The sequence below is a fragment of the Numenius arquata genome, chromosome 2 (genome assembly GCF_964106895.1).
Source record: "Numenius arquata chromosome 2, bNumArq3.hap1.1, whole genome shotgun sequence".
Lineage (NCBI taxonomy): Eukaryota > Metazoa > Chordata > Aves > Charadriiformes > Scolopacidae > Numenius > Numenius arquata.
This window is the reverse complement of record NC_133577.1, coordinates 59093632-59236863: the sequence shown is the minus strand read 5'-3', so window position 1 is coordinate 59236863 and position 143232 is coordinate 59093632. Positions and strand designations below refer to the sequence as shown.

The 143232-nt window shown below is 41.7% G+C and overlaps 4 protein-coding genes across 6 annotated transcripts; 2 read left to right on the top strand and 2 right to left on the bottom strand.

Moving 5' to 3' along the window:
* The first annotated feature begins 36551 nt into the window (after positions 1-36551).
* KRAS (KRAS proto-oncogene, GTPase) lies at positions 36552-60629 on the top strand. 2 transcript variants are annotated; one of them, XM_074144374.1, is made up of 6 exons: positions 38137-38247; positions 44093-44271; positions 46711-46870; positions 54108-54223; position 55249; positions 59873-59989. In XM_074144374.1, the coding sequence occupies exons 1-6, from the start codon at positions 38137-38139 to the stop codon at positions 59987-59989; spliced, it is 684 nt and encodes a 227-aa protein (XP_074000475.1). The 2 variants fall into 2 exon arrangements, with proteins under 2 accessions (XP_074000476.1, XP_074000475.1); XM_074144375.1 differs by lacking the exons at positions 54108-54223; position 55249 and adding an exon at positions 36552-36918 and having other exon boundaries at positions 38125-38247; positions 59873-60629.
* Positions 60630-66057: 5428 nt separating this feature from the next.
* ETFRF1 (electron transfer flavoprotein regulatory factor 1) lies at positions 66058-66420 on the bottom strand. Its single transcript, XM_074168614.1, has 2 exons — positions 66376-66420; positions 66058-66273 (listed from the first exon to the last, which is right to left on the bottom strand). The coding sequence occupies exons 1-2, from the start codon at positions 66418-66420 to the stop codon at positions 66058-66060; spliced, it is 261 nt and encodes an 86-aa protein (XP_074024715.1).
* A 2691-nt stretch (positions 66421-69111) lies between these two features.
* DNAI7 (dynein axonemal intermediate chain 7) lies at positions 69112-93841 on the top strand. Of its 2 annotated transcripts, XM_074162681.1 has the most exons (16): positions 69112-69126; positions 72509-72590; positions 74164-74255; positions 75467-75568; positions 79221-79358; positions 81488-81634; positions 82815-82918; positions 85165-85444; positions 86587-86589; positions 87205-87304; positions 89502-89668; positions 90621-90765; positions 91244-91458; positions 92103-92270; positions 92509-92622; positions 93440-93841. In XM_074162681.1, exons 3-16 carry the CDS (start codon positions 74235-74237, stop codon positions 93713-93715), a joined length of 1980 nt encoding a protein of 659 aa, XP_074018782.1. In that variant the 5' UTR covers positions 69112-69126; positions 72509-72590; positions 74164-74234; the 3' UTR covers positions 93716-93841. The 2 variants fall into 2 exon arrangements, with proteins under 2 accessions (XP_074018782.1, XP_074018791.1); XM_074162690.1 differs by lacking the exon at positions 86587-86589.
* Positions 93736-135643, bottom strand: IRAG2 (inositol 1,4,5-triphosphate receptor associated 2). Its single transcript, XM_074162834.1, has 39 exons — positions 135049-135643; positions 134362-134472; positions 133574-133754; positions 133285-133361; positions 133127-133205; positions 132011-132169; positions 130308-130425; positions 128821-128871; positions 127056-127133; positions 126456-126512; positions 124294-124353; positions 124121-124185; positions 123930-124029; positions 122130-122273; positions 121744-121845; positions 118211-118374; positions 116272-116386; positions 115684-115846; positions 113140-113201; positions 112138-112203; positions 110965-111073; positions 109677-109824; positions 108776-108857; positions 105472-105518; positions 105323-105384; positions 105080-105196; positions 101676-101758; positions 101480-101552; positions 100612-100666; positions 100498-100525; positions 99819-99959; positions 99254-99388; positions 98290-98437; positions 97344-97387; positions 96600-96677; positions 96431-96495; positions 95692-95793; positions 95414-95518; positions 93736-94419 (listed from the first exon to the last, which is right to left on the bottom strand). Exons 1-39 carry the CDS (start codon positions 135641-135643, stop codon positions 94176-94178), a joined length of 4413 nt encoding a protein of 1470 aa, XP_074018935.1. The 3' UTR covers positions 93736-94175.
* Between the last annotated feature and the right edge of the window lie 7589 nt (positions 135644-143232).

Below are 143232 nucleotides of genomic sequence, written 5' to 3'. Positions count from 1 at the left end.
GTTGTAAAGCATGTTAGAATTTTGCCGAGAATTAATTTGGCCAAGCATTCTCACTAAACCTCACAACTGACAGAAAAATGCCACCAGTATGAACTGTAGTTTAGTCTGGCAAGCTGTTGTTAGTAGTCACAGGAAAGGTACTTCTGCAAAGCAGACAAAAACTGTATTAAGCTACCTGCATGGAGTGACACACGGAGAAAGAAGAGCACATTTTACACCAGTAGAGGAGTGTTAAGTGTGTAACGGTGGCTAACTTGTGAGATTGACTGAATACCTTGAGCGCTCTTCTCTTGCCTGGCTGGGTTGTGTGCACGCACTTGGAGCATTAATTCTTGCACAGTCAAATCTGAAATTAATTTTCTGCAAATGCTTACTTGTACAACTGAGCAAGTGTACTGACTGAACATTTTTGCCCAGGTGCCTCAAGTGCTTACAGAAACCCACCACAAAAAGCTGTGAAGATTGACAAAAAGATTAAGTGAACAAACTGCATATATTACAATATTTGTATTTTCCCCTCAACTTCCACTGTAACAATACCTTGTAGCTGCCATTTGCATGAAAAATGCACAAGCAAGGAATATAGGAACAAAACCGCAGCAGTTATTGACTGCTGCTTCAGTAAACAGTTCACATACGAAAAATTAAGGCTAACAATTTCACATGGACAGCTGCTGTTCTGTGATGTGTTATCCCTCATCAAACTGTGAAGTAATGAGAAGATGATACGCTGACAGTTCCTATCATTATCTCATAACTCTTGGGCTTTGTTGCTGCACTGTTGCAGGTTTACTGTGTCATCCTGGGCAAGGGATTTGAGCCTGTGGTGCCTCAGTTTCCCCTGCTGCAAAATGGAGGCAGCGCCTACTGCACAAGGGTGATTTGGCCTTGGAAAGTAGCTTGCAAAAGCAATTTGAGAGTCTTCGTTGAAACAGTCCACCTGCAAGATTGCAAAATATTATTCCACAGATTGTTTCTAAAAAGATTGTAATGAAAAATCAGCTTCATTTCTTTCAGTCTAGACATGAGCCCAAGGTCCTGGCCAATATCCATTGTGTCTGTAAAATGTAGAATGTGGTATGTGAGGTGTTGCTGCAAACATGTCTACTGCCACACTTTCTGTACAGCCATGTCCATTAACAACTAGTTCATTAGCACAAAGGCGCTCACATCTGTAATATAAGATATGATATATCTTATATGTAGTATAAGATATTTTAGATGTGGTGTTGGGAGATATGGTATAGGGGAGAACTTTGTAGTGTAGGGTAGATGGTTGGACTCAATGGTCCCAAGGGTCTCTTCCAACCTGGACGATTCTATGATTCTATGATGTACTTAGTGTATCTTTTACTTGGTTCACTTTGTGTCACAGGATACATGGAGCTTGCTTTCCCTTCCTTCCTTCCTTCCTTCCTTCCTTCCTTCCTTCCTTCCTTCCTTCCTTCCTTCCTTCCTTCCTTCCTTCCTTCCTTCCTTCCTTCCTCCCTCCCTCCCTCCCTCCCTCCCTCCCTCCCTCCCTCCCTTCTGTCCATCCATACCCAATGAATGTAGTTTTGGTGGGGGCAGGGACCTGTTTCTGAGTTCATTGGATACTTTCATTCAATACATGTAAAAAGTGTTGGAAATGTTAAATGTTTCAGTTAATTTTGAAATATTGATTTTTGTTTTGGGGATTACCAAAATAAAATAATAGTAGGATTTAGGACTCTGGAAGCAAAAAGCTGTACTTTTTGAGATTTTTTTTTTTAAAGGTTCCTTTGATCTAAATTGAAAGTGTTGGGGTTTTTTTCCATATCCACGCAGAAGAAAAATGAGAAAATGAAAAAGGCATGATAGTCATTGTGAGGCATTGTAAAGTGAAAATGTACTTATGCTGATGGTAAGGGAAAACAGAGTCTGAAAATAAGAGCTAATTCAAACCAGAACCTGAGATCCAAACAGTGGATGCTTTTGAGGACTTCTGAAATCCAAACATCGGTACTGCAGACTTTTACGAAATAAGGCAGAACCATATGAAGTGTCAGAAATTGAGATTGTTTTTTAACATTTGTCTTTCTGTTCTTCAGCCTTTTGTCTTCTGTTGTCTGAATTCTTTTTTCAGTAACTATAGTGGCCACTCAGGCAGTCTCTTCCTTCCGAAGAGATTCTTGGGAAGTCAAAAAAATGGGGGGCCTATCCTCTCAGGAAAAAATTTCCACTGAATCTCTTATTGCGTGGTAACAGCGCTGCTTCACTCGGTGATAGTGTCTTCTGCTATGGCCTGGGTGGTCAGTCTGCTTGCAGGGGGTGTATCGGATAGCAATATGATAGGCTTTGGTGTGGCCTGCACCAGGCCATGTTTACACCCTGGCTTTGAGAAATACCAGTGGGAGGAGCTTTTGATTAGTTGCTATTATTTTTGCAGTCATTATTTCAGAGGACCTACTAGAATACTGAAAAAAAAAAAAAACCCTCTGCTTTGACCGAATTGTGAAAAAACCTGCTGTGAACCCAAGGTTTTGGAGAATTGCGAGGGTGATTTATCTTTTATTAAATGTTCTTTTACTTATCGTATTATCTGGTGGTTTTATAGATAGCCTAGTCTCTACTTTTATTTATGCCAGACCTTATCGACAGCTTTTCATGTGTTTCAGTTTTAAAAGGAGACAGTAGCAAATGGAGGGTATGGCCTATCTTTCTTTTGTTGCTGTCTTTTTAAAAGCATAATTTAGGCATGATAAGAGAGAGAACATCACAGAAAAGTTCTCTCACAGGGACTTCAAAGTCTTTCTAGCACCCTGTGGTATTCTCTCCTGTGGTTTGTTTGGGGGTGAACATTGGGAAAATGCCTTTGGAGACTTTGTTAAAGTTTTGATCCCTAAAAAGAGAATGGATGTTTGACTCCAGGGTGGAAATGAGAAACAAAGAGACCAGTTCACCCCTCCCGAACGCTGCGACCCTTTAATGACTGTGAAGCTGTTCAAAGGGGACATCACATGGTAGAACTGGCTTTCTTTGGAGTTCCATGCTGCAAGAGAAAGTAAAGCAGTCATCGGCTGCCTGTGGTCCTTCTGTCTTGCTCCCGAGATGGGTACATGCCAAGCGTGGGGAGGGTGAACAGGGCAGAGGTTACATTGAGGGTGTTTCCCTACTCCTTTAGATATAATCCTCCAGCTGTTCTCATTTATGCTGAACACAGGGCTGGTCCTGCGAATAGCCAGACATCAGAAGCCACCATGGTGGTCTAGAATAAGGGAGGTGCCTTGATGTAGAGTCTGATACAAGCCTGGAACGAATCATATGAAATCCTTTCAGCTCTTTGAGCTTAACATGAAGGTATTAAGGGTGAAACTGATGGCATTAAACCCCTTTCTGCTTGCTTAGTTGCAGAGCAGGCTGTTTACAGCAAAGATTATAGACCATGGAAAATTGATTCCTGGAGCATTGACCTTGAATCACACTGCATTACTCCACTGAAATCATGGTAGGACCATTAGAACTGAGTACCAAGTGTGCGTGTTTTCAGTGCCACACAGGACGTGAAGAGACTTTGCCTACCCAAAGGGAATTTTCAGGATAGCTGCATTGTAGAGCTAAATTTCCCAGTTAATGCAGAACCAGATTGTAGTCACACACGTATTTTTGTCAGCTTATATTATGTAACTTGGAAGCACTAAGATATACCAGATGATGTGCTCTCCTTTGGTGATGTAGCAGAAAATGACTTTTCCAGGGAGAGCTGCGCTGGAAAGAAGTGGTTTGTTCCCACATATCCACACAGAAACTCCTGTTCTCCTGTAACTCTACTGGCCTCATTTTTAATTGCAGACCAGAACAAAGACTTAGCACTTTCACAGTTAGCAGTTGTAAATAGACATGATGTAAGGACTAACTTTTACTCACATAGAGTTCTATTTTGTGCCTAATTTACATGTGTAATTGCCTGTGTAATTGCCTGTACAGGCTGAGAAAGTAAATGAGCATATGCTTCTTAAAACCCATTCAATAAGGTAAATTTTCTTCCCCCTCTTCCTTTGGAATGAGAGTCTGAGTTTTTTCACTGGGACTTCAACAGGATGCGCCTGAGCCCTTGGTGGTTAGCACCACAGCTGCTGATGTTTCCCAGATAGCCTGATGCAGTTGGAGTGGATGGTTATAAAGCTCAGGGATACTCTGGTCTGTGTTGACTCTCTTGTCCTAGAAAGGAGTTGCTAAAACTGCGAAGGTTGTGCCGTCACACTGATGGTGAAGTAGGCGAGCTCTGTAACCTTGACTTTAAGGCAAGCTCTTGCCAGTTCTTTGGATGTCTGCAACCTTGAGTATGTCTGTTAAGTCTAATTGTTTTTTAGTTCTTGCTGCTGTTGTTATTGTTGCTTTCTAGAGAGAAGTTCTAGGAGCTACTTCTAGATTCAACAGTTCTAGATTCAGCAGTTCTAGATTCAATATCCCCATTTTTTTTAGTTCAGAATAAAGCGCATTTTTCAACCATGATGGGTAGAGTAGAGAACAAAATGGAACAATATGTTTAAACATAGGGGATGAGATACTGGATTCTTTGTGTGATATTCGATGATGGGAGAAATACTGTTATTTGGTATGAAAGATGGTACTAATGAAGGTGAGAATGATGCTCCAGGACAGGAGTCTGATGGGGTCTCCAAATATTTAGCAGTACTGTGGAAACAGAGGTAGATGCAGGAGGGGACTGTATGAAAGTTAACAATGAGTGGTTTCTGTGAGACAATTAGATGAATGTACAAAACTTTGGAAAGTAAAGAAAAGTCATTCTTGAGGAAGACCTCATTAGGAGATAAAAGAAAGCTGCCTCCTATTCTGCCAACAACAAGCACAGTTTAGGTGGAGCTGCATGACAGCTGGAACACACATGCATGGTATGAATGCTGCTCCTGTAGCCTTTCTGTTTCCTTGTGAATCTGCCCCTGGCTAGAAGGTGCACTCTTTGGCTCTAGCATAATAACTGGCAACACATGGGCAAGAACTGTAGTCAGTGCAAAATTTCACTGAAGTCGCTGATGGCTTGTAGGTGTAAGAGGTTGCTTGCCTACTTTTGATTGCAGTATCTGGGCCTTAGGTAGCAAAAATTCTTCTGAATTACTACTCCTGGAATCTGTTATTTCTCAATCTTTCAAACATGCCAGAACTCGGCTGGCAATATACTATTCTTGCTGGACAGGAACATATAAAACTTTAATAGAAACCTCTTTGATCAAACTGATCACTTGATTAGATTGTCTCCGAGGGAACTGATTTGGTGTAATAATCACAGTGAATGGAAGTGCCTCTTGCTTCACCGAAACAGGATTGTTCTGCTGTGTATCTGCTCACTGGCGGGACTCTTTGATCAGCGTTCAAGGGTTACACTAGTGGAAGTTAGCTGCTGTGTAACCAGGTATTGAGTAGATATTACACTCTCAAGTACATTTTGAATGAGGAAATGAAGAAGTTAAGATGGAATGCGAGTCTGTATTTTTGTGCTTGTCTTTTCAGTAGTTACGGTGTTCTCCTGCAACTTTTAGAAAATCTAACCTCTGAAATGGTTTGCCTCTGAAATATCTGAAGTCATACACCCAGCAGAGATAAACAGGGAGTACTGGAGGCAGTGGGAGTTTAGAGCAGGTGACCTGGATTCTGTTTGCAGCTCAGATACTGATTTTTATGTGCATTTAAGAGGTTTACATACAATTTCCTTTGCTATATATTTCTACACAATAGGGATAATAGTACTTCCTTTATTTAAAAATAGTGATCTGTAATCCTTTGGCAATGTGCTCTTGCAGTTAAAAATACTGTGCGTGCACGTTAACCTGTATAGCTCCCTTGTGCTGGGACATATACTCTTCACTGTATTTCGGATGGGCTAAGTCATCTGGTACTCCTTCACCAAGGTACAGTCAGACCTCCTCAGTCCAGGTTCCTCTTGGTCTGAAGGGCAGGAAACCAGTCGCAACAGGAGTTAACGTAGTGATGACCTTTGCAGCTGGTCTCCAGCTGCTGGTCCCAGCTGCCAGCTGCAAAGAAGGGAAGGGGGTGGAGAGAAGTGCTGATAGTCCAAAGGTAGGAAAGGCTCCATGTTGCAGAAATTAAACGTGTCTATGCTTATTTGCCTCCTGAGAAGCCCATTGTATTTCATTTTGCTCCTTGCTCCCTAGGGAAAGAAGGGCCCTTTCTAAACTCAGAGGTATCCTGGAAAAGATAGAGACCGTCCTCTGTAATGAGAGCGAACAAAGCACAGACTGTGCAGAAGTGCCTGAATACAAACTGACTTTCCCACGCTGAAGAATCACCTATGCCTGACTGTCGTGGTTTAGGCTGAAGTGGCCTATGACAGTGACAGATGCTCTCCCCCCACCTCTCGCTCCTCAGAGAAAAGGAGGAGAGAGAAAGAGATTCAGGAGTTTAGAATGAACTAAACTACTTTAATGAAATATTAATAATAAAATTAAAAGGAAATAATGAAATAGATACAATATATACCAAACCGTATCGAGCTCCCAGGATGACAGTCACGTCACCGACAGGCACTGGGGAAGTCCCAGACTGGACTCAGTGACGGATGGGAACTGGATTCCAGCTCTGGAGTCAGGAACACACGGATCGGGATCAAAGGCAGATGAACAAACAGGGTCCTCTTTGGACATCAGCCGCTGAAGAAAGAGAGCTGACCCTTTGATCCTTCAGCCCTCATACTGAGCATGGGGCAGGTGGGATGGAATACCCCGTTGGCCAGTTTTGGGTCACCTCTCCTGTCCGCTCCTCCCTGCAGGTGGGACCCCTCTACGCTCTTCCATTTCTGACCCTCCAGAGGGGCTAATAACAAAATTGGCTGGCCTTGGTTGTTACAGCAATAAGTATAAGCAAGGGCCTCCCTGCCTACCATTCCTTGGCATGAACTATAAACACAGCTCTTATCGCTCTAAAAGTGAACAGTTTTCTCCACGATGTGCTGTTAATTTCAGAGAGCTAGAAGAGGCCTAGCTAAGAAGTAATATTACTGAACAGAAAGTTGGTTCTGTTTTACCTCAGACCGAGACACTGATGTAGCCTTGGATCAGCTCTGATTTCAGTCTAAGCTAAAATGAGTGGTCTTTGTCCCAATTTAACTTCCATTCACGGAAATGGAAGCTTTTTTTCCTGGGGACAATGGAGACACTTCTTCTGTAAATCTGTATTTTTTCAGGTATATTTCTGTAGAGGCTGCAGAGAGAAGCTTAATTGATTTGTGTAAAGTCTAGGAGTCATAAACTCTAAAAAATGTTCCAGAAATAGTATCGTTACCTGTTTTTACTGTCAAACCTTGTTTCCTTAGAGACCTAGAGGGCTGACAGCCTTTCTTTTAATGTGACATTCGGCTTTTACATCTCTACCCAAAGATCTGAAAGCAGACTATATGTTCACTGTAACTATGAGTCAGCCTTTACTGGTGGTGACTCAAATACGCAACTCTGGCACCTGTTTCGTGTCTGTCTGGGTTTCGGATAGCACTGGTGGTGGCACATAGAGCAAAGGTAAACATGACCGTGTTCCTTCCCAGAAGCTATTTGCTCAATGCATTGGATGATAAAGAACAAAAGCTGCTATAAAAAGGTGCTTACAAAATTGCAGCTGTAATAGTGGGGCATTGTACAGGGTGTCCTGTATCACTTGCTTCATAGAGGGAGCGGCCTTAGGACTGGATGCCAGTGACTCTTAACACTTCCTTTGGTGTCTTATTTTGCCTATTCTGTGCGCGTTCAGGGGGGAGGAGGTGGGAGAATTTAGTTAGCTAATTGTATTAACACTAGTGAGGCACCTTGTAGATGAAAAGCGCTAGTTAAGTGTTCAATAATGTTATTAGCAAGGGGAAAAATTTATTCAAGAGAGGAAACTGTTCTGCATCTTGCCCAGTCGCGCAACTGTAGACATGTGAAGGGGATGAAAACCAAGGCACCACTTTACGCTTGTAAACAAGGAGGTATCAGGTGTTAAATTTTCGTACATAATGCTGGTTTTCATTTACCCTGGCAAATTTACGATGTATACCTGCAGATAACGCCCCCAAACCCAGAACTGGTTGCTCAGCTTTCACATATATATATTATTGCCTAAAGCAATTAAATACAGTTGTGTGGAATCTCGGTCAGGAGCCAGCACTGCACCAAATAGGCCTGCATAGGTATCCGTCTTAAGTGTGGCTGCCAATGTGCATGTTCATGTGAAAAATAAGTTCACTCACTGAGTATCACACTTGGTCCTGTCAGGTGAGAAAAGGCATTTTACACCTCCTCAGGGTCAGCTGTGACACAGAATCACAGAATCTTCTAGGTTGGAAGGGACCTTCAAGATCATCTTGTCCAACCATCAACCTAACTGACAAAAATAAACACCCACAAAACAACAAAATGCAACACCATCACTAAACCATGTCTCCCAGCACCACGTCAACCTGTCTTCTGAACACTTCCAGGGATGGTGCCTCAACCCCTTCCCTGGGCAGCCCATTCCAATGTCTGATAACCCTTTCAGTGAAAAAAATTTTCCTAATATCCAGCCTGAACCTCCCCTGGCGCAACTTGAGGCCGTTTCCTCTAGTCCTGTCGCCCGTGACTTGGGAGAAGAGACCGACCCCCCCTGGCTACACCCTCCTTTCAGGGAGTTGTAGAGAGCGAGAAGGTCTCCCCTCAGCCTCCTTTTCTCCAGGCTGAACACCCCCAGCTCCCTCAGCCTCTCCTCATAAGACTTGTGCTCCAGACCCCTCACCAGCCTTGTTGCTCTTCTCTGGACCACATCAGGCCTGGCAAAGGATTAGTATGTAAAAAAAGGTAAAGGTACAGTTTCAGGAGCTGAAGTTTGAAACCAGTTCTATAAGAAGAGGTCTGTAATGATTGGAAGCAGAGCCAAGATGGGAGAAGTGTGAGCTATGAATCTGAGAAAGTCCCAAGACAGACCTCAAACAAAGGTAAAACTACAGAGCTGGTGTGATTCTACCATCTGCAAATATTTTGCGCGCACCCCTGAGGGCAGGCATGTGCACAAGGATGAGTCCCAACCCTGTGGGTTAAGAGGGGATCTACAGCTTATTAGCTTATGAAGGAAACGGGATAGGAGGATGAATTAAGGATTTGATCGTGGGATAAATGGTTTTCTTCCTGGCGTCTTTGTCACCTCTGCGTTTATAAATCTTTACAACATTTTATGGGTTTTGGATTTTATACATAAATGCTCTTACTTGCTTACTATGTCTTACGTTAAAGCCAATTGCAAGGTAAGGGTCTACCATCAATACATACCCTACCTGCACGAGTGGCTGTCATAAAATCAGGATACTAGAGTACTGTCACTGTGACCAACAGCTCAAAACCTTTCTGCAGGATATCCAAAAGCTCTCCAGTATATCTTCAGTGATCCATATGGGCCTGTTTATGTCTCATAATTCAGGAGTTTCGGAGTACAAGTGTTTTCTGGTGGCTGGCATTAATTGTCATAGTCGGAACAATGCCAAAAGCCAAGAGCTATGGAAGGGATTGTATGATTGTGGTAGAATCGCGTAAGACTTGTGTTTGTTTTCCAGTTAGCATGAATCACAGTCCGGTGCTGCTAAGTCCAGTGATAGCTGTCCTGTTTCAGTGACGGAAAGGGAAAATTACGGTAGTTTTGTTTTTCCTGTTTATTTTGGGTGTATACCTTTGCTAGCAGAAAATACAGTTTCAAGAAGAAGCATTCTTCCATGGAGGTGAGGCACAGTCACAGAGGAAACCTTTGGAAGAGAAAGGTATGCTTCTGCTTATCCTAAGAGGTGCTTGTTTTGGTTTCTCAGGGAACAGAAGATACCATCTTGCACCTCCCATGTGTCACAAAAAATATTGTAACTGGGGCAGAATAACCCCATGCACCAGTACAGGTTGGGGGACAACCAGCTAGAAAGTAGCTTTGCAAAAAAGAACTTGGGGCTGGTGGACAAGTTGACTATTAGCCAGCAATATGTCCTAGGGACAAAGAAGGCAAGAGCCTCCCTGAATGCATTAGGAAAAGTGTTACCAGGAGGTTGAAGGAGGTGATCCTTCCTCTCTGTTCAGCACTGGCGAGACACATCTGGAGTTCTGGGTCCAGTTCTGGGCTCCCCAGTGTAAGTGAGACATGGAAACACTAGAGCGAGTCCAGGAAAGGGCTACTAAGATGATTAAGGGGTTGGAGTATCTGTAATACAAGGAGAGGCTAAGAGCGTTGGGCTGTGGAGGCTTGCTGGATTTTATCAACGTGTACAGATAACTAACAAGAGAATATAAAGAAAATGGGATGAGGCTTTTTCCAGTGGTGGCCAGTGACAGGACAAGAGGCAGCGGGCACAAACAAATACAGGAAAATCCACCTTAAACATTAGAAAAACCTTTTTTACTGTAAGGGTGATTAAACACTGGAACAAGCTGCCCAGAGAAGTTGTGGAGTCTCTGACCTAGGAGATATTCAAAACCCAAATGTGCATGGTCTTGAGTAACCTGCTCTAGGTCACCCTGCTTTGAGCAGAGGGTTGGACTAGATGATCTCCAGGAGTGCCTGGAGAAGTGATTAGCTTCCTGTAAGATCAGCTAGACAAATCATGATGTACCGTGTTGGAATATGTGTGGAGTCAATAAACCAGACTCTGAAAAATTCAGAAATCTCTTCAGGCAGAGAGGCATTCATGGTGTGAGGAAAGCCATAATGAACTCAGAGTGTTGCTAATTGCATGTGACCATAGAGACTGTTGGGTCAGGTTCACCCCTGGTTGGTCAGCCAAAAGTTGGGATAGACAAAAGCATCTTTAGCTTACCTGTCTGGTTGTGTGGCAAAAGGGACTGAAATCAAAGCAGGCAACATGGGAGGCTTAAGCTATTCTGAGTCAGGTGTGGGAAAAGCAGACACATACCAGGAAGCCTCAGAAGTGAGGTTTGGGGAGGTGAATAGAACTGCGGGAACAGGGACAAGGAGCCAGACAGGCAGAGTAGGACACATTGCAACAGAAGCAAATCAGCATCCAGCATCTCAGGAGCAGCTCACCTGTTGCCATATCTGTCTATAGAGGACTGTGTTACTAAGGAAGACTCCTGTTGGGGTGATATCTCACATCTTTCAAAAGGCTGGGTGATGGGTCAGCATTACCTGCATTAACTCTCACACTGAGGAGAAGGTTTGGCTGGTTTTAGGCCTCTAAGTCAATAATGAGAATTACTTACAGAAGCTCCTTTTGCCAAAGTTTTGCATTTTTCCAGGGACACTTCACTAGAAAATCTGAAGCCTCAAGAAGCAAAAGGATGCAGGTATCATAGGAGTATACGTTAAATTTCATATCCGTGCTAAGAAATTAGGTAATAACAGGAGAGCAGTAAGAAACAATGCATTTTGCCTAAATGGGACAGAAAGGAAAGAAATCTAAGGTTATCTACTCTCTTCAAGAACGCATCCAGAGAGCAAAAGCCTCTTGCTCTTTCTCCCTTCCCTACATCTAGCTGACAAGCTGTAGAAACTTCCTAATAAATACATTCAGACATTCGGTCCTAGGTTACATCCTATGTCTTTAGATTGTGTTCAGATAGGAAAGTCTCAGTCTGGGAAGATGTTTTAGCTTTTGTATTTCTCCTGGCATTTATTTATGTACCTTACATTTACCTCCAATTTACATTTAAGGCACGCAACTGGATTGAATTCTTCCATTTCTATACTTCGCCTCCCCTCCAAATACTGATCAGAGAGTAATTTCATCATTTCCCATTGATTAGCTAGGCTCAGTCACCTTCTGGGCTTGATCCCTGATAACCCACGAGGATTTAAAATGCTCTCTGCCTTTCTCAGCAATGTGCTGACCTCAGTCTGAGGTGTGTCCTCCCTAAATGTATAGATGTGTGAACTGATGACCGTACTTCATGCAGACTCACTTCTGGGATCCATGCACTTAGGTCTTGATAGAAACTACATCCCCATGGCAGTCAGCCATTCTGCTTAGCAAAAGGTGTGGGGTGAAGAACATTCTGTTAGAGAGAGACCTCTAAAAATAAACAATTGGTGTTTGTGCCACATGAGTGGGCTGCTCAGGTGTTTTAAGAGGCTTTCCAGAGCACAGAAGTACTTCAGGAGTGGTGTGCTTTGCCCAGAAGAGAAATGACAGGACAGAAGGTACTTCATGTTGTGGAGACCCCAGTAGCTAATTAACAAGAATGACACACTCCAAATTGTGGCCTTGACCACACCTTCACCCTCTGGGCAAAACCTAGGGAACCCAAAGGGACACACGGCAGCTTATTGAGCTGCAGTATGCATACATGGAAAACTGCCACTGAAGTCTAATTTTGAGCTAAAATCTTTTCAACTTACTGAGAGAAATTTAATTCCTCCCATATACACATCAACAAACAATTTGATCCCACCCACGAATATGCAAACAAATGTTTAAGTTATGCCAAGTATTTCTCCTTCTAGCTGCCAAGTAAGAAAGGGAGAGTGTTACTGTGGCTTCTATTTTTAAATACTTGGGAGGTGCTCCAATACTACAGCTAGGGGGACTATATAATACCTAGACTCGAGCTGAAAGAACTCCAACAGCAGCTCGAAGGGTCGCTGGAATAGCTGAATGGCGAGATTCTCCCTCTAAATGATGTTAGCAGAACCGTACTTTCTCCTTTAAGTGAATGCACATATCAACCTCCTTGAGCGTAGCTACCTTGCTAATCGTAAACGGGCTGCAAATACCCTAACTGCCGTCCCACAGCTTTGTTGTGCATGCAACTCAGCCCGTTAAAGTGTAGTCCAAACCTTGCCCGGTCATCCCCCCTCCTGACTCTATTCTATTTTGGGTTGTGGCTAGGTGTACAGACCGAGCTGTTTCGTTGGACAGAAGCTTGAAGAAAAGGCCTGTTGTTCTGAACAGGAGGTGCGTTATGTGACACGCCGTCGGAAGGATGTATGCTTGGAAGGGCTGATGTGCAGAAGTCATTAGTAGGGTGTGTACAGCACAAGAGAGGGGAACCCAGCCACAGGAGGAAGGAGCCGGGGAGGGGAGAGCAAGGGTGGATGAGGGTGGAAGGAGCAGGGGTGGAGGGACAAGACAGTAACTGGGCCTACAAAAGTCACTGCTGGATGTAAAATATAAAACACCTGAAGATAAACTCGAAGGCCTCCTTTGGGGTGCCTAAGGGGGTAAGAGTTGTTCTTAAATGCTGATTTGATCACCTTAGAAGAGCTAGATCTTCAGGCCCAAACGAGCTGACCTGAATGTGGAACCTGTTATGAGAGTTAAATCTGTCAGTGTCATCTTTCTGTTCCCTTAGAACTTTGCAGGACTGGGATCAATTTGGTTCCAGGGTATTTAATACCATAGCTTCTTTAAAATGGTCCAATATGGGTGGTGCAGGGGATGCCTTAGGTCTGGCCCAGTCAGTGTCCTAAAGAGTTTCCTGGTCTGGGTTGGGAGCAGGTGGCATGAACCATCTTTATACCAAATCTGGATTTCTCTTACTGTCAAGAAAATGACAGCTACTCCTAAAAGGAGAGCCCTTCACCTTGCTGGTACAACACAAAGAGCTTGGCACTAGCAGCCAGAGCTGAATTTGGTCCACGATGTTAAAGGGGGTCTAAATCACAGAAGGGAGATTGTGCAGCAGAAGCAAACAAGAGGGTGTAAGTTAAAGGCCAGAAATGGACCTTCTGTTTGCTCTGCCTGCTCTACGCCTTTTCTGCCCCCCTCCTTAGCTATACCAGTGGCTTAGCTCCTAGTCTCCCTGGAACCACTAATTCAAATCCTGGCAGGATTGACTCAGCCCCTCTGTAATTTTGAGGTTGAATGAAACTGTAAAACCAAAGATTTTGTGGCAAAGTGCCCCAGTATGCTTGACCAAAATTGTCCTAAAGCTTTTTGTATGCTGAGCTGCTTGGTGTCCTCTCATTGGTTCTTCATTTATTCTAATGTATTAATTACTTCAATGAAAATTCAAAACAGTGCCTTGATTTCAGTTTTTCAGGATTATTAGCTGAGGTGGATTATTTACTCTTGATTATGAAACAGGCCTGTGGACAATTTTAAAAGGATAAATCTGAAATATCTTTTATTATCTGTCAAGCTGGAAGCAGGTTGGATGGGGATTTTGTTGCTCTTCTTTACGGAAAAAACAAATAAACGTGGGTGTCAAAATGTGACCCAACCCATGCGTTTTAAAACTCTCTCTTTAACTTTCTAAACTTAAAAACAACCTTCTATATATTTTTTTAATAAAATATTATTAAAAATACTCTCCTGACATGAAAGCTTTGACTGCCAAGATTTGTCTTCAAGTATGCTTTTATAGCCAAGTTACAAGTCCATGAAAAATAGATGTATCACCAAAGTAGAAATTAACTCGAACATCTGTAAGCCAAGATCCACATGATTCCTTTATGTTTCAGGATTAAATGTCTGTTGTTCTCCCTTTCCCCTCCCAACTCTTGTAAAGTCTGTCTGTAAAAGCTAGGTATAGAGACAAATGCTTTTTAAAAATATGTCATAACTCAGGTTGTTAAAAGATAAAGCTCTCTAACATAAAAACAACTCAAAGCAACTTATCATTCAGTTCTTTCTCCAAAGGTCTTCCATGCTCTAAACAGAATAATGAAAACTAATTTATGATGTTGCCAAATACGGTGGTGAGTAAGTGGACTCCTGAGCAGTCACAGCAGCAGCAGCATTTAAAACTTGTTGCTCAGGAGTTCATTTAGTTGCGTTTCTGCAAATAGAATTCCAGCCCAGGGGACAACGATTTCACTGTCTAGGTTTGTGGGACTACTGGTGAGAGGGAACATCTACTGGTGGGAGGGAACAGCTACATCACCCTTTTGATGTTCTCCTTGGGGGGGGTCCTGGTTGTGTACCACAGTCTGAAACCCCTTGGATTATGCTGGAAAACTCCAGCACATAAAGCTATCTTTACGGTACCTCATCTGCTTACTCTCACAGTCTAGCTCATGTTAAACTCTGAATTCAAAAGTGAACAAAGTCATTAACATGTAGCTTTGTGCATGGATATGCGGCTTACACAGCTCTCGGGGAGGTCCATCACCCCTGCTCCCCAGAGCTTCCTGCAGCAAGTCCTTTCAAGTCTATTGCTGAGGCCCCCAAATTTCAAAGAGGCTCCACCAGCAGTAAGCACAGAGTTTTCAACTGAGCTACTGTATTTCTAGCAGTAAAAATAAGGATGAGGAAGGTAAAGGTAATTGATAAGGTAACAGCATTAAGTAACCCTAGTCACCTCCCTTTAGACCCCAGGTGTAACTGGGAATGCCTGGGAAGGAGTATGTCCCGGGCATATCCAGCTTTGATCACGGGGCATCCCAGCTATCTACCCATCTTGTCTCAGAGCTTTCCCACACTCCCCACCCAGAGCTCCCATCCACCAATACTTGTCTTCTGGTTGCCTAACACGGTCTGCCCCTCCTCTACCGCTGAAGAGCCCTTCAGCCCTTCTAGTTCTCCACTTCCCCCTCCCTCCTGCCACGATTGTCCTTCCTCCCAAGCCCATTTCCCACCGGTACACTCCATTCCTTCCTTAGCCCGAACTCCTTCCTCTGAATATGCCCCAAAAGCTCCAGCCTCTCACTAATAATGCACTTCCTCTGTCTTCTTGGCTCCTCCAGCTCTGCCTGCTGAAACCCCGTTGCCTCACATGTTGGCTCTCCTTGCTTGCTACCTGCTGCTGTCATACTACTACCTGCCAGGCACAGCCATAAATGCCAAGACCACGGACCTGCTCTTGTGGGAACTGCAGAAGACTTGGCTCAGCGTGCACTTCCTACAAGTGTGCCCAGATGGGACGCTGGGAGAAGAAAAGGGCACATCAGAGGAAAAACTGGATCTGTGGTAGCTGTCTTCAAGAGCCTTGTTCGTTGGTTTGGAGCAGCTTTGTAAGTTGTAAAAGACTTGTAAGTTGTTGTAAAAGCTGTAAGTACTTGTAACTTCTCCCCATCACAATGGCTGCAGATTAAAGCTGTTTATATTTTAAGTATTTCTACAGCACCGTCTCATCAGCATGAATTTTGCTAAAAAGCTGTGTTTTATCTGTGGTATTACAGTAACTCTATAAAATATCACTCGTTGAAGGCATTTTGAAATGCTTGTGAAAAAGGGAAAACAGGGAAGATCACATTTTATACAGCTGGATAAAATTGCTGGTAGTTGGTAGCATAATGAGATAATAGGACAAAATAGATTTTTAAAGTAAAACTACCCAAGATTTAATAAGTAATTCCAGAGTGTAATTAGGATGGAAATAAGCATCTGCACATAGGAGGTAGTGAGGAATACAAGCTCTTACAAGCTATTTTTCTATGTATATGTGTCCATGTGGCTTTAGCATAGGCTACTTCGGAAATGGATCAAATTAAGCCACAAAAAAGGCACTTTTAGTACAGAATAAGAGTGTCCACATGGGCAGTTACACCACAGTAACTAAATTCACACCCTGGCAAGTGTCACAATCGGTTCCCCAAACAGTAATGCCTAATTCTTGCAAGCTAACTGCAGCTGACAGAGGCTTGAAGGGCTCCCGTGATGGAGAGGTGGTTAGTGTCGGTTGAAGGCTAAAGGAGCTTGAAGCAACGGAAGAGGAAATGACTCAAGCTAAGAGAGGAAAATCATCCGATGGCAGTGTTTATTAAAGGAGGTGGAGGAAAAATATCTCTAACATCATCGGGTCCGTGCAAACTATTTTCAAGGTATCAAATTGCTGGTATGAATTACATATCAGTAGATCAGAGGATCCTGTGTTTAGAACATAGATAGACAACAGCCGAAATGTTTTTTCCCCCCAGCCTCCCCTCCCTTTTCCTCTTCTCCCACCCACTCTTTTCCTTCTCTGTAAGCTTTGGGGGTTCAGATAAACTGAAACATGGATCTTCCCTCATCTCCCATTAAAGTTTGCAAAAGGAAATAATCTGCAAGCAAGATGTTATAAAACCAGTCCTTAGCCCTGTGCATCCTTCCTTTGTAGTGACTCGTCAGTTGTGGATTGAACCTTCAAGTTATACATTCTCAGTGGCAGTAGAATATAAAATTTGAAAGTGAAAGTATAAACAGTTTGTCATTTATTCATACCCCAATTTGCAAAAGCATTAACAGTAGCATAACCGCTTATATTAGCCTGAGACAATAAGCCACAAAAATGAGTGCCTTTAAGTGAACAAAAATAGGTTTATACATCATTTTTAGAAATTCCTTCACACAAAGAGATTTCAGAGTCATCAATGTACACCATGCACTGAGCAATTTTTCATCCGCTATTGTGGCTGTGTCTAAAGTAGAACACATATTGTCAAAGACTCAGTACATTTATGATGTACAAACTTTCTGAAACACAGCAATATAGAACCTGCAGCACAGTTTTTTCAAACTGAAACTAATTAGGAAAGCTAGGTAGACAGAATGCTTTTATTTGCTGAAGTTTGGACAGGATTTTGAGCCTTACATTAATCCTGCCGAGCTAGGAAAGTCTAGGAAGTAGGATTTAGGTAAAAGGTACAGTGATTTTTATGTAGGAGCCAGCCTCCTACGTAACAGGCTAAAGGGCAAATCGGGAGTAAGCATTCACAAATAAAAGCTAAATTTAAGCATAAAATCCTGCATCTGGAAGTTGGCATTGACACAGGCACTTGACACTGGTTTTGGTCAATCTGTGTATGGGGTAGGGCACCAGACTTAGTTGAGCGTAAGTTTGAAAATTGTCCTCCATGCATTAGGCTTTGTAACACTGGCTTCTTTCCTCAAGTTTCTGAGCTACTTGTTTTCCACAAAACCAGAATGTTTAATATATCCAAAATTTTCTCTTTCATGTTTGTTTTTATCACAAGTTTACCAGTGAAGGAGTATGGTTTCAAAAATAATGTTTGAAAAAGACAATAGCATCTCTTAAGGGATGAGGAGGGAGTCTTGATGTGACTTCATTAAATACCACACAAAATATTTCAAAAATTTGTGAGAACTAGTTCTTGAAATGCTGCTAAAGAAAAGATACATTCTTACCCTGCCCCCACATTGCTAAAACTCTGCTTTGCTAGGTTTAACCTTTGTAGCTCATGCATTCAGTGTAGGATTTGAGTATCTCAGCTTACACTAAAAACCAGAAAATTCAAATAGTAAAACTCCTTCTTTTAATAGAACGGCTTGTTTGAATGAAAATACAAGCTTGTTATTCTCAATAAAAAAGATCTTACTTCTACAGTCTATCCCTCTACTTCTGATCAAGGCAGATCTTCCCTCACTGCCTGCTTCTGTCATTGTACAACTGTTAAGACACAAAAGCATTTTGCAGGAGAGTGGCAGCAATTAAACAAAGTAGGTATTGATTTCATTGCCAAGTGAAGCCTGGATTCTTTTTTCGGTATGGTCATGTACGCTGCTGTGCATATATAGCGTCACTGCAAGGCTTGCATCTGATGTGTGTATCTATAAACATAGCTGGAACAAATTTCTGTGCACATGTGGGCATACGTGTGCATATGGACATGTGATCTGAAATCAAGGGAAGTCGATGGAGAGACCGGCGCTGACTTTACTATGTTTCATGTTAAGGTCTGCTTCTGTTAAAATTGATTCATTCTCCATTTTGCCTTTACCGAGTTGCCAGGCAGGAACCGTGTTTGTCTTTGTTTGTACGGTGTCTTGCACAATAGGCCTTTTGAATAAGATTTTGCTATCTGATTACTGTATATTAATGTATGTGATATAAGTTTATTACTCACCCAGCCAGCCTTTATCTTGTTTCTCCTTGAAACAAAGGAACTGCAGAGCAGAATAGGCTTAAATAAAGTCAGCTGACTTCGATTTCTGTAACGAACTTTAACAGTACTGTTTGAGCACATATATATACACACAACCTTTATTTCGGACTGTAATGTCGGATGATACTAATTCTTTGCCTTCGGTGGGTATTTTACTAATGAATATTTAAAGGAATGGATGGGCATAAACTACAAAGTTCGGGTGCTAATGTGAGTTTATATTTACAAAAACTAACATTAATTTTAACCTAACCAAGTTTTCTTCCAAATTTAAAAAAAAAAATTCCCAGAAAAACATTTGACATCATCAAAAATGGAATTCCAGGCTTATTCCTCTCACAAAGCTCAAGGAAATTTATATTTGAACTTTTTCTAAGGGGTATCTCTCTGTTAAAAGGAAAGCTTTGATGAAAACGTGAGAGTGATGTAAGATGGTACTGGTCCGTAAGGAGTAGGGGCTGGAGAAATATCTGTGTGACATGTGCAGACTAAAGAAGAAGAAAATCAAAAGGCTTGCAAAAGCAAGTCAGAAATCACTCTTTCATTTAGGACTGTATGTGGCAAGGAGGAGTTTTCATCTCAAAGAGAGCTATTGAGAAAAATAGCAACCTAAGCTCATTCCCTGCTGCCTTCTGTCAGTCTGACTACAGGCTCTCAAAACCTGTTTAAAATTGTAAGATCCTCTAGCTTTAAGATGATACAGCAGGAATGAAATGGAAGGGTAGAAGGCAAAAGGGAATATAGGAAAGTAATCTTGCAGGGCATATGGTAGCTGTCAAGAAGGCAGGAGTTAAGTGAACTAACTGGGTAGGGGTGGGGTTTGATTTGTTTGTGTGACAGAAAATCTGAGAGAGAAAGCAGAGACAGGAGAGAAATTATCTTATTGCCTTGATTACTGCCCAATCCCCCCAAATCTCTTTGTTCTATTTTTCACAACCACAAGCCCTAAATAAACACCAGCATCCTCACTAATTATGTATGTCAAGGTGCTCTGAGAACTGCCTGGAGGCCAAATATATTCCATGGTGTCCTGAATGCTGTGTTTCACAGTCACTCCCTCCCCATAATTGTAGGGTGAGGACAGGGGTAAGTCTTCAGGGTCTTATTTTTGGTGAACTACACCATTTGTACAATGACATCTTGCAGTCCTGTATCATCTTCCTTTCCTGGGTCTCAAACAGATTTATAAGCTTTACCAGCAGTCATGCTTGATAGGAATTTTAGAGGAATTCTTCAAAAGTCAGTAAGTGACATTCCCTGTATATGAAGAATTATTCTTCTCAAAAAGCAGAGCTATGCTTCTGTGTTCCTTTGTCTTGATAGAAAATATACCCGTCAGCTCATACACTTCCACTGACCTATTCCTACCCTTGCCTTTCACATCGACAGGCTTTCCCTCTTCCCCTTGGTCCATCCGTGCTCCCTGGTGAAGTAGATTGTTCTCCTCTCTGAGAGTTATTCCTTGCATTGGCAGCTGTGGTGGCAGGTGATCCCTCCCTGGCAAGCCTGCTGGGGGAAAGGGCGTAAGAAATGGGTCTCCTACAGAGATGGATTTGCCTCAGCAGCTTTATCCCTTTGTACCGCAAAGCTTCGATGCGTCCACGGCATGAAGAAAGATTTAGTAGCACCTAGTAGGTGCCTCCTTTACAGATGCGTAAAACCTCACAAACAAGCTCAGAGCTCGCTGCAGAAATGCCTGGGGGAGCTTTGTTGGGTGCCGCGTGAGGGGTCAGCCTGGCCGCCGTCTGTGAACGCGGAGTTCAAACCGTGGCGGTCGTACTGCTCATGCCTATCGAGGGCTTACAGGCTGACTGATTATGGAGAGCCGCTGAGGACCTACTGGGAACAGAGAGTGTGAATGGATCATGATTGTCCCTTTCAGGCTGATGTGTGAATGTGTGGAGCCTGTCCATGAAGACGCACGTGTGTAGAGTGCCACAGAAATGTTCTTGCCCTGTCAAACAGATGTGGAAAATCAAAGGAGGCCGAATAGAGCCTCAGAGTCATCCCGTGCTGCCGGTGTGCTCAGGAGCACTCATCTTTATGTCCCTTCTCAGCTGTTGTCAACAAGGCTTCCAAACACACACACAGTGTCTACAATACCTCAGACCTCATCCCCGTCAAGATTGAGGTGGTTCCAGTAAGAAAAGAAAACATTTGAGGCCTTCATTAACTCTTTGGCTATGTCCTCTGTAAAACTCTACAGTCTCTGCTCCTTAAACACCAATTAACGTTAGTAACCGGAGACTACATCTTCCAATCCGGCCAAGCAAAAAAGAAGCTCACAGTGAAGTCCGTATCAGAAGCACATACACTATGTCTACACGTATGTATACACACATACACACGCTGTGTCTACACATAGCACATACGCTATGTCTCAGTTCATAGAATCATAGAATCGTTCAGGTTGGAAGAGACCCCCATCAAGTCCAACCATCTACCCTACTCTACAAAGTTCTCCCCTACACCATATCCCCCAACACCACATCTAAAGGACTCTTAAACTCATCCAAGGATGGTGCCTCAACCCCCTCCCTGGGCAGCCTGTTCCAGTGTCTGACCACTCTTACTGTGAAGAATTTCTTCCTAATGTCCAGTCTAAACCTACCCTGTTGCAGCTTGAAGCCATTCCCTCTTGTTCTATCGCTATTTGCTTGTGCGAAGAGACCAGCACCAACCTCTCTACAGTGTCCTTTCAAGTAGTTGTAGAGAGTGATGAGGTCTCCCCTCAGCCTCCTCTTCCTCAAACTAAACAGTCCCAGCTCCTTCAACCGCTCTTCATATGATTTGTTTTCCAGGCCCTTCACCAGCTTCGTTGCCCTCCTCTGCACTCGCTCCAGCACCTCGATATCTCTCTTGGATTGAGGTGCCCAAAACTGGACACAATACTCCAGGTGTGGCCTCACCAGTGCTGAGTACAGGGGGACAATCACCTCCCTACTCCTGCTGGTCACACTATTTCTAATACAAGCCAGGATGCCGTTGGCTTTCTTGGCCACCTGGGCACACTGCCGGCTCATGTTCAGCCGCTTGTCAATTAGAACTCCTGGGTCTTTTTCCACCAGGCAGCTCCAGCCACACTTCCCCCAGCCTGTAGCGATGCATGGGGTTGGTGTGGCCCAACTGCAGCACCTGGCACTTGGACTTGTTGAAGCTCATCCCATTAATGTTGGCCCATCAATCCAATCTATCCAAGTCTCTGTGTAGAGCCTCCCTGTCCACATGCAGGTCAACACTCCCGCTTAACTTGGTGTCATCTGCGACACCAGTTCTTCAGATTGTTTTAGCGCTGTTTGCATCTGAACGGAAAAAAGCTCCAAACTGCATGTGAGTATCATTCCCTAAGTATGTCTTCGAGCCAGTCTTATCTCCTCACATCTTAGTCACAGCAGGCCTGTGTCCTCCCCTGTGGTGACAGCCAGGACTTAAGTCGCCCATCAGCACCATCGATGATGCAAAGTTTCTGCAGGACCGGCAGGGAAGTGCCCTGCTGCTCCCCACTCCTGCTACGGTCTCTTTATGGTTCAGCCTTCCCACAGAGGCAGGGTACTACTGAAGCAGCTTACTTCATCAGGTATTGTCCCCTGGATGCCACTGCTGCTGTCCCTGGCCCGTGCTCTTGTCTCCACAATTGGCTGTACCTCGCCGTGGTTGCTGTGATCAGCGGGAGCCGTGTGAGTCAGAAGCCCTGGCCTGTCGCTGAAGTTAAGATCTTGCCTCCGTGAGGAGCAGGGATGCCTGCCATCTGGACAGGCTTCAGACGTGGCCAAAAGTATGGCTTGGCCACAGCTCAGTCATACTCAATCTCCAGCTGAATGTGAGCCTGAGCACAGCAATTTCAGAGTTGACGGGGCAACAAACCCAGTGACTCGTGTCCCTTCCCTAACCACGGCACTTTTCCTCCTCCTACCTGCGCAGGGAAGGTCCGCTGACAAGGAGCTGTTCCGGACACAGAAGTTCTCTTTGACGTGAATTGCGATGTCAGCTGTTCACAAAGAGTTATTTAGATGTCTTTGAAAAGTGAGAATGTGAATCAACAGTTCAAAGGGCAAATTTGTGATAGAGATGGGCCCTATGGCAGGAGAACAACGTAAGGAATTGTTACCGACTGAGAGGCTGAAGTGCACGTTTGTAAAAGCTGATTCCCCCTAGACTAAGTCTCACGAAAACTTCAAGTGTATGTGCATCCTCGGTAAATCCCCTGCAAAACTAAATTGGCTTATTTATTGCATTTCCTCCAAAATGGCAGGTTTTTCAGGAAAGGCTGATCAAAATCTGATGAGTAGTAGAGGAAATGTATTAGAAAAATTTCATTTCTCCCCACTCATTCTGGTGTTAATGAAGTTTTAACAACGTATTATTAGAGTTAGTTCTGATCTCACTTACGGTAGGGTCCTTGCCAAGTGGCTTCGTTGACTTCAATATCCTCACTTCAGCTTATGGAACCAGATTCTGATGTAAAATACTGTGTAAAAAAATCTAGCATGTTAGGCTCTGTCTTCTGTTTCTTGCTTATGATTGCAAAGTTTCTGACTGCAGTGAGATAGCAAAATGCACTTTAAGGGATGTGTGTAACGCTACGGTTCGCAACACCTTTTCAGTGGCTTTTTTTCCCTTCTCTATTCTAAATGTGTATTTACATGCACCTATACATATACATGTCACATTTTTCCAGGCATCATCTGGTTGTGTAGAGATAAGTATTTCAGTGAAGCTCTTTTTAGAATTACTGTCCCGAGCACCGTGTCAGCTTAAAAACCTATAGTACAGAACTTTCTTCCGTAGGGATTGAGAAGGGAAGACTGTCTTGTCTGTTCTTCTGATCAGCTGCAACTCCAGCCTCATTTTGCTTAACGCACTCTCTGGTGGTTTGTCTTGTCTGGTTTTAAATGATTCATACAGTAAGACTTGAGCATCAGATAAAAGAGCAGTCATTTTCTGGGACAAATATTTGGAAATATTTATTCCCATACTTAGCAGCGATTAGAATAAAAAGAGGAATCTTTAAGCTAATCGATTACTCTATGATATCCTTCTTGCTTTACTTAGAAAGCAGTCCCTTCGGGCTGGGTTCCTTTCTCATTGCCGCTTGTGTAATTAGGGAGCGACTCCTCGAAGTAACCGGAGTCACCCCGGAGTAAAACCGACAGATGTGAGGGCTGAACCAAGCGTGATGGAGCGACCTCCCCAAGACAAGCAAGCAGCAGTCAGGCCTTAGCTAAAACATTTCTGCCCCTTCGCCCGAGTGGCAGCAAATTTTGATGCCTCGTGGGTCAGGTTTCCTCTCCAAGGGCAGGATACAGAGGTGCTGACTTGGGTATTTCCTTAGGGTAATGTGTCTATTTAAAGACTGTACAGACACTTGCTGGTTACCGCAGGGGGGGTTATAAACAGCACACAGTCAATTCCCCTTTGCAGAAACGCCACGGCCTCGTCCCAAGAAACAGATGCTTTGGGATCCTTTCTTTTCAGGGCGCTCACAAACCCGAAAGGCAGCGGTTCAGACACATCTAGCACCCCTTGCTCTCCTCCGCCCCAGCCTTTCAATGGGGGAAACCTTTGCCCAAGGCTCTGACCCCGGGGTGTGGAAAAACGCTTGGATCGTTACGCCTGGCTTTTATATCTGTGCTCTGCTACACAAAGGACGCTCAGAAAGGTCTAAATGCTCAGACAAAGGCGAGAGCTTCAGCCCACAGAGTATCCGTAGGGATTCTGTGTGCGTGGTTACTGCTTGGGATTTTTAACTTCCCTGTGAAGAATTTTATCATGGGTGTGATATATCATGTGCAAACCGTTAACTACTTTCCCCATAGTGATATATTTTCAAAAACAATAGTGCTTTTTATTAAAACACTTAAAAATGGCATTCTAGTGCAAAAAGTTATCCCATGTCTTTCTACTGTAGAGTATGTCAGTGACTCTGTGACAGTTTGCAGTGCAGACCAATGATTTATTTGGGAAATTCCTAGAGAGCAGGGGCAAGCTGTGTGAAAGTCTGGATGCATCAAATTCAATGACGTATAATAAAAAATGTATCAGGGAATTGTCAGAGTTGGAAGGGACCTCTAGAGATCATCCAGTCCAACTCCCCTGCTAAAGCAGGGTTGCCCAGAGCACATCACTCAGGACTGCATCCAGGCAGGGCTTGTAGATCTCCAGAGAAGGGGACTCCACCACCTCCCTGGGCAGCCTGTTCCAGGGCTCTGGCACCCTCACCGGAAAGACGTTTCTCCTCCTATTTGAATGGAACTTCCCATGTTCCAGCTTGTGCCCGTTGCCCCTCGTCCTGTCGCTGGGAACCACTGAAAAGAGTCCGGCTCCATCCTCCTTCAGCCCACCCTTTAGGTACTTGTAACCATAGATGAGGTCTCCCCTCAGCCTTCTCTTCTCCAGGCTAAAGAGCCCCAGCTCTTTGAGCCTTTCCTCATCAGGGAGATGCTCCAATCCCTTAATCATCTTAGTTGCCCTTCATTGGACTCTCTCCAGTAGTTCCCTATCCCTCTTGAACTGGGGAGCCCAGAACTGGACGCAGTATTCCAGTTGTGGCCTCACCAGTGCAGAGCAGAGGGGGAGAATGACCTCCCTCCACCTGCTGTAACAGCTGATAATGCAAACATCTTGAGGAGGTTGCAAAGACTACACTTTCAGTCGGCAAAGCTGTTGAGAGTTGGGACCTAAGGACAAGCAAATGGGAATCATTGTTGCAAAGCTCAAATTTTATTTTAATGTGGTCAGGGAGGGACTTACCGGGGTGATGGAAAGAGGTGGAGGCTGACGTTTATTGACACATAAGAAGGGACAGGAGCTGCTACCTGGCCACACAGCTCCGCTGGAGATGAGAGCTGGATCTGATCCTAGGACAAAGCCCTGCTCTTGCCCTGCTGCAGGAGTCTGGTAATGCTGACTCTCCTCAGGACCTGGAATCACCAGCTAATTTAAATCAACATTGCTGTACTGCTTTCTATTGATACAGGACGTGAGCTGGTTCCAATAATTTTAACCCAGCCTCCAGACTTACACCAGCTGAAAACCTGGCTCCAAGCAGACTGTGAAAGAATTTTCTTGACTTTTCTCTCCCTTCCCTTTAGAAATAAATTACTGCTGCATGTTTTCCATTTTCCTATAAGCTTTCTATCCAGTGATCCAAACACTCCAAAATAAACACGTGCATTTCCTTCCTTGGTACTCCATGTTAGGATCTATTTAACCACCTTTGCAAGAGCAAGTGATCCTAAAATTTCTGCCGTTGTGATTATACAGAAGTTTCTTTTATTTTTCAGAACCATCTCTGAGTGCACGTGTCACACTGCAGCGATACTGCCCACTATATTCACACTCTTGCAGTGCTTCTAGGTGTATTTCCTAGGGCTGTACACTGCTGTTGGACTTACTAACCACCATCAGGCAAATTTTGCTATAACTTGTTTTAATTTAAGTCCAGAGAAAATGCAGCCGTTCCCGAATAATTCTGAGTGTGCAAGCTGATAAATGTACAGTGGAATCGCCTGAAATGAAATGGGATGAAAACTGAATTACGGGGCAGCAAAGTAGGACCTGTGATCTTGAGTACAGTCACCTTTTTTTAAAATGAAGTTCTAGCATTGGAATTCTCTCCTTGTGTGTGTGTGAGGAAGCAGGTAACCAAACTGCTGCTGCAGGTACGTGTTACTTCTTCCTCTGTTTATTTATCAGAGAATCATGGAATCATAGAATGGTTTGGGTTGGAAGGGACCTTAAAGATCATCGAGTTCCAACCCCCCTGCCATGGGCAGGGACACCTCCACCAGACCAGGTTGCTCAAAGCCCCATCCAGCCTGGCCTTAAACACCTCCAGGGATGGGGCATCCACAACTTCTCTGGGCAACCTGTTCCAGTGCTTCACCAGCCTCACAGGAAAGAATTTCCTCCTAATATCTAATCGAAATCTCCCCTCTTCCAATTTAAAACCATTACCCCTTGTCCTGTCACTACATCTCCTGACAAAGAGTCCCTCTCCGGCTCTCAATTTCTTTGTTATCGCTTGTATCGCAGTAACACCCTGGCGTGGTTGGGACCAGACGGACCGATCAGAACGACAGACGGCCCCTCCCTCCCCCCTCTAAGGAATAGAGAGGAGAGGAAGAGATAAAAGAGATTTATGAGTTTAGAAAAAACTAAACTGCTTTAATGAAAATATTAATAAATAATGGAATAATAAATAATAAAAAAGGGGGAAAAAAGTAAAAAAAAAAAAAAAGTGTACAGTATATACAAAACCCTATCAAGCTCCCAGGGTGACGATCACGTCACCAGCAGGCAGAGGGGAAAGTCCCAGGCTGGACTCGGTGATGGACAGGAGCTGGATTCCAGATCTGGAGTCAGGATTGCTCGGATCGGGATCAAAGGCAGACGAACAGACAGGGTCCTCCTCAGATGTCGGCCATTGAAGGAAGAGAGCTGACCCTTTGATCCCTCAGCTTTTATACTGAGCATGGGGCAGGTGGGATGGAATACCCCGTTGGCCAGTTTTGGGTCACCTCTCCTGTCCGCTCCTCCTTGCAGGTGGGACCCCTCTACGCTTTTCCGCTTCCGACCCTCCAACGGGGCAAATAACAAATTGACCTGACCTTGGTTGTTACAGCAATAAGGATAAGCAGGAGCCTCTCTGCTCACCATCCCTTGGCATAACCAGGTCTTATCACCGTGACAGCGAGCAGTTTCTGAACAACATGCTGTTAATTTCAGAGTGTGGTTCGTTAGAAGAGGCCCAGCTAAAAAGGAAAAATTACTGAACAGAAAATTAGTTCTGTTTTACCTCAAACCAGGACACAACCAAAAGCCTAAACTGAGATCAAAGAATTGTTTTGTAGGTTGCTATAAAATACATACATTAACGTACACGATTTATTTGGGCCAGCTCTAGGTACGGAGCGAGGACAGCAGGCTAGAACAGTAAAGGAAGAGGCAGGAACAGCATGGCCCCTCTGTATCTTTTGCCCGTGGCTGTGACAGCGAGTGGAAGCTGCTGTGCCCGGGAAGAGCTTGGTTATATGGGATAAAGATGAGGGATGTGGTTTGGGGCTGGCTGTACCCGGCAGTAGCAACCACTGCCCCGAGCCTCCCCGGGCCGTGGCAGCAGCGGGAACAGGGGGCTCAGCTCGCCAGAGGTTTTGTCCCAGTTACACCTCCTTGTCTCCCAGTGCAGAAGCGGCAAAGCCCTCTCCGCCTCAGGCCGCCGTATCGTTCAAGTTGCAGGACTCGGTTTCACCCATAGCCTTGGGAGGCCAGAAATGGCTGCAGTGGGGTGTACTGGTGTCACTCCACACACGCCATACTCCTTTATGCTGGTGGAGGGTCTGGCCACGGGGGTTGTCCCAGTCCGTTTACCATCCGACTTAACACATTACGTACCCAAGGGGTGTGAGCACAAAATTTGGTATGTTCAAGGTTGGTTTTTGGTTTATGCAATAGTCTGCTCAGAGACCAGAGACGGTTTAAGCACCCCATGACCGGGAATGGGGATACATGCTTGCCCCTCTCCCTGTGTAAAATCCCACCACTTTGATTTAGTAGCCTTGTAAATGCACCCTGCCCACACGGATTTTGGCACTGGTGTGCACAAACGCAGAAGTCACAGGGTACAGGGAGTCCAGCTCTGCATCACTTGCCAAAAGCATCATTCAATGAGCCCTCAGGATAGCAGTGAATGAAAATCCTTGACAGGCCATGAAGGTACCACGGCAAGATACGTGTGCTTCTTCATAGAAGGGGCAGCACCACGTCTTCATGGGAGAAGCTCCGTAAGATAAGGCCAACGTGCTCCTTGCCATCTGTGTTCGGCACGTTCCATCGGGAGGCAACGCAGCCTTGTGCTGACCAAGCTCCAGCTGGCAAACAGACCGTGTCCCTGATCGAAAAACAGGGAATTGCCAACCAGAACTTTCCGTGTGAAATTGCTAATTTCAATTTAAACTTCTTGCTCGCCTGTCCTTTGCCTTGCTAGGATCTTGGGCTCCAAACCCACCAGGCAATTCCCTGGACTGCAAGCCCAGGTGCCTAGCTTTTTTAGACTGAGCTCTTCTGTTGTCTGAGAGGTCACTGCGGTCAGGGGCTTCTAGCCTTCCCTAAATCCACAAGTTGTCCAGCATCTCCAGTGGCCGAGTCTCCCAGACTGCTTCATATCCCCGAAATCGCTGACTCCCGAGCACAGCGGTTTGTGAGGAGGGCTGCCCTGGGATTCTGCTTCCAGTTTCCCAGGGGAGCTGGGGAAACACATCCTGTCCAAGAAAAATGTGAGCTGCTACTACTGCTGGAATGCTTTTTACTTCTTTGAAAAAACATTGGTCTTCATGCGTTGTCCTGAGCTGTAGCAACGTGTTTGGCTTATCCAGGCAAAATAGGCAAAAGACTGTTGGGGCAGAAAAAAGGACACCGTTTCCAAAGTGCTGACAACATATATTTTTTTTTTTCTAAAGCAAAAAGTCTTAAGCAAAAGAGTAGCTGTCTTGGAAAGAAAATGTTTCTTTTTTTTTTCACTTTATGCACCATTTTAATATTTTTCCATGTGTTTCTGATCGTCTCGGGGAGATGTATAGTTTTGCCAGACTCCAGAGAAATAAAACTCTTGGTGAGCAAGAAATCAGCTAGATCTCAAAGATTTGAATAAAACCAAGGGGTATGAGTGGAAGCTAGTGATGCTGGAAGGCAGGCGATGCGAAGGTGGGAAGCCAGGCGTAAGCAAGTGGCAGAACTACTGTTCACCGAGGGCAGGACTGAGCTCTAGGTTGTGCCAAAAGGCAAAGGTAGCCGAGTGTTTCACTTCGGTGTTGCTCCCAGCCTTGCTCAGCCGCACACCCAGATTCCTCTCGCTCACGGACGGGGTGCTTTTAAGCAGGATGGACTTAGCTGGAACCAAAGGTTTTGCTCGAGGCTTCTCGGCTCTGCCCTGGGAGTGCAAGCTCTGCCAAGGCAGTAGTTCTTCTCCACAGTTCTCCCCAGTCAAAGACAGACGGACACAAAATTCATGAGGAGAGCATCGGGGGGCAGCTGACCCTAGCATGGGACCCTAGAAAGCAGCCCTGAGGAAAGGGACTTGGGAGTGCTGATGGACGAGAAGCTGGACATGAGCAGGCAATGTGCTCTCGCAGCCCAGAAGGCCAATCACATCCTGGGCTGCATCAAAAGAAGTGTTGCCAGCAGATCCAGAGAGGGGATTCTGCCACTTTACTCTGCTCTGGTGAGACCTCACCTGGAGTGCTGTGTGCAGGTCTGGAGCCCTCAATATAGAAAGGACATGGACCTGATGGAGCGGGTCCAGAGGAGGGCCACCAAAATGATCAGGGGGCTGGAGCACCTCTGCTACGAGGACAGGCTGAGGGAGCTGGGGTTGTTCAGCCTGGAGAAAAGGAGGCTCCAGGGAGACCTCATAGCGGCCTTCCAGTACCTGAGGGGGGCTACAGGAAGGCTGGAGACAGTCTGTTTACAAAGGCCGGCAGTGACAGGACGAGGGGCAATGGTTTTAAGTTGGAGAAGGGGAGATTTAGATTGGATATTAGGAAAAAATTCTTTACCATGAGGATGGTGGAACACTGGAAGAGGTTGCCCAGGGAGGTGGTTGAGGCCCCTTCCCTTGAGATATTCAAGGTGAAGCTCGACGAGGCCCTGGGCAACCTGGTCTAGTTGGGGGTGTCCCTGCTGACTGCGGGGAGGTTGGACTAGATGACCTTTGGAGGTCCCTTCCGGCCTGGACCAATCTATGAATCTATGAATCTATGAATCTATGGTGCAAAAACCATGGGATGTAGCGAGGCGTGTCACCGCACGGCACTGCCGTGTTTCCTCAGCTACCTGGTTTCTCCCAGCAGCCGGAGCTGAGGGGCAACGGACAGAGCTGGTCACCGTGCTGTGCCCGACCCACCGACTCACCAGGACGGGAAGAGGAAAACACCGAGGAGAGAGGTGGGAGCTGCTTGCGAGGAGTGGGTCATGCCGGGGTTGGCATTCTCTGTTCATCTCCTGCAGGTCCCACCTGAGGAGCAGATGGCTGGCACGTCTCAGGGCTATGTTTTGCTGCAGCCCACCCAGTCACACTCTCTAGGGTAGGAGAGATCTACTTGAGTCATTTTTCCTAGCGTTTCTTTTTGGCACCCTAAAGGCACGGGTGCAGTGGGACGGTGAACTTCCACCGTGTCTAACGCTCTCTCTTTCTCCCCATGAGGTAGTCTTCAGTTCCCTTGAGAGACCCGCTGGATCAGCGTTGCGTACTCGCTTAGTTTTTGGGTGATGAGCTGCGGGTGCCAGTAACAGAAATGAGGTTTAGAGAGGCAATTTGGCCACCCCACTGATTTTTCCAAACATTTCTGGGCCTAATCGGAACGAAGCCCATTAACTTCAGTGGGCTTTGGATGATTTCCTGTATATGCAAAACTTGAAAAATCATGCTTTAAAAGAAACACCAAAGTTAAATTGGGAAATTTTAACAATTCTCTTTGTATTTTAATTTAGTGGCTGTATGCTGACAATATAATTAGAGAGATGCTATGTTAATTAAAGCCAGATGACATTAGTGGGATGGCAAAAGCATCCAGTTTTCTAAAGAATAGTTCACAGTTGAACTGTTCCTCTCTCCCCACCCCATTTTTAGCATAGAACTATATTCAAAAAGTCAGGGACAGCTGAATTACACCAAAAGTCAAACCATTTACAAATACCAGTAATGCGGTGTAGCTTAGCACGTTGCTTTCAAGCCAAACCTAATGTTATTGCAGAAAAAAATACATTAACCATGTTTCCTTAGTGCCTACATATAAAAAAGAAGGAAGGTTTGCAAGACCTTGCGCTGTTCCCATGTGGTAGCGGACTGCCTAGCTGCCACTGAAGCCAAAGGAGCAGAACCTAGACTTGTGCTGTATACATCTTAGCATTTGAAAGGTAATTTTCGGTTTAGGATTTGCAGATTTCTTGGGGCCCATCAGATAATTTAAAAAGGATTCGCAGTGACAAGGCACAACACGTTCACATTCAGTGTGAGTCCATATATGCTACCTTCGCATACTGTGTGAATTCATCTATGTTAAACTTCAGTCTTTACGCGTAAAATACCACCACGGGGAATTTGATAGGGCACAAAAAATTAACACCCCGTGAGAACTATAGCCTTTATCTTGTTATAAACTCACACGTATTTAAAATTGCATATATAGAGATACTTATCTATGGACGTAAACATTTATATATTTAAGTTCACTGTACGCTGTCCTATATGTGTCTTGTAGATCCTGTCTTGAGTAGAGTTAGTGAGTTAAAAGTCTTGGGGAATATAATTGCATCCTGCTGTGGCAGCAGACAAAAATTTGTAAGGGCGTTGGTACTGCTTTAGGTAGGACTTAAAAAGAAAAATCTTCTGCCTTCACAACAGTAAGGCAGCATAGCAAAGTTGGCAGGACTTCCTTAAAAGTCTTAATTTTCCTGGGAGGAGAAGAGGAAAAGGTAAAAACTAAAGGCTGGTACATCCCAAGTGACAGGAATGTCTCAAATGCTGGTCCTGGGTGACACACGGGATCTTACACCCGAGCGAAATAAGGTGCCTGCATAAAACAAACCACCCAGCCCGTATCTACTCAGGCAGCCAGGTCAAGTGTCTTCAGAAACTTTGCAACATAAACCCGTGTGCAGCCTGATCAGGTAGTGTCTGTCCTTGTGCAAAGTGCCAGAATGGTGGCCTAAAAGCATGAAACTGCCACTAGCGCCAGTATTTTGGCCTCTGGCTAAACCAACCGAAGTATAACGGCGTGCTTACGCGTGGCCAGGACGGACTCTCTATTGCTGGTTATCTGACAACGTACGCATCGCTGCCGGCCGTAGGGGCCAGGGACCCTCGGTCTGTCTACGTGCGACAGAAAAATTCTCTTTGCTAATATTCCTCCTTCACGGCAGGCAAACTCAAAGTTGCACAAACCCACTTCTCTTCCCGTAGTAACTCTGCATTGGCTTTGCATCTGCTTTGCATCGCGTTCAATGCCAGGAAAAGCCACAGGAAAATGAACTCTTGTCTCAGCTTGTCTGACACTCTCTGTTACAGGGAAAGCTTACTATTTATCTTGAGGTTGGAGCTGTATTTTACATTTCTCCCCCCCCCCCACCTCGCAACTGCTGACGGGTGGTGAAAGCTCATATATTCTTAAAGTTAAAATGTCATTGACTTTTATTGTATAATGTTTCGGATTGGGCAAATCTGAGTAGCGTACGTACGTGGCTGGTGGGATGATACTTGAATTTGGGCGTAGTGCTTGATACGGCAAGGGCAGCATCCTGTCGGAGTAAGGAGCTGTGGCTGGTGCTTTGTCCTCAAAGATCCATATCCACGCAGGATCCAGAAGACTGGGATTGGAATATTTTAATATAAATGTGAAGAAGCCTTTGAATCGATGAACACGCTTTAACTTAACAAAAGTATTTAGCTCTAGCGCACCGAAGTGTTTTGGGATTTGAGGACGTGCGTCGTCGTTGCCTGCGTTCAGAATTCTCTGGGCAAATTGCACTGAAGAAACAATCATTAAAATGAAGTCGGTAACTCATAGAACAGCGTTTCTGCAAAATCCAGGAGGTTTTGCATCGCTTGTGCTGACTTTTCGCCAGCTTTCGTATCAGTGCGGTGTACGGGTTGGCACTTAATATTTTTGATTAGCTCATTTATTTCAGCCTGTATTCAAAACACTTCACACATAAGCCTGAGAAGATATTTCTAAATGAAATTTAATTAAAGCAAACAGCAATTTTGTAATAGACATTTATAAACAAATCTGTGCACCAAAAAAATAATGAAATACATCAAGCTTTGCAATCTGCTGTCTCCAGAATCCCAATAATTCATTTTCCCTCCAACTATATGCAAAATGATTGTTTGCACATTTCATCGAGATACGGCGGTTCAAGCTGTCATCAGGACCTGAAGTTTCCACGGAGAGGGTTCCACCAAAGGCAGCTGCTCTCCGGATACTCTTCCGATCCCAGCTGGGACTGTGAGGGTTTAAAGACGAACGGCTTCTCCCCATACAAAGCCCTGTAGATGAGAACAAACCATCCAAGCCGTTTGCGGAAGACCAGCGTTTTGCGCAGAACTGGGCAAGTTTTCCTGTTAGGCAGGCATTTTCCCACCGCGTTAGGAAGAACCACAACACACAAATAGTTTTCCTGGTGGGGGTGTGTGTGTGTGTAAAAAAAATATGAAAGTGAGATCCGGCTATCCTAAAATTGCTGATCAGGGCATTTACCTCAGTTACCGAACATCTGCATTCAAATCCTTCCTTTGCCTCTTTCACACCACAGATGGGAATGTGGGTTTCCCACATCCCAAGCTTGTGGTTTTACCACCAGGCTACTTGTTCTTTGAAAGCAGGTCCTTTCTTTGGGTTTTTACATCTGCTCGTGTTGAGGCAGCCCACTCAATAAGCAAAGCGAATCACTCGGTTCTAATTCTAATTTGTGAGATGATTTCATGTTACACCGCGATACGTATTTTTGTGAGTCTTTTTTATGGAGGCTGTTGGGAAACAAGCTGGTGAGAACACTGAACACAAAAACCACCAGGTTACTAACACCTAAATCACTGGGAGAGGAGAAAGGGGGATCATAAGAGTTTCCCAATTTCATGACAATTATACCCTCCCGCTGCATATGAGTCTCCTTACAGAAGCTCCCATAGGAGTCCATAGGACACTGAAATCAGTGACAACAGGTTCATTTCAAGAATGCAGGAAAAGCTCATCTGATCTTTCGCAGTCTCTGCCTGAAGAGACACCACGTTTCACACAACAGCCCAAAGATGTGTTTGTTTTCCACCCAAGTCTTAACACGTTAGCATCAGGGAGCAGCGCTGAACACCACCACGGGGGGCTTTGGCTTATTTACATCAATTAATCACAGGAAGGTACTTTGTAGATTAGATGGCACAGCTCTGGAGGGTTAATGCCTTCAGTGCTCAGCTGGGTTACGGCCCAAAAGCAGGGCCCCTCACATCCACACTGAGAATGGAAGACGCTGGAAGCTGTCACACGCAGTCGCAGAGAACAAAGCACATTAAAACATATTAAAACTCTTGCACACCAGACGCGTAGACATCACACATTTATTTTTGACCTTCCAGTTTAAAGACAGAAAGCAAAAACCGGCCAAATTAATCCCTCCTGTGAGCCAGTTGCCGTTGCTGGAGTTACCCTCAAGAATAAGCTTTCCTTAGGAATAATCACGGAATCAGGGAATTGTCAGAGTTGGAAGGGACCTCTAGAGATCATCCAGTCCAACTCCCCTGCAGAAGCAGGGCTGCCCAGAGCACATCACTCAGGACTGCATCCAGGCGGATCTTGAAGATCTCCAGAGAAGGGGACTCCACCACCTCCCTGGGCAGCCTGTTCCAGGGCTCTGGCACCCTCATCGGAAAGAAGTTCTTCCTCGTATTTAAATGGAACTTCCCATGTTCCAGCTTGTGCCCGTTGCCCCTCGTCCTATCACTGGGAACCATTAAAAAGAGTCCGGCTCCATCATCCTCCAACCCACCCTTTAGGTACTTGTAAACATAGATAAGGTCTCCCCTCAGCCTTCTCTTCTCCAGGCTAAAGAGCCCCAGCTCTCTCAGCCTTTCCTCATCAGGGAGGTGCTCCAATCCCTTAATCATCTTACTTGCCCTATGTTGGGCTCTCTCCAGTAGTTCCCTGTCTCTCTTGAACTGGGGAGCCCAGAACTGGACGCAGTATTCCAGTTGTGGCCTCACCAGTGCAGAGTAGAGGGGGAGAATGACCTCCCTCCACCTACTGGCCACACTCTTCCCTACGCAGCCCAGGATGCCATTGGCCCTCTTGGCCACAAGGGCACATTGCTGGCTCATGGAAAGTTTGCTATCCACCAGGACTGCCAGATCCTTCTCCTCAGTAGTGCTTTCCAGAAGATCCACCCCTAACCTATATTGGTGCCTGGGGTTCTTCCTCCCCAGGTGCAAGACCCTACACTTGCCCTTGTTGAACCTCATGAGGTTCTTCTCTGCCCAGCTCTCCAGCCTGTCCAGGTCATGCTGGATGGTGGCACAGCCCTCTGGAGTGTCAGCCAGTCTTCCCAGTTTGGTGTCATCAGGGAACTTGCCGAGGATACGCTCTGTCCCCTCATCCAGGTCATTGATGAATATGTTGAACAGGACTGGGCCGAGTATTGACCCCTAAGGGACACTACTTTTGTCCGAGAACTGGCGACGGGTTTCCAAAAGGATCTCACTGCTTGGGATGGAACACAGGCATGTACGTGACATCATAGCACATTAATCAACACATCAGGGCCTTTCAATTACAGGGAATTATATTTTTGGCCCTTTAATAAGAAAGCGGGCTTCACTATGCAGTTGTTAACTTGCTCCCACAACACCCCGTGTTTAACCAACTTTTACACAGAGCACCTCGGTAGCTAATAACAAAGCCTTCGCATTTTACTGTGAAACGCCGGGAAGCTGACCCAACTTTTTAACCCAAGTTTCCCGGCAGTTCCGCGAGGCCCCTGCTGATTTATTTTTTGGTTTTGCCGTGGATAAAACGCTTTTTACCTTTAGCCAGGCACCGCCTTACGCCCACCCCGGCCAACCCGTCTCCCCTCAGGTAGGAAGCCTTAAGGGCGGCCGTTAATCCTCCTTCCCTCAGTCGCCGGCTACACACACACACCCCCACTCCGCCGGCGATGAGGGGAGGGGGAAATGGCGAGAGAAAGGCTGGAATTATACTTATTTCCCTTCACCCACCCTCCAGCGCGCACTTCCCGCCCAGGCTTTCCCTCACGCCGCCTCCGAGCTCCTCTTCCTCCCCCCCCCCCGCCGCGCCGCCTCAACCGCCCGCGGCCGCGGGCGGTTGAGGCGGCGCGGCGGGAGGGGGGGGGGGGGGGGGAGGAAGAGGAGGGAGGGGCCGGGAGAGCGCGGAGCGCATCGATCGGCGGCCCCGTCCATCCATCTCTCCATCCAGCCTCTCGGCGCTCGGCTCCCTCGGCAGCCCCAGCCCTCCCTCGTCCCCCGCCATTTCAGACCGGGACGGAAAGGGACGCGGAGCGGAGCCGCCGCCACCACTACAACCATCACCACCACCGCCGCCGCGGCGGGCGCGGGCAAGGGAGGCGCCGGCGTGCTCCCGCGGCCCGCTGCAACGCCTAGGCCAGGTACTCTCTTATCCCCGCGCCGCTGAACCGGGACGAGTCGCTGTATGTATGTATGTGTGTGTGCGGGCGTGTGTGTTTGCTGTCGTCCCCCCCTCCCTGCCGCCGCCTTTTCCTTCGAGGTGGGGTAGGGGGGGGGGAAGCGGTGAGGCGGCTTCCCGGAGCTGGGCACACCACCCCCCCCACCCCCCCCCCCATCACCCCGTCGCTCTGCGGAGGGGAAGAAACGCCGGCAACCGGGCGGGGGGCCGCCTACCCGGCGCCTGTCCCGCTTCCCCTCCGCCGGCATCCCCTCAGAAGCAGCAGCCTTCGCCTTGCCCCTCCGCCGTCCTTCCCCCGCGGCGCGGGCGGTGGCTCGGCGGCCGCGGGAGGGGGCGGCGGGACAGGTGGCCAACGCCCTCCCGAGAGTTCAGTGGCTTGTGCCCAGTCAACCCCCTCCCCGCCACCCCTTCATTTATTTATTTCCCTCCTTCCCAAATCCCAAAATCCTTCCAGCAAATCTCCCATGCGCGGGGCCGAGGTCCCAGGCCGGGCCGGAAAGTTTTCGGCGGCCCGAGCCCGTGGCTGGCTCCTGGCTGAGGGGAGGGGAGGCGGGGCGGGGCGGGCAGCGACACCCCGAGCCCCGGGGGAGGGGAGGTGGGGTTGGGGGGTCCCGCCGCTGCCTTCGCGGCCCGACCGAACTCGGTCAGGGGGAAGAACCGAAAGCCGGTGTGTATGTGTGTATATGAAGCCGTCAGGTGAAGCCGTGCTCGCACCCTGCCCCCGGCACGGCCCGGCCCTTTGCAGGAGGCGGGTTCCCGGCTTGGTGGTTCAACCCGGAGGGGGCGCCCGGTTTGTCCCCGGCTTTCGTAAAAAAAAAAAAAAAAAAAAAAAAATCCGGGAAGTCTCCCGGGGTCACCCGGGCTCTTCGGGAAAGCAGCTGAGAACAAAACCTTTGCCTCGCAAGAAATACTCCTTGACCTTTTTCAGCATTTCGTGTATCCTTGGGTTTTTACCTCTTCGTAAGGGGTGCCTTTCAGCTTAGCGCCCGTGCTGTTTCCTATGGACAATTTCAGCATTCCCTCATAGCGTTTTGTCTTGTCTCTCAGGGGGGAGCTGCTTTCCGGTAATAGTAAGGGAAGGTGATACTGAACGCGAACGCACCAACAGCATCCTCCTTAGTTGGAGCCTTGACTCTTTCTGCTTCACGTTTGTTTTCTTTGTCATCAGGTCTGCTAAAAAATGACAGAGTATAAACTTGTTGTCGTTGGAGCTGGTGGTGTAGGCAAGAGCGCCCTGACAATACAGCTAATTCAGAATCACTTTGTGGATGAATATGATCCTACAATAGAGGTAAACAATTTCATCTTATACTTTTTGTGAAGAGAGATTATCAGTAATAATGGTAGTTGTTTACCTTTGGACAGTTACGGCAAAAAACCATGGAACAAGGCTTTATATTGAAAAGGGCTCAAAGATAATGGTCAGCATTGGACCAGCGTTGGAGAGGAGATCGCTGTGCTTCTTGATCTGGCTGTGGAACAACAGCTGCAGTAAAAAACCTAACAATTTTAATCAACTGAAGTATGGTGTTAATTGCCATGTTTTGTTGGACGGTATGGATGCGTGTTTTTAGGATCTTGGTGACAAAGTATTTGCCAGACTTGATGGAAAATGCTTGGCAAAACTCTTCATGGCTTTGCATGCAGCCTCTTAAATGGGACTTTTCTTTTTGATATCAGGGAGGAAAATCTGTAGTACTGAAATGGTATGTGTCAAGCTTTCTCAGCTCCTGTCGTTAGGATCTGTTTCACACACTGAGAAACATGTTCTGGAATCTCAGGGTGAATGGGCAAAAATTTGGAGCCTGATTTATTTTTTTGGTTTTTTAACAGACTTCTGTGTGTTTCAGTGTCTAGAAAAATGTTACAAGGTAGCTGCTGTAGTGGAGTCTTTGAAATACACCTCACAGTACCTCAAACTCTAAAATTGTATTTAAGTTTTAAAAGTCGCGATATTTTAAAGGTTTCTAATGAGCAAGCAAGCTTTGCCTTTTAAATATAAGAAAAATACTAGTGTTGTCTGAAATCTCCTGTGGATCATTGGATTCAATAACCTCAGACCATATAAAAGGAGAAATGACACTATCATTTACCCAAGATTTTTATGTTCCTAGCACTGAAGCTTTGTAGTTTATGACTTCATTTATATGTTTATACAATGAGGCATTTCCAAGCTCACTTAAAGGAATTACAGGGGTTTAAATCTAGGCTTAAAATGGTGACTTGGAAAATGGCTATGTAGTCATTTTCAGGTAGACATAAGCGAAAGGAGCTGATGCCCTGAGATAGAAGGAAGTTGTCTTACTTTAACCCAGGCCTGTACTTCGCTAATGTGCCCCAAAGAGAGATGTGTTGGCTTGAGTTTGAGTTTACCGTAATGTGCCTGTGATGTCCTCTTGTCTCTCTGTTGCATGGCCAAGTAGCCTCATGTATGCTTGTAGAAGATTTTGTGAATAGAGCTATGGAGAGAGGAAGAGTGTTTGACCTGCACTAGGAGAGCAGGTCTTCAGATTATTAAGATGTGAAATCTTAAAAGAACAACAACCCAAAACATGCTTAAAAACAGAAAACATACACAACTCGAGAGGAACGTGCAAAACAGGATTTTACTTTTGCCTTCAAAAGGAACTTTGGGGCCTGTTGGTCTTTGTTATTTTCTCAATGATTACTTGTTCATAATTACCTGGGTTTCTCTTAGGTTAGAGGTGTGCTTAGCATTACAAAAAGTACCGTGGAGGTTCTGTGTTAGAAGTTGTCTTATAAAGCCAGAACTGTGTAAACAATTTAGGAACACAAATACTTAAATGCCAGTATTCCTAAATCACTTGAGGCATTTTGCTAATCAACAAGCTGAGTATTTTGAGGAATACCAAATACATTTTAATGTAAAACAATAAAATGAAAATAGAGCTCCTTACAGAAAGAACCTAAAATCCCCGAACTGTGGCTTTTATTCAGTAGTGCGCAGGATGACTGTCACGCTGTGGTGTGGTCCAGAATCAATATGTTGTTCTGAAAGAAAGACATAATGACTCCTGACTTTAACCTAATGGGTTTTATCAGCATCAACAACTTATGGCATGAGACAGTATTAATCTTCTGCAACTCCTACAAGTTCTTGTCTGAGCACTAGTTACCGTTTTTGTGTTGTAAATTCTGAGACCTTGAGGATGGAGACTGTATCTTCCTACTATGCGGTAAATCACCTTGTGTGCTCTCGGTGCTGTGGAGTAATTGTGTAGGTAAGCTCGTAGGGAAGAAATAATTCAGTTATAATGAGAGTGGTCTGTGATTGGGAGTGGCAAACAGGCTCCAGAGAATGGTCTTATAACTGGGTTTAAATGCTTCAATCCTTGCCTGGGCAGAATCCCATGCAGTTGAGAAGGGTTGCTTGATTGTGTTTCCTGTATAGATGCAGTTGCGGTGGTAGGGGTTTATTGAAGAACAATAGCTGTAGAGTGTTTTTTATGCAGTATGAGGAAATAAGGCTAAAGTTGCTTTGACTGGTAAATAATAACAGTTAAGGCAGTTCAGTAGTGTCTCTGCTGTTGTTTCTCACTTACTGCTGTTTCTTTCATTGCCATAGGGCTGTTGCCAAAACACTAATATTCAAGCTAAGTATTTTGGGGTAGATGGAGAAAAGACTTCAGTGTTTGTTAGCCATAGTGGATTCCATAACTGCACAGTTATTGAATAACTTTAAATCTTTCCTGCGATTAACAAAATGAAACTCAATGCTTCTAAAATCCTCATGTTGTGAAGACATGATGCAGCTGAAGAAAGGAAAAAATACACTAGTTGCTTCATCACAGACACATTACAATGTTAATGCTGTTACTGTTTTCAGTGGAATAGACTTAATGATTCAACAAACAACTTGTTTGGGAAATGTCGAGTTTCGTGGCCTGCTTGAGTATTTTATTTACTTATATCTGAACATAGCAGATGATGGGGAGGGAGGGCACAGGGGGAGGAATTAAACTGAGTGCATGTTTGGCTGGATACTGTTATTCAAATATACATGCTTCATATGTGTTTCACAATTTCGTATCTTATTTGAAGTAGATGTTCAAGTACAGATTTATAGCCAAGTGATTTTAACTGTGGTTTTTTTTAACTGTATGTCCACTAACTTGTAAATCTGGCCCAATACGTAGAACAGTTGGACTGGCGCCCTCTACTGGTCGAGGTTTGTTAAATCTTTATTTGTAATCCCTTGTGTGATAACAGAATTTTAATAATTTTTTTTTTTTTAAAGCTTCAGCATGTTTTAGTACTAAGTATATGTTGTCTTTGAAATGTCCTAGAAAAAGAGCAGCCTTCCTACTTGCCCGTCAGAGGTTTTTCAATTGGATTAGCAAAATCCCTTGACTGATTTAGGAGTACTGATATTCAAGTCTGTGTTCTTAAATGACCCACGCACCTGTGAAACTTCCACCAATATTTAGTAATAGCTTAGCCTTAATAGCTGTAATATTTTAGTATTAAACCCCTGGTATAGTGTATTTTTACAAAATAATTGTTAATGGCTTAGATGAGATTTATTAGGTAGTGGGTTTTTTTCTTTTTAGATAAATTCCATATGTAGCATATAGCTGAGGTTTCCAATCACATTTTGTTATCAGTGCTTGTAAACAGATGGAATTATTCCTTTTGCATAATTCATGTTGATTTTTATGGCTTGTGAAAGGCCAATGAAAGCGGGCTAAGTGATTAATGAAACAAAAACTTCTTGATATAGATATGCTGAGTCTTTATACTGGAGAAAAATTGCAAATTCATATCTGAATCAGGTACTACTTTGAAGTTAAATTCTAGTTTGCATTTTGTTTTTACTTAATAGGCTTATACTGAATGTTTCTTCATTGTTTCTTCACTGCATTCATTACTGCAAGTCTTCCAATGTGCAGGAAAATTACTGGATTTTTATAGATTAGAATGTTGGGGGCTTTGTTGCTGAAGGGGAGTGTGACCGTTTGGGTTATGCAGTTGCATTTTGAAGCGGAAGTGCCACAAGTACCATAGTGGCATAACTTTTTTTTTTGGTATAGCCTACATTCTGTTTTGCAGGACTTGATAATTTTTACAGTACGGTAACACTTACCCAAGATCAAAGCTGTTTATTTATGTTCACATTGGTATTCATGATAGTGGTGGGGGTCCCAATAGCCTGACCTTAGAATGTGGTGCTCCAGAATTTTTCCCCTACAGTTACAAATGTGATTTCAGGTTTGATATTTTGCGGGGGGGGGGGAAAGGAGCATAAAAGCGAAGTGTTTATTATTTCAGTACCTTGGAAGGAAATCATAAGGTTGAATTTTCTCTCTCATGCTTGTCTTTTCCTTCCTCCTCAAATCCCCTTTCCTAGTTAGTGACAAAATTTTCTCTCTGGAAGTCGACAAAACAAATACAATCTCAAAATGTTCCTTCTTCTTGTACCTGTGCTGTGGTTTTTGCTAGTGCATCTTTGCCACTATTGCGAAGATGGTAGGCATGCTAAAGCCAGCAGCTCTTCAAAGTGATTTTCTTTTCTCTTCAAAATGATTTTCTTTGAAAATTACTTAAAGCTTTTGTTTAGAGCTCAGTTGAGGGAAATTTCTTTTCCTTTGAAGTGCTAAGATGTAAAGGAATAATACAGGCCTTTCAAGAACTGTTTTTCATATGTTTAAACTAGCAGTCAAATTGCAAGAAGAGAAAACAAAAGCTTTGTAAATATGCCTAGTATAATGCTAGAAGTTCTACTAGTACCTGTGTTAAAGGTATCGTAGGACATGGGGGATCTGCTATTGAATTTAAGTGAATTGGAATAAAGATATGCCCTTTGGAGTTTTTTTGTTTGGTTGGTTTGTTTTGTTTTTTCCTTAAAGCAATGAAATGGAATATTAACATTATTTTAAAATTCGTCGGAGCTTGTGTATTTGTCTTGGCTGTATTGATATTTAAACATGGCTTATATATTTCTAAAGTAAGTTTCCTACTTCTTACTTGTATGCTGAATTTGAACTTCTGTGAAATAAATATTTCCAAAATCATGTTGGAAGTTAACTTTTATTGTTAAGGTAAACAGTCGATATTGTTTTACCTGCTACTGTTAAATGTCATCCAGGCTCAAGATAAATGTGAGATTACAGAGTTTTAGTTTAAGATACTGATTCTATACAATTATCTCCTGTTTGGTTTTTGGCATGAGCAACAGGAAGGAAGAGAGCCTTGTGTAAAAATGCAAATAGATAGATAGAAAATGCACAGGAGTAGGTGTACGGTGCCTTAAAATGGATACAAAGGAAGGAAGGTCATTCTGAATTCATCTTGAAGGGGGCTAGAATTGCAACTTTAATTCTTTAATTTCCTCCCCAGGAGCTTAGGTTCACTTCTTTATAGCGTTAAAAAGAACAATAGCAATATTGTGTTAATATCTAGCTAAAAGATCTGAAAGGTAATAGCAAGATTTTGTGTTTATGCCTTTTATTTGTTACAAGTACTGTTTACTGAGAATAATCCATGGCACTGCTCAACGACCTATTTTGAAAGCTTGTTGACACAATTTTAGTTTGAATATGTAGTTGTCTGTAGAAAGTGAGTTATTGGGAAAGTAATACCTACGTTATCGCTAAAACTATGTACTTGTAGAAGCCTAGCACCAAAAAGAGCTGAAAATAGGCATTAATATCTAGTTGGTTGGGACTTTGTACAGATTTTAGCCACTTGAATCAGTGACCTGAAAACTTTGAATTGATAGCACTGACATAATTTGTTCCAACATCTCTGTGAACCCATCAGGGCTCTTATATGACTGTTGTCTGTCATTGCTAAAAAGCTTGAACTTCAAATGTATCAACTCAACTTTGATAACTTAATGACAAATATCATTATATGTGCCTGCTTAGGCATATGAAACAGATTTCCAGTCTCAAAAATGTCCTTTCAGTGCTCTTTCCACTTCTGGATTACTGTATACATGTAAATGTGGAACACTGTTTTCCTGCTGTCATTTGCCCATATATAAAGTTGGATTTTAACTCTCAAGTGTCATGCTTGATTATTAGTAAACAACTTTTATATCTTCTGAGCTATAGGTGTTTTGAAATCTTACTTGTTTATGTTTAATCAAGGGTTATGTTTTTTTCTTTTCTTAGGATTCCTACAGGAAGCAAGTAGTAATTGATGGAGAAACATGTCTCTTGGATATTCTTGATACAGCAGGTCAAGAAGAATACAGTGCAATGAGGGACCAATATATGAGAACAGGAGAAGGCTTCCTGTGTGTATTTGCTATAAACAATACAAAGTCTTTTGAAGATATTCACCATTATAGGTGTGTATATAGAAAGAGAATTGACTAACTCTTGCATTAGATGGATAAGTTCCTTGCTTTTACACTAGAACGATCTCTTCTGAAATAGCATCTAAGGGAAAACTTGCAAATTAGCAATATTGTAACTTACTTGTGCATTTGTATGTCTGTAATTTTGGGCAGTCTGAAAATCTGCTGCCTCGTTTGCAAGTTAGGCAGGCAAAATATCTGAAAGCTCTTCTTTTATAAACTAAAGTGACATAATATTTCTGCCTGTTCATAGTGAAAACTTATCTAAAGGTAAACTCTGCCCATTCCATAAATAAAATTGTGCGTTAAGATGGAAAAACTCATGCGATTGAAATTCTACAGACAATAATGTCAGTTGTGTCAACCATTAGCTTTTGTTCTGGGGATGGAGGGGAAATACCTGTGGAATGTTACCAGAAGACTGAGATCTGTGAGCCCTGATGCCACGGGAGGGGAGACACACACAAAACCTGAGCTCCAGGATGACTGCTAAAAAACATTAGTTTCTTCATGTTCTCTTTTTTTTAAATAATTAGTTAAAAACTTTAACTCATGCTTTCTTTGTCAGCTACGCTAATACAGAAATAGAAGCAGCCTTTGGTGATTACTGTAACAGATAACGTATAACTTAGCAGCTTACTATTATACTGAATTCTCCTTCGGCGTTCTGTTAGAAGGCAATGTAAATCCCACCAAAGATCATTGAGTTTAGCAGCATCAGTTTAAGATTAGTCCCAAACCCATAACGTTAAGCTATTCATAGTTAGGCATTTATAATGCTGTCAGATCTATGTTGCTGTGTGGTGGAAGAATGTTTTGCTATCGGTATGACACACAAACCCAACACCTACTCATAAGCTGAAGCTGCACTCTTTTGTTAAGAATAGAAGTTACAGTTCTTCATTTAAGGTGGGATATCATGACGGTTCAAGGTAATCAAAGTCACAAGGTACAAATGCCCCGATCGCATAGTTTCACGTCCTCCTGTATCCCAGCAAATCGGGTAGATGCCTGCAGAAATAGCTTACTGCTGGCTTGTCTGCCTGGGGCAGCTGCAGGATCAGAGGAGTGCTGCTGCAAATGAGAGGGGCAGAACTGCTGCCTGCTAACCCAGGCAGAGATCAATATTGAGAATGTGGGCACTTTCTTTCAGGACTGGTTTTTTTTGTTTTTTTTTTACATTTAAATAGAGCTAGCCAGCCTTTGTATAAATTTCATTATATATAAAATGCTGTAATTGAATATGTTGGTACTGGTGACTTATTTAAAAAAAAAAAAGGAAAAAGTTAAGAGCACAGCAGGGATGACTAATTAAAAAAAACCTTATCTCTTCCTCTCAAAAAAACCTGTAAACTTCATTATCTAACCAGATTATTTCAAATGAGTTGTAGAGGAAGAAGGGACAAAGTCAAGATAGATGTTGATGTAAGGAGAAAAAGGAGCATGGAGGTTTTTATGTGGAATTTTTCTTATTTAAAGAGGGAGTTGCAGATACGTGTAAGAAGGCTGCCTCAGTTTATTTCAAAGAACTTGTGAGTTGAGTGCTGGAGTTTCCACTGCATTCGCACACCTGTGGATGCCCTTGGGGACTGAAGCTGAAGGCTTCTAAGTAAATAACGGAAAACAATGGCTATATTAATTAAGGAATATACTGCTAGATTATTTGGGAAGGCAAAAGTAATGAAATTAATGGTCGTTATTTGAGATACTTGACACGTACATCTAAGTAGTATTTCAAGATGCTTTCCAACTAGTGTTTGAAAGGCCTCCCTTACCAAACTGCTCTCTCTAGAGCACCAGAGCAGTGGTCTTCAGAGTTTAAAAACCCCTGTCTAAATGGAGAGTTTGTAATGCTGTCTTTAACTACAAAACAAAACCAACAAAAAAACCCAAACCAAAATCAAGACAACAAGTATAGCACCTTTGACGGTGTTTTATCTTATCAAATGAATTGAGTTTTATGAGTGCTCAGTATGAGAGATATGTAGGAAGATTTATACCAGAGCTTCTTAAGCTTGTTCTGGCATTAGCTGTTAGAAACTTAAAAAGAAAACCAACCAACCAAAAAAAAAACCCACCACCCCACCCCCAAAAAAAAAAACACCAAAACAAAACAACCAACCCAAAACACAAGCAAGCAAACAAACAAACAAAAAAAAACCCCTAAAAAAAATAGTGTAATGACATCAAAATCCATATTTGCAGTTTGCAAAATGTCAACTTTTTTTTTCAAGTAAGATGCTAAACTTGATGGTGATAGGATTGGTCAATTTATTTTTTGATGGCTTCTAATAGTGTATGTGCAGCAGATTAACATAAAGAATGATGTTGGAATCTGTTACTTTAATTTTGTTTCATAATTTATATGGTAGATTTTTAAGACTATAATACCTGTTAAATAAAATGTCTTTTTTTCTTTTTTCTTCTTAGGGAACAAATAAAGAGAGTTAAAGACTCTGAAGATGTTCCAATGGTGCTAGTAGGAAACAAATGTGATTTGCCTTCCAGAACAGTAGATACAAAACAAGCTCAGGATTTAGCAAGAAGTTATGGAATTCCTTTCATTGAAACATCAGCAAAGACAAGACAGGTAAAGCTCAAAACTTAGCAGACAGAACTCTCATTTGAATTACCATAACATTAGTTATTCTAGGTGTTGACAATTGCTTGGTCATATCAATATATCTGCTTCTCCAGAGTAGAAATTCTTGTGGTGTCTCTTCTTTCTGTCAACTCACTGACAACTGGTAATTGTTTATTAATGAGTGATTCGCTTCAGTTGCACAAACTCAAAGAATGAGACCTGGCCTGCTATTACTCTCCACTGTCAGATGCTTGCCAGCATTCTTAACATTGTGATAGGTTTTAATAGAATAAAAAGCACTTCTACTTAAAGGAGAAATGCTTTTTTCCTCAGGAAGGGGATTAAGCAGACAACAGCTAATTAGTTTATTCGGTTTTAAGTCTTCTCATTAATAACAAAAGGAATCTTTCTTTGAGGCGTTGATTCAGTGCTAGTGGGATATCCCTTTTATAGCTAAGCAATTGACCATCAGTCTTTTTTTGAAATTACTGAATTAATTGCTTGTGTAAACTGATTACTCTTCTGAGACTTCAGAGCTCACTGTTGGTTTATTGTACCCCACTGGTACAGGTGAAGGAGGCAGCCGTTAGGATCCTTTCAGCGCTTCTCTCAGGGTTTGCTAGGACAAAGGTGCATCCGTGTGTTCAGGAGAAGATAAGGTATACAGATATAGGTGGAACTGGTTCTGTGCTTCGGGAAGAAAGCATTCTTTTTGAAGAATGCTGATTTGTGGTATTTTTTTTTAAGAGTAAAGACTTACTATTAGTACAAATTAGATCGGGCCTGGGTGGCTGAATAACTCGTACTCTCTGCACAATCGGAGGTGTTAAAAGCAAGTTATGAATCAGGAATTAGTTGTAGTAGAAGGAGGTAAATAAGAGCAGAGTACTGCATTTGAGTAACTGCTAAATAGATTCAGCTGCATCACTTGGCAGAATTTCCTCACAGATAGTACTTAAGTTATTTTTGGATATAACAAATGAATATTTTATTAGTGCAAATTTACTACACCCCCCAAAGTTTCTGACAAGCTGAAACCTGGACTAATTAGTGAAACTTTACAGAGAAATCAAAGGAATGGTAACCTTTGGCAATAGAGAAAGTCGCTGTTATGTAGGATGAAAAGAACAGAACTACACAACTTTAATGGCTGATAATAAATTAGGCCACAAGAGTGTGCTGAAGAATGCGGCATAGAAGTGGACTGAATAATTGCAATGTTCTTGTTTAGAAGGTCCTGTATTAGTGGCTGTTATTGAGATGTTAGGATAAAAAAAGGAGGAACTCTGAAATTAAGTTTGAGGTTGGAAATAACAGAAGTTCTGTACTAACATCTAGATTTTACTTTGTCCAGCCTGTTTAACAGAGCATCAGGCTTTGTTAAGGAAATATTCCTTTTGCATAGCCACTTCTATTAAAAGCATGTTGATGTGATAGTGTAATTTCAAAGATTTCTTCTCCCCACCCTACCTGCAGTTTACTCCTACGAGCAGCCCCAATGACTAGCCAATACAAAATCGCGTGCTCAAAAGTCATCACGCCTGTTCAGTTCTATATTTGTTTACAAAAAGTAGTATCTGCTTTATTATCTTTCATACTTTTAAAAGGTCTGCCAGGGGGTTGTACTTGTTACAGAGGACAATAGATCAGTCATATATGAACTGTCATTCTATAATTTGACTGTTTTTATCTGTAACTTGATATTTCTGGAGTTGCCAACTGAAATGTTACAGGAGGGATCTGACTGTTGGCTTTTGTTTTTCAAAGCTGAGCTTTATACTCCCTACAGATAAGGACTCCCTAAAGGTGTCTCATGGATTTTAAACTAAAGATGCCCAATAGACTCTGGGACGGTTGGCTTCTGAAAGTTGGAACCACTAGGTATGGTTGCTGATTCTCTAGCACTGCTGTTCATAACATGTTGTGTTATGAAACTGCTTCATAAGATGTTGTGTCGATAAAATATTTTTGAGAAGACGCAAGGGAATTGGAAGAAGAACCTGATCTTTAATTTCAGGAAGATCATCTAAAATATTAATGTATGTGTTTGTTTACATATGCATTTACATCAGATTTTTCAGTCACGCTGTCATATATAAAAAAATATATGCACATATGTACGCACACACCTTCCAAAGTAACTTTTTTAATTAGGGGATTCAAACTGTTTTGCGAACTGTATGTAGCCCATGGACTATGTTTTTATTGGGCAGAATTCAGTAAATAAATAAATAAATACATCCAGTTCCCTCCAGTTACATGCAGAACTTCCAAGTATGAACAAGTGTAGCTGGTGGACTGGTAACTTCTGGAGTATGTAGAAAGTCTGACATGAATATTTAGAAGGTGGAACCTTCTTTTCCTTTCCTCTACGTATCTCCCACCACACTGAAATGTCAGCACTAATGCCCTATTGAAGTGGCCTTCACCGTGGTCTTGCTTCAGCCTTTCCCTGTGCCTCACTTCTGCTGGACCTCAGAGAGAATCAGAAAGGTTTCTGGGGAAGGAAGCAGGGGAGATGGAAGTGGAAAGGAGTTGTCTATGTAGTCTGTTTTGATCGTCAAGACACTTTTTTTAAAATTATGGCACTGTATACTCCTGCAGAATGATACCTCAGTTCAAATTAAGTCAGTTTTGAAAAACCTTTTCAAAAATCCATAGAAAAGGTCAAAAATAGGAAAGAGAAAAACACTGAAATGAAGTGCAGAAAGAAGTTGTTATAGAAGTTAGTGCATTGTTTTTAGTTGGTTCTGACTGGTAATAAAGATGTAAATTTAACTTAGTGCAAAAAGGTCCTATTTTAAGTGAAATCCTTGTGTGAATTTTCATACAAATCATTGACTTCATCAGTGAAACATTTGCTTAGTGGACCCTACAACTTGGGTATGAGGCTATAGATTACTAATTTTTTTTTTTTTAATTATACCACTGACTAATTTATAAAAAATAGTGATTAATAAAGTGTAATTTATGTAAAATAGTGGTAGTTGAAATACATTTCGAAATGTAAACATGTGTCAATACTGGTGGTTTTGTAAGGCATGTTGCATCACTTATCCTTTCACAATCCTTATGTAGAAGGGTATGAATTTCTCAGGTTTATTTTGATAGCTGTTTTCGCTTTTCTCTGTTTGACATAAGCTTAAAATTCAAATTCTTCCCTGTCCGCATGAGCATATATCTCCCAATATTATCAATAGTATCAATGAGAGATGACAGGCGAACTTGATTTATACCCACCAATGCTGCATCCTGTATTTTTTTTAGTGGGCTTCCATTTGCCTGGAAGTTACACAAGGAAAAGCTGTAAGGCTGCACCCCAAATGACTGTAGGATTTTGTTTTTCTTGGAACATTTCAACTGTCTGGCTAGTATTGAATTCAAAGGAAAAGCAGATACATAGGGGCATTGTCATAAGCATAGTAAAGGATTCCCCAAAGCATTAGGTCCTGTTGTTGAGAACATATGCTTAAACACGCTTTTGAAGTGGTTAATGAAGAAGTTGACAATGCTGTTGAAAAAGCATTATTATAGTTATTTCAGCTGTCTGATGTACAATAGGTTAGGTCCCAAACTTCTGACAAAAGTAAGGTGAGAACCTGTGCCTGGTCATCAGTGGTCATCAGTGCAGTATTTACAGAACTTCATTCTTGCATCTCAATTAAGATTTATGAATAACTGATAGTTTAGATAGTTTACTTCAACCAACTTGCCTTTTTTTTTTAAGGATTTGTCATATCTGTTTAATGATATTGTATGTGTTTCACTCCAAGCCATTTTTAATGTAGCTCGTGTACAGGTTCCATTTTAAAACTTTGTTTTAATTATAACTGTCAGACTTCACAATGTGGGTGGAGTATTTTCATGTCACTTTTCCAAAAAACGTTCAGTCTTTCCCAAGAGCAAAGCCCCAAGAAAAAGAAAAAAAAAAAGGGTTGATAATGTTGAAGCAAATTCTGCCATCCAAGTTGTGTGCTGAATGACTCCAGGATCCTGAGGAAACAGGTTTGTTTTTTACCTAATGCAAAAAAGGGACACGTGTGCACAATGGATGAAATTCAGGTAGGACAGACAGCTGTAATTCTGGCACTTCTTAATTTTGGTGTGATTAACTTTGTAACTTTAATCATGATTTTGTGCTATACTTAATATGAATTTACTGATGTATGTCTGGTATTTAACCATCATAAGATAACACGACCTGCTTCACACACACCCCCCTCCCCAAACAAGTGGACCTTCTGCATGTGGTTGAGTTGTAGTAACTGTTTCCAAAACAGTTCTTTGAAGTATGTCTGGTTTAGAGACAGCAAAAAATGAGCCTTAAGCTAAACCTTACACGAGCTAGTCAATTTTTGCAGGTTTGTGTGTTCTCCAGTATTGGCTAAGAGGACTTTACCACTACAAAGTTTTACGTTGGGAGTGCTTTTGTGCAAGTGAGTAGTATTCTTTTTGCTTGTGACCTCATGAATAATTTTTATTTTATTTGCATACCAGTTGGGTTTAGGTGACCAACTCTGGTAAAGTGTGTAAAGGTGGACACAGAACACTTCTGAGATGTGAAAGCTAATTTTCATTAGTTTCCTTTAAGTGGTATTTACAGAAGCAGAACATGTGAAAATTCCCATTTCTACTTAGGTTTGTATTCGAAATAGTATTTCTTTGCACATAGTCGTATTTTAAATCGAATGTCTGACTGTCTCCTAGGAGTCAAAAGCATCTTGAAAACATTGCCTTAAGGTCATGGGTTCTTTGGGCTGCTGAAGTAAACAGCAGTTCAGATTTTGAAGTCTTTAATATCTGCCAAAGGATATTTTTCCCTTCCAGTTCTGACAGCTAACAGAACTGGTTAATCATATTTTAGATCTACGGTCCATGCTCATTTAAGAAAAACATAGTGAAGAATCTTAAAAGAAAGTGGTATTAAAATGACTTCTTGAGTTTCTAAGACTGGCACCTAGCTCTTTAAAATGTCACCCTGTGCTAATGAAATTAGCAAATGTGTCTCTCTACAGATTTTCTTTCGGAGTAATTTCTTCCAACAGGATTCATAAGACTATCCTTGGTGGTGGCAGTAGTAGCAATTCCTTTTCTCACTCTGTCTGTGTCTCTCCCCCTCTCTGCATTGCTAAAGCAAATTACAGCTCATATTGGTGATGGGAAAGTTGGCAATAAACGTTGTCTGGAGAATTGTTATCTAATTATTCATGTGAAGGCTCCATAATCAAATTGCATATTTTGGCTGCAAAACAGTAGATCTGCAAAAAATCCTGATTCTTGTGCAGCCTGTGCTTTGGCACGTAGCAGCTGATCAATGTTTACTGTTTCCTCTTCAGGAATAAACTTCCATTTCTTCCAGGAAAACATGAAAGTATGAGCTTTACTTGGTTTTTAATGGCTTTCTTTACATTTTGCAAACTCTCAGACCTGGAATGTAGGACTTGTCACTTCATCCATACTTCGCTACATCCTAACAAGGCACGTCATGTATAACAAATACAATACAAGAAATAAATCTAATCCATTTAATATTTAAAGTGGCTGTAATTCGGAAGAACCCTTAGATAAGCAGCAGTGTGTTAAGAATGAGTCTTCCATGTGATAACCTATGGCACAGTTAATGCAAAATGACCCAATAACTGTGGCAGTAAACGTTAGCTATTTTTGTTACTAGGAGCATAATATGAAGATGGGTTGGAGAGAGAATTTATGGAAAATATACCAAATAAAAGCCCACGTTGTGCATTTGGGTAGTAATAAAGTTTTGGGACTTAAATGCTTGTACTGTTTCCCATGATCATCAGTCTGTTCTGGTTTTATTTTCAAATAGTGAGTTTGTATTAAATTATCAGCCCTGTTGATCAGACTGAGGAGACAAGTAATGAGATTGGCTGTAGCTTTTAAAGGCAAGAACAAATCTCTGCCTTACTGTCAAAGACTTTGAATCTTGTTCCAACAAGAATATCCTCACAGATTTATCTAAATTTTTAAGTTATGCATGGATATACTCAGTTTAAAATAACAGATATTATAACTTAAAGCTGGTGCTGTACCTTTGTGTCTTATATTTGCTTAAAGATATCTTCAGTCCTCATACTTTATTTTTTTTTTTTAAATGTTTGGTATCACCATATCCAAGTGGCCTAAACACAGAGCTGTAGAAAGATAGGATGTGAGACCAGGGAAGTAAAACATGTAGCTCTGTGTCATCCCTGCAATACTTAAAGACCTCTCCTCAACCAGAGGACAGTTTGAGCAGCAGAACCTCACAGGCTGTTTGTGCTTAGTTGTTTTTATGGGACCCTCACAGTTGCCTGCATCTGGCCCAGAAAGAACTGATTAGATGCTACTTGTTTGTTGATGTGATTGAAGCTCTTCAGTTGTTTTTTCTGCATGGAAGAGTAACTTCTATAATTAGAATAAGTAATTACTCGTGAAAGTTACTCTGAAATATAATGTACCTGCAGTACTTCTTAAAACTACTTTGCTGTGACTCAAATATCCCTTTTCCTATATTTAATAGCATAGTGCATGCTCTGTAAAGAAACTTTAAAAACAATATTGCCCAAAATTTAGTATTCTTAGAAGATTTTATTTCTTTGTCACCTCTTAGGAAGTTACCTGGTTAGACTTTTTCTAGGCTTTGTTTGTTAGTTCCACGAGTTTTTGCAAAGAAATTATGCCACCTTATATAAAGAACAGAACGTAAACAAGCTTGCTTTTCCTTGCCTGCCCAAGCAATAAAGGGTTCTCACTTTGACTAAGAAGTGAAAATAGATGATTAACAGTGTGTGTTTATAAGTACCACCCAGGTACTAATCCAATAAGTTTTTGTGCCTGCTAAATACATCCATTCCCACAAAACTGTGTGAAAAGATTCAGTATCACAAGCAGGATTATTTTCAGTGTGGTATATGCAATGGAAGAAAAGAATTCTTTTTTTTTTTTTTTGTCTGTGTTACCTTGCACAGAAAAAAAAGAGGGTTTGATGCGTAGATATGCACAGTAATTGGTAATCGATAAATTCTTTGAGTGTGCCTTGCTTGCATTACAAAGTACTTCTCAAGCAGCAAATGTGCAAGCCCAGCATTTTAAATATATAAATGGAAGATCTATATACTGCTCTCAAGTAAAGCTCATAATTTCAGTGGTTTTGTTGTGTTTTTTACCCCTGCCAAGGGTGTCCCAATATGTCACGACTGTTAATGAAGCAGTTTTTAAGGAGTTGTGTTTTACAATGCAGAGAGTGGAGGATGCTTTTTATACATTGGTGCGAGAGATTCGACAGTACAGAGTGAAAAAAATCAGCAAAGAAGAAAAGACTCCAGGGTGCGTGAAAATTAAAAAATGCCTTGTAATGTAACAGGGTAAGTTTTGTAATGTAACAGGGTAAGTTTTACAAATCACTTGCAAATGAAAATGATTGACAACATCTTGCAAATCAGACATTTTATGGTTAATTGATGACATAATTTAAGATATAAAACCAATCAGATTTCATTATAGCAGTCCTGAATCATATTGCCGGCAAACACCCACGTGCTATGGATTTGCTTAGTTTCATGGGGTTTTTGTAAATAGATTAACAAGAAGCCTTTGCTGCATATCAAGTTCTCCATTTGTAAAATGGAGACCTGGTTTTGTGTGTGAAGAGGAAAAAGTGTTATTACAGATATATTGCAGAAAGTATGGAAGTCAGTATTAATTGGACCTTCAGGTTGATGAACTGAGGGAAGAGGATCATGTTTATAGTCCTTCTCAGGAGGCTCCTAATCCAGCAAAGCAGTTATCTGGCTAGCAGCTGGCATGCAGGACTCCTTAACTCCCAGGCCCTTATGCCATGCCATTTTCCCTTTCTGTTCCTCCAGCTTAAAAAAGTTCACTCTTTTCATTTTCCAAAAAATACATTAGTTTTCTTTTTTTGTCATCTATAATGCCACGGTAAGGTTTCCATTTTTTGAGAGCCTTTATAAAGGGGGTGTGGGAGAGGAGAAGCAACAGTGAAGTAAAACTGGAGAGAAAAGAAAAAACACAGCAAAACCACTCCTCTCAACGCTGCCCCCAACCAACATATCCCCCCCCAACAATAGACAAATTATCTCAAAATCGTGGGGGTGGTTTTTTACAGTCTTGTAAGAAAAAAATAGAGGAGAAGAGGGAAGAAGAAACTGCAGTAGGGAAGAAGTGCTAGATTTAAACCGCTCGTCCGGTGCTTTTTGAACAAATTATCGGAATAGCGCCTTGCATATATTACTGTGCCATCAATTCCTTACCTCTTACTGCACTGCTGCAAAGAGTGGGTTGTTACTCCTTACATGCTTGTCCAATAGGAGAATGAGCAGGAATTTCCCATTGTGTAAAAGAGAAACTCTATTGCTTTTCAGGGTGCTTTTTCATACTTGAGAACGTCTTGCAGAGAGGTAGTGGAATTTGACTTGCACCCTAAAGAGACTGTCACAATGGGAATATTCCCTTCAATGAGGGAAGGAGAGGGAGGAGAAATCTTGTTTCGTATCAGTTTTTACTACATCTGCTCAGGCTTATTATGTTCTCAGCTTTTAAGTGATGAATGACTGCTCTAAAATAATTCTTTAGATGTTTCTTTAAAGATACAAACACTATCACAAAGGGTATCAAAGGTTTACTTTGCAGGAACTGGAAGCTTCAGTTAGGAAGCGTTGCATCCAAATGTCAGTAAAATTGATGCCATCAAAATACCCTGTTTTATTCTTTCCTAGTTATCAAAAACCAACTAACAGCAGCTTGGCAAGGTTACTTTCGATGAAAGCAAGATGAATTAAATTGCTTAGGCCTCCTTCATGTAGCCTTCTGAAAACCAACTTTGCCATTTCTTGTTGTCTCATTAATGTAGCCATACCTCAAAGTAGAATTTCTGTTTGGATACTAGGGCTTTAAAAATCCTGAATTCTGTCCGCTTTTCCTGTCTGTGGACTTGCTTTGGAGAAGGAGAATAGAGATGGTGGGAATTGTGGGTTTCCTTTTTGCTTTTTAAGTGGAATTGTCTTTTCAGATTTTAAGATTTCTTTTTTTTTTTTGAGAGCTCGGTAAACATACGCTTGCTTTCTACCAGCTTCCTACTTTCTCTCTGCCTGTGTCCAAGAGAAGGATAGTTTGGGTTTGTTGTTGGTTTTAGTTAGCTTTTTTTTTTTTTCCCCCAGATGAAAGAAATCTTTTGTCAACGATGGGTATTGTTGTTTGGTTTGGTTTTTTTCCCCCCTCCACACCCTATTTAGAAAAGTCTTGGATATAAGACTCTAGAATTTCAAGAGTGTCTGCTCAGGGGAGGAAACATTTGTCTTTACACTCAAATGAATTCTACATAGTAATGATAGTTATTTCAGAAATCTTGTGCTTAGGAGATTAAGCTGGAGAAAGCATATTCCAAAATTATTATAGTACAGCTGTAGTTCAGTAGCGATTCTAGCGGAATAAGAAATCTGGCATTTAAAACAATCTGGCTTGTATTACTTTCCATTCAGTAAGAAGATACACATCAGAGTGAAACAATACATAGTAGATGAGATAAGGAGAGCAGCACCTAATGATGTGAATCTTTCAGCTGGGATTTTGAGACTGCAAAAATATTCGTTATAACACAGTTTGCAATGATAGAAAGTATGTATTTTTCTTTTTTGCCTGTGGATAGTCAAATTTGATGGTTCAGAGTGTCTTGCTACCTCTTGGAAAATTCAGTTTATCTTTCTGCTGCTTATGAGATGCCTTCTTAGTTATATTAATCTTGTACAAGGTAAGTGGAAACTTTGAGTACCCAGATTATCGACTGTTAACTGCTGCTGCTTTCCAAGAGGTTCATCCCTTTGCCTGTTACACAGTAAAGCAGAAAGTACATAACACCTTTCGCTCAGCTTATAATTTTTAACTAGCAAGAAGAAATTTTTAAAATACAGTGTAAAATCCTCAAAAGATCTTTCTTAAAAGCATTAAAGTTTTTTTATATAAAAAGCATACTGTAATAAAAAGTTTCTCTAAGGCATCAATTATACATCTAGATAAGGCAGTTCAGATTGAGCTGTGTTAATATTAAAATATTTGAATTATTAAAGTTCATTAATGTCTAGAACCTTGATTAAAACTGTAATTTCATTATGTTTTTCCATAGTAGTACTGAGGTATACAAATGATTTCTTCTCGTGACTCAAACTTGTGTGTGCATGTATGTATTGTATTTATAAAAAATATTAAATGTATATTAAAGACTTTCTTCTAAAATTTAAAACGTTTTAAACGTTTATTTGGGCCTGGAATCTTTAGGAATTCTCAGTTCCTTATGAATTTAGGGTTTCTTATTGCTAAGAGTCAGGTTAGTTGCCAAGTCTCATGCATACCTGTAGCCACGTAACTGCATATGTAGATTTCTATATGGTCATGGGACCATGGGGTGCTCCAAAGAAAAGCTGTAGCCAGGAGCAGGCTGTTTCTGTGGGAACAGTTGCGATTTTTTTTTCTGTTCAATTTGCATTTTGTAGTTGCCCTTTGGGAAATCAGGTGCCAGGAGCAAGCTCTGTCAGTGCACCTTCATTGAGGCAGAGTGGTATCGTTCTGAGCACGCAGAGGGAATTCTGAGTTTTTATTCCTGAGCCTGGATTTAAAGCACTCATTCAGTACATCGTACGCTTTCCGCAAAGCTTGCACACAATAATGCCATTGTTGGAGGGAGGAAGGTCAGCTGGATGCAGCCCCTTCTTACTGAAAGAAGTAACTAGAAAGATTGATCGCCTTTGATCTTACAGTATCGATGCCTTTAGGCACCTTCTGTAAACAGCGTCCGCTACTTACATTTCAAATTTAATCCACAGATTTAAAAGTGAAAGACCTCAGTTTATCTTCAGTTCTCCAGTTCTAATTCACTAATATTTTAAATCAAGTTTTGTATGCCATGTTACGTTCATTACCTGAATTTAAGGCAAATTGTGGTAGGACCAAACTACTAAATACATTATTAATAATACCAAGTGTTTCTAATTCTCAAAGGATTCATGGAGGACATGACCTTTTCCAGAACCAAGGCTACTCTTCCATTAGGCATGCTACATCAATTTCACATTGAATAATAATATTTTAAAATTTAGAATAAGTTATTTGCAAGTTTATTTTGTATATTACATGAACTTGCGAAAGCATGCAATTAGTATTGGGGGATAGGCCGCCAAAGACTTTGATCGAACATTAGTTATTTGTAAATGTTTTATGGGCTGGAATTTGAAGGTTTAAAATAAATGTAGGTTATACTGGGAGCATTGCTCTGTACATGAAGCTACTTGACACCTCACTGTTTCTTGGACTTTGCTTATTAAGTTTCATCACCATTTGGTGTTTGACTGAAACACTAATGAATTAGGTGATTTTTTTTTTTTGGCTGCTTGTGGTTTTTAGTTTCTTTTATTATTTTTTTTTTTCTCAGAGTTCACTTTCAGTTTTTTTACTGAAGTAGGCATACAGGAGTAAGCAGAGACTTTTTAATTGCTATTGGCAGCTTGAAGGCAAACTGCAGCTGACAAGAGGTAGGAAGCTGCCTGCCAGTTGTGGGACTGAATTTCTCCACTCGGTTCTGTAGTGGTGCAGTTGGCTGCTATGATACATTAACATTATACAACTATTTCTGAATCTAAAAGACAATATAAGGGGTAAGGCAGTGAAGAATCAAGATAAAAACTTCTCTTAATGGTTTTATAACTGTCAGGACTCAAACTACTAAATGTAAAGGCTGATTGAGAACATGGGTACTTGATTGGAATTTGGGCAACCTGGAAGCTATATGGTTTACAGTGTTGTACTTGATAATGGTTCCAGTCAGGCTTTTAGATTTGCTGGTCTCTTTTGACCAGAGTTGATTTTTGTCAGCTATGACTACCCCCCAAAAAATTAAAAACTACTCGATGTGAAGAAACACTAGCTTTTGTGTCTGTAGCTTAACTGTTGGAGCTGCGGAGATTTTAAGTGACTGTACATGATACAGCAGCACAGATAATGTGTTCCATGTGTCTCTATATAATCTGAATAGAATGATTTATCAATAATAACTTATGGGAAGAGGGGATTGATTTTATTTGCTTATGTAAAGATTTATAAAACTGTCGTGTGATTACTATTATCAGTGTGCCTGAGAAATTATCTGAATATATAGAATAATCATAAGTATCTCTTTGGTATCAAATTCTTGCTTCAAATATTTGTATTTTTAAAGTTGCGTATAGATTATTAAGGCACAAACAAAGCTAAGTAATGCTTCAGAATTTTATTCTGCGGTAATAATACACATACTTACAATCTAAATGTGTGGTACCTACACTTCTCTAGTTCGAGGTGGGACAACATGTGCCCCCTTTGAGACGGAGAAGAGGGCAGTCCCTCAATCACATTCCTTACCGCATTAGGGATGGAGTTGGACCTGTGGGGTATCTGTGGTCAACTCGGGTCACCTGCGGGCTGCTGTAAACCCAGTTTGGGGAACAGCTGAGAAAGAGGGCAGGCGGGTGCTAGCTGTTGCTGGTGTCAGACAGTTCATTCAGGTTGTTCTTTTCAGTGCTCCTCAGAACTCGGGGAGGAACAGCCTGTAGCCAGGAGTAACTGTTCCCATCATGGCAGCCTGTTCTCCGAAGCTGTTCTCCAGCAGGCCCCTCTGCCTGCGCACAGTAATGCGGTCAGATGTGTTCCCCTTATATGACAGGAGACAGCTATAGTTCCCCTTCCGTCTGAATAGGTTTTTCCCGGCAGGCTCCTTCCCAAGAAACAGGAATGCTTGAGGACTGCTGCCCTGGCAATTCCTCCAAGCCACAGCCTGCTCAAGGGGCCATTATAAAAGCCTGAGAAAGGAGAAGACAGTGTACCCTCTCCTGGCAGGCAGCAAAACAGACTGCTCCTTGAACACACTTCACGTGATCAGGTCAGACGAAAACAGGCTGTACCTAAGCAAGCACCCAAGTCTGTTAATGTGATTTTAATGTGTGCATGTATGTATCTTTTCAGGGTGTTGATGATGCCTTCTATACATTAGTTCGAGAAATCAGAAAACACAAAGAGAAGATGAGCAAAGATGGTAAAAAGAAGAAAAAGAAGACAAAGACAAAGTGTATAATTATGTAAATACAGTTTATGCTTATTCTTAAGAAGTACTTAAGTAATTTTTGTACATTACACTAAATTATTAGCATTTGTTTTAGCATTACTTTACTTTCTGCTTCATGATCCTGTTAGCTTTACCTGAATGCTTGTTTTAAATGACAGTGGAAACTTCATTCCTCTTAAAGTGCCAGTATTCTTTGACTGTTGGTTCTTGAACTAGCAACGCCTGTGAAAAACAAACAAACAAACAGAAAAACACAAAAACCTGAAGACTGTCTTCGGACTCCTTGGTGCATGCACAGTTGCTAACTTCCTATTTTTCTTACTGATTGTGAACTTCTGTTCTGTGTGCAAACCAAACAATGAAATGATGCGCTACACATTCTAACATCCCCTTTTAATTTTTTGGTTTTTAAATCTGGTTGGGAAAAAGGACTAGCTAGCAAAAGAGACTTTCATTTCAGCCTTTCTTCTATTTTCGACTGACTGCAATATAGAAAGACCAGAAGCCTTTGTAGTCTTCCTGTAGATTTTGCTTCTAGGCATCTAGTCTTGTAGCATTTCAGATCAATTTTAATGAATGTAAAGATAAAACTTTCACAAAAAAAAAAATCACCGCAGTTTGTCACGGTCACTCCTTAAATACTCTATTTTTTCTATTAAAAAAAAAAAAAAGAAAAATTAAAAAAAGACAACAATGCACACCTGGCAATGGAAAAAGTAAAAGTTCTAATTAGGTTGATTTGCTACTGTTAATGCATTGCTTTAAGACTTCCACTAACTTTTTTGTGTCTGAAGACCAAGGTGAAATCCTAGCTCTTCTGACCCCCAGTGGCAAATCTTTAATTAACTTTGTTCAGTAGGTACAGGATTTCACCCTTAGTGTCTCTGGGAAATACTAGAAAGCCTTAACAGATAAGTTGATTCAAATTCTTTAGTTAATTCATACATAGATCCAGAATTTACTATAAGAATTAAATCGGAATGAACCCTAAATTATAAAGCAAAGTAAACCCATTATTTTTTTTCCCCGAGTGGCATTTAATATTTCCAGATGCCCATTTTGTGCAAAACAGGGGAGGAAATTTTAAATTCTAGTGACAACAAATGAGTGAATGAACAAGTTGAATTTAGCTGCTTCATGCAAATAATTTGGAAATCCACTATGCCATAAAAATGGTGTGGAATTTGCACAAACTGTCAGCGTAGAACATGGTTTCCAGAGTCAGTGTTGTTTGTGTGATGCTTGTGAAGTACTAGTTTTGTTGCACAGATTAAATGGTCGGTGAGTGGCATTCCAGTGTCTAGACTGTCATGAAGCTAGACCAAGATTTTAATGTTGTCTTTCTCTGTGATCAAGTTCTCTTGTGATTTTTTTTTTATTTTTTTTTAATTCCCCCTCCTTTTTTTCTGATTGGAATTAATGCAGAATTCTTCCAGAAGCTTTGATTTTTTTTTTTTTTTTTTTTTTTCTTTTTTTGGTACTGCAGCAGTCTAGTTATTCTGCACTAAAGCCAGTAATTCCAGTGTTGCCAGTTCCTGTTGTCTTACTGTAAACGTTGCATGGTTCGATTGTTTTATTAGGGCCTGGGTTCCTGAAGGTAGGCTTCCTCATAGTACCTAACTCAGCTGCAGAGTAAAATTTGAAAATGGGACTCTGGTGCACCTGAAAAAGTAAAACACAAGACATTGAAGTAGGATAGTTCGGGACACCGGAAAGTTTGGAATAGGGAATAGCAGCATTGCCCTAACCTAAGGTATACCTAAACAATTACGTGGAAATTTTACGCAGTTCAATTTTCTGTGTAACTTGGATCGTTTATATCGTGTCAAAAGGTGCAACTGCATGAGAAAAGTAATTCTTTCGCTTCTACAAAAAAACCCAAGCCTGTAGTGACTCTGGTAGGTAGAGAGCTGCGGAGCTGGCGGGGGACGCACGCTGCCCGGATTGCTGCGTCTTCTTTGATTTCAGTGTGACTGAGAGAAATACAACCTCCCTCTGCCTGCGCCCCCCAGCCCCATCCTCCACCAAAACCCAGCCCCTCCGCCCCGTCCTCCTTTCAGCTTTGATGTGAAATATACTTTACATTATGGAATATTCTGAAAAACAGTAATAGGAGAACCTAATGTTATATTGTAAGGACCAATAAGGAGTAAGAACCGATTCTTCATGTTGCAAAATATTTTACAGCTTCCAAGGTTAAAACATTTTGGAGACAGTTAATTATTTGCACATTTTAGACACTCTTGATTATATATGAAGAATGTAGCAAAAGTGGATAGTATACCTTGAGGAAATGGAAGTAATCTTAAAATTACTTTAAGATTTTTTTGGTAACTGAGTCACACTGCATGTAAAATTAGGGCTGGTCTAAAATTCTTCTGTTAATTTAACTAAAAACTGTTAGGAGAAATTTATCTGAAATGTCATAATCAAATGTGGATTTATATAGCTGTAATATAAAGCTATATATGTAAAAAAAAATAGGTTGGTTTATTTTTTTCCAGTAAATGTGATCTGTAGCTACCAATCTAATTAAATTGGTACAAAATCTGTTTAGATTAGCCCTTATTTACTTTTTTTTTTAAAGAAAAATACACATCCTTGCCACTGTTGTGCAGTTTTGTCTTAATATTTGTTGAGATTTGGTGAAGCATGTTGGATTGCAGCTTGCACAAGTTGATCTCATAATTCTGTCTTTCCCTATTTGAGATGCTTTCAAAGAACATACCTGGATGCTATTTGTTCCGATAGCAACTACTAAATGAACATGTGAATCGCTTACCGCTTTAATACATTAAATTGCCATGTGTCAGGGAGTAACACCTTCTTATAGTAGCTTTATGTAACTCTGGTAAACAACTTTATCATTGGTTTTCTCAAAACTGAAGTTTAATTCTTTTGACCATTGTCATTGCCCTAAAATTTTTTCTAACTTTAAAAATTTAAGTTTCAGTGTTTCATTTTTGTGGCAGTAACAGGATCTCTGGAATGGGGAGATACTGACACACCCTCTTCTGCTCTTGTCTATACTATGAAGCAATACAATGATTACCTTCAAAGACCATCAAACTGTAAAGAAATCATTTTGTCTCAAGTTTACATAAAGCTACATAGATGGTAAATCTTTCCTAACATTTCTTTATTCCACTGTCTTGTGTTTTCATGTTGAAAATACTTCTGCTTTTTCCTCTTGAGTGCCAACTTCTTACTAGAATGACTTCTTAATGTAATATGTTTACCTGGAATGTATTTTAACTATTTTTGTATAGTGTAAACTGAAACATGCACATTTTGTACATTGTGCTTTATTTGATGTGGAACATATGCAGTGTGATCCAGTTTTTCCATCATTTGGTTGCGTAACCTAGGAATGTTGGTCATACCAGACATTAAGTTAAAAAAAGAAAAAAAAAAAAAGACCACTGTTTGTTTTAAAATTTTTAATGTTTTTAGGAGTATGTGCTGTGAGGTGATCTGGAATTTGTCTTTTTTTTTTTTTTGTCAAACTGTACTGCTCCTATTTATTGTAATGTAATAAAAAATAGTTATTGTGAGTTGCTGTCCCGGTTTGCTCTTTCTGTGCAAGAGTTTCAGTGCCTCATCTCTGTAACGGAGTATCCCGAATTGCATGTGTTAGGCAGTTACTCTCAGGTCATTTCTCGTACTTCTCACTGCCTGTCGCAGAGCTGTGGTCCTTGCCCACGGGTGTTCCCGTCCAGTGAAGAGAAGGGGGTACCACCCCACTTGGACGAACCGTGTGTCTCGCTCACTGTTGGCTGCTGCTTGGGCTGTACCGCCTTCGGTCATGCCCTGCAGACCCTGTTTTCATTAGCCTTAAAAGCTGACTCGATGTGAATTAGTCTATGAGTTTAAAATACTCCACGTAGCTATGCTGTGTTCATTCCCAGGCGCACGCTCGTTGTCTTCTATCAAGTGCCTTCCCTAAACTTGCAGAAAACATGAAGGACATTATTTAGTATTGATTGTGTCCTGTAGGGGGGAAAAAAGGGCGAAACTGCTACTGTTACATAAACTTAGGCTTTGACCCTCTGTTACCATGTCTGGATAATCTTTCATCAGTTAATGAAGGGCAGGTTAGATTTTTGTACAAATACAGAGGTATTTGTTCAGAACAGGTTTAACTGCAACGTGTTGTAGAGGAGTTAAGCTGCTGTGGAAGGACTGTTCCTCACCTCGGTGTGGTGGTAGAAACTGAAGCACGTACGCTTCATCACAAGGTAGTCTAATGTCTAATTTGCCATCTGGTGTGTTTTTTTTTTTTTTTTTTTTAAAATTCCGATCTGGAATTTACACGTGTGAAGACTTGCTATTACCAACAGTTCTACTGCAGTGATTACTTACATTGCAAAGATTATTTATGTTATTATTTATAATATTATAATATTATATTATTTTATATAATTATTATATTGAATATAATTTATGACCTGGACAGGGTGGAGAGGTGGGCCCAGTTGAACCTCATGAGGTTCAACAAAAGCAAGTGCAGGGTTCTGCACCTGAGAAGAAACAATCCTCAGTATCAATACAGCCTGGGGGATGAGGTATTAGAAAGCAGCCCTGAGGAAAGGGACTTGGGGGTGCTGATGGACGAGAAGCTGGACATGAGCAGGCAATGTGCTCTCGCAGCCCAGAAGGCCAATCACATCCTGGGCTGCATCAAAAGAAGTGTTGCCAGCAGATCCAGAGAGGTGATTCTGCCACTTTACTCTGCTCTGGTGAGACCTCACCTGGAGTACTGTGTGCAGGTCTGGAGCCCTCAATAGAGAAAGGACATGGACCTGATGGAGTGGGTCCAGAGGAGGGCCACCAAAATGATCAGGGGGCTGGAGCACCTCTCCTATGAGGACAGACTGAGGGAGCTGGGGTTGTTCAGCCTGGAGAAGAGGAGGCTCCGGGGAGACCTCATAGCGGCCTTCCAGTACCTGAGGGGGGCTACAGGAAGGCTGGGGAGGGTCTGTTTACAAAGGCCTGCAGTGACAGGACGAGGGGCAATGGTTTTAAGTTGGAGAAGGGGAGATTTAGATTGGATATTAGGAAAAAGTTCTTTACCATGAGGGTGGTGGAACACTGGAAGAGGTTGCCCAGGGAGGTGGTTGAGGCCCCTTCCCTGGAGATATTCAAGGTGAAGCTCGACGAGGCCCTGGGCAACCTGGTCTAGTTGGGGGTGTCCCTGCTGACTGCGGGGAGGTCGGACTAGATGACCTTTGGAGGTCCCTTCCGGCCTGGACCAATCTATGAATCTATGTTCTCTCTCCAGTGTCATGTAGTTCTTGGGGTGGGGGAGAGTGGGAACACCAACCAACCCTACTATGTACCGAGTACAGGTTTGTGCTAGTTGAGCCAAGGTCTACCGAGTTAGCCAGGGAGCAAACATCCACGGTCAAACTTCTCCTCCAGGGGAAAGGATCGAGTTCTATATTCCTGCTACAGCAGTTACACAACACCAGAAATCAGTAGCAGCAGGAATTGTCTTCAGGGTCTGAGCGCTACAACCACTACTGTTCAAATTCACCCCCTTCCCGACCCCGTAGTCTTCTTCCTAACGCAGTAAGATGGCACCTCTGCCAGCGTGACTCTTGCATGTTAAATAGGTGTAGTTAAAATCTTTAAGAATTTATTTTACTTTTGAGAAGGTGCTCCTTTAACAGTGGAAATAAATCATGGAGCGTGAAAGACTAAAAATCGGATTAGTCTCCTACGTAACAAGCGTAGCGCTTCAAATGGGCATTCCAACACACGGCTCCCGGGTAAGGAGAGCCATCTGTTCACCATGCACATCCAAGCCGAGCAAGAACGGAATTAAATTGCCACTATTTCCTGCAAAACCGTCTCGCACACAAAGCTTTAGTTCAAGGAGGTCAAAAGTAGTTGAGGGAAAACTTATCACCCATACAATACAACCCCCAAACCCTTCAAGCGGGAACTTCAGGGGAAGCAAAGTCCTAATTTGTACTTTAGGTGGGGTGGAAGGATTTACGTTTCATTTCTTCTGAGGTTACAGCTCTTTTATTGTTTCATTTTTATGGATTTGTAGCGTTACATGCAAAGTCATTAATACCAGTTATTTATTGTCGTCGCTGTAGTATCGCTGTTTCAGAGCTCTGTATTTTCTGAGAAAGTACAAAGCCTCCAACTCTTTTATTACAAATTCTCCTCGTGCAATTAGTTGCTTAATTTTTTCAGGATCTTTCACATCTTTATTTTTTAGAAAAGCTGCTTTCAAACGGCTTCTAAAGTAGTCTGCTCCTTTGGGATATTCCCTTCCAAGGTACAGCAGCTTGAAGAAAAAAAAAAAAAAGAATTTTTTTTATCGATCGAGTGTGCAGTAAAAAGGCTTTCTGCGGTTAAGGAAAGTGCTCGTGGCATTTAAGACACTTACATTTTTGTATAGATTCAACACTTCACCTCTTAGAGAACTGGCCATTTTCACATTTCAGTGAACTCTTTATTCTCCTCTGATTTACTTTTTTTTTTTTTTTTTAACCTGAAGAATAATCAGTTTGACGTCAGTAAATCCCAGCCTCATCCACCACAGGTTTCCAACCAGACTCCTGCACCTCCCTGCGGCCCTTTTTGGGTTCTCTGTCCCTTTAATCTGCTTCTCGTTTGTGTTTCTGCCTCCTTTTCTCTGCCGCGTCACGAATCGACCGAGGCCAGTGCGTACCGGCAAAAGGTAACGCGAAAGCCAAGTAATGCGTTAGCTAACGGGATAAACCGATTTTTATTCGTGTAAATAAAAGCGGCTGGAGCCCGGCCCAGCTCCCTCAGCTGGCGCCTGAGGGGGAGAACCGGGCCCCTCGGGCCGCCACCTCCCCCTCGCTTTGCCTCGGGGGGCCGGCGCCGTGGCCCTGCCCCGGACCCCGCGCCGCTCGGTCACGCAGACCCCCGCGTCCCCCGACCCGACCGTCCCGTTCCCCGCGGGGCCGGGGGGGAAGAAGGGGAAGGGGAAGGTCAATCTCTCACCGGCTCCCGCCGCGCCCTGATCCCCGGCGGCGCCGCTTTACGGCAAAGCCGTAAAGGGAAGCACGGCCCTTCTCCCGGCCGGCCGGGGGGCGGGGCGGCGGGAGGAAGGACGCCATTGGCGGGGGGGAGGCACGTGGCCTGGTCGCCTTGGCAACGCGGCGGCGCCATGGTGAGAGCGCGGCGGCGGCGGCGGGGGGAGGCCCGGGGCGTCTCCCTCCCGGTACAGCGGCTCCTTCGGGGGGCCCGCAACGCGGTGGGTCGGGGCCCGGGTGACCGGCTGTGCCCGGGCGGAGGCACACCAACTATTTGTTGGTGCCGGTGTAGTCGCAGGGCTTCGGGGGCCGGCAAGAGGAGCGGTGACGGGCGCCTCGGGAGGCCGGCTGGGCGGTGAAGTGGGCGAGGGTTGGGCTGAGGTATTCCACGAGGGCTACTGAAGAACCGGTATATGGGCAAAAAAAAAAAAAAAAAAGATTGAAGGCTCTGAAAAATCACCTGAAGGGCATGTTAGCTTTGCTGCAAACACCACCACACCACACCCCCCCCCCCAAGTCTCTGTGGCTTGTTCTATGGCTGCTTAGCCGGAAACACAGCTTAGAGGTAACTAAAAATTTTTTCTGTCAGAATCTCTCTACCGTGACAAACTGCTTTGCATTCCCCGGCACAGCCTGTCTTCTCCTTCTCTCTGCTCCTTCCTCCCCCTCTTCTCCACCCCACAGGGAGTATCAGGGTGGTTTGGGTTGAAAGGGACCTTTAGAGATCATCTAGTCCAACCTTGTGCCCTGGGCAGGGGTGTCTTTCACTGGACCAGGTTGCTCAAAGCCCCATCCAACCTGGCCTTGAACCCCTCCAGGGATGGGGCATCCACAGCTTCAGTATTGTTCATGGAGCAACCTGTTCCACCACACCTGTCTCACCGCTCCCATTGTAAAAAATGTCTTCCTTAAGTCCAATCTAAATCTACCCTCTTTTTGTTTAAACCCGTTGTCCCTTGTCCTGGCTCAACAGGCCTCATTAAAAAGTTTTTCTCTGTTTTTCTTATAAGCCTCCTTCATATACCGATGGGCTGCAATAAGGTCTTCCTGTAGCCTTCTCCTCCCCAGGCAAAACAACCCCAGCTCTCTCAGCCTTTCTTCACAGGAGAGGTGCTCCAGCCCCCTGATCATTTTCATGTCCAAATAGTCCCACTCTCCTCCTAGACTTAAAGCTTCCACACTATACAGTACACCGTTTCTGTGCCAGCAAAATGCCTATGTAGTATTATTCAGCTTCCTTTAAATTTCTGATCTGTCCTGCTTTGCTTTTGGTTTTACTTGTTTTAAATTGACACACCTTAAATGTAAAAAAGTTAAATGTAGTGTATTTACAGTGAGGAAATATTTGCAAATATCTGCTATAAACCCAGGATAAAATAATACAAATAGCTCATTAACAACCATATGAAATAATCTAAAGGTAAAAGCTACAATTCCCATTTTTGAAAATCATTATAGTCCTCCTCCCCCTCTCCTCCCTCCCAGTATGTAAGATAGAATCATAGAACCACAGAATGGTTAGAGTTGGAAGGGACCTTGAAGATCATCAAGTTCCAAATATTCTCCCATGGGTAACTATTCACACTCAGATTATATAAATTCACATGGCAATATTTAGACATTGCACAGAAAAGGTAATTGGTAAATCAAATAAGGGATTCACTGTTAGATGTTTGGCTTTCTAGAATCTCTTCTTATTTCCTGTAGTGGCTTGGAGAAGTCCCCTAATTACATTTTTTCACTTTGTGTGCAGTTTCCCCATGAATAAGAAAAGCCTCCGGTGGTGTTTCTGTGTTCTGCTAGGTCATCGCATGATGTAATAAATTACGTATTTATTGTACATTAATTTTTTAACATTGGGAATAAGTGGATATACTTCTATAACCATACGTGTAAGCCAGCCTGATAAACTATGGTCATCTGGAGTCATGTGTTAGTGGCTAATTTTCTGCAATATTGAAATTATTGTCGTTACAATTTTTCAATAGTTAATCTCATCTAATTTTACAGAATAGTTGTATTTTCTAATTATTCCTTAATACTCGATGCCCTTTTACCTTATTCTCTGATGCTCACTTTCCTTTTTTTTTTTTTTTTTCCCCCTGATCTTCTAGGGTCCAAAAAAGAAAAAAAAGGTAGGTAGGCAGAAGTATGCTCTAATTCACATACAGCATTTTGACCCTTGCAGTGTTCATTTAGATAGTGTGCCAGCACAATTCTGTTATTTTGGAAATGAAATGAGTAAAATTACAAAGCACTTCATACTGAAATTAAAGTAAGCGTCAGTTACTTCTGGACTGAACTTCTACAAAACATTATTTTTAGGAGGTTTTGTCATAAAAAAGGGTCCTGTGACACTGTAATTGTGTGCAAATTTGCTTTTTAAAAAGAAAAAGGTGGGGTTTTTTTGTTTTCTTAATCTGTATTTCTTCTGAGCTGGTTGGTCAGGCTCAGTCAAATTTGAAAGAGGAAGAAGCATCTCCAGGACACTAAACTTGTCTTTTGCAAGGAGGCCGAGTTGTGTTCCTGCAGAACTGCTAGAGAGAAGGTGGCAAGCGTAGCCGCTGTGTGTTTTGCTGGGCAGTGGGTGTCCAAGCAGAGTGCCGGTGTCCTGGCTTTAAGCCTCAGGCTGGACACGGAACCTGCTGGGTAGGGGGGACAACAGACAGAAGTCCATGGGGAAAGTGGATTGCATAAATTCATGCTTGTGGCTTAATCTTAATTCAGTGATAATGAAATTATCCATCCCTCCTCCGAAAAAGAACACGTTCCAACGTATTCCTTGGAGAACTGTGCATCTCGGTTTTGTCAGTACTATGTTAAATCATAAGAATATGAGAAGTTGACTAAAAAGTGATTATAAGTAACTGAAACAGGCAGATTTTCCATTTTCACTGAGACAAAAATAATCAGATTGATTGATTGATTGATTGATTGATTTTTAACTGGGAGGAACTGATTCTTCCCTGAAATTGTAATGGGTAGAATTGTGGGTTTTATTGACTCTGTTCCAGGAGAATTTTGCAAATCAATGTTTTGGTAACAAATGTGACAAGATTCGCGATAACTTTGGTGGCTGTGCATTTGTTGTTGGCCCTATATTTTCACCATTGCTTCTGTTCAAGCTTCGCAATAACCTTTGTATTCAAAGTTACATTTCTGCATATATTTATTGCCATGCAAAGCAGTGTAAAGTGAAGAGCTTTCAAGTAGTTATTTATATCTGAAAATAGACTATTCAGAATCAAAATGTGAAATAACAGTATTCGTAACACACTTCTTGTGTGATAAATTACAAAGGTTCTCCTTGATTATTTCTAAGTTCCCTGTCAGTTGGATTACTTGTAACAGTGTTTATCAAATATTAGGAATACCCGGGTAGAGTGGGTGGGAAGACTTGACAATACCATCATGTTCATTTGCAGCTGTCCGGACTGAAGTCCTCTTTTGTTGTCTCTTTATTGCCTTATTTACACCTCTGCAAGATGGGCACTGTGCTACTGTGCTGGTTTGGTACCATTCTGTACCCATTTTTCTGAGGAAAAAGGGGATTGGATTCCTAAGAGATGCCTTTGATCTTTAGTGCTTATTTATATTGTGGTACCATCCCATTATATTCTCTTGCTGACACCGTGGATGAAACTCATACTGGTTTAGTCATTCCGCCTGACCTGACTGAATCCTTGTAAGCGCTTGTGTCTCACCAGTTGGTGGCTTGGGGACTTGGGATTCAGCTCTCTGATACGCACCAACCAGGTCAGATGTCTAGGTAAAGTGTGTGTCTCCTCCTCTTTTCACGTTGCCTCTCCCTCAGCCCGTTTACATTCTATATTCTCTATGTTTTAAAAAAGTAAACATTTGATTTGATTTAATTCTCTTTCGTTTGTGTGTGTCAGTAGCAGAATACCATTGTTCAGCCGGCACAGAGATACACCGCCGAATGCAAGTCATTTGTTTTCCTTGACATCTTGGCTTTTGTCATCCATGCCTTTGCTTTCAGCCTTAGTTTAGACTGCTGTCACTCCTTGTTTTCTCTACATGCTGGAGCCTGTGCAGCGTATCATGGTTTATTTTCTCATGTATACAAAAAAAAACCCCACCCTTATCTGTCCCACTCGTAAACAATAATGTTGGCTGTGAATTAATTTTGCAGTTCGATACTAAATCAGCCTCCTTGTTTTTACAAGCTCCGTGAACTTGTTTTGGTTTGCTTCCTGGCCAATCTTCCCCCACAGCCCCGCTTATTTTTTTTAATCTGTTATATTCAGGCCTTGTCTTTGCAGCATCTGCCTTCAGGAACAGCCCTCCTCCCTGGTATCATTCCCTCAACCCCAGATGGAGTCAAGGCACATTGACCGCAAGTTTATTACGTGTGCAATGCAATGGCAGTGTTACTTGTGTAAACACTGAATAAAACTGAATAAAGATAATTTAGTCCTTAGTAACCATGCGCTTGGTGAGGATCGCAGCCTTAGGCTGCTTTAGCTACTGCCTTAACAGGGAATCAGTGTCCTCGAGTGTCTTTATTTTAAGTGCTGTTTTCTAGTGACGGTGCTCATCCTACATGTTTGATTAAACATTGGAAGACTGTGTCAACACAAAAAAACAAGCACAAAACCCAAACAAATTTATAGTAAAAATAAAACCCCATCCAAGAATCTTCCTGTTTGCTGGTGAGGCAAGAAGCGAGGGGCCAAATCTGAATCTTCAAATCCAAAGAGAATTATGCTTTCCACATCCTAGCTGTTCAAATCTCTTGAAGACAATGTGGCCTCATGTGCACAGATCTAATTATCAAATTTTTATGGGTGTCATCAGTGAGGAATCCATGAATGCCATGACTTACAAGACAAAAGCAAGTGTTCTATTTTGATTAATCTGTTTCATGGCAGTAGATTTTGGATATTACTTACCTTGTCTTTTATTTTTTTTAAATGTTTACCCAGACTGCAAAGAATTGATAAGGAAGGTAATTTCTGAGAACCCCAAATTTAAAATATTTTATAATCCTAAAAATTCTAGGATTAACCTAGAGGTTGAATGGTAAACTGTCTTGAGTTGCAGTTAGGATTTTATAACAGTAAAGATAACTCTTTGTTAGTTGTCTTGTGCATTAGATGCTTCTAAATGCCAGACTTGCCTATATCCCGAAATACACTTCGGAATATTTCCCAAAACATTTGAAGTTGTAATATCCACTTAGCAGATCTAGCTGTTACTCAATTTCCACTTTAAAACAAGAAATTTTCATATTCCCCTGGTGTGGCTGTGTTCAGGAGTGTCTAGCAGAATAATATATTAATTGTGAGAGCATATATTGCATCATGAAACTGAGAAGAAAATAGAGTCCATGGTGTGGACTGCCGCTTCGGAGGCTTCATTGACTGTTTAGGGAAGTCCAAAATCTTAATTCAGGGATCAGATTAAAAGGGCAAAGTTATAGGGGGTGAATATGTCCCAAAATGTGTTAAAGTAACGTTGACATTTGTTTTCTTTTAATTTATTGCAAACATTAAGTCCGGTGGCAAAAAGAAAATTAGCAAAGCTGAACAACTGAGACTACAGAAGGAAGAAGAAGAAAGGAGGCTGAAAGAGGAAGGTACTGTGCATTTCATGTATAGGGAATGTGATGGCACAAATCACTTATTTTAAATAAATGGTCAGAAAGTAATTTCCTAAACTATATGTGCATCAGTATCTATTTCACAAACGCAGGTGATTCCTCCCTCTCTTCTTGTGTGGGCCAAAATCTACTCGTTACCGCCTCCCACATCTCACTTTCCTATTAGAGCCATACTCTATTCTCTAGTTATTTCTGCTGCCATTAGGAACTTGGGAAGGAGGATGGTTGGACGAATTAGGTTTTTTTTTTCTCTTTTACCATTACCTTTTGAGATATTCTCAGCAAGTTAGAATACCATAAAACATTGCATTTCTTTTTTTCTTTTTTTTTTTCCCCTCTCTCCTCTCAAGCCTAGTTATCAGTAGTCAATAGAAATCCTCTGAAAAAGACTTTTTCCAGAGGAGGCCAGCAGAATGCTTCTGTTGGCAAGGGGCTAGCTGCTGTTCTGAAGGGTTAGCGGTTAAGGTGACTACAAACTAGGAAGATTAAAGTGTAGTTTGCTTGGGCTTCTTCTGTCTCTACTGAGTGACTGATTCTCCACCCACTTCTTCAAGATCTTTCTGTTTACTGTATCCCTTAAAATGAAGTCCCAGTTGCGTGGCTTGACCCGTCCTCCCCATCTGAACGCATCTGCTCCTGCCGTTTAGTATCACAACCCGATACCCCTCTCTGAATACCAGATCCATCCCCTCTGCTTCTATTTCTGCAATTAATCCAGCCTGAGGGGGGTTTGGGCATGCCATGACTGCTAGTAATACTAAGTGACCACTTAGTGACCACTTAGTGATCACCTTTGTGATTTTGTTAACCTTTGTGGGTGGGAGTAGCAGCTTGGGTGAGTACAGGCAGATTTGGGAACTGCTGTTGCTCTTGCCTCTGTGCAACACAGATATACTTGAAGTGTAGTATACTATACCTGGAGGCGGTGACATTCAAGCTACTGTTTGGGAACATCCGGATTGATGCATAGGCTGTGCTAGCTTTAGATGAAATCAGTTTTAGTTTTCATATCCTCTCTAATTTTCTAGTCCCTATGGCAGCAAAGAAAAGCTAAAACTGTGATCAGGAGTGACTGGTCCTGAAGAGGACTTGGATGAACGAATAGGTCTAAGACTGAGGTACCCACTGGAGGCTGTAGGAAAGGAGAAGATTCACTTGGGGCTGAACCACTCGGGCAGTTTCACCATAGACATTGGATTAAGAACCTGGGCCTGTTGAAGCTGTAGATAAAGGGAGAGGGCACTCCTGCCGCTACTTCTTGAAGTGAAGAAGAGGGCTTAGTCATCCCTGCGTCCAGTGGTATGTCCAGTAAGTCCACTTGCATGTGGACTTGACAGTCCACAGGCTGGTGTGGGTAGTGCCAGTGTGTTTTAGTACTATGATTCAAGTTAAACGTGGCTCATTGGGAAGATTTCTGGGCAATAGGAGATATGACTTTATGTTGCTCATTATTATGGTTGTTTTGTTATTACAGCAAATAACAAAATAATTTGTCTGGTTTTATTAAGCAAAACATAATTATGATCTTGATATATTTCCCAATCTTCAGAGGAAGCTCGATTGCAAGCTCAGCAAGAAGAAGCAGCAAGACTTGAAAAGGAGAGAATTGAACAAGAGCAGATGGAAAACCTCAAGGCAAAAGTTAGTTCATACTCAATGGTTACTGAAAAATTCTAATCCTATATCTAAACTGGTGACAAGGTCTGTAAAACATTATTAATTTAGTGTGAGGATGGAATTTCCTTAGGTCCCTATTGTTGGGAACAAGGTAGAGAAAATTTTCTTGCATCACTACATTAAAATGAGTCATGAAAAATCTAGCCAAGCCACTGAAAGGCATTCTTGAATAAGATCCTGCAAGTTTAGAAGGTAGTGAGCTGGATTAGTAATTCAGTAAAACAAAATGCATTTGAAGTCAAGAGAAATGGTGCTGATTTTTTTTTTCTATAGTATTCTTTCACTAAGCCAATGTTTGGCTTTCATTCAGAAAAATTCCCTGAGATGAGATAGTCTTCCCTGGTTTTGATACATAAAGATGATGCTTTTTTGTATTTTAGCGTATTGTTTAATACGTTAACTTTTGGGACTTTTTTTTCCCCCTATTTCCACTATATTTTCATTTGTATGTATTTTTTTATGTTCCCCGTAATTACATTTGGTACAGCTGTGGCAAGAAAATTTTGGTATAAATTCTAGAACTGGTTACCTGTTAGGGCAGATGCATTGATTTGTGTGTGTATATGTGTGTGTATTTAAATATCTATGTTTATTTTTCTGAGAAGACTGGAATTCAGAACAAAAACTGATTGGTGATATCTAAATAATTTTGGTTTGGTTTGGTGTTTGTTTTTTTTCTAAAAGGAGATTTACTACATTTTTTTAAATTATCTTTTTTATTTTTTCAGAAAAAAAATCACTCTTGCCTTTTCCTCTTGTCCTTCACAGAGCATTTTTTTCCCATAGGGAACGGAGGAATTTAAAATGATAGAAATTATAAGGAAAAAAAAATATCTTGCACGGTTTTTCCAACATATGCTTACGTTTTTTAGCAGCTCTAATTAGAGCTAGATCCAGGAATATGGAAACTGTTCAAGTGAGAGGTTAACAATCATATGACACGTTATGTTTATCATATGGCTCAGCAACTAATGTGATGACAATAACATATTGCAAACTGCTGCAGTCTTCTCAATTAAATGTTTCATAAAAAAAGCAATTTATTAGTGTTTGGATTTGTGTAAATGAAAATGCATTCAAATATCTCCAATTTTTTCCCTTGATATAAAATAACTGTCAGAAGTAAATAAAACGTTTAATTCCTCTGTTTGATATATATATATATATATAAACAGGATCAAGAACGAAGGGAGTCTGAACTAGCAGAACTTCATTCACTGGAACAGAAGTTTTTGTCTGCACAGCAGTGGAAAACAGATTATAGAGCAAATGCAAAGGTAAGCTTTCTTTCCAAAATCTGCCCAGTGTCGTAGAGGTTAGACAATGAAGAGACTTCAGGCTATGTCACCATTGCAGGACCCAGGAATGCTTCCATTTCTTGAATTTAGGTGCATGCTATGACTGCATTTCAAGTTCCATCTCAAGGTAGTAACTGGCCATGCTCACTCTCCTCTGTATTCTATACTTCTCTGTACACAGAGAAGAAACGTGGCCAAAGAGGAGTCTGTGTGGCTGATAAAGTATTAGGGCCCCACAGCTTACCCCAGCGGTCAAGAGGAATTGTGTAGTTTCCGATGTTCTGGTATTTGTCTTTCCTTTTCTATTTGTTTAATTCATTCTACTTTTAAACATTCCACAAAAAATTCTCTACCAGAGCTTAAAAATATTTTTGTAGAATTTGACACAATTGACAACATTTGTTCCAGTGATTCCTGGAAATCACAGGTCATTATTTGGAGAGAGGTTTGCCAAAACTTTGAAGGACACAGTGGAAATCTAGGTCAGATATCAGGGCTTGAAATACGTGAAAATGCAGCTAAGAGTTCATGTCTGCAGTTTAGGGTGGCATAAATGAAGATTGAATTATCACCCAATAGTGCTACATGCCTGTGAAGTTAAATTTTAAATAATAAGGTATAGAAACACATTAGTAGAACTCTTGTGAATCCATCAAACATCATTCAGTAATCGTCTGAATGATATTTGGTCAGTTTGGTTCCAAGCAAGGTTAAATAGACTTGTAGACACAAGGATTTTCTCTTTGTTTTGTGTATTACTTAATCCTTTATAAAGCCTCTGTGGAACAAATTTAGAATCATAGGATAAATCGTGTTAGAAGGAACATCTGAAACTCATATACTTCAACCTCCTGCACAAAGCGGGGCAAACTCTGGAGTTAGATGAAGGGGCTCAGTTGGGTTTTGAAAATGTCTAAGGGTGGGAATACCACAGCATCTCTGGGCAGCCTAGTTGGCTGCTTTACCACTCTCATTGTAACAACTTTCTTTTAAATGCAATTGGCATTTCCCTTGTTACAACTTGTTGATCTTTGCTTCTTTGTCATAACGCGTCATAGAATCATAGAATCATCTAGGTTGGAAGATCTTTCATCTTTGGTGAAAGAGAGCTGCACCTCTTCGTAAGGTCCAGCTGTCTAACAGAGAGCTTTGCCTCCAACCTGTGAAGTTCCTGAGGTCATAGAATCATAGAATCGTCTAGGTTGGGACCCTTGGGATCATCGAGTCCAACCATCTACCCTACACTACAAAGTTCTCCCCTACACCATATCCCCCAACACCACATCTAAACGGCTCTTAAACACATTCAGGGACGGTGACTCAACCACCTCCCTGGGCAGCCTGTTCCAATGCCCGACCACTCTTCCTGTGAAAAATTCTTTCCTAATGTTCAGTCTAAACCTACCCTGTTGGAGCTTGAAGCCATTCCCTCTCGTTCTGTCATTAGTTACCTGTGAGAAGAGACCAGCACCAACCTTTCTACAGTGTCCTTTCAAGTAGTTGTAGAGAGTGATGAGGTCTCCCCTCAGCCTCCTCTTCCTCATACTAAACAGTCCCAGCTCCTTCAGCTGCTCTTCATAGGATTTATTCTCCAGGCCCTTCACCAGCTTTGTTGCCCTCCTCTGCACCCGCTCCAGCACCTCGATATCTCTCTTGGATTGAGGTGCCCAAAACTGGACACAGTACTCCAGGTGTGGCCTCACCAGTGCTGAGTACAGGGGCACAATCACCTCCCTACTCCTGCTGGTCACGCGTCATCGCTGCACCCCTCTGGGAAAAGTTCGCCTCTGTCTTCTCTATAACCCCTACTTAGGTAATGATAGATTGCAATTAGCTCCTCCCTTTCCTTTGTTAGTCCTCTCCAGGCTAGCAAAGCTCAGCCTTTCCTCCTGAGTTGTTTCCTCCAGGACCCTAACCGTCTTAATGTCCCTCCTCTGGACTCTCCCATTTGCCGCTCTTGTACTGAGGGACCCAAACCTGGATGCAGCACTGCAGATGTGGCTTCAGGAGCCCTGCGGAGGGAACAGTCTTGGGCTCGCTGCTTACACTCTGCTCGTTGTAGCCTTGACCTTCATTGCCACAAGGCAATGTGAAGGCCCTTGGCCTTCATTGCCACAAGGGTGCAGCATGATAGCTTCCTAGTTACATCTTGACGCCTTTGGATGATTTTTATTACCTTTTTCAGTTGATGATGAGCTCTGACTTTATTATCCTTGTGAACAAGAGAATCTGTTGGCTCTTTTGAAAGGGGACAGTTGTGGTTTATGCGTGTTTCTGAAGAGTATTTGTTGGAAGAAGAAATATAAGAAATTTTTCGTTTTGAAAAATAATGACAAAATAGGACTAGTATTTTAAAAATTAATCTTCAAATAAAATACTGATAGATTATGGGAAATACCAGATTTTGTATTCAGAATTTGTTTAGAATATTTGTTAAGAATATTAAGGGCAAAAGAAATAGATAATACCAAATGCTGAGTTTCCATGTCCGTTTCTGAACAGTTCAGATTAACAGATACATTTACAAATTATCATGAAATTTATCCTTTTTCTCAAAGAACAAGTGCTGTTATTTCTAAGGATGTGTTCTCCTGATGATGAAACTGAAGCTCTCTTTTAAGCGCAAAGATGTGAAAAAAGAACTCAGATGTTTTAATTACTAAAGATTGATCAATCTTTTATAAAGGAATTTCCAGTGCACTGACCACTCACCTGTTAGTGTGGATTTTTTTTAATTCAGTGGAAAGGGTTATGGAAGTGGTTGACAATGCAATTATACAAGAGCTTTTGCTTTAAAAGATCCATTTTACATTGTAATGCAATCTGCAGTAACATTGTGTTATTAATCTTCCCAGTAAACAGTGAGGCAATGTTTCCTTATTATCTTACTATATGGATGATAAACATTACATTAGAGGTGATAAATTGATCCCATGAGCCAATGTTAGGCTTATGTGTAGAGGTGACGGGGTTTAGCCTGTCACTGATTTTTTTTTTTTCTTCTCCCACATATAAGAATGACCATAATTGATTTGAAAATAAAATTGTTTAAAAATAAATAAATAAATCTAGGGTTTCACATTGCCACCAGAGATTTTTCTAACAGCTGAATTAGTGCTGGTAAGGAGGAGGAAATCTCCTTCAGAGGCAGAGAAAGGAGGAATACACATGTTTGAGTAGAAGGCTCTTAAGCAGCTTTATTGCCAGCGTAGGAATTCTCAGTTCTGTTGGCGATATCTGGTTTGAGAACCATCTGCCTCTTCCACCTGCACCACCTCATTTATGTTCTCAGTCATTTAATCTTTCAGCCCCTCATTGGTGGCAGGTACTGAATTCATTGCTTTTGTAGACATGCAAGCTCTACCTAGCAGAACAGAAACCACTGATAAATGAGTAAGTGTAAACAGCAAATGTTAGGTGGGCAGAAGCAACTTAACACATTAATATCCAAGTAAATTATTTTTTTTTCTGGCATAGTGATAAGCCAGGTGGTGTTAGAGTCCTGTTTAGATGCAGGTGTGAATGTATCACTGTAATATATTTGTCTTTCAGAATCCTCCTTTTTCTTGTAATAATGATAGTCATTTGCACCACGTGCCTGTATCTACTTTTCTTTGAACATTTTCTGTAGTGGGAGCGCTACCTCAGTTGTGATGGAAGTCCTGACCCGACGGTACTGCAGGAAATAAATACTTTCATGAGCTTATGGCGTGAAGATCAAAATGAGGACATTCAGCTTGTGATGGAGAAGGGAGAACAGGTGCTAAATGTGAGTGTGAAAATGGTATTTTCCGTAACAGTCCCGTCCCCCTTCCTTTTTTTCCTTTTTTTTTTTTTTTCAGCCAAATGACTGAAATTGGCTATAACCTTCAAAACCTGGAAGTTTTTCTTCAGGTTTTACATTTTTTAATTACAGATTTATTGTTAACTCTAAAGAAGATGAGTATTGACTTTAAATATGCAGCACATTTAAGGAATTTGTGTGTAATGTTTCTACACTGAGCTCTAGTATTCCAACATCCACCTTCCCTGCTACATACACTTTAAACATGAGCCAGAACATACAAGCTCATGTCATTTCATAGAATCATAGAATCATCCAGGTTGGAAGAGACCCTTGGGATCATCGAGTCCAACCATCTACCCTACTCTACAAAGTTCTCCCCTACACCATATCCCCCAACACCACATCTAAACGGCTCTTAAACACATCCAGGGATGGTGACTCAACCACCTCCCTGGGCAGCCTATTCCAATGCCCGACCACTCTTTCTGTGAAATATAGACGCTTTGGTGGCATATATAGACGCTTTGGTGGCAGCAGCCTTATTGTGTAACATTTACAACCTGTAAACTGTCACGTAAGAGCAGGAGTTCCCAAGATGCAAGCCACCAACCACTGATGGTTTGTAAGGCAATTTTTAAGCAATTTATCACTGCTCTGTAAACCTAGGATTTTATTTTCATTTATGCTAACATTATAGTGGTTGTTAAGAAAATTAAATGTGGCCTTCCAGAAATTGGGGGTGAAAGTCACGTGTGTAAGACAACTTTCCTTGGGCTGGTTTGGTTCTGAGTGTTAGATTTCCTATCTTGCAATGCTTGCTGGGTGCTGCAATTTTCACCTTCCCCATACTGCCTTTTGCTGAGCCTGTGGGGAGTGTGCTGGTTCCTTCTAAGAATTTCAGCAGGTGGCTCCTCCCTTTCTCTTCTGCACTGTAAACCAAGTAAAAAGCCTGGCAACTGCCCACTTTCGTTCCTTCTCTCCTCTCTTCTCCCAGCTGTCACGTCTTTCCCACAGACGCCCAACACACAACGCGCCTCCCACCCTGCTCTACACCAAAGCAGTGATAGCTAGTTCAGATGCTGTAAACTACCTTGCAGTGTATGCTCAGTAGAGTATTACGTGATACTAGAAGATAGGTTATTTATTTTTTTTTTCACCCCTATTGGAAATGCAAGGTGATGTCAAAAAGTCTGTCTTCTCTTGGTCTAAAACACTTGAGCATTTCTTTCCTGTTCTACACGTTTTTAGAGGAAACTATTAAACACTCTGATCTGTGAGGTCGTGGATATCAGCAGTTCGGAGTGGAGAGGGACCACCGTGCTGTCGAGGTAGACCACGTTAAGGGAGCAGTATAAAGAAGACAGTATACTAGTTACAATTCTGCTGCTGCTTTGCCACACTTTTAATGAGCAGCAGCGCTGTGATTCCACAGGGCAAGAGGAAGAAGAGTCTGGCGAGTCTGAAAGGGAGTCATAAAATATAATCTGATCCTCCATCTCAGTGCTGCAAGTCGCTTTGGCCAGCCAGGAATTTTTTTAGTTCTATACAAGTATTTAGATGTTAAAATATTAGCATGTATTAAAAGACAGCAATGTTATGACAGAGTTCTAGACTTCACGATAAGGATTGTTCAAAGAATTAGTATGTAATTGCCGTATGTCTTCCTATTTTATTTTTTTTTTTTAAGATTTCATAGTTGAGATTATTACTAGAGAAAATATGTTCCAAAATAAAGCTGTAAGCTTTTCATTAAAACTAGTTTTTGACCAAAAGGTTTCTTCATATGACCAATCCGGTTCAATAAATGGTCTATTCCATAAGCTGAGATCTCACAGCCTACAGGTCAAGGAATGAAGGAATTGCACTAGAGGAATGAAGGCAGGCAGACTTGACCCTGGAATTTCCAGCATTTTGTGTGGTTGACTGTCTGTCTGATAACACTGGCTTAGCAAAATTTCTAGAGATATAATAAAAAAAGATTATTTCTGCAACCAAGATACGTTTAGGTACAAATGAAGTAAGTTTGCCTCAGGTTTTTTATGACATAACACACAGTATATTAAGGATGGTGTCAAAACAGAGATACTTTTCCCACATATAATGTCTTCTAGTTAATTGAGAAGTTGCAGTTTCTTTTATTGGACACACCACCAAATGAGATAACAGAAAAAGAAACACTCCAGTACCAGGAATCTATTCTGGAACTGCAGAATCTGCTTCATCAGAAGTACAATGGAGCTACAGAGCACCTCCTTAAAGTAAGATTTACGCCTTTGAAGTTGTAACATGCGCAGTGCACATAACTACAAGGTTAACTACAAGTGTCTTGTTATAATGGTTGGGTTTGTTTGTTCTTAAACTGTCATAGAGATTAGTATATGAGTTTCCAAATTTAGCATTTGAGTTTCCAGATCATGTGTATAGCAGGTATCAGACTTGTAATTCTTCAAAACCCATGAAAATCTTAGCTTTACAGTGGAAATTCCCATCATAAAGACATTTAAGATTAAATTATTGTGAAATTTTGTGAGATCTGGAGATGTTGAAAACAAGGGACGCCATATGAAGTTTGTTTCCTATTTTGTCTCAGTGATTTAAATTAAAGCTTGTTGACTATAATTCCAAATGTGAAAAACAGGTCATAAGGTTAGCTTGTACACATTTTTTAATACAAGTTCATATGACTAAAACATTTTTTAGACTAAGATCTTGGGAAAAGTAAAAAGTATTTAAACAGGAAAACGAAAATGACTTTGGAATCTGTTCCATGGCGTGTATGTTTAGGTAGTGATCTTGCTTGCTATTTTAAATGTATTAATCATATATGTAAGTATGTTTAGCAAAAGAATATAGCTAGAGGAAATAAAAAAAGGAAAAAAAGTAAAGGAAATAGTGAATCAATTGTATGTTTGTTCACAGTCAAAACCCATTAAGAAATGTTAAATTCTTGATTGTCTTTACTGAATTTAGGATTAAACTCCTAATATAATTATCATTTCACAAGTTTGAAATTGACAAAATTATAAAATAATCTGTGCAGTGACTGTAGGATAGGAGTGCTTTATTGCTCAGTAAGTCCTTCTTTTGGTGTTTTTTTTTTTTTTCTTTTTCTTTAACTTGTCCTGAGAGGTATTTTTGAGGGCACATGATTAAGGGAGATAGGCAGTACCATTGAAGGGGATAATGTGAGACCCCATATTTGTCAGTAGTTGACTGACAGAATTGATGAAGTCAGAGGAAGAAAACGAATGTAGTTCAAATTTTAACAAAGAGATTTGAGTTTATAACTGTCATGTTTTAGTACATAAATGCAACATACCTGAGCTTGGTCTGGCATATTTTTATTCCTACGTGTGTTTTTCTATTTATTCAAGTGTAAATGTAAGTAAATCAAAGTGATATAAATAAGAAGAAAACATGTGGCTTTTTTCTTTGTAGACAGCTAATATGTATGAAGATTCTGAATCCGGAAATATGCAGGCAGTCATAAAGGATAAAAATGTTACTTTCTGTATTTGGGCCAATCTGAAGAAGAAAGTGAGGTACAGCAAATTGAAATTCTTTGAATTTGAAATGAGACCTGGCCTTGTCTACCCAAGTCGAGTAAACACCAAGAACCAGTTTCTCATAATCTTTTTCACGTTAAATAGCATTCATTCCACAGACTCCCAACTGATGGATTTCATACCAACCTGTTGTTAAGGAAGGTACCAGTTACGTCAGCGTTTTATTAAAGAAACGGGAGTGTTTTATATATGTGTGTAGTTATAAGTAGATATATCTATGATTTGTTTCTTAAAATTATACAGTTGAACACTGTTACTGCCAGAAAAATTTTTAAAGGAAAACAATAAAATTCATGCAGAGAATTTAAATTCCTCTGGAAGTAATGTTTCTGGCTGATGCATTAAATAGTTTCTAAGCTGTTACAGTTGTTTGCAAAGTGGTGAATGATGCTTTGTGCTCAGTTCTCTGTTAGATAAAAGATGCTAGAGCCTGGGATGCAAATATCCTCCATAGTGGGTTCTGAATCTAAGATTTTTTTTTTATTAGATTGCCCTTTAACTGATACGTTTTTCAAAAAAAAGATTTTTGAGTGGACTTCCTACTCCCACTCCACAAATCTGAGGAATAACTTGGTAAAAGTACTTTGCCTTGACTAAGGACCTGTTGGTGTAAGCTTTGCTAAGACAACTAGAAGGCTGGGTGCTGAGCAAGGTCAGACTGACCTGCAGGAAGAGCCCACTTCGGCTAGTGTTAAAGCCTTTTTGTCATCTTAGAGATGCATCTAAAATTTTCAAACAAGAATTAAAAAATAAATGTTCATTTACTAGAAGATTTTTAGAACTTGTGACCAGCGGATCTTACCCAAAAATAAGTATTGTTTGAATTGTTCTGGCTTTGGTTGGGCAGAAATTGCAATGAGTAACAAACTTCTGTATCTGATGAAAGAACCCAAGTTCACACATTAGATACTTGATTGGCTTGAGAGGTGGGCCCATGCCAAACTCATGAAGTTCAACCAGGTCAAGTACAAGGTCCTGCACCTGGGTCACAGCAATCCCAAGCACAGATACAGGTTGGGCAGGGAATAGCTGGAGAGCAGCCTTGAGGGAGACTTGGGGGTGTTGATTGATGAGAAGCTTGACATGAGCCTGCAATCAGAAGAAGTGTGGCCAGCCGGCTGAGGGAGGTCATTCTGCCCCTCTACCCTGCTCTGGTGATACCCCACCTGGAGTATTGTGTCCAGTTTTGGAGTCCTCAGCATAGGAAGGACCCTCCTGTTGGGGAGGATCCACAGAAGGGCCACGAAGATGATCAGAGTGCTGGAGCACCTCTCCTGTCGGGGCAGACTGAGAGAGTTGGGGTTGTTCGGCCTGGAGAAGAGAAGGCTCGGGGGAGACCTTATAGTGCCCTTCCAGTACCTGAAGGGGGCCTACAAGAAAGCTGGAGAGGGACTTTTTACAAGGGCGTATAGTGATAGGATGAGGGTAATGGCTTCAAACTGGAAGAGGGTAGATCTAGACCAGATATCAGGAAGAAATTTTGAACTGTGAGGGTAGTGGGGCACTGGCCCAGGTTGCCCAGAGAAGCTGTGGATGCCCCATCCCTGGAAGTGTTCAAGGCCAGGCTGGATGGGGCTTTGAGCAACCTGGTCTGGTGGGAGGTGTCCCTGCCCAGGGCAGGGGGGGTTGGAACTGGATGATCTTTAAGGTCCCTTCCAACCCAAACTGTTCTATGATTTGATGCAAGTTGGCCTCCTATTGCTTCTCTTAGCCTGTTCCCCCGGTGGCTGTGTAATTCTGTTGATTATTGAAATTACCTTTACATCTCTGTATCTTTGGGTTTTATGTGGAAGATGCTGAGACTGATGTAATGTAGACGTCTGGTGACTGACTTCACCCATATAGGATTTGCTCATTAAGTTAGTCAGGCATTAAACTTAAATTTAATTAATTTAAATTTACCAGAAATGTACTGCGTAGAAGAGCTGCTGTCTGATTTTGCCTCATTGTTATCCTATCAGGACCGTTAATTTTGCAGCTCCTCATCTCCTTAATACAGTTACAGTTTTTCTGGAGGGGTTACAGATACGTGTCAGTACAGAACAGGAAGCGTATCGTGACATCCCACTGTATTTCTTAGACTGTGCCGTGCGTCAAAAGTGAATTTAGGTGACTTTTAGTGTAGAACATAAATTTGAATACTTACGAAGAAATATAAAAGTAAATGCTGCCAATCTTACTCGGGAATGTGTTGTGTTTTTTTTTTTAACTGTTATTTACAGGTTCAAAAATCACGTGTTTTGTGATGTGGAGCATGGATTTGATCTTCCAAAGTCGCTGGCTGTGAGCAGTGTTGCTGTTCGCATATTGCATACTCATTATGATCATGTATCTCCACTTTGGCTGCAGTGTCAGAGTGTGCCGAAATTGGAAGTCCTAGATAGCGAAGACTTAACTCAGCATTCAAAGGACAACGTAGAAGAACCCGAAGAAGAGGAAAAGAAAACCAGAGAAGAGCCCAACACGCCCACTGAAAAAGAAATGTGTTCTGATGGGAGAAAGGTAGGTTAAAAAAAAAAATCTCACCAAAGGATATTCTACCTTGCTATTGTTACTTGAAACCCAGTCATGGTCTAACAACTTCTTAATGTGTCCTGTGCCTGAGAGAGCCAGGTTCTTCAACGGTTTACAGAAAAAAGGCAACTTGTGTTAATACAGTGCCACAGACCTTCTCAAGAGAGTGGAAGGTGAATGGCCAAAGATTGTTGTACCGAAGAAAAGGGTCGTTTGGACAGGGTGTGGTAGTCGCCGTGCAGTTGGCATGCATGAGTTGGCATTTGGTTGGCAGTTTAAGGGTAGGATCAATCCGTGAGGAATGTTAGGTGCCATTGTAAGATATTTCCATAAATCTGTGACTTATTTTCTGCTTCTGAGAAACTGACAGCCCCATAAGATCACCGCAGGAACCCAATATGAGGACAATTAGCAGCGTGCAGAATAGGATGCAGTTCAGCAGGTCTAGGTTGAGCAGTTATTTGGTTGCTCAGTGTCTGCACGCGAAAGCTTTTGCCACTAGAGAGAGGGCTGTCCCAATTCGGTTTGTATTTGCTGGATTCCCCTCATCAGCACTCCCCAATGGAGTGTGTTGGCTTTGGGGGCTGTGGGGCTGGCTTGGTTTTGTATTCTTGTTACTGGGTTTGGGTTTTTCACTTTCAGTATTATCTGTGACCTCCAGATAGGTGACTCAGGTTCTCTATCTAAAATTTCTGTACAAATAACTGCGAACCATCATGTTTTATGCCTTTTTAATACATTTGGAGCAATGATCTTTGCCTTTTTCCTTTTCAGTCCCTGATACCTTGTAGTGAATCAGTGCTTGAAATCCCATTTTTCTTAGTTCCTTTTTTCTTTTGTGTGTGACAAATCTGGTATCTTAGCACTTTTCACCTACATTTTTCAGACTTTCTGCAGGCTCCTCATTTCGTTCCATCTCTTTTTCTTTCCCAGGTCTTACTCTCTTTCTGTCAGTCCAGTTTTGTGAATTTTCCTGTTCCCTCTGAGGCCTTCCCTTGTCTCAGCTACTGCAGTCCCTCCTCCTGTCTGGCTCTGCCTTGAGTTCCCCCACATTTATGTGTGTAAACACTTCTTTCCCCTCACCTTCTGTCCTGTTCCGGGAGATGTGTCTTCCTCCCACGCACTGGCAGGAGGTGCCTTTGCCTCCAAACGGATGGCTCGTACACTGAACCGCCTTTTGTCTACTTCTGTGCTTCCAGAGAAGACAGGGATGAGATCATATCTGGGTTGGAAATTTGGCTGGAAATCTAGGGTAATGTTTTGAAAATAGAAAACAGTGTGAGAAAGGGAATAAAATATCATGGCAAAGCACAGGCTACGACTGCAAGCGGGGGTTCTTGCAGAGTTTCAGTATGGCTTTCAATTCAGTGTTGGCTTAAGTTTTGTTTGTGTCACCCTTCTAGCTGTAATGTCGGCATAAACAAATTTTTGAGTGCACCCACTGCTAAAAAGGTTAAGTGCTTGTATGGTACTTGGAGAGCTCGAGATGGAATTTGCTGTGGAACTGAAGTAATTATTTATCTCTATTTATATGTCTGGTTACAAAGTTGGAGGGTACCTTTAATCAAAAGTATCTTTGCTAGCTAAGTAGAAGTGATTTCTCCTAAAACCTTGACCCTGTTGCGAGATTGATGCAAACGTTGCTGAAGGAGTGGGACTGTACTCTTTCTCCTTGAAGGAGATGATACCCTCTTCTTTACTGTGTCTGTCTCTGACTAATGAAAAAACATCTTTTGCTTTTTATATAGAGTGCTAGCTCATTCAAAGAAAACAATAGCATAGCTGGTATAAACGAGACAGAGGAGGAAACTGAGAAGAAATCAGAAATCTTGGACATACTGTCGCAAGGTATTTGGCTAGTTTATGTGCAGTACTGCAAAATGACATTCTAAACATTTTATTTTATATATGGAATCGTGATATAGATTTCCATGTGAATGGAACAAAGTTTGTAAATATATTGATGTTCTGATAACACTTGAGGTTTGTTGACATTTCTATTAATGATTGTTAAATGCACAGTGAAAACAGGATGGATAGGAAGATGAATTTTGTACCCACACTTATTTTAATTAATTTATTTATTATTTATGTTCATGGACGTATTTAGTATGTTTATGTATGTTTGTGTATTATTATGCATACACTTATGTATGTTTATGGGCGAGACAGACAATCTTTATGAATCTGCCAGGCTGTATGGCGAGATTGACTTCCTCAGAAATAAATTATTTAAATGCATATAATGGAAGGCACTCAAGTAATATAGGTATTACTGAGTATTACTTAAACGTGCACTTAAAGCAAGATACACGCTGATATACTTTGCTAAAAGAGGGCCTAATTCTAGGAACTAAAAGTGTTTATCTGTCCCACAGAAGTTTAAGTTACAAATTTCTTCAGTGTTGTGGTGTCGTTTGGTTTAATAAGAGTCAGTTTTCTTGTAGGACACTCTTAAATAAAACAACTGCAAACTGTTGAGCATAGTTTAGCTGAGCTGTACAGCCTTTGCCTTGTTGTAAAAAAAAACAACCCCAAACAACCCAAACAAACAACACTTTCTGCTGAGCACAGTCCAAGCAACCAGTTGTCAGACTAAACCCTAAAGACCACCCAAACAAGGTGGTTTTCCAGAGAATATAAAGAACTTGGGCTTCAGTTGGAGGAATTTGCTATTTTATTTCAGTAAGGCTTTGCAAATCCCTACCATAGTATTAAGTGAGATGTGTGTGTGCAGAAGGGCACTAAATGTACCGGAACGTCTTCAAGCTTGTTTATCTGTTTTAATAAGGAGAGAAGGCCTATGAAATTATGCTTTTGCTGGTATGCTAATGATTTGCAAACCCATTCAACCAATTTTCAGAATAGAGTTTGAAAGGATACTCAGTTACCAGAAATTCAATGAAAATTGAATTCAGCCAGGTAGGAGAGAGGAAAAAACCAGGACTGCAACAACAGCCAGTTCTCCTCAGGATTTAGCTTCATTGTACCAGTGTTAAGAAGTTAGTTTATCTTGGGAGAAGGAATAGTTTTGTTTTGAAGACACTTAAATATTTTTTAATTATTATTTTAAAAAGCAAGTTAAAGTGCAAGCTACCACTGTGGCTGGTAGTAAAATGTAAATTGATTTTTCCTGTAATTTTTTTCTCTGAATAATTGGAAAAGGATGTTCTGTTGTGTGAGTACAGCAGAGTAACATCTCTGCATAATGCAACTAAATCTGACATTATAAACACCATTTTCACGTTTTTTGACAAGCTTGAAGAAAGCTTTTATAGATATTTGTCATTTTCTGGAGGTTATCTCACTCTCTAAAACAAAATTTCTTAAGATTTACGGTACTTGACCACTTCCATCCTCCTTCTGTAACATCCGGTGCAATGGTTTATGTGGGCATGCTTGTTTGGTTGTGTTTTTTTTTTTTTAAAAAGACAACATTTCTAGGCATTTTGCTCCATGGCATTGATGCCTTCTAGTATCATTTTCCAATTAATTAAAACTTAAATTGATATATGTATGTAATAGCTACGTAATTACGTTTCATATTAAATCCCTCTTGCTCTTCATAAATATTAGCTATCTTTCACCTTCAGCACATGATCTGTAGGTGCCTGTTATTTTTTTTTTATTAGCCTCATTTCTTTTCATACCAATACAATCTTATTAAACCTGTCTGGAATCTACTGTAGCGTATACTTGTGAAATTCTTCGGCGATTAATGATGTGACTCATTTTGTCAGTAAAACCTTATTCCTATACAAATCTTGTTGGCTTGACAAAATCAGAGTAGAGATTAATCTGTTAAAAAGCTCAGTACCAAAACAAGAAGTGCTTTTCCTTGTCCTGCTGTCTTTCCCTGCGTTTCAATTAATTGGTAAAAGATTTGGACAACACCAGTAGGTGGTGCTGAAACGCCGCAGAGCGTGAAGCACTTCAAGCACATGGGCTTTTTGTGGGAAAACTAGAAGTGGGAAACTTCAGTGTTTTAGTTTAAGCCCCCAAGTTAACTCATGTTCTTTGGTTTTATATTTTTTTTTTTTTTTAGTTCAGGATCCACCGATGCAGGAAAATACAAATGAAAAAGAAGAGGCGATAACTGATGAAAACATTGTTGATTTGCAACAGTTTGTACCAGTGGGTGGCGTGTACCACATCGACGCACTGCGGCTTCCACCGCAGGTCAAAAAAATCAAGGACTGGAATATGGTGGAGGTAAGTGAGGAAAGAGATTACGCCCTGTGCAGTCCTCTTCCCTGTCATCCTTGAAGAGTTGTTTGGAGGTGCATCACCACCGTACATAAGCAGTGTATACACAATTGCTTGAGCAGCAAACTAAAGGACCAAGTTTTTCAAATAATTTTTCAAGTACACTAGGCCAATTTTTGGAGCAGTTGTGGGGAACAGATCAGCCTGCACTTGGAGAGCTGTTTGCTCAACAGCTGTTTTCTCATCAGCGTTTTCTAGCACAGGTTGCTGTGCTGGAACATACTCTTGGACAAAGTAAAATCAAAGAGAAAAGTTGTTAGATGTTCATATATGAAAGGTACACTTAAAAAAGGACGCTAACAAAATTACTGCCAGTTCAGTGCCAGGCTCTGTAAGATACGCTGTAAGACATAGCCAATGTGTTCTAGTTTTCCCACTCGTGGAGCCTTATGCAGCATTAACCTACATCACAGTTTTTAGCGAAGCTGAAAAACTTTAAGAAATGAAATTCCAATGCAAATTAATCAAGCAGGACTGTGGGCAGAGGGAGAGATGTGGGATCTTTGTCCCCAGGCGAGCACATAGAACTGCACTACCAATCACCTGTGACCGCTTTCATTCCCTTTGACACTGTGTGGAATTATATCTGGTTTTGCCTCTCAGGTGCTCTTGGGGTTTTTTTGAAGACTCTGGATCTATTAAAAAGTGACTATGCCTACTGTGAGGCACATAAAGGGTTCAAAGGCCCGTTCGTAGTTGCTCTTCTACTGTCTTCAACAGCACAGTTGGAAATGGGCAAGTGTTGAAAACATGCAATATTAGCAAACCATTAATACTAATAAAGTTTAAAAGTTAGGAAACTCCACAGGTGATTGAGTGGACTTAGAAAAAAGAAAAGAAGTAGGGTACTGCATTTTCTAATAAAAATGTTCTCTGTCCTTTTCCCATGTTGCCAAAGTTACTTGATGTTGGACTGGAGGCATACACATATCCCCCAGAAGAGGCTGACGGTGCCACACATCCACCCATACAGATAACCCTTAGGCTTTCTGACGATGTGATGTATTTTAAGGATCCTGTAATAGCCCGATGGGATCCTGCAGGTACCAGTTGAGGACTTAAATTTATTTCAAGTTTGAATAATGGGATTTATACCCGAGTTTGAGTATTTCCAGAATGTAGTATTCTACTTATTAGAAAAGTATGAAGTAAGAAGATACTAGAGTAGAATCTATTAAAATGGTTTTATGTTTGAAGTTAGTTGAAAATGAACTTACGGACTGCTATATAGCCAGTAAAAAAATGACAGTTACATTAGGATTTCTTTATTATTTATTTTTATTTCTTTTGAGATTAAGGAGAAGCTTTCCTGTGAAAATTAGCCCAGTCTTGTACTTAAAGACAATTAAAAGGAGGGGAGTTTTTTTACCTTAAGTGAATTCTCTTTGTTTTGTGCCTAATGCTTTATCTCTGAATATTAGTTAACCTAGGATGTCTTTACTCACTAATTCTTCCCCAGCACCTGTCACGAGCAGAAGCTTTACATAGCCATCTTTGTATTTTTGCATCCCTTTGGTAAAGGCCAACAGTGGAGAACTGATGGCATCAGCAACATCACATATAAAACACAAGAAAAGAGTATCACCTTTGAGATAGATGCCTTTTACACAATAGCACTTCTCCAGGATGTTCACTGCAACATGCTATATCAGGCATGGGAATTGCGACCTACTGGTACGGATGAAGCACTACTTAGAGTTACTACAGTCTTTGCAACAATTCAGATACAAATTAAGGTACTGTAAATAATTTTTTTATAAAACATTTGCAGATTAAAAAAAAAAAATTACAGAATTATTACAGTGCCCTTTATTAAGAACCACAAGAATCTCACTGTTCCCCGGTTGAAAGTCCCTAGATTGACTGGTGACTGGTGATTTAATTTCCATTATTTTCTGTGAACTGCTCAGAAGAAAGCATCTGTATTATTGTTTTGCAAAGTTCCAGTAAGTGCTTTGGTGTTGATAGTACTTTGCTGAAGTCAAGACTGCTTCACCAGCTAAAGACTTAAAAATTGTTCTTCTTCTTGTAGCTGGGAGGAGAGAGAAGTAAAAGCATTTCAGCAACCTACTACTAATGCTACTTGTTCCTTCTAGAGGTTCAAGTTACACATGATTATCCATCTGCTCATTGCCATATAAATCAGTTCAGTAACAGACATGATTTTAAGTTAGTATGGAGCAGAAGCATGGGCCAGTAGACCAGCAGAAAACTACAGAAAACTGGCTTTCTTCAAGATATGTGGATGAAAGTTTACAGACCAGAGTGGTAGATAATGTATGCAATATCCAGGAGAGCAAAGATAGCGTTAGTATTTGATGCCAAAGCCACAAAATAGCTTTCATGATGAGTAAGTTGCTTTCCCTGGTTTGTACAACAGGGTGATCAGTGTATGTTGGCTTCAGTAGCAGTGGAAGAGAAAGATGTGCTTTCCCATGTGACAGGAAAATGGATAAGCCCACTTGACCTAAGGGCAGTTTTGAAAAAGGCTGGTGTGAATATTTTCCCAGGAGAGCATTCTCACAAGTATGTCTCTGTGAATAAGAAGGTGAGTGCAGGAGTGGTTGGTTTTCCCTGTAGTTTTTTTTCAACCTGTTTTTCACATAGGTAACATTTTCTTGGATGAAGCCCTGTTGTGTAGGATCAGGTGGTAAATATACAGGTGTTCTGGCAGCTTACCCAGTGAATTCTGGTTAAAGCAAGCTTTTTTTTTTTTACATTTCTGTAATGTAGGGAATTAGTCTGAATGGTATATATATTTTCTAACTTGTACTTTTGCATTACAGGCTCCCCTAGCAGAAGATAGGGCATATCAACAGATGGCTCTGGTTGCATCTGCTTTTGCTTTTGCCTGGAGCAAGTGGAATCTAGAAGCAGGTCAAGAGAAAGTAGTATTCAAGGTCTGTGGATTTAGACTAAGCTTCTAGAGAACAACAGCACAGAAGTATATCACAGTTAAAGAGTTAGAAACAATTGACTTCCATAAGTTGTATTGATCTCAAACATTGTCTTCAAGTGCAGCAGTTTTAAGATTTAGGGTTGACTTCTTAGCAGTGTTCAGTAAAACTTCAGAGCCTGCTTTACAGCTCATGCATTTGTGCCAAGGCTAGGATGATGGAGCTGGATGCTGATATTCATGAGTAGCAGCCTACTATAACTGAATAGCAATCTGATGTGCAAGTTTTATTGTTAATATCTGGCCATTTGTTCTTGTCCATATGGGTTTTCATTTGTTCCCTACTGTAAAGGGGGGGAGAATAAGCAACTTAAGCATTGATTTGTTTCCCTCTGTGAGTTAGAACACATGGGTTAAAACTTCTCCTAAACAAACAGAAAAATACACCCAAGTTTTGGTTGTAGATACAGAATGTACCATACTGTTGAGATCTTGAGAAGCTCTCCCACTCTCAAGTTAAATGCATGTGGCATACAAATATTTAGCCTAAAATTTAATTGCAGGAGAAAGTACTAGAACAAATGATACTGGAGTGGCCAAAACTTGCATTTTACAGAGGCAAACTAGATGGAAGATTTTAGTGCTGATGCAGTACCCGATACAGTCTCTTAGGCACAGAGTGCTAGTATTGTTTTAGGAGGTCAAAGCAACACCTTGGTTTTGTTGTCATATTACACTCATGAGTGTCCCAGAATTTAGAATATACACTGTCAGTGTCGTGGGCTTCGTCTTACGGCACCTTTTTTTTCCTCCTGCAACAGGTAAGTGAGCATCTTAAAGCAGATTCTATCGAAGACAAAGACTGGTCTCTTTATATGTTTAATGGTCAGAAAGCACAAAAGCTCAAGATCACTGAAACCAGTGAAGCTTTTTCAGAAGAGCTAGAAGATGATTCTGAATTTCACTCCACACTCTACCACATGCTTAAAGACTTTGCCAGCAAAGAAGCCATGGATAAAGTGGAAGCAGCAAGCTGCCTGTTTATTGATGTTGTGTATCAGCTACTCCTTGCTACGAGAGTTTTAACATACTCTTAAGTACTGCATGCTTTCCTTTTAAACTTTATTATCAAAAGCTTTCAATAAAGTTACATTTCAAGTCCTGAATCCTTTTCAATTCAAATCATTGGAACAGCTTCAATGACTGAAATGCAAATAAAGTTCAAAAATAAGTTCTTTATTCTCCTGTGGCTAGACCACTTCGTCATTTATTGTTAGCTGTGGTCAAAATTACTACCTGCTTTACTGTAAACATGAATAAAACCAAGATACTTTTAGGTACTTATAAAGGTGACTTTTGTCAGAATGGGTGGGAAGGGGGAAGAAAAGTATTTCGTAATTTCAAGTCATGCTTTTTAAAAAAAGAAAAAATTGTCTCCCCAAAAAGCACCCACAACCCAACCAACTAACCCCAATATGTAACCTTAAGTATACTAGCTCAGCCTCTCAGCCTCCCATCCAGAACTTGCAAGTACAACTACAGAAGCCAGAACCTTTGTTATACCGGGGGTGGTCCGTTGTGTTGAAGTCCTGTATATGGCCACAACAGTTGCTGTAGTGAAGTCCAGGAGTCCCCAGTTCCGACAGGTGCTGCATCTGCTGGTCTTTGAAGAGACAGCCCCGTGAGGAAGCTTGTAAGAGCAGCGAGCAGTACCAGGATGGAAACGGAAACCCAGAGAGTTTTGTTCGCGTTGGAAAAGGAAGCCTTGAAATGGGATGCCCACGATGACATTAAATTGTACCTGTGCAGAAGAGTCAGAGTGGTTCAGTTTTTCTTCAAAGCTTGGAAGCCCTCTTCCCACCCCACTCCCCCACCCCAGAAAACCTCTAAAGCAAACCAGACCCTACAAAAATGAACAAACAGATCCTTAATTATCAAGGGTGACAAGGTTGTTAGTGTACGGGGAGCTATGGACAAGCTATGGCTTGTGTTCCGGATTTACAATGCTGCCTTGTAGGTCATCAAGAAATCTTCCCTGTAGAGAGCACTGGAAGTACTAGTCTTATGTTTTATTGTTTTCTGAGGCTTTGGTGCCTTTCTTGAGATTAGGGAGGATTCTTGCCCTCACTGACTACCCGAATCCTAGACCTCCATCATTTATCAAATAGTAGGAAACAAAATATATTTGTTCTTCTTGTCTCCTCGGTTTTACACACTAGCATCATTGCTTCTCCTTCCCTTGATCAAGAATGCTCACAGTAGAGGCTTAGCATAGGATATCCATATGGAAAAACCAGTTCCTCTGCAGAGACAGCAGAGCTCCTTTCCTGCAAGGCAGGGGCTTCTAAGGGGTACTTCTTTAGGACAGCACTCTCTTCCCTGACTTGAGATACTCCAATAAATTAGCTGGAATAGTCTGGAGTTAGTTTTGATATCTACTTGTGTCTCAGTGCCTGCCAAAGCTGCCGTTAAGTTTTGCACAGGCCTCAAACCCTTGATCCCGTCTGCAAGAGTAGGCGTTAGCGTGAGCTGGTGGCCCAGCTATAACAGCTCTCACAGTGTGACCACAAGAGGTGGGATCCCAGCATGAGGTTCCTCCTTACCACACCATTCAGGATTAGTAATGAATCCCCGGAGGAGCAAGTGAGCCTCTGGCACCTGACATTACTCATTCCCAGTTGGTTGGGTGAAGAAGTCGGCATTACCAACCAAACCAAAACTACTGCTTTGCTTCCTTCTTCCCGCACCCACCACCCAAACGCTGCTTTACCTCACGATGGGGCGAGAAAACTTACGCTGACTCTAGGTTCCATTTTGAAGAATGTTTTCCTTTTTCAGAGACGCTTTCCTTCCTTGGTGGTTCTTCTTGTACTTCAGCGGGCAATTCCGACTGCTCGCTTCTGTAAGCAAGCATCAACAGTTCCAAGGGTTTTTCATCCAGCATTTAATTTGCCAGAGCTCACAATGGCTTAACTTTATAGACCTGATCAGGCAGTGGACAGTTAAGAGTTCATTAACAACAAACCCACCAGCCCTGCACACACACCTAGAGAGAGGCTGCAGTTGAACTTACTTTGCTTCAGGATGTTCGTCTCCGTACTCCGCCCAGGAATACGTGCTGATGAACCGCTGTAGTGAAGGGCGCTTCTCATTTTGCTTTGCTCCTAGTCGTCCCCTGTCATATTTTAAAGAGATTTGCCTTAATTTCCCCTTCAGATATATAGCAGGAAATTAGAAATTCAGCAGAGGGCTAGTCATTTGGGTGGGCCTTAGACAAATAACTTTCAAAATCAGTTGCCTGAAATTCGGATTTTTTTTTATTTTTAAGGAAAAAAAAAAAACAGAACAAAACGTAGCACAACACCCCAAAAACCCACAAAACAAAACACCCAGATCCATCGATGCCAGCTACCTAGATTTCACATTTTGGTTCTAAAGCAAGAAAGTCAGAGTAGTTTTTTTAACTCTCAACCATTAATAAAAAAAAAATAAAAAGAAGAGCTGTAACATTTAGTCACAAAGGCTCATTCACCTATTGAAGCACGTAAAGCACCTGTGAGAGGTGTAGCCTAAACATTATTATACTGCAAGATGTTCCATAGAATCATAGAATCGTCCAGGTTGGAAGAGACCCTTGGGATCATCGAGTCCAACCATCTACCCTACTCTACAAAGTTCTCCCCTACACCATATCCCCCAACACCACATCTAAACGGCTCTTAAACACATCCAGGGATGGTGACCATGATCTGCTTAATACAGGCACAGATAAATATTTAACCCTATTCAAAGACCAGCCCAAGTAACTTTACCAGCTGCTTGATCTCCTGTTGAATTTATCACTCTGTTCATCTCCATCAGGTTCACGGAGTTGGGTCTGGAGAAGAAGTTTAACACACTTACTGCACTGGCATTTTCACACTTCGGCCCAGCCAGTTTTGACAAGGAAAAGCACCTCACCCTCTGGGAGCCCTTACTTACCAGCGGCAACCCAATACCTGCATTTCCAACACTCCTAGGCAACGTTGCGATGCTAACTCTTCGTAGGGACGATGACGGCTATACAAATAAGAGGCATTACTGACTATCAAGGAACGACTGGATTCCTCACAGATCACATAAAATACCATCTGTTTTTCTATAAACTGTATAGAAAAATAGATGTTGATACTTAGCTTGAAGCGACACACAAAGAAGGATGAAGTCATAAGCAGAGCCCAAACCATATTCTTTAAAGCAGTATCTTTCTACATTAACTGCTGTTCCTCCCCTAAGCATCTGAAGTGATGCTGGCTACACAGCTCCCAGCAAAACACCGGCATTGAGCGCGTCTAAATTCCTCTAATGGTGCTCGCAGGAATTTCTACAGTCAATTTGAATTGCTCCCATCTGTTTTTTTCATCTCTGTGCTAAACCCTTCCTCTGTAGCCCTGACGAGGGAACCACACATGAACAACGTTTCTTAACCATTGCACGAGAGCACAGCCGTTTCAGCTCCAGTGAACGCTTCATCTCCTAAACGGGACCACATGCAGTTCCCTGGGGTTGATGGGGAGAGGTGGGGGTGACTGAAAACATGTCCTTGTGTCTGATGACACCAGCCCATATTTGAGACAGAAAACCACCGAGTCAAGCACGTAGCAGAGCACCGGCACATGACAAAGCAAAGGATAACAAATACACACACACACTTAAAATTTCACGTTAGGCTGTAAGAGCCGTTACCTTAAAGTTAAAAGAATTTGGTAGCTTTTTATTCGTAGATTCATCTGTGAAGAGATCAAGCATCAGAAAGGCTTACAGGAATGCAGTGAGCTTTTTTTTGCAACTCAAGGTCTGACTTTTTGCAGTGTCTGTGTAAGTGAAGAGCTTATCCCAGTACTCTCAGAAAGCAGAAACAAGATTCCAGGAAAAAGCTTTCTATTTCATTAGGTGAGTTAATAATATTCACACATTATACATCCTCTACAACCATCGATTTCTGTTGCTATCATTAAATGTCTTGTTCTATGATCAAGGCAGTGTCCTGTTTTAGGACAATCTTTTCCAGTCAGGAAGGAATAGCCTGCGATGAGAAGACTCCTGCGAGGATTTTAGCAGCGTATAAGACTGCCCTTCCAGTTTTTAAAACATATTCTCTATTTTTCGTAAGAATTTAATACTTCTCCTGGCAAAGGCACAACTGCACACGCCGTCTGCAAACCTGACCACCGTACCATCTGCTTAGGGGCGGAAATTCAGAGCACCTGCACTTAAGGAGTCTGCAGTTTGTATTTAGAAAAGAGCAGGAAGCATCTGTAAAGCTCAGAGCTCAGCTATCTAGAAATAGCTACTGGGAATACTCCCGGGTGAGCGAGCACCCAAATTCACTGCTCGCCGGGATTACCATCGCCATCACACACGCCACACTTTTCTAAAAGCCAGAATACAGCTGCATACTCGCAATGTTTTCCCCCCACCTCAAGATTCATGATATTTTACATACACATCTAATTTCACAGACTTGTTTCCAATACTGTTAGTAAATTGCTATTTTTTCCCCTCTATTTTTAGGAAAGGAGATACAACAGCCTCACAACCCCTCCACTTCAGACATTAAAGCTACAGTTAGGTAAGGGTCTATCTGGCAGGTGCTAGGAGGAGGAAAGACAAAGCAGTTTTTCTTAGTTACCTCGATCTCCAAGAGAACTAAAGGATCTCTCATTCTGGAGCAAGACTTGTTTCAGCTCCTCGAGTTCTGCGTGTTCTTTTGCGTACATGCGCTTCAGGTTTTCCACATGTTGAATCATTACTTCCACAGCCTTGCTGACACGGCTCTCCTAACAGAGTGGGTGCAACAGCAGTAGAGAAGAAGTGGCTCTTTGAGGAACTGCATCATGTTTAGATCTTAAGAATTATTATTTTTTTTGTAACCCCTCTAAGCAGCTACTCTCATCTTGCATCACTGTGATGAGACATCCTCTCATTTTTGCCCACCCGTTCAAAGTTTCACCACAACTCATCCCTCCACACATGCCCAATTTACACAGGTCTCACTTCTTCAGCGATTACCCTTATCCTAACATAAATTACTCTTCATTTTCTGAGCCCTTACAACTCCTCCTCCTCATCTCTTTCTCTGATCTACAGTCTCAGCTGCCACCACACATTTGCTAGTATTGCCAAGTCATGTTTTCATGCTGTTCTCTGGTATTATACACAATTACACAGAACATTTGAGTAGGTCTCTGTAAATTTCCATGAATTTAGCTTATTGGCTGCCCTTTCTGGAAGGCACAGAATTGCCATTTAGACCGCTGTTACCACATTTCATTCTTGCGGACTCCACTGTATACATCCCTCTGATGCAAAGTTCTTTCTTGGATTTTCGCTTGTTAGGTTTTTTTTGGTTTTGTTTTAAATCATTGTGGTTTTGCACAATGCTAGTGCAATGTAGCTGCTCTCACAGCACCTGGGATTTCTTATAACAACAAACAGATCTGCGAAAAGAAAGCTGGGACTAAGCTGTACTGGTCAGTCTGCATTACATACACGAGATTCCCAAATCTTATTCTGGAATCAAACAGATACTGCTAGCCCTTTACATCTAGAAGCTTTTAAATTTGTACAAAGTACATTTATATGGAAACGGTTACCTGATTAATAGCTCCCAACATCTCTGCTCTACTGGCGACTCGGGCTGCATACTGGCCAAGGAACTGCAAGCTTCTTTGCAGCTTCTTAATGATTTCCTGTGCTTGATTATCTTCTTCACACAAAGGGACTAAAGCCTAAGAGGCATATTGGTAAGAAAAGCAGCGTGAGCTATTAGTAGAGAAAGAAGGGTGAGCCCAGCTGATGACGCTGAGGGGTTCCGTTCAGGCCCACACGGTCATAACATCAGCATCCAACACCCTCAGTGTAACTTGTATAGACCTTCAGCGGGCAGAGGCTTCAGCTTTTCCAGCATAAAGTCAGCTGAAGACAGGGGTTCTTGCCTGACACCTGTGCAATAGAAAAACTACCCACGGCCTGAGCATGCTCAGATGAAGGCTACCCCTCAAACGCCGTCTCTCATATTTCAAAGGCATCACTTCAGAACTTTGTTCAGATTTGTTTATAACATATTACACACACACCCCCCGCTAAAAAAAAAGCGGAAGAGAGATGCTTTCGCAGCCGTTCATCCCATCCATCCTTCCAGCCTTGTCCAACACTAACCTCTAACATCTTCAGAGCATTTGTGATCTCCTTTTTCAAGTTTTCTTCAGCTAAGTCTCGGGACCTTTCTTCAAGCTTCACTCTCTTGTCCAAGGTAAACAAGTCACATTTAAAACCTAACGACAACCTCAGAAATTCAGCCTGTTGTGGGAGAGGAGAAAATTGCAGAATAGTCCAAGTTATGCAGAAGCTTCTTAAGGAGATTTGGATACTGACCTGACATTTGGGACCATACCCCTGAACAAAGTTATAGGAGATATACAGAAGAGAAAGCAAATACAGCCCACTTCCACAAAGCCAGTCTTCCCATCTGTAGCCAGAATAGGTGATATCTTGGCAGCACGCAGCGTGCCATCTGTGTCTTTTGACAAATCTGTCTGAAATCAGCACATGCTGCCTGAGAGAAGGTCACAGCTACGCTCCTTCAAGCTTACAAACAAATTTTTTTTAGTAGTGACAAATCTTTTGTTCAGTTTTACAGATTGCCACCTTCTCCTGTCCCTTCCAAAAATTCAATTGGGATTGGAAAGACAGATTTCAGAAGACAACTTAGAGAAATACATCCGGGTTAGACTACTCAGCATCATTGTTTTATATAGGACTAGATGTCAATCAGGGTTTATCTACAAGATCCTTCTGTTGTCTGAGATACTTAAGGATACAAGGAGTCAAGACTTACCTCCACTTCTTTCTCATTAGGAGACTCGCTGTAGGATAAGAAGAAGCAATCATGTAACAGACTGCAGCTTTAAATTCATACCTGCAGGTGATCATTGAAGGTCAAAACACTTACGGTTCATTTGGCTTTGATTTATCTCCTTTAATGCCACCTGCAGAGGGTGAACTCCCTGAGAAGAGAGGAAAAAAAAAAAGTTCTCAAATAAAGTGAAAAAACAGCCTCCTAAAAGCAGCTTGTGAAAGTCTTTTAAGCCCCGACAGAAGCCCCTGTTAAAGATTACTAGTGTTAATCTCTTGCCAATTAAAAGAATTTGCGTCCTTCAGTGTATGTTAGGACTAGCACCAGTAAAACAGCAAAGCACTGTCACTCGTACAAAGCCCCAAAAGTTAGTTCTTCAGTTGGCTTCAACTGGCATTTAATTAGAATAGGAAAGGTTAATTATAGGTTTTGGTTTAAGTCCCCAGCCCATGGGTTCAGGATGTTTCATGACTTACTACATCACTAACTTCTAGTGAACTCCAAAGGCAAAAGGTGAGGTGATTAGAAGAGTAGAGATGTCTAAGCACACAGTTAAGTAGAAACATCAGCCTCCTTTTTAATATTGTATTACCCCAAACTCTCGCTAGCAGAAAGGATGCCACTGCACAAATCTTTGGCCATTTACAAATCTTTGGGGAGGGGAGGCATGTGCCAGAACTGCTTCAAATATCCCAGCTCCTTTGCAACCCTGAAGAAAATTTTCCTTCCTGCCTAGAGGAAGAAGGGGCCCGTTAGATCAGCATCTGTAAAGTCAGAGAAGCAGGTTTTGTACGATAACATCTTCCTCCTCTTCATTGCTAATCCATTTTGATCCCTAACTGCACCTACTATTCCTTATAACAAAACCCCCTTCATAATAGCTGGTGTGCACAGCTCCCGACACAGGTGACCAAGGCATGCGCTCCTGCGAGCTACACAGGTGTGTTCAGCAAAAACCTCTTACCTTTCCTACTGGAAACCACGGGTGGCGCTTCCTCACTCTGCTCTTCATTATTTTTCTTTTCCTGGTCTGCCTCCTAAAGCCGTATCAGAGAGTATTTATAGTAAGGGAACGGCCACACCACCACTGGAGGGGCCGTCCTCCCCTGCAATGTTTTTCTTTGTCACTGCTCATTCAAACCCGTTACTAGGACTCTTACCGGGTCTTCCTTCAAAACGTTTTGAAACGCAGTTTTGTGTTCTTCCGTTACAGGGCAGAATTCCTTCTTGGTCAGATCTGTTCCTGGGGAGAAACATTCCCAAAACTAAGTGTAACACAAAAGACAAAATAAGCTTCCAACACCCAGTGTGCTAGTCCAACAGGGCTAAAAGAAATTGCAGAAAATGCCAGGAGAGGGCATTAAGAAGGAGGCAGCAGCAGAGAACAATATAAAGACATAAAGAAAGAAGTGTGATGATAATTATCATGGAATTGTCAGAGTTGGAACGGGCCTCTAGAGATCATCCAGTCCAACTCCCCTGCTAAAGCAGGGTTGCCCAGAGCACATCACTCAGGACTGCATCCAGGCGGGGCTTGAAGATCTCCAGAGAAGGGGACTCCACCACCTCCCTGGGCAGCCTGTTCCAGGGCTCTGGCACCCTCACCGGAAAGAAGTTTCTCCTCATCTTTGAATGGAACTTCCCATGTTCCAGCTTGTGCCCATTGCCCCTCGTCCTATCGCTGGAAACCACTGAAAAGAGTCCGGCTCCATCCTCCTTCAACCCACCCTTTAGGTACTTGTAAACATAGATGAGGTCTCCCCTCAGCCTTCTCTTCTCCAGGCTAAAGAGCCCCAGCTCTCTCAGCCTTTCCTCATCAGGGAGATGCTCCAATCCCTTAATCATCTTAGCTGCCCTACGCTGGACTCTCTCTCTCCAGTAGTTCCCTGTCTCTCTTGAACTGGGGAGCCCAGAACTGGACACAGTATTCCAGTTGTGGCCTCACCAGTGCAGAGCAGAGGGGGAGAATGACCTCCCTCCACCTACTGGCCACACTCTTCCCTACGCAGCCCAGGATCCCATTGGCCCTCTTGGCAACAAGGGCACATTGCTGGCTCGTGGAAAGTTTGCTATCCACCAGGACTCCCAGATCCTTCTCCTCAGTAGCGCTTTCCAGCAGGTCCATCCCTAACCTATATTGTTGGCTTGAAAAAAGAAATCCCAATAACAAGTGTTACATATGAACAAGTGAGGATATCATTCCTGGTTGTAGTTGCTCTAGTTGAAGTTGAAAGAGTTACAGTAATATTCCCTTGGTTAAATTAATTTCATTATTTTGTTATCAGCATGGGACTTTTTGTTTGTTTGCTATTTAGAAGACTGTTAATAATTAATTTTTATTTGAAATTCTATAAGTACAGGAATGTGTAAAAAAAATTCCATGCACAAACTGATGAGTGACAAGTATTTGTAATTCTCTTTCATGCTATGGAATATCAGATGAAGTCAAGAAATAGATGTTACTTCACCTTCTGTTACAGAGGAGCTTGAGCATAACCAGGTCGTGAAATGCATGCAGTTGTGGTATTTCAGGTGTCTGTAAGCTTCAAACGTAGCCTGACACTTGGACTGTCCTAAAAACTGAGCTAGCAGCATGCTGATAGAGCCCAGAAAAGAACTCTCTTTGCCAGAAGAGTGGTAATGAACTGGTAAGTTCAGGAACCGATGATGCTGTTTCAAATGCAACACAGACTTTCAAGGACCACAATTTAGAGAAGCTTTAAAGGCAGGCAAAAATAACCTCCAGAAAGACAGCTATTAAAAAGATTTAAAAAGGAAAATATTTAAGAAACTGAAGAAAGTCTGAGAAATCCACTAGTTTCTTATGTAGCAGTAACCCTGGTAGCTATTTATACCTTTTAGAACATCTAGATTTTTCTTCTACTTTTTCTCTTTATGTAGTCGTACACACACCCCCACACAGATGCGAGCCAAAGAAATGGCAAGAGAAAATCCAATCAAACCTTCAGGTTTGAAGTGCCTTTTTTTTTTTCCCCCCAGCCTTCACATGAACAACATCCTCCGCTTAGCTCTCCCTTTTGTCCCTGCAGATTTTTGCAGTAGCCCTGCGTATCTGACCCGGCTCCCAAGCACCTTTAGAAGACATTGTGTGGCACTAGCCAAAACCACAAGTGGAGATTCATCAGTGTCTCTGTTCTAATACTGGAAACGCTTTCTATTCAGAGAAGTACAACAGGCAGCAGGATCTCAGACTTTAAAGCTTCTCAGACTGTTTCTGATCTGCTTTGCATATCTGTTTCCTCCTTGCCAAAGGCACCTCGACCACATATGAAAATTAACTGCAGAGGCAAATTGGAAGAAAGAAAGTATGCTTAAATGGGGGGACCGAATTAGGTATCAGGAAGATAGTACTAAAGAAAGAAGCAAAACCAAACAAGAAACAATGACAAATCTTATATTTAGGTAAAGGTTAAAAAAGATGGTTACAAGCAAGCATGCACACGTATCCTGTGCTACCTATCCAGATTAACTTATTTTTAAAAATAGCTTAAATGCAGTGTACATGTACTCCAGTTTTGTTTTGCTTTTAGTTTTTAAGTGAAAGAAGCACCAGCAGATCTGGTAAGATTAATTCTTCTAGGTGTTAACAGCCATAGCAACAGACAGAACCATACAAGGCGGCCTCTATCCTTATCCCTCTTCTTGACCCATCCCAGCTTCTTGTGCACGAAGCATCAGTTTTGAAAGAGCTGGAGCAGTTTTGAAACTGCTGGAGCAAGTGCAGAGGAGGGCAACGAAGCTGGTGAAGGGCCTGGAAAACAAGTCATATGAAGAGCGGTTGAAGGAGCTGGGACTGTTTAGTATGAGGAAGAGGAGGCTGAGGGGAGACCTCATCACTCTCTACAACTACTTGAAAGGACACTGTAGAGAGGTTGGTGCTGGTCTCTTCTCACAGGTAATTAATGACAGAACGAGAGGGAATGGCTTCAAGCTCCAACAGGGTAGGTTTAGACTGGACATTAGGAAGAAATTCTTCACAGTAAGAGTGATCAGACACTGGAACAGGCTGCCCAGGGAGGTGGTTGAGTCACCACCCCTGGATGTGTTTAAGAGCCGTTTAGATGTGGTGGTGGGGGATATGGTGTAGGGGAGAACTTTGTAGAGTAGGGTAGATGGTTGGACTTGATGATCCCAAGGGTCTCTTCCAACCTGGATGATTCTATGATTCTAAAAAGCATTATTTAGTCTAGCTATGCATCACCAAACTTTTTAAAAACATGAAAACATTCTCTTTTCTCCCCAAATTGCCTAGGGTTTAGTACCCCCACGATGTTCTGCCAGCTAAGCAGGCACCAAAATGTCATGTTTATTTATTTCTTGCAATGCTGTAGGCCACTGGCCGCCTGTAAGTTAAAGCCTTATTCCCATTCAGAGTCTCAGGGAGGGCTGAGAGCACTTGCAGGCCAAAATGCTTGCACAGCCAGAAATTCACAAGTTGCCATCAAGTTATTTTTCTTACTCAACTTCCTCACTTCAAAGATGTGCTGGAAGCAAGCCGTTTCCTCACTGTGAGAGCAGCCGTGAGCTGCGGCAGTTACCCTACCTGATACGGGACCAGCCGCATCCTTGTTGCTGTTTTTCTCCATTGCTACTGAAGTTGGCACATCTTCCTCTTTTTCACGTGAGCACTTGGGTGATTTTTCCTCCATAGCAAGGCAGCCTATAATACCAGGCAATAGAAGACAGGGCTCTTACTGTTCAGTAACTGTGCAGACTTGAGCGTACCTATTTCCAAGGCTTTCAGTGCAAGAAGTTCATGCAGCTGTACCCCAAATCAAGGGCTTACCTATTACCGGTGCAGTGCTTTCCAAAGAGGATGTAAGAACTTCAGGTGAAGTTAAGCGATCACTGGCAAAAAAAAAGAAATTCTTTCAGATACTCATCCATATTATACAATCTTGATAAAGGCATTTAAAAGCTTGCACAAAATCTGACCTGGATGGGGTCAAACTGGCTGGTAGTGTCGGCTCTGCACAGTCAATCTTAAAATGGAAAGAGAGAAGAGTTAGTGTCAAGGCAAGGTTTGTCTTGGGACAAATTTTTTAATAGTAATTTTAATAATTTTTAATAATTTTTTAAACAAGTTTTAATAAATTCCCCCAACTGTGCCTAAATTATTTCAGCTGAAGAACTGAAGATGGTAAGGGCATGCATGTTCATCTGCTAGACTAAAGCCATCCATCCAGTGTACAGCTTAGCACGTTATCATCATTAGGAGTAATAACTATGTTTCTGCAGAAATCTTCTGCCAGGAATATCATACGTGGAGATGTATGTTGGTTCCTGACTTCATGTTTTGCTTCTAACACGTGTTTTCAACCGACAGACGTACATATTACCATACCACTGTTCTATCCTAATGCCGCGCATGACGATATATCCATTTTCAAGGTCTTGACCTCAGACCCCACAAGTGAGGTGCACAGAGCTTATTCAGCTATAGATGTCAGATTCGTTTAGGTAAAAAAAAAAAAAGCATTAATAATAACAGCTCAACTAAGCAGATGATTTGGAACATGGAAAACTTCCACGTTGTGCTGTATTTTATTATGTGTCTTTGAATGACACTAGTTTTCGGTATTATATATAATAATTACCTAGCCAGTTCAGAAGGCTTCAGGCCTCCTCCTTCATATGGAAACACCAGAGAGGAATTCAGCAGTCAAAGGTTGGTATGTAGTTTTACTCATGTTCTTTTAGCCGCTACAGTGCGGTTTTGGGCCCCGGTCTTATCACATTACAGACAAAACCAACATCCTCTTAAGTCATTTAATATGGCAAGGGAGATACTGAATGGGAAACATCCCTCTTCCTCATTTCACCCTGGCGAAGTCCAGCTTGCTTATTAAATTGATAGATTGGTCTCTCTTTACGGGTGACAATACAGGGTAAAGCAGAGGTTTGACCTCCTCCCACTGCTGAAGAGAAAAAAAAAATCCCAAACGTATCTCCAAGCACAGAAGGCATGAGACCAGCCAGCTCTGGTAGCTCCCTCCATATCAAGTGTCCAAGAGCAATCAGTTGCTCTCAGCATCAGTAAGTGCATTTTCTCCTCTCTCCGCTCCCTCACCCATCAGAGCTTGGCTGCGTTCTCGGGGCCCTGCCCCAGCCAGTCGCATGTTTCCTCTCATGCAAATCTGGGCTATTTTTGTTCTTATTTGAATTCTCTATTAAGCTTAAGGAAATACAGCGTTGCGTTTGCCTTGTTCGGGGCATTAGGTCTGCAGGAGTTTTGGGGAAGGAGAAGGTGAAAATGAATAGCAATGTTGGAATGAAAACAAAAGAAATCTAGAGGGCTTTTAAAACACACACCCCAACAAACATCCCTTGCATCACCTGGAACCCACTGAAGCAATACATTATTCCACATGATCCCTCCCTCCGCAGGTAATCACACGGGCAGTGGTTTCTGTTTACAATGAAGGAGACCCCTCGATGCAGTTTTTAAAACCCCGTACTCTGACCATTAGGATTGTGAGCTCCCATGGATTGCACAGAGTACACTTAATGAGACACAACAACAACCACCAAAACCCCCACATTCTAGATCTCCTATTTAAACATGTTTGCACAGGGTATTAGAGAACAGTTCTTCTTCCTAATAAAAGTTGTGCCAAAGGTGATTCTGCAGCACAATCCTAATAATTTTTTCCCCCTTCATCCCTTCAATTAGCATAATAATCCAAGGATCCTCTACCACAACAGACAAGACTGTGGCCAGAATTTGTATAACTACTCAAGCATTAATATTTGGAAGGCGTATCATCTGGTTTTTAGCCTGCAATACGACTTTAACATTTATAAATCAAAACAAGTATAAAATGCCTAAGCTTCATCTGGCTCTCACAAGAGATCCTTTAATAAATAGCCCCTAAACTCTCAGTGACAAAGCTTTTACAAAATAATTTGAGTTACTTACTTACATGCTGATCAGCTCAAACACATCTGCCACCAAAGTGTAATTAAAAAACCTAGGGAGACTTTCCTCATTAAACAAAGATATTCAAATTTTGCTGCACGTCACAAGTTTTAGACCAGAAACTGGACACAGCCTGTTTGCCTTTTCTCTGGGGCAAGCTTTAACATTTTCATTTTCCCCCTCTAGAGTATTCACATGGAAAGTTTATATATAAAAAAAAAAAAAAAGAAAGCAAAAATGGAAAGTGACATTTCTGAGCCCAGCTGGAGTTACAGAAGGCTCCAGTGCAATAAAGCACTGACACTTCAAACAACTTTGCCAGGCTGTGACTTTCCAGAAGGACTGGATAAAGCCAGAGCCCTTGAGATTATCCCCTTTAAGGTGGCTTAAGTAGTAGCAGCACAAGCTAGGAGTTCTTCACTTGCTTTACCCCAACAGAGCAGCGTGCCGAAACCACAGGCGGTCCCCATCACTCTTACTTCTTGCCCTCACTGCACTCTCTGCTTTGATTCAGTGCTACAACCGGACCACCGCTGCACTTGCGGGTACCACACACCAGCTGGGATAGGTCTGAGCTTTGCCCGCTCATTAGTCTTGCAAAGGTTATTTCCAGGTTCCCTGACCACTGACCAACACTCTTCCATCATCACCACCACCAACACTGGAGTCTGTAAAGCTAATTAGGAGCCCCGTGTGGCAGGGCTGAGGTCTAGGCTGTCAGTAGCGAGCCCTGCGGCACAGAGCACAGCTAGGTGTGCTGAGCTGCAGCTCATCTCGCTGTTGCCACGAGAAAGCCAACTGACAGCTCAAGCTGTAGATGCAGGATTCAATACTGCAGGGAAGGCATATCTAGGCACACCGGCTGAAGGAAAGGTTTCATACAGCAAACGTCATTTTTCAGTTACGTGGTGGCTGTGGGAGAAAGTGCAGAGAAAGGCAGTGTTCACAACTAAAACATCCTGTGGCTTCTTGCAGGTGGATAAAAAGAGCAAAAGGCACCCAAGACTTCCCTGTCAGAACCGAGTATCACTGCAGAAACAGCATTTTCAAGCCTTGAAACCATGTTTAAAATACTGCTCCCAGCTAAAAGCACGACCCAGATGCACGTGAACGTCAGGACAGTTGAGTCTAACACTACAGTATTCCAGAAGAAGGGACTATCCCACACAGAACAAGATGTCACAGCACCCTGCTGACTGATGCCAGCTCCATTCACCTCGGAGAAGTGCCAATTTATAGCTGCGTAATCTGGATCCGAGTAAGGCACTAAACACTTGAACCCATTCAAACCCCGTCTCAGGCATCAGAGATAGCACTCACCTCAGTAAATGAAGAGTCCATCATTGTAATGGAAACAGGAAGGTCTACATCAGTATAGTTACCAGGAGAGCGTATTTTCCACCTGGCAATAGACATTTTATTTGCATATCGCCCAAACAACAGAGAGATATATTGTCCTTTTTCCTTAAGCACATAACAACCGAAGTAACCACTATCTGTATAGTCAGACAGCTGGTCTTTCAGAGAAAGACAAATTCATCACTAGCATCAATCCCTCCTCCCCCAAACAGCAAGAACCACCACCAGCCCTTCTCCCAACCTCCTCCACACTGCATAATTCTATAGAAAAGCAGGGACAAAAGCTTCAAGAGCTGCCGAGTCTTTTGCTGCAGACTGCCTGCCTCTGCGTCTTCAGGAACGTCCCTATCTTTTAAAATACTGGCTGACAATAGTTAGCTAGCTTTCACCAGCTTAAGCATTTCAATCTCAATTTTAAAGATCCGAGGAGGCAGCTTGATAAGCTAAGACCTCAGAACTCCTGCTCTAAACTCTGCAAAAAAAAAAAAAAAATAGTGACTCCTCAAAGCCAAAAGGATTTTGGCTCCTAAATGGGAGTGTCCGTTGCAAGTTAAATACTCAAAATAGACACCAGAACGCCTACCTCATGCCTCAGTTCTCCAGCATGAGATGGAAACACCATCACTGTATTTGGCTAGCAGTCATACCAACAGTTTCGGTAAAAAGTTTTACTATTACTTTTGTGAATAGAAGCAAAGCGTTACCCCATAACACCATTAGCTGGCCACCGAGTGTCCGGTATTTCCTGTAATACTGAGTTCCTGTTGAACTCAGCATGTGCTGGGGACCCAGCTTGCTCTTGGAACCTGCTAGGCCCCGTGGAACTGTTACACCTCCTCCCCAGTTTAATCTGCCATCTTACTTGCACCCCACTAATGTCACATCCAAAGTGGATGCACGTCTCAGATCGCGGTTTTCAAACGTGCAGATGCCGGAGCTCCGTCTCCAGGGCCAATCCCAACCGTGCACAGGAGAGTTATTTGGGCATGAGGTTTCCAAGGTCAGAGCATCTGTTGAGAGAGACAAGTGGGAAGAGTGACAGTCATTGGCAAAGTTGGATTTAGTCACATGTCAATTTTGGACTTAGTTTAAAATAATCAAGCAGCAGAGCAACCAAATACAGATTTATAAGGCGGCAGCTTCCATCTTGGTATGAGAAGGTTAGGTTATGTGGCCTTAAGCCTTTTTAGATGGAGTAAGTATTTGTGGATGGAGAATCTGCAGGATGGGGATTTTCTGTCATTCAGGTTATAGAAACTTCCACACAGGACAGCTTTGTTGTAGAGAATTGTGTGGCAGAGCGAGCTGGAAAATAGGTCTTTTTTTGTATCAATACTTGATTGATGCAAGCCAAGAATACCTGCCTTATTTGTGGTTGGATCATGACATTACAGCAAGTTGCAAGAAGACTCCAAACTGCCCCACTGAAACAGCCCTTTCAGAGCAGCAGAGTGCTTTCACAAGGAGAACTCAAGCAAGATCTTTTCCATTTCCCCCAGTACGGAGTGGAATTACACTTGAGCATTTGATAGTTTGTGTGAGAATAGACACTGTGTTTTACCAGCTTACTCTGGAAGAAACACTTTCTCTATAAAATCCCAGATGCACTCTGCAGTTCCGTGGCCCTGCAGTGCATCTCTCTCAGTGGTCGCTTTTAATATTTGTAAGGCTCGAGAGGGACAGGGAAGTAGGAACAGCTTCTGAATGCAGGAGAAACCAACAAATAGTTACCCCTTCACGTTTTGTTTAAGCTCTGGACTGATCTCAGCTTAGTAGCAGAGGAGCAGGACGTCACTTGCTATCTTGGCCAGAGCACAGGATGAATGGGAAGAATGTTAACCCAAGCCCTCTCAATCCAGACTGGGAAGCATATAGTCAGGACTATACTTACATATAGGATTTATACCATTCCTTAAGCTTTTGAGGACTCCTGTTCGGTTGACAGGCAGCCACCTTTCCAGGCCTTTAATTGCAAGCATTATAAACACGGTTCAGCATCCTGCTTTACGTGCAAAAATAGGCTAAAGCCAACAATAGATTTTCCACACTTCACCAGCACGTTTAGCACCAGTGATACTGTTCTATGCTACCTATCAACTCTCCCTATATTTTAGGAGACGGACAAACAGCCAACACCACCAGGTCTTTACCTAGCAGAGATGTACTATGCCAGTATGAAATATCTGAGGACAATGTCTCGGGAGCTTCAGCGCACAAGGTGGGTCCTTCACTCCACAGTTGTTTAGAGCAATGGAGCTGCTAATTGAAAAATAGAAAGTGCTGTTGTTATTCAATTACGCTGAATCCTTTAATGCCACCAACTGCACACACACACAAAATTGTACCTGCATAATATAAACCTGTATTTATATAACTGTTAGTTATATAAATACATAATTTTGTCTACAAAAGCTCATATCCTTAATTGACAGAATAGATACAGGAAGAGGTAGAATAATTCAACTTTACGTTTGCAATAGACATTGGTTCAAGCTAGGTCTGGAACTAGATACTACACAACCAGACAAGTGAACAGGACAGGAGAACTCGGGGCGGGGGGGGAACCCAGAAAACACCATAAGATGCCCCCCCTTTCTGCAACAACCAACCAACCATCATGGAAAAAGAACCAACGACACAATGAAACTCTGAACAGCCTCCCCCTTTCAGGCAAGCCAAGCCAGCCAGATAGATTAGGAAGGAGAACATTTGTCCAGTGTTCAGCTCTTGCTACACAGGTCAGCTTTCCCCCAGCAGGAGTGGGAGGGCAGCCCCAGTTCAGCCCCACGGAGACCAAGCGTTGCCCCCACCATCCCCTGCCCCTGCACGCACACCCCTTGCTTGCTGTTTGCTTCTGAAGAGGCGTCATCCGAACATGGCCAGAGGAAACTTCTGAAGCAAAATTTGGGTAGCTGCATTTGACCTACGGGTGCTTAAGTAATAAGAGAATGGAAAAGAAATTGCAAGATGTAACCCCATCTTCGGCCTCTGATCCTTCTCAAAACGCAATTTACCAAGTACCTGTATTTTGTCACAGTGACTGTTCAGAAGCAAGACAGCAGCAATGGAAAACTGGTTTTGCAGTAAGATTTGGAATATACTTTTGTATGTGTGCATACATGTGCATGCATATATACTTATGTATATACCTCAATTTTTTTTCTCAATATATATCTCAATTTTTTATTGAATGTTTAACTTGACAAAGTTTCTCACAAGGAAAGTTATTTATTTCTTTCTGGTCATTAAAAAAAAAAAACGAACAAACAAAACTAGCATCACGTTTTAACAGGCTCAGCAGTGACCATAGCAAACACCCTTACCTTCCCTTTTACTGGCTCAGCTGATGTGGGCAGCAAACTGTAGTCAGATTCTAGCTCAGCACAGCACTGTTGCAGAGAAATAGTTGAAGGCAGACAGATGTTGAAGGTGGGGAAAAAAAAAAAGTTAAAAAAAAAGAGAGAAGGAGCACTACAACTGATTACGAGCAAAATGGATTTTTAACTTTCTAACCGAACTATTTTCGGCTATCAGGAAAACTATGCAGTTGTTCCCCTTTGCTACTTTCAGCCTTTAATTCTGCACAACATTAAGCACAAATCACATGCAGCTAGTCCACAGTTTTGATTCTGCTCCTCTAATGCCCCTGTTACTGCCTAGGATACATTTTAGGATCTTCTGTTGGTCTTTATAAATACCTCGTTATTCTATGCTAGAGCCAGACCATTCAGACCCTGAGCTCTAGCGTTCCTCACTAGAGCTGGTTGGGAAAAAAGGCCTCCCACAATGTCTACTCCTCCACCCCCTTCCAAACTTGAAGGTGGTGGTATTTTTATTCAAAGCAAAGTACTTCAGAGTTACACAATTCTGCTCCTCTGTGGAAATACATTGGGAAAGGTAATAACTGTTTCACTGCCTATTCCAGTGCCTGGATACTGAGAAATGTTTTATTACAAGATGTTAAACATCTGTTTTCAAGACTCTATAGAAAAGAGGGCTGATCGTGCGGGACAAATCACACCAATGCATCAAGGATAGCTTCCCTCAGCTCCATTTGATAAGATCACCAGCAGTTATTTCCAGTGAAGACCAACACCACACCTGCAAGTTCTACCCCATTTTTTTCCAGAAGGCTGAAGAAGGAAAATAATAACATGCAGATCAGTACATACAGTTTACTGCCTCCACAGTTATGTACATGTTAGAAAAGAAGAAATCAGACACTGCCCAATGACTTGCAGTTCATCCCAGCTATAGATGTCCTTCCACCAGAGCACCTCCTGTGCAAGCCTACCTTTTCTTCTCCCACCAAACAAGCATCGTACCTGACACACCAATTCACAGAGTCGCCTTTGAAGCAGTTCCCATCTTAGTGTATTAACAGTTGCTATGAAGAGACATTTACAAGTCTTACAGGGTTCCTTATAGTTTGATAACAAGTTACATCAAGTTATTTGATAACAAGCTGTTATAGTGTCTTTAAACCTGACTACTACCTATCACAAACCCATTGCACTTTGGTCTAGTTATGCCTACAGCAATTTTTCACAGGAAAGAATTTTTAAAAGTGTATTTTGTTTTGCAAGTTCCGGAAAACACCGAGTACTTTTTCTTCCCTGTGGTTATGTTTCCCCTTGCTATAAAAGGGGGCAATGCTTCCCCACCTCAGCATTAAGGTGCCACAGCTCCCTGTGGAAATTAATAACTCCATTACAACTTATTGGAAGAGAAGCATTTGCCCTTCCAATTCAACACCCTGTACAGAAGTTTTTAAAAAAAAAAAATCCATGGGCTTTACGTTATAATTAAAACATTCTTTGTTCAAGTTTGGCAATGTCAGGGCATGCCTCTGGTGACTTCTACTTTGATAGGAGTCTATTGTAGCTTTTGTACCACAGCTAATAATAATAATTTCATTAGCACCGTCACCTCAGTGCCCCGGCAAAAACCAAAGGCAGCTCTCAGAAGGTTGTTCAGCTTTTTTACTGGATGAGGGCTGTAGCAATTAGTGGCAAGCCGTGATTAGACATTTGAAATACCGACTGTTGACTTAGGCTGAAGTAGCTTTCTTGGCCAACGGGTTCCCTCATTTCCCATCTCTTATCATGCAGGTGGGAGGAAGTAGAGGAATGGAGTGGGCAGGTGGGTGGGGAAGAGACTACAACCCTACAACCAAGCCCATGGATTTATTTTTTTTTTTTCTTTAAAATTCTGTACAGGATGTTGAATTGAAAGGGCAAATGCTTCTCTTGTAATGGAGTTATTAATTTCCACAGGGAGCTGTGGCACCTTAATGCTGAGGTGGGGAAGCATTGCCCCCTTTTATAGCAAGGGGAAACATAACCACGGGGAAGAAAAAGCACCCGGTGTTTTCCGGAACTTGCAAAACAAAATACACTTTTAAAATTCTTTCCTGTGAAAAATTGCTGTAGGCATAACTAGGGGCACTAGACCTGTCTGGCTTTCTGCAGGAACCAATATAAAGCATTATCCTCCCCCAGACCCATCCATGTTTGGCAGACCTGTTCTTCATAACACCTTGCAGCTTCTCTATGCATCTACCAGTAAAAATAGGAATAACTATTTATCTACAGATGGAGATTTCTGCAAACTACCTAGAGCCATTTAAAGCCAGTGTCTCAGCCATTGTCAGGGCGGTGGTGTTTTATGGGGGTTTGTTTGGAGTCTTTGTTTTGAATAACAGTGGCACCAGGCTTCCACATACCTGGGGTTCTCTCTTTTTTCATTTACTCTAGCTCACTTTGCAGAGAGCTTTGTCTATTCAGAGCTGGAAGAATGACAAACCATTTCCATTTTTACGCCTCTTGCAAAAAAAAAAAATAATCAACCCCACAGTTTGCAGAAAGCAGTAAACATGGAAGCAACATGAAAACACACGTGAACAATGCCAAAATATTGGTCAGAAGTCAGCAAGGACAGTCTGAAGCTGTTTCTGCCACGTCAGTGCTTAATGGGTTTGCCTTAGAGCTACAACATAGGGTCCTATTGTAATTTTTCCCTACAAGACAAAATGTAGTTTCACATAAAGTTGTAAACAATGCACGTATATGTTCCGCCTGTTATACTGCCTTGGGAAATGCACACCTGAGGCCAAATGTTCAGTAGGCTTAAGTCAGTCAGTTTATTTTTTATTTTTTTTCCCTATAAGTGATACATACTCCAGAATGTGGAAAGAAAAAGCCACATGTGCTGGAATCAAAACACTGCATTTCTAAATTGCCCAAGCTTTTGAGGCGTTGATGTTAGCAAGTGAGCAAGAGGTAGTATGAAGTTTCCATGGTTCCATAACAAAAGTCGTGTGTGTACAATGAAACGACACAATTGCTTTCTACTAAGAAGAACAGCCTGATAGAATGCAGTTATTCCAAAACACAAAAGCAAATACAAGCAAGTAAAAAGAATACAAAACATAAGAGTCAGGTCTATTTGGTACAGGAAGCTTAAGAAAGAGGGACGACTTTGTTAGGAAGAAGGTGAGCTGTTTAGGTCTAGGGACAGCACCTTTGGTAAAGGAATGCCAGTGCCATCCACAGAGTTACTAACCCTTCCTCGTAGGACTGGAGGCTTTGTTAGGAGGATCCAGAGCTTTGGTCCAGCCCCACACCTACTCCTCAGGAGCCCACCTGATTCTTAGCCCAGCTACCGTGGTTGTAGATCTCTTAAAAGGAGAAGGAAACGTAGAAAGAAAGGAAAAAGAGAAGAAGAAAAAAAAAGAAAAAAAAAAATTCCACAGAGCCTTTTTCCCCTGATAACCTGCAAATCAGTCCTATTCCCCTTTGCCATACCTAAGCCATAAAGGATTTGCCCATGCAACAGCAAGCGCTGGCAGACTGCCAATAGTTACTCACTTTTCTGGTCTTCCACCTTTTCTTGAAGCAACTGGCAAATGCTTCTTAAAGCTGCATTCGCATCCTTGAGTTTTTGCTGCTCAGAAATGGCTTCCTCTAACTTGCCTTTCAAGGATGCGGCTTCCTCACAAGCCGAGCGAAAAGCTTCAACTTGATCCTCTGCCTAAGCGCAAAGCAATATTTAAGAAAAAAAGAAGGTAAAAAAAAATAGAGCAGCCCAGCTAACACAAGGAGCCTCTACAGTTCATGTAAATGAAACCAAACTGCATCTGTTCTTTCTCAGGAAGTGATAAAGCTCCCTCTGAACTTCTGCATTTTTACATTGGGGTGGACTGTGCATGGAAGCTATTTTTGGTGGTTTTTTTTTTTTTTTTAAAGCCACCACAAATATGCAATGCTGCCTCTTTCATCAGCAAACTGTTGTCACCACCCCCTCAAATTTTACTTCCTCTGCTGGTTCCACTTTTGCAATGAGGCACTCCGTTCCGAACATGCGATTTCCTTTCCCAAGAACAGCGATGCATTGTACGTAGCCTTTTGCATCTGCTTGCTTGTTTTCTGCATAGAAGGAACTAGACTGTCCCTTACCTGTTTGCTGGCATCCTCAAGCTGCTTTGTAGCTTTTTGCAGCTCTAAACCGAGGGCTTCTGCCTGGCCAGCAGTTTCTTCTTGTAACTGTTTGACAGTTTCTATCTCGCGTTGCCTGTGGGGTGAGAGAGCACAAACCACAATCCGTTACTGACATTTTAGAGCAGGCATGCCCAGGAGATGACACACACTAGTCGTTGAGACATGCATCAAATCCCACATTCAGCTGTTACATATTGCAGCTCCCCAGGATCCAACACCAGGGACTTTGTTCTTGCTAAGCACAATTCAACCCAGTAGGCAGACAAGGCTTTTCTATAGCAGTTTCAGAATTAGGAAGGGGATGGAGGGTTTCCCTGGCTTCTCCAGAGCTGTGCCAGCCCCAGCCAGCTGGGTACCATACTGGAAGCTTGTGGAATACAGAGAAGTCTCAAAGAGCAAGAGCTTGGCAGGGCAAACTTTTGCCATTTGGTCAAAAGCATGCATTTTCTCATGGTTTGGGAGAAATAGTAATTGGATATAGATCATAGAATTGTCTAGGTTGGAAGGGACCTTTAAGATCATCTAGTCCAACCATCAACCTAACTCTGACAAAAACAAAACAACCAACCCCCATATTACTAAACCGTCTCTGTAAGCACTATATCAGCCTGTCTTTTGCATGCCACTTGACCAAGTTCACTCGGAAGTCTGGGCATCCTTAGAAAGCCGTTTGGATATTTTGAGAATGTAGAACTTATTGCCTCTAAATTGCATAGAATATATAGAGCCAATCATTCTAGAAAAGATACCTAGGAGCTATTACTGCAGATACACAACCTCATCAGATTAATTTCCCAGTGTTTCAGAGGGTATTTCACTTGACAGCAAGCAGATGCTATCAGAACCAATGCTAAAGACAATTGTTTTCAAGGAACCCCTTCTTTTCCACTGCAGAAACCCTTTTCCCCACTTCTCCAACTCACTTTCATAGTTGTTTTTTTTTTTCCCCTTGTTGCTACCACCACAAACAAGTTTGATACAGAGAGGCAGCTTTAAGAAACCAAGCCATCAGTATTTTTATCAGCTCTTTTCCGAGTGAAGGGAGAGCACGTGGGAGGTCTACATTAACAACATTAAGTGGAAGATAAGTCAGGCAAAAGAACAGTATGACTGGTCTGCATTAGCTCTCAGGGATGCAAAACCCTAGAAAGCTGCCCACACCCCAAACCCAGGTAAAGGCACATGTGTAAAAATTTACATTTAGCATAGGACAGCAGAAGGCTGGCACTGTGAGTAAGCCTAGGTTCCACAAAGAAAACAAATTCAGATTAATTTTTCTGGCAAATAAACCTTGACTAGCTACTTTCCCAATTGTCTGAGGAGAGGAGGGAAGCCAAGCAGAGTTTTACCTCTTTTGCTGCCCTATTTGGAAGATCCAAATTCATAGCAGGAACCAATAAATTACAATTTAAAGTTACATTTTCATATTTAATGAGATAACTCATTGAAGCTATACCCTTGACAAACTGGGGCTAGCACCTGCCTCCCAAAGCAGTAATATCTGCTGGCATATATTCTACAGGTTTTCTGCTTCACACAAAACCAGCAGTTTACTTAATGGTTGCACCTGCTAGACAGGCAGTGCCCTCTTGCTTTAACTGCTCGGTCTGTGGCCTCCCTGGTGTTTTCAAAGACATCTCCAAGATTGTATGTTACTTCATACGCAAACCTTAACTCCCATGCACTGTTAATGTTATGCTAAAACCAGATCCACTCTCCAAAACAGCAGATAACTTCCTCTGTGAAGAGTCTTCAGAATTCAGTAAACTTTGTTCCACAAGACAAAAAACCCTATCAAAACCAAAAACAACCCACCACCACCAAACAGCTAAGCAACCAATAAAAAAAACAACCCCAAACAAACCAAAAAGAAGACACACACGCTTTGAAGGGCTACCTGGCAGAGAGCTCTTTCCTTAGGTGAAGCTGGTCTGTCTTGGTTCTCCTCAAGTTGCCGGCCATTTGAATAAAGTCCTTGTCTAGGGATTCTTTGTATTTTTCCAATAGATGAAGTTTCTGGATCCAAAGGTGTCTTTTTTCTCCTAATTCTTGCTTGAGAACCTGTGGAATTTTGAAAGCGAGTTGCCATGTGCCTGGATGTGGAGCAGAGCCAGAGAGTAACCCAGAGCCCCAGTTTACATGATAGGAATTGATTCCCCCCATTTAGTATCATCATCTACATCCAACGTTATCAGCAATAAAGTAGATGACTGATGATATTTTGTAATCTATTCACACAGCATCTGGTTGGGGAAGGGGGGTGGGGAGAGAGAGAAGTGAGGAAAAGTACAATTTCATAAGGAAGAGATTATAAAGGAGAAATGGGTATTTGCTTTGTACAGAAAGTGTTTTGTGCAGTCTAATAGGTTAACAAAACTACCTAAAATTCAAATCTGTGCCTTCTTGCTCCCGAGTCTGATGGGATGTGGGGACAGACAGGCTAGACTCCTGCCAAGTGTTAATACTTTATGATTTTTTTTTTTTTTTTTTTTTTTTTTTTTTTAAGGTTAGAGCGATGCATAACAGTTCGCACAAAAAACCCCATTAGCCTTCCCTATGGTAGTTCAATTTGACTAATGGTTCCCACTTTCTTCCAAAGGTTACTTCTAAGTCAAAAGCCACTCAAGCCTTTCTTTCTGTGCACATCTAGGGTACAGAGTTAGCCCTCTCCATCCCTTGTAAAACAAATATACAGTTAGCAAGTATTTACGGAAAGTGTGGCAGAAGATTACATGGTGCACGAGGGAGCCTTTACAACTTAGCCCAGAAAACCTCCATCACAAGATGCCCAGGTACAGCATCAACCAAAAAACCCATCTCATAATGGGAAGTGTTAATAACGACTATCTTGCAGGAAACCCTAAAACAGATCCTTTAGACTTCTGTGGCCCTTTCCTCAAAGTACAACTAAGTCCATCGGTATCAATTTGAGTATGGATTACAGCAAAATAAAAACCCCACAAAACCAAACCCCAATAAATCCATATTTCAGTTTGTCATATGTGTCTAAGAGATAGAATCTGTCCAAGGGATGACCCCTGTGACAAAGGCTTTCAGTTTTACTTCCAATTTGTGGGAAGAAAAAGGACAAGAGGGTAAAAATGAAGTGTTAAGTAACAACGCATCCTCTATATTTCTCTGAGCAGTGACTTGCAGTATAAAGTGCTGAGAAAGTGCTGAGAAAGAAGAATCCAGGCCTCTTTCTCCGACCTCGTTCAGCTGAACATACAAAAGAGTCTCCTCAGTTTTTAAGGGATACTTAGAGAGCTAAACGGAGATCAGGTAAGAATGAGGTTCTCGTTTTGGGGGATTTTACATTAGTTCCAAGGAGAAAACATCAATCCTACAGCTATGGGCCACATTAGACTAACCTGCAGGTAGGTAAGGTTATTCATGAGCTTCAAACAAAACAAAACAAAAAAAAACACACAACAAAACTGTACCACATCAAGTATCATGTTAAAAAAAAAAAAGCCTGAGCAGCATTGCTAGATAGGTTTACTAGGATGACATGGGATGTGACCATGTGCAAATGCCCACATCCTGAAGATCAGTTTCTCAGGCAAGGCAGGCAGCACTTGCTCTCAGCAATAACATGTTTTTGACACATAATTATCAAGGCACATGAGCCACTGTCTTATCTTGCAGCAGAAGGGTGAAAAAGTTTTTAGTGTCCCCGTCTGTATATGCTTAAATATATGTATATATGCACAAAACCACAGGCAAACTTAAAGTTTACTTTATGTAGAATATGCTTTAAAACATACTTTAAAAAAATACCAAAACCCAGCAAAACATGTCCATAAAACATTTCACAGGAAATGGTGGGGAAGTGTTTAGGCTTCAAGGGATAGTGCATGATTCAAGATTTAATTTTATATTTTTTTTTTAATCTACTGTTGTCAGCTCTGTATACCATGGATCCCAGGACATGACCTTGTATTTTTTAAGAATCGTGTTCCTCCTTAACCCTCCGTTAGCTTAGTTTCCAAATGCATTGCTCTCTAGGAGCCAGAATAGGATTCATTTGCTTTGATCAACTCCAACACCCACACCAAAAGTTTTTAGCTTCACACGTTTAACAGGAATATGATGCCAACATGAATGGTAACTAACAAGCATTTTTCAGCTGTGACAGCTTTGAAGGAAGAAGTTTTTAGTCAAGATCAAAAAGTTACAGCAATGTACAAGCCAGCAGTTTCCTAAAATCTTCCCAAAGTCACACCAGGATGAAGCGACTAAGGTGCTTGCACTTTCTCCAAGGAGAAGCCTTCAGGATTTACATAAAAAAGAAAAAAATAAAAAGGATTAAATAAAAAGCTGGCTGAAGGAGTGGATGGCTCCAATAATTGCTCCTGCCTGCCTGGGAAAGATGAAGAGGGGCAGCTACAACATTTTGTAGCACTAAAGGAAAAGAAAGGTGGCTTTCTGTTTAAAATCTAACAGCTTAACGCAGTACGGACTGTGGTGCCACCTGCTATCACCCTAGTGACATGAACTGAGGCTTTTTGCATTTATTAAGGAGCCAAAAGGCAGCATTAATATACCATTTGGTGAAGTTCTCTGTAGCAGCGTTCTTGACAATAGATGAGCAAGAGGGAGCAGGTTAGAAAAAAGCTACATCCAGCAAGATGAAAATTCAGAAACCTGAATTCTGAAATTCTGAAATTCAGAAATTCTGAATTCTGAAAGCTGTCACATGGGAGGGGAAGAGGGAACAAGAGCAAGATAATTGAGCTGTGTCCATAGACTGCTGCTACCACATGGGGAAGTATTTTGCCAGTTACCTTGTGCAAAAGTCTTTACTTTCAAGCCTCACAAGAGGTATAAGGAATAGTAAAAATACATACGCTTTTAACGTAAATATGTTTTTGTAGAGACTTCTCTGTGTATCCAGCAAAAGCAGAACTGTTTTCCTTTCAAAAGGAAGCACACCCTATGAAGGTTTTGATTTGGAAATCTGGTTATAAAGCCACCTCTCTCCACCTCTTGATGGTGGAATCTGACCACTGCAGTAGCTGGATTCAGAGCACAGGGAAAAAACGGGTGCCAGAGGCACACAGAAGTGCACACTGGGCAGAAAATCCTTGTAGCTCACACAATATAGTGTTGCCACGAGACCTCATTTTCCTCTTCAAATCAATTTGCTTCATCTACCCTTTCCCTCAAGCGTAGCTTTAACAAAATGAGCTTTTGCACAAGACACGTCAGAAAGAGCACAGCATTTAGGTGAAAAACAATCATCCCCCTCCTGCTCAAAAAAGAAAACTTACAAAAGATATTTCTCTCCGTACAGCTATCTCCGACCCCAAATGGACTGCTAGGATCTTAAGTAATCAATACGCATAGTATGCTTGAGTAAGATACCCACCTGAAGTTTTTCACAGCCCCCACTATTTCATAAAACAACTCCAGAAAACAGTTACTTACGACAAGTTTTCTTTCCCAAACCTGTTGCATGTTCACATCAGGATCTTTTACCCATTGTAGAGAAGTCATGACAAGCTCCTCTGCTTCAGAGGCTTCTTCTTGCTGAAAAACAAAACAAATAAACACCAAAACTCCCCAAACCGAACAAAAAAAAAAAACCCTCCAAAATCCTAAACCTGGGCATTACGAGTAGTAGTCTGACACAATGCTGTCCAGAACTACCCAGGTTTAAATGATAGTGTTAGAGGAGGTGCCAAGTGATATTGTTAGAGTAAGTTTGACCCCCCTCCACTCTCAAAGAAGCTATTGTTTTTTCAAAAGGAGTAAACATGGTCTGATTATCAATGCTTGGAGAAAGTATAAATAAAATGCTGATAGAAGACCACATCCTTATTCATATAAGCTCTGCCACTGACCAGGTTTTGCATGATAGCCTTAAATTTTTCTCCTGCATATTCAGGTCCCTGAAGTAAAAACAGCACTTCACGGTCCAGCGTTTCATCCAAGGTCGTCCATTCAGTCCTGGTAATCTTTGAAGAGATGGAAAAGCCAGCTAGTTTATTTTGACATCTCCTTATTACTAACCAGCATCAGTGACATTTAGACTTTTCTGAAGTATCCCTGCATCGTATTTACCAGAAGGTCAGAGCTACCGAAACTTGAAGCTCGTAAAAGCTTTTCAAAACCATCATGTCATGATGATTTAAAAAAAGCAAGCCAGCCAAGCTGCTGAGTGTTCCAACGTAAAATTTTCATGTCCAGAGTAGGCAAGAGGAAGTCAATAATTAGTTATCTTTATTCAGAAGCAACTTTACTGAGTGGTGAATAAGCGTAGCCTTTACTTGCTTTACAGGCCATTTGGTGGAATCGTGTCTCGTTACAGCAATTTAGGGATAAACACAGTGACTCACTGTGACTCTAGGGAGCTGCAATAGGGGACAATATCTTATACTTGAAACAGAGCTGCCTAGCCAAGTATACCTCTCATTTCCCAGCCTGTAGTTTTAATATCTGCTAGTAGATGGTTTTTTCCTGTTGCAAATGCGCCGCATGCGGCACAGTGAAGTTCTACAAGAAAAATCACTGCAATAGCACGTATTTGTCATCAGCTCTGCTGCACAGCTTGCATCTGAAGGAACAACAGCACTGTAAGGAAGGATGGGACTCCATGAAATGTCTTTAGGGAAATGGGTACAGAATAGTTTAGATAAAAATCTGAGACAAAACCATAACATACATGTAAATTGCTTTTTTTCCAGTGGTTCTCCATTTGAGTGCTGGAAAGCTATGAGAAAAGTAAGTTAGCGACCAAACTTCCAGTGCTTATGAAGTGTGCCTGATCAAAAGTGTAGTTCCCAGAAGTCACCAAATCACCTGCCGGGTGTTCTGCAGAGGGTACGGGGGACACTACAACTCCAAACCAACAGGCTTAACTGCAGTGCTAAGATTTTGTCAGCCTGTGCCAGATTCATAGAAGGATACCTCTCCTGTCCCCCTCCGAGCCACTATCCAAAGGCTTCAGAAAAAAAAAAAAAGCCAAAACAAAGAGCCACACACACAAGAAAAAGAAGAGCTGGACAGGGCTTCTGAAGGTCAGTCTCCATCGTACCTGCTGAGGGACAAGGGAGTGACACCTACAGACAGCGGCATATCAGAGTTTCTAAAGAATAAATTAGATGAAGACTCTGCAACCTTGTCAAGATGCTTACTCTAATACCTTTTTTTTTTTTCCCCTTGAAGTTTAATATAATGAAAAAGAAGTCTCCCCTCCTGCAACTGAAAAACATTGTTTGTAGCTGGTATAGGCAGTACAAGAAACAACAGTTACTTTCTGCAGCATGATATCCTTTATATATTTGAAAATTTGTATCATTTCCTATCAGTCTCTCAGCCAGAGAGTCAGAGTCTGAGCCAGAGTCTCAGCTCTTCTGCCAGCTAAATGCACGACCTTCTAGATTTGCTTTATAGGACTCATTATTTAGATCTCCAAGTGTTTTGTTTGCTTTTCTTTGGACTTTCTCCAATGCACTTGGGACAATATCATAACCTTCACATTCTCTGCTTGCATGCTAGGATTAATGGCTTCAATTTCAGGGCTATCTAATGATCTACAAGGAATTAGCTTTGTTCTTCTTTTACTCATGCAAGACAACTGGGATGAGATTACAGAAAGATTTGATTCATACCTCAGAAGACTGAGCAAGTTCCAGTTCACAGTGCAGGGAATTCATCCCTTCCGGAATATTACTGTAAAATTTACACAACAATGAGAAACTCAATCCATTTCTAAAAGAAGCAGAAAAAAACCCAACCAACATATCAGCCCTTTTTGACTTTTGATGAACCACATTTCCTTGGGCTTGTTTACAATACTCACGAGATCAGCTCTTGCTGCATGTGTTGCATGTTCTCCAGTAGCTTATTTTTTTCTGCCCGCAAAGTCTAAAACGTACATCAGAGCTGGTTAGGGGGTTAGTTTGTCATGCAGAATAAGCATAGGGTACGCATGCTTTCCTCTCACGTAGTCAAAAAATAAACTCAGCCCCCTACCTCTATTATTGAGGAACACTCCACAATGGTTAACTTCAGTTCTTTGATGTCTTGCTCCTTCTATGGAAATTGTGGAGAAAGAAACACAAAAAAGTATACAACCCAACAACTAGCACACTGTAGTGCATTTGTAATATTTACAGCTATGATGCTTTGTAACCAAAATAACACTATACTCAATCCTACATCACAGCAGTACGCTGCGCATTAGTTAAGTATGATTTAGGTTTGATCAGCAATCTAATTAAAGTAACACAAATTTAGAAGAAGAATACAGTCAATTACCTTGCATATCAACTAACAAAGCACTCAGAAGACTTTTCTATGTAACTCCTGGAATTATGGAGACAGAAAAGCTCTTCCCAGGTGCTGTATTTTACTTTATTACTTATCTGGTTTCTGTACCAGCAGTAGCAGATTAAACTAGACAGAAACACTCTAGTTCTGGCTGAAAACCTGGACTATATGATGCCTGTCATGGGTTTTAAACGCAACTGACTCTTAAAGCAAGTTGCGGTGTTCTGAGTTTACTCTCATTCGTTTTCATGATTAAAGGCACAGAGTGTAGTGCTCCGCAGATTTAACACCGCCTAAGAGAAGGGCTGATAGAGAACACGTCAACCCTCATAGTAAGACTGAGAGGTTAGCAGAAGTAGTGGGTTTCCTAGCATCACAAACTAGCAATGGGCTTCAGCGCTGTTATGCCGTTACGATAGAAGGCACTGCACAACAAGCAGAGCCTTTCTTAGAGAAAACAGGAACTTTAAGTAGGAGCTTTGGTCCTTTCCCCCCTTTTATGACTTCTTCCTACTCTTCCTCTTTAAAAACAGTTGAGGTTTTTGAAAGAGTTGAAATACATAGAAAGCTAAGCAGGAAAAGCGAGGTTATAGAACCAGATTTCCAGCCTTGGCAGAAACAGTTGATGTATGGTGCTGAAGGCTGGGAAAAATAAATAAAGTGTTTTCTATCTTCACATACCTTCTGCAGGCCTAGAAAAGAAAGGTTGTCATAGTGACCATTTTTAGTGACCATCAATCCTATCCAATCTACATTTGGATAAAGGCCTACAAGAAGGTTTTGGGTTTTTTTTTTTTTAGCCTATCCCACAGATCCTAATGCCAACAACCAAATTCAGTTTTCCACACCAGTTTCTTCAAGATTATACAAACCAGTCACCTTTATCTACAAAAGCATGCAATCTAGCAGTCTGCTTTCAAAATTCCTACTTAGTCAATAGAATAAAAAAGCCTTTTTAAAATAAAAGAATGGTACAGAGACCACAAAAGCCTTGTCATTCAAGGAGGAGAAAGTGAAAGCTATTTTAAAGAAAAAAAGTTAATTCATTTGTGCCCTTAAACTGCTCTGGGGAAAAAAAACCCCACCAAACCCAAACAAATCTATTCAAAAAAAACACTCAGCAACAAAATTATCAGCTGGTTATGCTCTCTCTTGTCACTGGCTGAACTCGGCTGCACTCATTTTTTTGCAGACAGGAAAAAAAAAAAAAATAGTCAAATGTTTCATAAGCTGATTTAGAGCATGTTCTGCTAAATAGAAATCCATTAGCTTAGAAGACAACGTGCATAATTCATGAATCCAGATAATGCCAACAACTTTACATAGTTTTACGTCCTTGTTTTCCAATACAAAATACAAGTTTTAAAACAACATCAGAAGTGTTTACTCTTCAGCAAAGCCTAGATAATTACACGTCAGTAATGAGAAAGGACAAATTTTCTTCGGCATTGGGCTCCGAATCATCATTTCTAGTTTGACACAAAAATTAAGCAATTTTAGTAAACTACATGAAAGGAAGGATCTTCTACACGTACATTCTTTTACCAACTGTTGAAGGAAGTATCCTTTAGAAGTTTCTGCACATTTTTCTGAAGTTTGCCAGTTCTTGTTTTAATAGGTTGTGATTTTTTTTCCTTTTTTAAAAATAAAAGCAAGATCCTGAAACCTTTAGTAATGCTGACTCATAACTAGGTCCTAAAGCAGATCTCGCCTACTTTGAAGTCATTTATAGGATCAGATTCCGTAGTGTGAGAACAGTAGAGAAAAAAAAAGCGCTACAGTGAAGACTATTGCCATGCCTTTTTACAAATAATCCCATAGCCGGTATTTTCAGTCAAGACAATAATGAAATAAAAGCAACTAACCTGGATCAAGCTTGCCTCTTTATTCACCACAGTGGTCTCATAGATATGTGCTTGGATCTAAAGAATGAAGAGATCAAAAATAATTCCAGTTATTAGCACGTACTGCAATACAAATCTGTTCCTATCTCCTACACTTAGAAGGGGAAAAGGGTATTTATTAATACTCCTTGCTTAGAAAAATCAAATTCTACTTTGAGTACCTTGCAAAGTCCAAATCTCACACCCAGTTAAGTGAAAGCATTCTCTGCTTTCACAGTCACCTTTGTTTCCTCTTGTCTGTCCAGGGTAATATCTTCATCAACATCAGCCAAAACGTGACTTTCTAATATATTTTCTCAAATAGCAGGGAAAAAGTTTCCTAAAAGCTTAGCTCAGAGGAAAGAACGAAACTGTGGAATTTTTATATTAGCCTGGGTTTTAGCCTCCAGACAGCAATTTTCTTAGTCAAAGCTGCCACACTGACCAAGCTATGATTACACTGCAGTTCTGTAATACAAACAGGTTCAGGGCCATCTACCTTCCAGAGATAGAAATTTCCCTCACCAGACCTGGGTAGATTATAAGTCTAGGAGGAACAAGAAGAGAGCTTGAAATGCTTACTTGAAGCTCTGCTACATTTTTAGACAGCTCCAAAATCTTCTTCTGAAGTCCATCGGTGTCCATGCTATTCCTAATATTCTGAACAAGATACAGAGTGTTTAGGCACAGCTGAGTGGATTGACAGCACAGGAAGGACATGGACCTGTTGGAACGGGTCCAGTGAAGGGCCACAAAAATGATCAGAGGGATGGAGCACCTCCCCTATGAAGACAGGCTGAGAGAGCTGGGGTTGTTCAGCCTGGAGAAGAGAAGGCTCCGGGGAGACCTCAGAGCAGCCTTCCAATATCTGAAGGGAGCCTACAGGAGAGCCGGAGAGGGACTCTTTGTCAGGAAATGTAGTGACAGGACAAGGGGTAATGGTTTTAAATTGGAAGAGGGGAGATTTAGATTAGATATTAGGAAGAAACTCTTTCCTGTGAGGGTGGTGAGACACTGGAACAGGTTGCCCACGGAAGCTGTGGCTGCCCCATCCCTGGAAGTGTTCAAGGCCAGGCTGGATGGGGCTTGGAGCAACCTGCTCTGGTGGAGGTGTCCCTGCCCACGGCAGGGGGGTTGGAACTCCATGATCTTTAAGGTCCCTTCCAACTCTGACCATTCTATGATTCGTTCTACAGTTCTATGACAGCTTCTCCTTGAAGAAACTAGGCAAAATGACATCTCCACCCCCAAGCTACCACCTACTCTAAAACACCATCAGCATTTCTACGCATACATTGTATAGGCTTCCCCACTGAAACAGTTTCTGCTACTTTACCCCCATTTCTTCAGAGCACTGTTAAAAAGGAGAAACCTCAAGATGTGACTTACAAGCACTACCAGACCTAGAAAGCTAAAGATAATCTTTCAGGTCTGCAGAATGAGAATTATTGTTGCAAAGATGCAGGTTAATAGCTATTTGGACTTAAGAGATTTTTTGAAAGACTAATCTTGAGCATGGCAAACGTGCAAAGAACAATGACTACCATGTTGTTATAATAGATAAGAGATCCCTGAATCCACGAGGTGCTTCTTTTGATTACAATGCATGATTTAACCTGCTTCCCTATTACATCCTAAGTAGTCTAAAAACAGGCTGCAACTAAGCTATAAAACATTTTATCACCTGATACATCTGTTTTTATAAAATATTCACTTTAATGGAAGAAATAAAAGAAAGTAAGAAGGAATAGCTCTCCTCTGAAGAAAAAAAAAATATGAAAGAAAGCAAAAGAAAATAGAGCACGCCTAGAAATATAGCTCCATGAGCAGCATATTCCCTACAAGCCTCCTGCAGGTCCTTGGCCAGTGTCCATGCATCCATCTGTGAGTGGAGCCCCCAGCCACTGCATATTTTTTTGGAGTTAGAGCTCTATACCGGGGCTCCTCCTTTGGATCTTAAAGGAGGGAAACTGAAGTGAACATGAAAAGAAAAAAAGTGTTAGATGGAGATTGCTTCAATATAGAGTTAGTATATTTATAGCTGTGTTAACTAGAAGTATTTGGAATTTGTCTATAAAGCTTTGAAAGACGGGGGAAAAAAAAAAAAAAGCTGTTTTTTCTTGTCCCCCATACTTCCCCAACATTGTATCCTTACCTACCCAACAAATGGGAAAGACTAAAGCACAGTGAAACTTCAAGATATAAAGTTTTATAAGTCATCCTTGTAAGATATTTTGATAACCTAATTAGCATGTCAGCCTTCAAAGTCTGATAATCATTTCATTTCTTAATGGTGAGCTTTTAGCTAGACAAGAACACGTGCTTGCAAAGTTGTGATTTATTTTACCTCTTCTTGGAGAGATGTAATTTTGTTGACGAGAGACTGATTTTCTTTCTCCTGATCAGGTTTATTAAAAAAAAAAAAAAAAAAAAGAGAGAGAAAAACCAAATGTTGTTTTCAGCATGTCAAGTTCAACACAGAAAGCCAAACAAAGCCAAAAAGCAACAGACCACAAACACATCCAGAGCCTAACACGAAGCTGTGGTGTTGCATTCCTCTGCTTCAGAGAGCAGAGCAAAAAAAGGGGAGTGCTGAGGCTGGTCCACCTCGTGAACCCTCAAACTGAAGGGTTTGACATGGGCATTTCAAATGCGAGCTAGACTCAGACCCCTAGATTATAGGAAGGAGGTATTCAAGGCCAGAGGGAACAAGTCTAGTTGTGCCCACGCTTGAGTTAAGCCAAACCTGGAAAGCCTATGTACCACAGCATACCTTTCTTCATGTCTGACATGAAAAACGTGATAGTATCCCACTCGGCCTCCACCGCACAGGGAACAGTAACTAAGGGACTTACAAATACAAAACTTCTAATAATATTCCTCTCCCCTACCCTGCCTCTTTCTCACAAGGCGAATTATGAATTAGTCTCAAATTAAAGCAAAACAAAAATATGCACACACTGCAGCAGGGTAGATTGGACCACCAGTTTACAGCTATGCCCAAACAGCAAGACGCAGAGATGCCGTTGCAGTATGAACAACACGCGTGGCAGCAATGCAAACATATGTTCTCCAGAAAGCCCGTGCTCTGGTGTCTGGCAACACCTGCTAAAGCTGCAGCCGCATCAGCCTTGTTACCAGGCTGCTTTACATCTCTTAACAGTCATACAACCTTTGCTACTCAGACATCGGGGCTGCAATTCAGATGCTCTCATGTAGGCAGCTTGTGCCCTTTGAGACATGCCGAGGTGTGCTGCCTGGCTTCCAGCTGTCAGTCCAGAATGGACAGGTTTCTGAAACAGGTTGCCATATCTGCCAGCCTGTATGGACATTAAGAATAACCTAGTCATTTTTGGAAGATGACTCTTTTGTGTGGACATCTGAACAGAGTCATCTGCCCCTGCTGGTTCTAGAAAAGTCACGTGAATTCCTGGCAGAACATCAACTTCAGAACAGACAAGGCTCAATGACGGCTCAATGACAGCTCAATGACAAAGGCAGCATGAGAGCTGTTGTCTTTAAGCATAATTATATGCAAGAGTGGTCCTTTTAATTGTTTACTTCATTGTGACTGATAATAATACAAAGAACCTCCCATGCAAAAACTTCACAGTGCTTTTGTAACACTAATAAATCACATTCCAAACATCCTCAAAAAGCCTCAATATCTCAATATCCACTGGTACAGAGAAGGTCATACTGCTGATTTTTTTTATATATATATATTTTTTTTTTCTTTTTTTTTTTTTTTTTTTACACATTGAGCAGTCATGCCATTGTTACAGCAACATACGAGATGCTGTACAATGCAAGCCAAGAAATAAGAGCACCTACTAGCTGTTTATTCTGGCAGAGAATCTGCTGTCTCGTCTCTTCTGACAGGTTCAGGTTGTTTTTTGTGTCTTCTAGTTCTTCTTCCAGTGATTTGGCTTTCAGCACAGAATACTGGATGCTGCACAGAGGGAAGTAAATGCAGAGAAATTTTAGCAAGTTACTGTTGGTCAAAATACCAAGAACAGTATTTTTAGAAGCCACCAGGGACTTACTCTTTGGCACAGATACTTAACAGAGGAGGAGCAAATCAAGTTTAAGCCCATCGGTTTTGTCCGCGAGGTAAAGGCTCATGGACTTGCCTTCTGTTTATCACTCCCTTCTACTCTCACAGTAAGGAGTGAAACCCCAGGCAAACACAGCATCCGAGGTAGCACGCTTTTGCTTGCATCCCCCTAACGATCTAGCTTGTTACAGTTAAATATTATCAGGTTACCTGAGCACAGAATGAAGTATTGTAAAGATGAGTTTGCTAGCAGTTACAGAAACCATTTCAGTTCAGTTCCGATAAGCTCGGCATCATTTTCTTATCCTGACCCGATACCCCAAACAATGTATATTTAACTAATGGGCCCTTTTCCTGGTTAGCTCTAGGCTGCAGAGCACCCCAGAGCACATGGTCCACTGCGAGGGCACATGTCCCACGCCAGCGACGCTGCAGGACTCTTGCCTTAATTTCACTGAATTTTCACTGAGAGTTGGAAGGGACCATAAAGATCATCTAGTCCAACTCCCCTGCCGAAGCAGGGTTGCCCAGAGCATGTCAGAGCATGTTACTCAGGACTGCATCCAGGCAGGGCTTGAAAATCTCCAAAGAAGGGGACTCCACGACCTCCCTGGGCAGCCTCTTCCAGGGCTCTGGCACCCTCACTGTGAAGAGGTTTTTTCTCATATTCGAGTGGAACCTCCTATGTTCCGGCTTGTGCCTGTTGCCCCTCGTCCTCTCACTGGGAACCACTGAAAAGAGTCTGGCTCCCTCCTCCTTCAACCCACCCTTCAGATACTTATAGGCATTGATAAGGTCTCCCCTCAGCCTTCTCTTCTCCAGGCTAAAGAGCCCCAGCTCCCTCAGCCTTTCCTCATAAGGGAGATGCTCCAATCCTTGAATCATCCTCGTTGCCCAGAAGATACTGGGAACAGTTTGGCAGTGGACATAACTGTATCACATTTGAATTAATTGGGTCAGATGAGCATTACAAACTCACTGTAACAATTGGCTCACACTCGTGGCATTGATGGGTTCCCAGGCTGCAGCAATACTAAGCTAGTAAGACAACTCACTTTACTTCCTCAGGGGACTAGCAAAATAACTCTTACGTGCTCATCTCCCCTCTGCTTGGCAGCAAGCGTGTGGTCTAAGATTGGAAGCCTTCCAGTGCTTGGCTGTTCTCTTGGTAACATTAAGCTTTTTAATTTTCTTTTTGTTGATTTTGCTTTACCCGAAGATCTTGCCTGTGTGCACCCGCAGCACCTCATGCTGCAAGAGCCAGGCTATAAGATGAATGACTGATTTTATAAGAACCAGGAGGTATAGAGCAGAACAATCGGGCAAAAGAATTAAACCTTACAGATACTAAATTAAGTCAAGAAAGTTGCTGTCATGAAGCACCAGTGAGGCTAAAAGCATAAAGCAAGGCTGGACTGGAAGAAGATAGGTCTGCCCATGGCCACTACACTGTAGACCTGGTGCCCTCAGGGTCTCCCACCTTTTTATTTGTTGATGCAGATCCTCATTATCTGCCAATAGCTTATTATTGGTCTCATCCACAGCCTCCAGTGTGAGCTTCAGCTTGATGTTCTCTTCCTGAAGCTTTTGGTTGTTGTACTGCAGGTCCGCAACACAGGTTATCAAGTCAGAAGTCTCCCTGCTCCAGGAACAAAATCAGGAAACATTGAGAAAGGTGATTTGATCTAATTTAGATTTTTTTAAAGAAATCACTATGTTGTGCTGCACTGATTAGAGAGGTGAGAGGACACACCACTGAAGACTTGTAACACTGCAGTGTATAGCCATTTGCTCTGCACAGAGGTTTCAGATCAGTTCTGTAATTCTACAGAAACCAGGAACTGTTTTGTTTTTAAGGATTTTTTTTTTTTTAATGCTCCCTAGAATTGAAGTATGCCACCAAACAAGTGCCGCATCTGCATCTTAAGCCTTTGCTAATCACCTTTTAAGGCCACCACTAATACTTTTGTATTAACTCCAAAGTTTCTGGATCCTTTCTTTTCCCCTAAACTATCCTCCACTTATGCTTTCAACTGAAACTTGAACAAGGATCACCCTTTTGAGATCCTGAGAAACGATAGGGAAGCATCAGAATGCAGATTTTAAGATTTCTGACTATGCATAAAACACAAAAATTAACAAACACCAGAAGTTTCAAAGATAAGCCCTTTGCTATTAACAGATTCTAAGTTAGTCATGACTATACAAAAAAAAAAAGTTAAAAGAAACAAAACCAAGGGCCAGATGTTCAGGACATAATGCCATCTATTGTCACACCCCTAAGAACTTGGGGGAGGGAAGGAACCAGTTTAAAAAGGAAAAGAAACACGTGACAAAAGTCTGACCACAGGGAATCAAAAAGGCAAATGGACACAGAAGGACCAAGATATCAGTAGGAAAAATTATTAATGTGTTTTTAAGCCTGAGCAGAAGCTGTGGGGAAGAAAGTGATAGCATCAAGAGCTAGTGCAGACTGAGGTCAGCGTTAGAAACTCTGCCAAGACAGTTTCTGAAACAGCGGTTCTAAGAATCGCTCTCAAGTAATTCAAAGCTAGGAGTACTAAATACCGAGAAAGAATTGTTTAAATGGACTTACATATCTCCTTTAGACACATCACCTCCAAAGGCCTCCAAGCTTCCCGATGTAACATTCATCTGGACATGCGTCTTTTTTGCTGAAAGAGGTGGCGTTTTTGGTTATAGAGTAAGAAAGTAGAGTTTTCTTGAATAAAATCAGAGTAAAATGGTCTGCACCTTCAGAGATGTTTTTATGCACTTTAAGTTCCAGGTCTTCCATGCTTGCTGTTAATTCCTCAGTGGCACCATCTTTCCTGAAAGAAGGAAGCATGAAGAGTCACAAGATCACTAGATTGTTTACCAACTTTGTAACATTTAAAAGATCTCAGCCAAAACCCACACTGTGGTCACAGTGTCCTGATACCATCTTTGTTCCAGAGTACAGAAGGTGGAACCCACAGGAGAACTTTCTACTGTCCTGTTTTCACAGAAGCTTTTATGAGATAGATTGATAAAAAGCTATTACCGTTTTCTCTTACAGTCTTCAATCCACTCTTTCATGATGGCATGATATGTTTCCAGGTCCATGGAGACATCTTTCCGATCTGGGTCAAGCATGTTGCACAGCTCTTCAAGACCACTGTCTTCTGATCCCCGACTAGTTGTATGCCTCAAAAAAGCAACTATCTTGGAAACCGCTACTTTTCCTAAAAACAGATACAGGTGTCCATGTGCCAGACTCTGAAGTCTAGTAGGTCACTATAAAAAGGTCTTAAAGGGCATGATCTGCGCTGGTTTTGTGGACTTCAGTTTAAGAAGAACAAACTTGACACTTACTATGCTGCTGCTTTCAGGTCTCATCAAAATGGGCAAACCCTGTGACTGACATTATCTTACTCTGCTCAATGACTCCTTTCTCTACCACTTTTAGTCATGTTTGAGGTGGAACTCAGAGGAATTATCTCTAGCTCAGAAGTTCCCCCAAGTTCTCTTTTCTAACAGGAAAAAAGTCTAAAAAAATAAGCAGTCTTTTCCAATAAGGTTGGTTTCTAGAAGCGTCTTGCTCCTCTACTTCCTCTGCACTAAAATTCAGCAAAGATCAGCTGGGGGGAGGGAAGGGAAGGGGGTGGGAAGAGACAGGCACTGTGCAAAAGAGGCACAGATATTTATTCTGCATCTGCCACACGTACAGCCACCTAAGGGAGCTAGTCGGTCTACGCAGATTGACACGTCTCAGGAATCGTAGCGTGATCTCAGCCTTGAAAATTTCTCGAGAGGAGAATAAAACAGAGCAATGAAAAGTCGCCGGCAAACCTGTATGCTCCGTGTCACATGCAAAGAAGATAGTTGTCAGCAGGTCTTCTTCACAGATCAAGCTCACATCATGCACGTCGTCAGCTTTGTACCCCAGTGACTGCTTCCATCCTAGGAAGAAAAATTTTGTTGCTGTCCATCTTGATTTGCCACTCATGGCAACTTCCAGGCACCACAGCTTCTAACTGCAGCATTATGTTTGTAATAGCACAGGCAGACGTGGCCCACCACAGTGTGAATGACACTTTTTATAAAAAAAAAAAAACCATATTTTTTTAAGATGATTAAAAAACCCAAACCAATCAACCAGCTGCATGCCCCCACCAATAAAAACAGAACTTTTATCACCAAATAACACCAAAATATGGTTTATAGCTGGAGCCTCTGTGCTGGGAGCTTGTTTATGCATCTACTTCTACACATGCATGTTTGGCAACTCTGGCTATTCTTTTGCATGAATTAAGCATATAAAACTTATTACTCCCTCACTTTTTACATCCACATCAGTATTTTTTAAATAAAAATTAAGATTTTACTCAACTCTTTTTGCAGTCTTACTGGATTTGAGCGATTCTAAAAACATATTGTTTCTGGCTTAAGTAGTCAATAAACATCATCTATGTAGGCTGAATGTTCAGATGTCTAGGATTTTGGATTGGGAATTTCTCCTCCCCCCCAGGTTTTTACCTCTTTCACTCAAAGATAATCCCTTTGGCACAGGAGACTGGATCACAGCACTTTCTGACTTTTTATCTGATGTGAAGAAATATAAATTTGGACTTGACGTAAGATACTTCTGTTCGCGAGGCACGTCTTTAGATTCGATATTTGACAAAGCACACAGTTTGTTCCAGGTATTAGCCTCTCTGGATCTGAAGTAGGATGGAGAACAATTCTCCATTGGGCATACCGGCATCCACGAGTTGCTGGATCTTTCTTCACTTTTAATGATTGAATGCCTAGCATTTGCAGAACAGGAGTCAGCAATATGCAAGAGACAAGGTGACAGCAACTGCAAGTTTGCAGAGACGATACTGTCACTGCTGGGACTGATGAAGTGTGAGCCAGGACTATCATGACTTCTAAAAGTCCTTTTCTTCAGTATTTCTTCTAGATTTTTTTTTACATTACACTGTGGGCTGTCAAAGTTCTGAGACTGAAATTTTGGTATCTGCAAAGCAGGGTTAGAGACTTGGTCCATCATTTGAATAGATTTGATCTTTCTGCATATACTGTCCACGGGGTTATGATGCCGTTTGTTAGCTCCATGTTCTGAAGACATTATCAATTCACCTCCTTTGCAAAGTGCCTGGAAAGAATAGGGACAAGATATAAGACTCAGATTGATCAACACACACGTAATTTTTTTTCTTTCATAATCAATTTTTCTTTCAGTAGACAACCTGGAGCTTTTTTTATCAAGTGATTTGAAAATGCTTGGTGCATATACCACACAAACCTTCAGTCATGATGTTTAGTTCTCCAGGGAAGGACTGAAAACTATTCTTAAACATAATAACCATTGAGGGGAGAGGGGGCGGAGGATAAGAAAATAAGAAATGAAGAACTCCAATCTATCAGTTAACTATCTTTTTAGATTAATACTCAGACAAATTCATCCCAAATCGGGTATTTATTTTTCATATAAAGTATTCATTAAAAAGAAACAAAAACCTAACACAATTTTTGTGACTATTACTTCTGACCGGGTTTGTAGCATGTACTTCCTTCCCTGGTTCCATAGCTTTTTACTTAGGTCTAACAGCAACAACTGTCCAGCTACGTATTGAAGGTATGCCCTACAGCTATATACACTGCCTGCGTCTGATGTCTTTCAGTGGCCTCCCAACCCTACAAGCCACAGCTACACAAATCAGCTGAAGTATTCCAAGCCTGCAGCTTTCTCGGTACTGTCCCATGACAGGTTTCAGAAGCCAATATTTAAATGAAGTTTACTTTCAGGAAAATATTAGGCTGTCTTTTCAGGGTTTGCGCTTTGTAGGTACTGGCTTGGGGGACGCATGGAGATGGGAAAAGCGAGTGCAACAGGAGTTTCAGCATTTCAGTGAGCCTACAAGAACAAAAAAAAACCAAAACAACACAACCCAGTTGTTTCTTATACTAATTAGCCACAACTACAGCTGTCACACTACCACACAGGGAATTACCCAGGATACATACCCTACAGAAGCCCTTCAGTTCTATACGTATTTTTATTATCTGTTCTCTCAGACAGTATTTTAAAAGATATTTCCAATAAGATAAGCACTCAGCACGATCAAGGCACGGAAGATGCATTTTGCAGGCATAAAGCCGCCTTTCAAGCAGGATATTTGTCTCTACCTTCCAATTTTCAATCTTCTCTTCTGGACTGAGTAGCTGGGAGCTTTCATCTGACACTGACCCACTATGGGCTTCACTCGCAGTACCTCACCCAAAAAAAGAGCATCTGCTGAAACATCAGCACTAAGAAACATCATCCAGCATAACCCAGTGAACGTATTCGGACTTGAGCAGAGGTCTGTGACAGCCATCAGCAGCTTGGCTGAACCTTTGTCATCGCAAAGGAACAAAAGGGAAACAACCAATACTATTGAAAGTTAGTTATGACATCTAGATCATTATAAGAGACATATTATTTTAAAAAAACAATAATGCATCAGATAAAGGTAGCTGCAATCTCAAGAATCAGTATTTTGCAGCCATATACCTACCTTACAGCACTCTATCATTTTCAACTCCTCAGCTCTGAAAATACACAGTATTGCTTCTCTCCAGAAAATTATATAAAATGTTAAAAAAAAAAAAAACAATAAACCAAAGCACACACCAAAACCAACGCTTGATTTGAAGTAAGAAGAGGGAAGCAGTTAAGAGTTCAGTGTATATTAACTGCTTAACCTACACGACCAGCAACAGCAGCCCTCAGATGCTCCAAGACTGGGTTTTTCTGGTAGCCAGCCTATCAGAATAGTACCATTACAGACCAGGCTTCTGTTAGGGGTAGAGCGGGCGGAAAATGAAACAATAGCTTTTTGACTAGAGCTCCCGAAGTGGCGTATGCGTGTGAGAGGGAGTGACAGAGTTGCCCGCAGAAGCGGAACACCAGACTCCTTGACCCTGAAGGGATTTCCCCCTACATAGTACAAATACCAACCTGCCCCCAGAAGGATATAAAGTTCACTGAACTGTGTATTTTTACTCAAACTGTTCATCAAGAAACAAAATGAAGCAACATCCCTCTCCCCAAGCGCTCAGCTCCCTGCTCTTCTTATAGGTAGAAAAAAAAAAAAATCATTCTTTTCTCAAAACCAGAAACATGCTTTTCTAGCATTTAAAATGAGTTGCTACTTGTATAATCTTGTGAATCAAAGAGGAAAGTCACATGTACGTATTTATTAATCTAGACTGCAATAGATATGAATACTCAATGTTTTTCTTAAATTGGTTTATGACAAGTTTTCTGCATGCCAGCAGCTTGGCTTCATATACGCAGAGGCAAGACCTCCAAGTTTATTTTTCTACCGTTGTTTCCGTAAGTAGTAAAATTTACCTTAATGAACTTACCTTTAGGCACAGGACTACTTAAAAAAAACCCAACAAACCAATAATAAAAATCACAGAATAGTTTTAGAGAAGACACTGCTTTTTATTATTATGGCTGAATTTAAAGATTTACTCCATAAAAAAATAAATGTCAGGAAGTTGAAGCAGTCTCCTATACTAGAGATACAGAATGTCTTTGAAAAGAAAAACTTAAAAACATCGCAGTTAGATTTAAGCATGTTCTGTTAGTGCACAAGAGCCTTTTTAACTACAACATGTTTTTAAATATTGCTTGTAATTCCCCATTGGAAAAAAAAAACCAAACAAAAAACCACCCAAAAAACCAGTCCAAGACATTATACTTACAATAGCACATGGAAAAACACCCTCTATTCCTCTCCGGTAGAGCTAGCACAGGATAACAAACACTATTTTAGCTGTTCCTCTAACCAGGACTACCTGAATGGTACTTAAATTAGCAGAGGACTCATTTGCTGGAAAATCAGCTTTACAAGGTACACTTGGTGCTGCCTGCCGCTCGGCTCTCAGGCTGAGAGGGAAAATGAGCTGCAACTAGGCGCAAATCAACCCTAAGTCTCCAGCTTTGTAGCTCTTCTACTTGTTCTCTCACATCTCTCCTGCAGCTGTTAAATGAATTGCCTGGAATTTCAAGGCATCATGAAGTCTCCCTGCTACCCTACTCTTATTTTTAAAGAGTGAGGAAAATTGTATAGCTCACTGCTGTGTCTGAACTCAGGTACCTGGGATGTTTCTCACTCCTATTAGCAGTTCTTTCTTACTTTTCCCACCTGCTGCAAACTTTCAGGCAGGAGCAGATCTTTCCTCATTCCGCCTGCGACGGTTTGAGCAGAGAATCCAGAGACTATAAATTTCATAGCTCTTACCACTTTCTAAAGGAAGGCAAAAGTTGAAATGCCTTGGGCTGATAACGTATTAAAGATTCTCTGTGTTACCGTCTGCTCTGCACTTGGTTCTGTCAGCAAAAAGAAAGAGTTTTGTCATTAAGACTGTTAACCAAGTCCTCTTTTTAGTCTTAAGTTCTCGAACAAGGTTTGCTGTACAAGTAATTGGAAATAGAATCATGTTGTTGAGGGACTGCTGCCACCTGCACAGTGCCTGCTCGCTGCACTGCCCAGCAGGCTTCTCCAAACACTTGGAGAAATGACACCTCTCAATCCACCACAGGCTAATTCGGCACTCCTGGAAAAAAAGTGCTCTCACAGGTGCTTTGCAATTAAAACCCAAAATGTGGAAGTGAGCTGGCATTGCTGTTCCCAGTTCTGTGGGAAAACTGTTAAACAGAAGTGAAAACTTGGCATTGTCATCCAGCAGCATTACCAAAAACCATGGAGCTGGTGTGTTTGGTTCTGGTTTGATTAGCAGATGGGTGTTTTTGACTAGACACTCTTCCAGGAGTAAAGCTGATAATAATACAGAGGTAACATTTCTGAGATCAAACCAATCCGGGTGAGGATCTCTTCTCTTTTCTCTTGCCTTTGAGAGATTTATGTGCATGGGAAGATTTTTTAACTTAATGGTTTGCAGAGAAAACCTCACACATTGAAACAGCACCATTATTATTTTATATATATATATTTTATATTTTTATATATATATATTAGCTTGACAGGAACAAGTGACCTCTACTCGGGGAGGCTCCTGCAGGTGACGGTTATTTGTGCTGCTGTGCAGCTACCAGGGTAGGCACTGAGCAGGTGCAGGAGCAAACGACCTTTGCCTATAGAGCTTGCCATTTAAACTGAGAACTGGAGAGAAATGGAGGGGCACAGGAAGCAGTGCTTCATTCACAAGGTTTGAGATATAAACTGGATGCCTGATACACTGCTAAAAGTCTCGATGGTGTAGTCTGTCTCCTCCTGGCATCGCTTCACATGACAAATGCCACGGGACTTTTTTTATAAAGAGTTCAGCGTAACCGTGTAACAGCTCAGCTGTTGATTACTCTGCTTGAGTACAAACTCTGGTAATACAAAGTTCACCATAAAGTTTCTAATTTAAAAAAAATAGCAGGTCCTTTCCTTCGTCTTCCTTCACAGGCTCACGTAACAACTGCATCAGCTTGCGGGTTTTCTGCTATTTTATTCAGCTCTTCAAAAAGAAATACTTGTAACTTGCTGTGAGACCACGATTCAGTGATGTGGGGGATCCGGCGGCAGGAAATTCCAACCATCCCCCATTTGCCTGGTGTGCGGTTCAAGTATGTGTGGCTCTTGGCCCATCTTTGCTGTGCTACACTACGTATTGCTTCCAGATCCACTCCAGGCTGAGACAGGTAAGCGCTGACAGACCTGGTTGAAGCGGCTTCCCACCCACTTTGGGAACATCTGAAATGTCTGTCAGTTCTGATGACCTGGTGCATCAGATAGAGCTATTTATTCTCCCCTAAATTGAACTTCTACCTTTACAACCGTGCTTTGTTTCAAACAACGATTATGTTTGTTGTCCCATCGGTGTAACACAAAAAGTTACTCTTATTTTAGTAGGATTCCTGTTCTCTGCACGGTGAGGTTAAAATACATGCTATTCAAGAGTGTACCTGATGTTCAGTATGCATGGGCAAATATTGAGGACAAATGTTTTCAAAGTTTAACAAATGTTCATGCAGGAGAGTTCCTAAGTTATTTGATTTGTCTTGAAAACAATCCCCAAGGTTTCCTGTTTGGCATTTAATAACGTTTTCCTTTACATAAGTTATGTAGTATAGCAAACTTCCAGTACATAAAGGGGGGCAATGGAAAAGATGGAGATCGTAGTGGTAGGACGAGGGGTAATGGTTTTAAATTGAAAGAGGGAAGATTCAGACTAGATATCAGGAAGAAATTCTTTCCTGTGAGGGTGGTGAGACACTGGAACAGGTTGCCCAGAAAAGTTGTGGATGCCCCATCCCTGGAAGTGTTCAAGGCCAGGCTGGATGGGGCTTTGAGCAACCTGGTCTGGTGGGAGGTGTCCCTGCCCATGGCAGGGGGGGTGGAAGTAGGTGATCTTTAAGGTCCCTTCCAATTCTAACCATTCTATGGTTCTGTTTTGCATATAAATATGTGTATTTATATATAAATGTAACAACACCTCCCTTGCGCTATGCGTGGGGAAGGAGAAGCAGCCCAAGAGGCTGCACGTTTTATGGACCATGCTCGCAGAGGTTGGGCACTTTGTCTGTCAAGAACATGGAGCAGGCTGTTTCAGCCTCCGACACCTGACTGTCTGGTTATCATGCGGTCTCTCAGTATAACTTGCTTTTTTCCCTCTCTCCCAGTTCTCTCCACCGTTTACAATGAAATGTCAGCACCCAGATGCTCAGCAGCAGCATGTATTTCTTGCCGAGCTCCATGGGTGAGACTGTGTGACAAACATACTGCTCAGCCAAGAGGGGCCGGCTGCGTGCGTAATGCTCAGCATGGTTTGTAGCCCGCGAGGCAGCTTCCTGACAAAGACAGAAATCCCCTTTGCCAAGTTTACGGGGGTGGAAGAAAAGGTCAGAGGACTGACTCTTCTGTCATTACAGAAAGGTATGTTCTGCGAGATACTTTCAGTAGTATCTCCTGTCTGAAGAGCTGTATAGCTTCTGCTAATGTACTTTGTAAACGCCCATACTTAGACGGTCAGGTCCCTTTTGCAGCTTGCAAACTGGAGAAAACTGTTTTTCAGCTGGTCTTTTTTTCTTGGTGTTCGCCCCAGATGTGTCTATTACTGAAAAAAAATGTTGGACCATCCTATGGTTCACTGAACTTTGGGAGTAATACCTCTTTCTCTGATGTTTACATCTTTCAAATATTTGTGGATTTCTAGTCTCTCAAGATACTTTTAAACGTCACTCTCACCACATAACATATTTAACTTTTACATACAATTATCCCTTCAAGTTTCTTCTCTTTCGTCAAAACACTTCTGAGAACAGTAGTGCCTGGACTTTCCTATTTTTCAGACTCTTCTATGACAGTTCACATTCTTTTAAGATGCTATGGTTAGCATCTACAAGCCAGAAATACACTGTGCTAGGTGCTGTTCGGGTGCCAGCCAGAACTGAGATGGATTTCCCAAAAAGTTAACAAACAAGCAGCAAAGCAGAAAGGAAATGAGAATAAGCACAAGAGACAAAGATCCTATGTCTCAGGAGATTTATACCCTGACACCATCAGAATACCGTATTTGCTGACATAGCTACTGGCCATCTACACGCAACTGCTGTACCTTTTACTCAAGAGCAAGCAATGGATCACTGGTGTCCTTACCAGTAGCTTAAAAATAGACAGGAACAATGACTGTAGCCTATATTTTTAAGGAAAGTTTTGGGAAAGTACACGGTCATGGCGCAAGTCAGTGATCTATGTTTGACGTCACTAGGTAAAACTCCACCACACGAGAACTTTTTCACCCACCTCAGCACCGAACTTCAATCCCAGAAATTGGCTTTTTATCATTTACAGTGTCAGGATAAGCAGTCTCTGCCCTTTAGATCATCTTTAAGAATAAGAATAGGTTATGTTCTTTCTAATAAGGGGCCCTGCTGCTACAGCAAGCTTCACTCTACTTCCCTCACTTAGGGTATTGATTATGTGCCAAAGCCACTTCCCCATTTATGTGAATCAGCTCATAAATGGCAGGATTGACAACGAATGTTTCATGTGGAGCTCATCATCCTGAAGTGCTGTAGTTTTTTAGTGTGTTATGATCCATAACCCAATTATAGGCTACTTCATTTTTCAAGAGTGCAAGCTTACGTATGCCCATACACATCCACGTGTTTTCTTGTGACTGCAAACACCCTCAGTACGTGTGTTTCCTTCCCAAAGTATTGCCTCCTGTTATTGTTTGCAAATAAACGATGTCCCATATGCCATCTTAGAAATGGTTATATTTCTGGGAAGAGTGAGATGACCACCTTCTCATAGGATCATGACAAGAAAGAGCTATGAAGGGAGAAGAGTCTTTCAAATTTTAATCACTGAAGTAGAATTGACAAACCTGGAGTTCTTTGTTGTGCATGCAGACTTCTTACAGATTTCCAGGGAGATGGTGTTGAAATATATTTTTTTGAAACACCAAACCAACTTAGAATCGCTGGTCATAGTAAAAATAAATGGATTTAGGACCCTAAGCCTAAGGGAAAAATGAAAACCTTTTGAAAAAAAAAAATAATATGGAAATTCAATTTAGGATTGGTTTTATATCACCTGATGTTGTCTGTGTAAAATGCTGTCTGAAGCCACTGAAGAGACACAGAAATCTCCAAAGGGGAATTCAGTCTTTACCTCTTAATGCTCTACACTGCAACCAGAAGGTGCT

What these genes read in the sequence shown, in the direction of transcription:
- ETFRF1 (XM_074168614.1), bottom strand. Translation starts at nt 66,420, where the DNA reads ATGGCCAGTTCTCTAAGAGGTGAAGTGTTGAATCTATACAAAAAT. An exon ending in TGTTGAATCTATACAAAAAT is followed by an intron (nt 66,274 to 66,375) that starts GTAAGTGTCTTA and finishes TTTTTCTTCAAG; the next exon opens with CTGCTGTACCTTGGAAGGGA.
- KRAS (XM_074144374.1), top strand. Translation starts at nt 38,137, where the DNA reads ATGACAGAGTATAAACTTGTTGTCGTTGGAGCTGGTGGTGTAGGCAAG. An exon ending in GAAGATATTCACCATTATAG is followed by an intron (nt 44,272 to 46,710) that starts GTGTGTATATAG and finishes TTTTCTTCTTAG; the next exon opens with GGAACAAATAAAGAGAGTTA. An exon ending in CATCAGCAAAGACAAGACAG is followed by an intron (nt 46,871 to 54,107) that starts GTAAAGCTCAAA and finishes TTTACAATGCAG; the next exon opens with AGAGTGGAGGATGCTTTTTA.
- DNAI7 (XM_074162681.1), top strand. Translation starts at nt 74,235, where the DNA reads ATGGAAAACCTCAAGGCAAAA. An exon ending in AATCTGAAGAAGAAAGTGAG is followed by an intron (nt 82,919 to 85,164) that starts GTACAGCAAATT and finishes TGTTATTTACAG; the next exon opens with GTTCAAAAATCACGTGTTTT. An exon ending in AGCCCGATGGGATCCTGCAG is followed by an intron (nt 90,766 to 91,243) that starts GTACCAGTTGAG and finishes CCTTTGGTAAAG; the next exon opens with GCCAACAGTGGAGAACTGAT.
- IRAG2 (XM_074162834.1), bottom strand. Translation starts at nt 135,643, where the DNA reads ATGTCTTCAGAACATGGAGCTAACAAACGGCATCATAACCCCGTGGAC. An exon ending in AAAGGTGGAAGACCAGAAAA is followed by an intron (nt 113,202 to 115,683) that starts GTGAGTAACTAT and finishes GTCTCTTCATAG; the next exon opens with CAACTGTTAATACACTAAGA. An exon ending in CTGAGCCAGTAAAAGGGAAG is followed by an intron (nt 111,074 to 112,137) that starts GTAAGGGTGTTT and finishes TTTTTCAATTAG; the next exon opens with CAGCTCCATTGCTCTAAACA.